The sequence below is a fragment of the Alosa sapidissima genome, chromosome 3, assembly GCF_018492685.1.
Source record: "Alosa sapidissima isolate fAloSap1 chromosome 3, fAloSap1.pri, whole genome shotgun sequence".
Lineage (NCBI taxonomy): Eukaryota > Metazoa > Chordata > Actinopteri > Clupeiformes > Clupeidae > Alosa > Alosa sapidissima.
Window position 1 is genome coordinate 7360246 of NC_055959.1, and position 143502 is coordinate 7503747.

The 143502-nt window shown below is 41.6% G+C and overlaps 8 protein-coding genes, 1 long non-coding RNA gene and 1 pseudogene across 15 annotated transcripts in view; 4 read left to right on the forward strand and 6 right to left on the reverse strand.

The window, feature by feature from the left end:
• The first annotated feature begins 4590 nt into the window (after positions 1-4590).
• On the forward strand, positions 4591-36888 carry abat (4-aminobutyrate aminotransferase). Of its 3 annotated transcripts, none has more exons than XM_042085565.1 (16): positions 4591-4914; positions 14556-14728; positions 15895-15992; positions 16453-16482; positions 19567-19684; positions 26273-26322; positions 26900-26980; positions 27557-27649; positions 28136-28198; positions 28373-28436; positions 28704-28852; positions 30514-30651; positions 31399-31566; positions 31941-32087; positions 33541-33652; positions 35227-36888. In XM_042085565.1, exons 2-16 carry the CDS (start codon positions 14659-14661, stop codon positions 35346-35348), a joined length of 1503 nt encoding a protein of 500 aa, XP_041941499.1. In that variant the 5' UTR covers positions 4591-4914; positions 14556-14658; the 3' UTR covers positions 35349-36888. The 3 variants fall into 3 exon arrangements, with proteins under 3 accessions (XP_041941499.1, XP_041941498.1, XP_041941497.1); XM_042085564.1 differs by lacking the exon at positions 4591-4914 and adding an exon at positions 5223-5362; XM_042085563.1 differs by lacking the exon at positions 4591-4914 and adding an exon at positions 5672-5819.
• Positions 36889-37986: 1098 nt separating this feature from the next.
• Positions 37987-70735, reverse strand: carhsp1 (calcium regulated heat stable protein 1). 2 transcript variants are annotated; one of them, XM_042085690.1, is made up of 4 exons: positions 70661-70735; positions 45598-45842; positions 44378-44500; positions 37987-38795 (listed from the first exon to the last, which is right to left on the reverse strand). In XM_042085690.1, exons 2-4 carry the CDS (start codon positions 45789-45791, stop codon positions 38633-38635), a joined length of 480 nt encoding a protein of 159 aa, XP_041941624.1. In that variant the 5' UTR covers positions 45792-45842; positions 70661-70735; the 3' UTR covers positions 37987-38632. The 2 variants fall into 2 exon arrangements, with proteins under 2 accessions (XP_041941624.1, XP_041941623.1); XM_042085689.1 differs by having other exon boundaries at positions 70533-70717.
• Positions 69473-73617, forward strand: LOC121705019. The gene is made up of 2 exons (XR_006030695.1): positions 69473-69593; positions 72649-73617. It is a non-coding gene; the product is annotated as an uncharacterized LOC121705019 (long non-coding RNA).
• On the reverse strand, positions 71008-76671 carry nat15 (N-acetyltransferase 15 (GCN5-related, putative)). 3 transcript variants are annotated; one of them, XM_042085688.1, is made up of 7 exons: positions 76594-76671; positions 75397-75512; positions 75101-75230; positions 74359-74455; positions 73897-74131; positions 73177-73355; positions 71008-72707 (listed from the first exon to the last, which is right to left on the reverse strand). In XM_042085688.1, exons 2-6 carry the CDS (start codon positions 75504-75506, stop codon positions 73199-73201), a joined length of 729 nt encoding a protein of 242 aa, XP_041941622.1. In that variant the 5' UTR covers positions 75507-75512; positions 76594-76671; the 3' UTR covers positions 71008-72707; positions 73177-73198. The 3 variants fall into 3 exon arrangements, with proteins under 3 accessions (XP_041941622.1, XP_041941621.1, XP_041941620.1); XM_042085687.1 differs by having other exon boundaries at positions 76453-76669; XM_042085686.1 differs by having other exon boundaries at positions 76449-76669.
• A 2426-nt stretch (positions 76672-79097) lies between these two features.
• LOC121705016 lies at positions 79098-81697 on the reverse strand. The gene is made up of 13 exons (XM_042085685.1): positions 81641-81697; positions 81396-81493; positions 81105-81165; positions 80966-81016; positions 80779-80823; positions 80624-80688; positions 80432-80537; positions 80316-80340; positions 80140-80225; positions 79916-79981; positions 79608-79667; positions 79344-79405; positions 79098-79255 (listed from the first exon to the last, which is right to left on the reverse strand). The coding sequence occupies exons 2-13, from the start codon at positions 81488-81490 to the stop codon at positions 79219-79221; spliced, it is 759 nt and encodes a 252-aa protein (XP_041941619.1). The 5' UTR covers positions 81491-81493; positions 81641-81697; the 3' UTR covers positions 79098-79218.
• Positions 81698-81764: 67 nt separating this feature from the next.
• On the reverse strand, positions 81765-88248 carry LOC121704837. The gene is made up of 13 exons (XM_042085345.1): positions 88192-88248; positions 86366-86407; positions 84840-86285; positions 84625-84764; positions 84277-84481; positions 84085-84189; positions 83799-83992; positions 83547-83688; positions 82767-83432; positions 82450-82664; positions 82204-82323; positions 81960-82007; positions 81765-81872 (listed from the first exon to the last, which is right to left on the reverse strand). Exons 2-13 carry the CDS (start codon positions 86388-86390, stop codon positions 81765-81767), a joined length of 3414 nt encoding a protein of 1137 aa, XP_041941279.1. The 5' UTR covers positions 86391-86407; positions 88192-88248.
• An 18490-nt stretch (positions 88249-106738) lies between these two features.
• LOC121704838 lies at positions 106739-109565 on the forward strand (annotated as a pseudogene).
• Positions 109566-116953: 7388 nt separating this feature from the next.
• Positions 116954-119201, forward strand: dnase1 (deoxyribonuclease I). Its single transcript, XM_042085285.1, has 7 exons — positions 116954-117166; positions 117764-117852; positions 117932-118018; positions 118140-118252; positions 118424-118536; positions 118780-118934; positions 119033-119201. The coding sequence occupies exons 1-7, from the start codon at positions 117029-117031 to the stop codon at positions 119199-119201; spliced, it is 864 nt and encodes a 287-aa protein (XP_041941219.1). The 5' UTR covers positions 116954-117028.
• eci1 (enoyl-CoA delta isomerase 1) lies at positions 118630-130890 on the reverse strand. The gene is made up of 10 exons (XM_042085283.1): positions 130773-130890; positions 128874-128935; positions 128692-128790; positions 127394-127507; positions 126819-126941; positions 124483-124610; positions 124115-124261; positions 123667-123788; positions 122773-122951; positions 118630-119968 (listed from the first exon to the last, which is right to left on the reverse strand). The coding sequence occupies exons 3-10, from the start codon at positions 128711-128713 to the stop codon at positions 119802-119804; spliced, it is 1002 nt and encodes a 333-aa protein (XP_041941217.1). The 5' UTR covers positions 128714-128790; positions 128874-128935; positions 130773-130890; the 3' UTR covers positions 118630-119801.
• Positions 130891-136794: 5904 nt separating this feature from the next.
• The window catches only part of arhgdig (Rho GDP dissociation inhibitor (GDI) gamma), a 32707-nt gene continuing 25999 nt past the window's right edge, over positions 136795-143502 (reverse strand). For both annotated transcript variants that reach the window (XM_042085282.1, XM_042085280.1), the window contains exons 4-6: positions 140659-140735; positions 139427-139490; positions 136795-138671 (exon numbers count right to left, since the gene is read on the reverse strand). In XM_042085282.1, the coding sequence (XP_041941216.1) occupies positions 138472-138671; positions 139427-139490; positions 140659-140735 (341 nt within the window). In that variant the 3' untranslated portion in view covers positions 136795-138471. The remainder of the gene's footprint in view (positions 138672-139426; positions 139491-140658; positions 140736-143502) is intronic.

A 143502-nucleotide genomic window follows, 5' to 3' on the forward strand; every position in this document is an offset into this window, starting at 1 on the left:
GGTTGCCGGTTCGAACCCCGACCGGTAGGCCACGGCTGAAGTGCCCTTGAGCAAGGCACCGAACCCCTCACTGCTCCGCGAGCGCCGCTGTTGTTGCAGGCAACTCACTGCGCCGGGATTAGTGTGTGCTTCACCTCACTGTGTGTTCACTGTGTGCTGAATGTGTTTCACTAATTCACGGATTGGGATAAATGCAGAGACCAAATTTCCCTCACGGGATCAAAAGAGTATATATACTTATACTTATACTACTTATACTTAAAAGTGAGGAGGATTTTTTCTGCCAGGCTGTGAAATAATGTCCATAATTGATATTTTTGGTGCTCTCTATGGCTTCATGCAAATATCATTTGATGTGCTTCATACATTTATATTATCACTTAATTTTTGTGATGTGTCCAAAGGAGAGTGTACTCAACCTCAGCTTAATTTAGTGGAACAAGAGATAGGGAGAAAGTAATGGCTTCCTACATTTTATTTTCATTTGTCAAGCTAATGGTGAGCCTCTGTTGACCTGTTAGATTTTTAAATGATACATTTTTATTTATTGTTTATACACTGAGGGGTATTGTTGCTTTTTCAGATGTGGGCCAGGATCTGTTGAGTATGTGTGAAAGAAACGTCACTTTAAACCAACATCTTACTGAAGCCAAAGGTGAGCCAGTACTGGTTGCCATCCTCAACTGTGTGACCTCACGATTTAAAACAGAAGATACCATGTCGTCTCAGTATTCAACAATGGCATTGTGGGACTAGTAATGTGAAACGGTGTGTGTACCGTTTGTAAGCTACTGGACTGAGAAGCTATTGACATTTCGGTCTTTTCAGAGTTGTCATTCCATTAATTCACCTCTCTCTCTCCCTGCAGTGAGTGAGGTGCGAGTCAGACAGCTCGACTGGACGGGGGATGATTTCTGCACAGGTGTGGCCAACTGTGTGTGTGTGTGTGTGTGTGTGCGTGTGCGTGTGCGTGTGTGTGCGCGCGCGCGTGTGTTTGCATTTTTGTTTGTTTGTCTGTTTTTTTTGGTGTAAGGGGAGTTGCTGGCTGGAAGGTTGAATAGTGGACATTGCAGGTTATGTGTCTCACTTTTTCATCATTAATGATCTGTATCTGTGTAATTTCTCTCTGTCCATCTATCTGTCTGTCCACTCTATCTGCTCATTTATCTTCATCTATGTCTGTGCTCTATCCTCTAAGCCACTGTTATGCCCACAGATGCTGAGAAACCCTTTTCCTGGACTGAAGAAGAGGTGGCTGAACTACACAACGAGACATCTGTGATAATGGCCGCAGATGGTATGTGTGTAACGACACTATCCCCTATGTAGGGGGTGAGGAAATAGATTTGTACAGATCCCTGTGATTGAAGTAATTTGTCATTGACTGGAGTTGATAACCCCCATTTCCTGCTCTTCCTTATGTTTTGGTCCACAATTGTCTGTCTCCAGTGTGCTATGATGACGATCTCACCGACGCTTTCTTCAGGACGCTCTACAGGATATCCAGCAATCTCAGAAACCCCAGCACCGTTTATTTATCCATTGAGAAAAGGCAGGATTATTTTCTTTATTTTTAGAACTGTATTATTGCATACCATGCAAATGTGACATTAGCTCTAAACAATTAACAGGTTGTAGGCTATGTCCTTTTTAGAGATATGAAAAAGGTAAAATTCTCATCAATCTAAGGCTAAGCTGTCATTAGTATGGAATAATTGTTATTAATGCCGTTAAGAAATTACTTGGGTTGCCTTATTATGACTGCTGCTAGCGCGGAGAGAACTATGGGCCATGGATGTTAATCGCAATAAAATCATTATAGGAGCCGCTCCTCAATCTCAGTCAGTTTGTTGTTGGTCATGGTTCTTTTTAGAGCATATTCTGTCTGACTGTAAAACTATTTTGGATCTATTTGGATGTCTGGAGACATGATCATTGGAGTGTTTGCTTGAGAACAAGAGAGTTGAGATTAACTCTTTCTCAACTCTCTAGTTAGCGACAGGGACAGTAGAATTAATTTTTTGCGTAAGGGACAGAAAAGTGGACGTTGGGCAAATACAAGCAATACAAGATGATGGGGCAAAGTGTAATTGGAAACTCCTGGAGGATATCTGAAGCTCAAGAGCAAGTTCCACAGTGTATTGTTGTGTGTTTGAGACCAAACATCTGCTACTTTATTGAACTGCTATTCCCTTTGAAGATGCGATAGAGGAGAGAAGGCCTTCAAAAGGATGAAGTTGAAGTATGCAGAACTGATAGCAGAAGCAATGCACTGTATATTGATCAAATTGCATTTTGTTGGCTTTGTACTTGTACTCTGCACAATGACAATAAAGTTGAATCTAATCAAATTATATTGAATTGTACTAAATGGAGCTTTGTGGTCTGTTCCCTGGGCAGGCTCAACTTCACACTGAGGGAAATGGACGTGGCCTGCGAGGCCTACAACCACTTCCGCCACTGCCTGGATGAGCTCTGTGACATGGACGACGGCAAGATGGAGTACCGTGTAGAGCAGGTGCTCAGCCCCATCCCCCAGTTCTTGCAGTACGAGAGGGTGGAGCAGCTGGTGAGTATGTCCTGACCTCCTCAAGGTCACCTCTTGAGTAAGACAAACCTGGCTAAATTAAGTTAGACCTCCTGGTAAGCCAACTCAATGAGGAGCTCTGCGGTTTAGTTTTGCTCTGAGAATGAGGCAGCCACAGGGCTGTTCTTATAGAAGGCATCCCTCTTACCCTGAGGTACCTTGCCCAACCTTGTTAAACCATGGTCTTGGAATAGACCCCATGGATGTGTAGGCCTCATAGGCACTTTTAGAGGCAGCTCTCACTGTTATTGTTGACTGTCATAGAACAACATTTAGTTAATTCGGTTTAGCAGATTTTGTTGTCAGATAGTTCAATAATGCAGTTGCAATTGCATTATTCAGCTCCTTGATTTATATTTTTGGTGGTTTGTATTTTTTGTTCAGGCACACAGTAGACAACTGACCTTTAGAAATGCAAAGTATTGTACAGTAGACACAAATCCATTTGTATTCACAACACACTTCACTGAACCTCTACATTTCCATCAATTGTTTTAGCAGATGCTTTTATGCAAAGAGATTCACAAAATTGTATGGTACATTATCATTTATTAATTTAGCTGACACATTTGTCCAAAAATAGAGAACAGCACAGGTACAGTGCAAATAGGAGACATTAGGAGACATACACTTCAAGGTCAAATAGAAATAGGTTCTTTGGCCTGATGAGACCAAAATTGAGTTTTTTTGGCCATCTGACTAGATGCTATGTTTGGCAGACACCACCGCACCATCCCTAATTTGAAGCATAGTGGTGGCAGCATCATGCTCATGCTCTGCTTCTCAACAGCAGGCCCTGGAAGGCTTGTAAAGGTAAAAGGGTAAAAAAAAGGGTAAAATGAATTCAGCAAAATATATGGAAAATCTGGAAGACAATCTGATTCAGTCTGCAAGAGAACTGTGACTTGGGGAGAAAATTTACTTTCCAGCAGTGAAAGGTACACAGAAATTGTTTAAAGACTGTTGTTCTGAATGTTCTTGTGTGCCCTAGACCTCAATCCAATATAGAATTTGTGGCTGGACTTGAAATGATTGTCTACACCCAATCCCTGTCCAAAAGTGCATCTACTAAATGCTGACTTGAATATATGGTGAATATTTATGCAATTGTCTATTTTGAATTATATATTCATTAGCATTACTTTGTAGAAATCTCCTTTCATTTTGACATTGAAGAGAGTTTTTTGTAAAAAAAAAAAAAAAAAAGACCAAGATTCCATTTATAAAAGCAGTCAAGAGAGTTTTTGAAGACAGACAGGGATGCCTCTGCTCTAGTAGTAACTAGTAGCGCGTTCCACCATCGGGAAACCACGGATGAGCATAGCTTGCTGTGAGTGCGGACATTCGGACAGACGGCATTCATTGGAGAAGCACAGCGGTTGGGTGGTGGCATATGCCTTTAAGAGAGCAGGATGAGGCTTAACATTCAAGCTACATTGCCAAGGAGAGCTTAGGTAACAATAGATACTACTACCAGAGGATGAGAGTGCAGAAGCTGAAATACTAGTCAAAGTATAGTCGAAAAAGATGGGTAGAAATAGTAGGATGGAGAAGGATGTAAAGAAGGGAGGAAAGGAAATTCATGGTAAGTGTATGTTACGTGAGTTGGGTTGTTAGATGTGTTAGAGAGGAGGTACTCTTTTTGGACATTTGGCCCCGCACCCGCCACCCCCACACCACCACCACCACCACCACCATCCGTTACATCGGTTATTCAACATTAGTTTGTCCACACACCATGAGAGGGCAGTGAAGAGACTTCTTCTGCTGTTGTGCAATGCTTCTTTTGTTGTTGTTTCATAAACATTTTAATGAGGTGCCCTTGCATTTTGTCATTTCATTCATGTGTTTTGTCATGCTTGCAAAAGACGGCCTCAATGCTCTTTGTATTGATATTGCCTTCTCTTTGTTTTTTCTGCAGGAGGTTTGGAAAATCACTGCAAACCAAAAAATAACTCACAAGTGTCTCACAGCATCTGTCTCCTGACTCCTTACAGATAATTGGTTTTGTATTGTCAGATTGTATGTAATGTTCTAGCTGTGAAAAGAAAAGGAAACACGTACATTTTCAGATTTGTTCACCAATGGCAGATGTCATATTCATATATCTGATCTAACCATCCTGACTAAGGTTGTCGAATTCATTTATTTTAATGTGTTTTAGACTTTATCATGATGTCTGAACATTATGATGTTAAGAGAGGGAATGGTCATGCAGGCCACTAATTATGTATTTATTATTCAGCAATGCAGGTTTCTTTCAATTAATGGCACATCTCCACTGCAGAAGTTCATTTGGGTGGGGTTTTCTTCTTGATGTTTGCCAGGTCAGTTTTCTACCTTCAGTGTTATGAAAGGTGTTTTTAAATTCAATGTAATAGGCCTACTGTTATTTTCCTGTAATTGTGTACAATAAAAAAACAAAAATGTTTGACATGCTAAATTGGAGTCATCTTTTAAATGAATGATAATCATAAGATAATCATATAACATAATTATCATAAGAATGGTATAACCAATTCTCAAGAAGCTCTGGATATCAGGGAAATCAGCCATACAAGAGAAGAAATTAGTCAGCTGTCGACCATTTTTCATCGCTCTTCTGATCGAACTGTAGAGGGAGTAAGAACATCATCGCAGACACGACAGATTGGGCTTGTTGCAGATGGTTACAAAATCCGTTCCTGTAATTTACCGCTTGCTGTTTGCTGTCTGACACCGGTCGCGAGTTTTGTTCTTTGCATATCTTCCATGATTGAAAAGATCAGTGATAAGGTAGGCTAATATAAACTTAGATATGCACAGAATGTACTTTTTTTTTTACAGTGGTGCGCTGGCGATGTGTTGTAAAAGCACGTTATTGGCTTGATGGATAGAAGCCGTTATCGGTGTGCATATGATTCATTCTGTGATAATGTCGTTAGTCTAGTTCTACGCAGGGCTTATGGGTTCCAAGGTAGCCAATACCATACCATACTTCTTTGATTATTTGACATGAACGGTTGACAACTCGATTTACAGATCTTGTAGAGTCAGCCAGTGCACAGTCCTCTGATTGGCTAGTAGCGTGACCAGTCCATTGAAGGCCCTCCTTCAAGCAAAAGGACCAGATCACAGGCGATGTTGTAAGATCTCACCAGACATACTGTTTACATTCTACTTTCGTTCTCTTATTGCCGCAGTGGCTGTGGTATCCTCATAACCCTTGACCGCTTCAGTTTTAAATCGAAAGGTGAGTTATTTCAGTCTGCTAGCTTTTTTTTTTATTTTTTATATCGTATCAGAGGTATCAGACATGTTTGAGCTAATAATCTATTGCTTAATTCTTAGAAGCAGCATCTTAGCAAATGAGTCATCTTTTTCTTTTGACGTGTTGCTAGAGACGTAACTTTCGTCCAGACTAGTAGTAGCCTGGCCTACATGAAAGTGCATTATGTTGTCAGCTGAACTACCTCTGCTGTATGTCATAGCTCAACAAACAGTCCACATTTTGTTGAATGCTATCTCAGCACTAGTGATTTTGTGATATTCGTAACAATATTGTCTGCCGAAATGGTGAGCTAGTTAGATCCAGTCGGAACCGGTTGGCGTTTATTGTCTGTGCTCGTTGATAGTGGAATTTATGGTGAATGAACTTGGTCTATCTCGATAAGCGATAAGGCCTGACTAGAAATGATCTGTCAATACCCGCTATTACTGCAAATCTGCAGGATTCCGTTTTCTGCATATGAGATTGCACAGCTTGATAGGAAGCTATCCTACAAACATTATAGCCTAGACTTTCCCTGTACTGGCAGTCTAATCAAGCTGCACCAATCACGTGAAATATAACAATGTTTTCTTGAAGTTCTTGTAGACGTATCATGTCCCTTACAATGATATTAAAAACAAAACAAAAAAAAAAAACATTCAGAGACCAGTCTGACCCTGGAAGTTGCTGTGGCTAGGTTTTATGCTGTTTAGATTATTAGATTGTTCTGTTAAGGGAACAGAGGTGGTGACCTGAAGTTGGAATGTGCACTCCACCTGTTGTTCAGGTGCAGGGTGCAGTGATATGTATGCAAATGTTGGAGCACTATTTATTTGCTAGTGGTAGGACTATGGCACTAAAACGTTGATGTGATGCAATTCTAGATAACCTAAAATTTGGTTCTGGTATGGTCTATTTGATAAATTTGGGTATTTGGGTAAATATGGGAGTAGATAAGTAGATTCCACACCTGTTCCCCTTGTAGGCCGGCATTCCAAAAACAGCAATGTCACACATCTCAGAGTCAACTCATGTTACGACATGACCCCAAGTAGTCTCTGAGCGACTCAACCATATCCATCCACCTGTTTTGCAGCTCCTTTCAGTGACCCTCCTTGGAAACTAAAACCCCACAGCAGTGTTGTGACTGTGCTACAAAACCTCTAACACTTATTTCCACTGGACTTGTGTGTGCTTGCCAGCCACTTTCTCTTACTTCTGCCACCAGATCTGCATACTTAAACTTTATCCTTTCAAAGGCTTCCTCCATTGCATCTTCAAAGGGAATGGTTAGCTCAATAAAGTAGACAGCGCACTCACACTCTGAATATATCACCATGTCTGGTCTCAAAGCAGTCACAGCAACACATTGTAGAACTTGCACTTGCCTTCCGGCATCCACCAGGAGTTTCTAATCCTGTGCTTTGCCCCATCTTCCTGTATTGTATCTTACTGTATTTGCCCAAGACCACCTTTCTGTCCCTATTTCACAAACAAAATTCTACTGTCCCTATCAATCACCAACTCACTGAGTACATACAGAGCTTAATGCTTCTGTCTTCACCAACCCATTGGCTGAGATTCTGTAGAATTGGCAGAACGTCATAAGTGGAAGGCTCCTACCATAAATTTGGTGCGGTTAGCATCCATGGGCCATAGCTCTCTCCAGCAGATCTTCCTCTTCTCAAAATGCCAGTTCATCTATTGTATCAATCTTGCACCTGTCCTACAATATTGCTGCAGTGTGCCTTGACCACGCTTAACTGCTTCCTGTGGATTCCACTTCTTCCCTGTTTTCAGTGTTTATTCTTGATGACTGACTATAGAATATCCTATTTCAGCCACACATTTGGTTGTCATAATTCAGACTTGCATATAAATCTGGGATAACTCTGTGGTCATTTAAATGGTTCTCTGGAAAAGCATATGCTGATGGAGTAATTATTTTATTTATTTATTATATCACAGGATGAAATTAGGCTACATTGTTTGCATTTCCAATTGAAAGTGATAGATTTTGGCACTGCTATTGTGACCTAAATGAAATACAGCACAGAAAAGGAAGGAATATTGCTCATGAAAATGATTAATGTTTTCAGAAATACAGCAAATTGTGTTTTTCCATTTCAAATCATGCTTTTATAATTATCTACCCACTGCTGTCACAACTGTGGTCCAAAGCCACGTTGTGTGCTGGGCCTTGTCTCTTGTGATTGCATCTCTGTGTTCACTGACCTTATAGAACTCCAGGAACATCTGCTAACACTGTCACCAGAACATGAGTGAAAATGTCCTCTGCAATGGTGATTAGCTGTAGCTATGCTTACTAGTTGTTATGCACTGTGGTTGGGAGATCTTGAGAATTCTTATAATCACCTAAGAGGAACATCTGGATGATCTGGATCATCTGGAACATACTATTTGTTTGGAATAAGGATTGTTTTTGAGACGCTCTGCTTTAAAAAAAACAAAAAAATATTATCCCTACACTCTGACGATTGCGGAAGTCCATTCCATGCTGAGACCAAGGATTGGGAGGCTGGAATAGAATTGCTACCCTCCCTCCCTTTGGTTGCCCTGGCAACTGTAGGCCAATATTTATTTGATTCAAGTGGCTCTACCCATCCTCCCCTTGTATTTGTGTGCTGTTGCCACGACTACAGATTAGGGACTCATTTGATAATTTGCCCTCAATGTGTTATATCTGAGGAAAATTGAACCACTGTTAATGATAACATTATTTGAAGTATCCCTTGACATCAAAATTGCATGTAACGTTAGTCTAACCTCTCCTTTTGAACATACAGAATCTTTTGAAATCCTGCAATGTGTCTAATATATCATTGAATTCTCCATAGTATGCTAAGACATGGTAATGGAAATGATCTTCTAAATAAAGGGGTTTGTTTGTGAAGATCAGCGTTAATGATGTTGATAGCCTCTCACTCCCAGTTATGACAATTGTGTGCACTGCAGTGTGCATTGTTACTGTTCAAGGCAAATGCCTTCACTTATCATTAGTGTAACAGGATGTGAGCAGACTTCAGTTCCAGGGAACGGTTGTATTCCCTTGTACAACAACACAGTGCTAATCATTTCTACTCCGTGGATTTAGGTTGTCAGAACAGTCATTGTAAAGGATTATGTAGTAATTTGTTGCCCTTAAGTGAGAATATGCCATGTTATGGAAGGTGTGGTTAGTACAGAACAGTGTAAGCCAAGGTTAAACAGATGAAGTGGAGTTAGGATGTATCGCTGACATTGTTACAATTTAAACTGCATCTTCATAATCATTGCTTAATCACCCAGTTTCTCATGAATTCTGTTCTATTTTCTAAACAGTGGATTTTGTTGCTTCTTTGAAGTTCTGCTCTTACTTATCCCAGTACCAATGCATGCCAAACATGTTGCGTAATACTGAAGTAATTAGCATTTAAATCACTTTCAAAATGGCCACACAGCAGGCTGTGTATACTGTAGCTATCTATACACAGGGTTTAACTGGAATTATGTTATTTATTCTATTTTATAGTATTAGATCTTTGTGTGAGGAGCGGGAGGCACAAACCTCTGTCTATCTTGAGAGATGTCGATGCTGCTGTAGTGGCATGTCTGTGTTGTGCAACATTGCACAGCGGATCGCTGTTGGCATTGAAGCGATCCCAGGGCCTGGGTAGGGAGGTGCGGACCCCAGATGAATAACGAGTAGCCGCTTCCAAGTTTTGTAACATTAATCGTTGAGCGCTGAGGGAAAACAGTAGACTGCTGTTTCCTTCACTGCTCAGTGGGGCGAGAGGCAGTTTCTGACTGTTTTCTCTCAAACAGTTCAAGTGAGGATATGTTTAGTGTGAGACTGTGCTGTCGTTTGCAGTGCATGAGTTGTTTTAACAACAGCATCTGCATACTAAAAACTAAAGTGATTTCATTCTCCACAGTTTAAATGTAAAACACAATATAAATTTAGTCATTTGATGTTATTTTTGCAACCTTAGCTACGTACGAAGAGACTTTTAATGCACATGGCATTATTCATAACGGGCTCTGAGTATTTCCCCAGGGAAGCCATCCAGTTTAACCCACTTCTGCAGGTAGCAGCCGCATCAGCAGCATCCTCCCAGGGCATGTTGGATGCAGGCTTGTGTAACGGCTCCTTTTGAGAACCAGTTCCATCCAGTTGAGGTTTTGTTGTCTGGGTGGGGGGTGGGTTTGTGCGACTCGTTCTTTCTGAAGACTCGGATCGTCGTCTGGAATTTTCTTGCTTGGGCTGAACCTACAGTTATGTAACTGAACCCCAATTGGGAGGAGAGAGAGAGAGAGAGAAAGAGAGAGAGAGAGAGATTGAATGAGAATGATGGAGTCACAAAGAAGAGAATAGTGTGTGTGTGTGAGAGGTTGTGTACTTGTGTAGGTGAGGGGGAGAGTGGGAAAGACGAGACTGTGGTGATTACAAAAGAATGAGAATAGAAGGGGAAGAAATACAGATTAGAAGAAAATCCAAGTGTCCTACTTGCTCTGTGCATTTGTGACTGATGACCAACGTTAACCCTTTATGGTGGTGGAAATTATAATGGTCCTTCAGATATCCCAACCGTAACAAGGTCAGCTGGACAAATGGCACAAACATACACATTTGTGTGTGTGTGTATGTGTATGTTTGTCTGTGTCTGTGTCTAGTGTGTGTGTGTGTGTGTGTGTGTGTGTGTGAACGTGATTGCCTAGATAGATAGATACTTTATTGATCCCCAGGGGAAATTCAAGGTCTCAGCAGCATACAGACAACACAAACACATTCTTTAACAGCAGAAAGAGTAATTAAAGTATGTAATATAAAAACACAACTAAGCAATAAGGACAGTAGAAGATAAAGAATATGCTAAATATACTAAAATACAAATTATACTAACTAAACTTAAATACAATATATAAAAATATACTAAAATACAAATTACAAAAATACAAATTATACTAACTAACACTTAATCTAAATCAATTCTAAAAACAGTATCCACATAGTGGTGATTAATCAATCAGAGGCGCTTGCCATGACTGAGGCAGGGACTGAGCCTGTGATTCTCTGTGCATAGTAAGGTATGGTAAGGTGCTCTGTGTGAATGAGTGTCATGGTGGTAGTGCAATGGTGATAGTGGTCATGGTGATAGTGCAAGTGAGTAAGTCCAACAGTGCAACAATGCAGAAATAAAGTAAAGTCTATATATTTAACTATTTAAGAAAATGTATAAGTGTGGCCACAGTTCGGCTGTGGCATGGAGGGGGGGGGGGGGGGGTTATGCATATGTGCTAATGTGCTAATATACAGTAGCACGCAAACAGTGAGGTATAAAGACAGTGGTAAAAGTGGCTAGTGGACAGACAGTACCAAACATGGAGGGGGTGCAGACAGACTATGCAGAGAAGTCTATCTCTCCTCTTCCCTTAAGTGAGGCATTGAACAGTTCAATGGCCCTGGGGACAAATGACTTTCTCAGTCTGTCAGTTGTGCAAGGCAGTGAGCGAAGTCTCCAGCTGATCAGGCTCTTCTGCTTAACAATAGTGCTGTGGAGTGGGTGACACTCATTGTCCAAGATGTTGATCAGTTTGTTCAGGGTCCTTTTGTCAGATAGTGAAGTGATGCACTCCAGTTCAGCTCCCACTACAGAGCCAGCTTTCCTTACCAGCCTGTCAATTCGCCCCGCATCCTTCTTCCTTGTGCTTCCTCCCCAACATACTACTGCATAGAAGAGGACGGACGCTGGCAACAACAGACTGGTAGAACATCCTGAGGAGCTTACTGCACACATTGAAGGACCGCAGCCTCCTCAAGAAGTACAGCCTGCTCTGCCCTTTCTTGTAGAGTGCATCAGTGTTGGCTGACCAGTCCAGTTTATTGTCCAGGTGGAGACCCAGATACTTGTAGGTGCTAACCACCTCCACATTGACCCCATCAATGTGGACTGGTAGCAGAGTGGGCTTAGACCTGCGGAAATCCACCACCATCTCCTTGGTCTTTGAAGTGTTAAATTGAAGATGATTGAGTTTGCACCATTGCACAAAGTCCTCCACCAGGCTCCTGTACTCCTCCTCCTGCCCGTTCCTGATACACCCCACAATTGCAGTATCATCAGAAAACTTCTGCATGTGGCATGACTCAGTGTTGTAGCAGAAGTCAGATGTGTACAGGGTGAACAGGACTGGAGATAGCACAGTTTCCTGTGGCGCTCCGGTGCTGCAGATCACAGTGTCAGAGAGACAGTTCTTCAGTCTGACGAACTGTGGTCACTCGGTCAGGTAATCTGTAATCCAGGTTACCAGGTGAGCGTCCACACCCATCTGCAAGAGTTTGTCTCCCAATCTGAGGGGCTGGATGGTGTTAAAAGCACTTGAGAAATCAAAGAACATGATTCTCACAGCACTTTTCCCCTTGTCCAGGTGGGAATGTGTCCTGTGTAGAAGATAAGTGATGGCATCGTCCACGCCCACTTTCTCCTGGTATGCAAACTGTAACGGGTCTAGTGCATGGCGTACCTGGGGTCTGAGCATGCCTAAGACCAATCGCTCCATTGTCTTCATCACATGTGATGTAAGAGCGACAGGTCTGTAGTCATTAAGCTCACTAGGGTGTGACTTCTTAGGGACAGGGGTAAGACATGAGGTCTTCCACAGTGTTGGAACTTGTCCAAGGCGTAGGCTCAAATTGAAGATGTGCTTCAGTGGCTCCCCCAGTTCAGCAGCACAGGCCTTGAGTAGCCTTGGACACAGTCTGTCAGGCCCCGCTGCTTTATTGCTGCGCAATTTCTTAAGTTGGACTGTCACTTGATCTGTTGTAATGGTGAGGGGTGTAAGGGGAGGGGTGCATCTGGGATCTGTGTGTCTGATGGCTGTTGACTGAGGTCGTTGTCATCTCATTGTTCGTGATCGCCATGTGGGGGAGGGGTGCAAAATCCAGTGATGGTGGGTGTACGATAGCCTGTGATGATGGAGGTGAGTGTTGCGCTGGTATTGAGGGGGTGTGGGGGTGGGGGCTGGGGGATGGTGGACAGACCACTGCCATTGGAGCTGGAGCATTGCAGTCAAACCTGTTGTAGAAGTAGTTCAACTGGTTCGCCCTGTCCAGGTCCCCCTCCACAGAGCTGCTGTTCTTCTTCAGGCCAGTGATAACCTTCATGCAGTCCCATGTCTCCTTCAAGTTGTTTTCCTGCAGTTTCTGTTCCACCTTCTTTCTGTAATCCTCCTTAGCTTCCTTAAGCTTGAATTTGACTTCCCCTTGCACGCGCCTCAGCTCTGCCATGTCCCCCTCTCTGAACGCCATCTTTTTCCTGTTAAGCAGGGTCTTGACATTGCTGGTTATCCAAGGCTTGTTGTTGGGAAAGCAGCGTACAGTTCTACAGCCTTAGCAAGTGTGAAGGACTAAGCAATGCCCAGGGGCTGCATTAGTCAGTCAGTAGCTGTCGTTGACTGCCCCCCCACCCACCCAGAAAACTCCCAGCGGTATCCTCTCATTGCTCAGCCCAGGCAGACGGAGTCCCTATCCCACAATCCTGTGCGGTGGACGTCTGGTCTGATTTATTGCCTAGCCCGAGAGGATAGGGGAAACCAGGTCATTCATAGAGGGGGACGGAGCACCCAAGAGCAACATGCTGTAATTATGATCAGTGCAGGTGGCAGATTGGCCTCTCCGGGACACCCTACACAGGGAAGGAGGAACCCAGGAAATGACTGCAGAATGCCAGTGTAGTTGGTGACCTGTTGTTGGTAGTTTTCATAGTAGAAATACAAACATGGGCAAATGTTAAGGGGATAATGTTGCACACGGAATGCGTTGTGCTCGCTGATAGGTTGCTCACAGTGCGCCGCGGTCAAAGTTCAACATGATTGAGACTTGAAGGTTAGGCAAAACAAGTGGTGTTCCCCTTCCTCTGTGTGGTTGATGGAGGATTGCGAAATCCAACCTGTTTTCCCTCAGATATCTCTGCTGCTGAGAGCCAAATTCGATTTACCTTCACACCCAAACTCGGCCACAGTTTGCCTTTAAGTCCTAATCTCTGCTGCATGTGAAAGACTGATTGAGAGGAATAGGCTCTGCTTACCACAGAGGGTAACCCATTCATGCTGAGCAAAACGGACTCACCTCCTGAAATGCTATTACATGGCTACCAGATGAGTTGGCAGATAGTGCCAGTCCCATGCGTTCATCCCAGTGCAGTCCTGATACCAGTCCTGATGCCTGCCCTATCTGAACTATAGCCCAGCATTTTTATTTAGGCTCTGCCCCCTCACCTTTGCCCATCATCTGCAACAGCATTTGGGATCGGCCATTTGTCTGCCCCTAAAGCCAATGGATACTGTAGCCAGCTTAAATAATCATGCAGAAAAGCAAAACTTGGACCACTACCTAATTTGTGGTTGACTGCTGTAGCAAAGTACCCAAAGCAAAGACAATCCATTAATGACTTATATTATGAGAGACTATACCAAAATAATATTTGTCAAGGGCAAATATTACCGCATGCTGGACTTATCAAGGGCAATCATTTTATTGATTTTATTGACCCTTACATACAGATGGCATGTAGCTGAGTTAACTTGCTGAGTCATGTGTTGCTAACAGGTACAGCTAGACGATACAAAGGGCAGGCCTTTGAAAAGACTGGACGACCTCAGCGTGCCGCAACAGAGCAGAACATAACCCAAACCTGCTGTCTGTGTATTGCTCCCCCTCAGGTGAAGTGAAGGCAGCTGCTGCGATTAAGAACCATCCTCCCTGCGTCTGGTGCGGTTCAGTACGGTTCTCTGTTCCGGTTCCTTTGCCCAGACACTCTCCCACATGGCTTCGTCGCTGCTGAGCCGTCAACTGGCTTTGTCCCTGCAACAAAATCTGCGCCTCAGTGCACCAGGTGAGTCAGCTGCAGCCCAGGACAGAGTATCAAGCGGTCTGTAAGATCAAGGTCTAGACTTGAATTTCCCCTTGGGGATCAATAAAGTATCTATCTATCTATCTATCTATCTATCTATCTACGTCAGTGTAGGTTGTTCATATATCCGTATTTTTTTATACAGTCAGTTTAACATTACTTTTTAGCGTTTTGTTGGTGTGTAGATTTTGAATTGTGTCACTTGTTGGTCAAATCAAATGCAATGAAATTGGTACTCTTCAGCAGAGTTTTTTTTTTTAATTATTATTATTTGTTTTATTTATTTTCACATTTTTTTTATTCCTATGAGTATTGCTATGACTGGCCCGTGAAGAAATTCATTCAGAATATGGGCACAAAATACCAGTCTTTACCTTTGTACAGTCCAAATACCTTTGTTTATGATTGTTATAATTGAGTTTAATAGAATACCTTAGTTCATCCTTATTTGTAGGCTAATTATATTTAAAATCTGTGTAATGGCATACTTAAATTGTTAAAGTTCAGACTTTTGGCGTTGTCTTGTGCATAGCGGCAGTTGTATAAGGGCAGCATTTGCTCCTCTGTGCTTACACAGAAGTGAGTTCAGCGCCAAGTTCATGGCATATTAATCATCAACAGTTGTCCGGTTCCATCCAGTTATGTGCTCTTCTGCGTCCCAAGTTAGAGCAAAGTGTTACTCAGAGTCGTGCTAGTGTCTGGCTTAATGGCACCCTGGTCAATGCCTGCACATAACCTTTCATAAACATACTTCTAATATACGGCTAATCTCCTAGATCCTTCATTGCCTTTTGTGTATCAGAATGCTATCACACAGCATTACAAGTAAAATGGTCCGGTCTAAAAATTATTCACTAATATTTGTAGTGTACAATTGTGTACATCATGCCATTGATATTATCGGCTATTGGCTGAAACCTATTGAATGCAATGTACAAATACATGTAAAAATATTACATAGTTAACATTATGTATATTGTGCTTACATTCCTGCTTCTCGTGTGGTTTTAAATAGTGGCATTGTGAGCATCAGTAATCAGAATTGTGTTTTGCATGAGCAACCCATATAAAAGCTCAGTGTAAACATTCAAGAATGCATCTTGCCCTATACTCATGGCTATCACTGAATTTCCCCTCTCCCCTCCTAGGCTGCAGATATGTCAGCAAAACAGCCGCAAAGTCGGTGGTGGACTTTGAGTACGATGCTCCCTCAATGAAGACTGAAGTCCCAGGGCCAAGGTCCAAGGTTTGCAACTCTGCCTTAGTTCTCTAGCGTAATGGGATGCCGACGTAACGTCTGTTTGCCTTACCTCTGCTGTCAGCTCCTCAGCCTGTGAATGAAACATCGGCTTGGTGAATGCTCTATTTATGCACTGTTTATCCGTTTGATGTGGTTTGTGTAGGCGGAACGGAGTTTTGGCGTGATGCCGCTGTTTATGCTTGAAGAAATGCTGCGATCATGTTTTGATCAGCTGCTGATCGAGTACCCCAGGCGTTTCACTAAATTAGTACTTTGCTATATTTGGTACACCAATGCAGAGTTCTCTGTACAATAGATTTGCTAATGTGTGTTCTTCCTTATGGATAGGACATTAACCAACCTACACAATAGATGCCAAGTATCTGTGCATAAGCCCTTAAGTAGTCTGAGTAACTCATTTGTTTGTTTACTAATGAGTGACAAGCTATTCTTCTTCCTTTCACAGGAACTGCTGAAACAGCTGGGAGAGATTCAGGTAAGAAACGTGATTGTTTTGCTACAGTATGATGTAATACTAATGCCACTCTTATATTCAATGACTATGCTCTTTAAACAATTCTCCTTCCATATTGTCATCTTGTATATCTTTCTCGATGCTCTCATGGCAGTATTACGTAACAAAGCCAATTCCATATTCAACCTCCCAATTAAAGGCCACTATGGGCTTTGACAGAGAATGATTCTCCCGATGTCCTCCCATGTCATGTGATCGCTGTGTCTATTGTATAATGCAGCATGCCTTGTGTGGGTGGGTAGCTGGATGACTGGCTGGCAAAGCGAGCGAGCGAGAGTTCGCTGAAGATGCATGCTTTGGCAGAGACTAGGGGTCCCTGTGTGTAGACAAGCTCTCCTCTGATGCACATAGACATAACCCCCCCCCCCCCCCAACAGGACTGAGCATCTTGTATACAAGCCTGCAAGAACATAGACAGGGCTTCATGTACAGCCATACACTGCAATGGTAATAGTTAGGTCTTTTTAAAATCTGAATGTGTAGAACCGTTTTTCATATTAAATATTTAGTCTGTAAGGAACCTTTTGAAGATGTACTAGAAGAGGTTCTAAATGCATAGTCACAGATAGCTGCCAAAAAAGCTGACAGAATGAGAATCATCAGATTAGAACCGAAGGGGCGTAATAAATCTTTAAAGAGCTTCCTTAGAGACTAACCGAAAACCCCCTAAAGGGTTCTAGATTGCAGCCTTTTCTAAGAGCTTGCGTATCTGACAAGGGTAGATAATAGACTTCCTTCTCTCGTTACATCGCTGAAGCGGCCAGGGACACATCCTCTGTCCTGACCACAAGCCTTAATGTGGCAGACCAGTGTGGCAACTCTCATCAAGTCACACTCCTATGACCTAGTGAACTCAACCGTTTAAAACTCGGAATGCCACCTGCATGCAGATGGTGCTGAATATCTTTTGCAGTGTGAAATTCACACGACCAAGACATTTGAGTGGAGTATGGAATGACTTGTGATGTTTATCATAAGGCATTTTTTGCTATGGAACCGTCTGATGCCGCATCCACTGATAGGGAGATGTCTGAATGTTATCCATAAAAAGCTTCATACCATTGATAGTTCTACCATCAAGCCCTTTAGGCTGACCTTGGTTCATAGCACCTGATTTTGATGCCTCCTCTTCACAGCATCCTCTTCCATGTGAGGTAGACGAGAATGCTTTCAGTCAGTCAGCCAGTCAATGCATCTTTTGAGTACACCACTGGTTCACTTTGTTTTCGATTCTGCTCCTGAAAGATGAGATGCCCGGGGTGCTCCACACAGAAGTCCGACCTCAGTCAGCCGACCGACCGCCCGGCCACGTTGACCCGAGAGCCTGATGGCTTGTGACAGGCGGGCGGGCTCTCCTCCCGCCGATCGCTTCTTTGTGCTCCCCCTGCCCCACGTTACACAAGCACCTCTCCCCTCTCCTCTCCTCTCCTCTCCTCTCCTCCTCTCTTTTCCCCTCCCCTCTCCCCTCCCCTCTCCTCTCCCCTCCCCTCCTCCTCTCTTTTCCTCTCCTCTTCTCTCCTCTCCTCTCCTTCCCCTTCCCCTCCCCTCTCCCCTTCTCTCCTCCTCTCTTTTCCTCTCCTCCCCTCCCCTCTCCCCTTCTCTCCTCCTCTCTTTTCCTCTCCTCTTCTCTCCTCTCCTCTCCTCTCCCCTTCTCTCCTCTCCTCTCCTCTCTCACCGCCTCCCTTCCAGTTATAATACGGGGAGTAGAAATACATAATGCACAAACCTGCTCATTAGGAGAGCCAGAGCTAAAAAAGGAACATTATTCCGTGGGCACGGCAGAAAGATGAAGATGTTTTGTGTGTCTCTCTCTCTCTCTCTCTCTCTCTCTCTCTCTCTCTCTCTCTCTCTCTCTCTCTCTCTCTCTCTCTCTCTCTCTCTTCTCTCTGCTCTCTGTATGTTTGTGTGTGTGGATGTGGGGGGGGGCTCTGGTCAGTAGGCAAGCCTTAACGTAGCGATTTGCCATGCTACACATGATCCATTAATATCTGGACACGGCTAGTGATTGTGTTATTTGGTGCCTGGTGAGCAGGCTGTATAGCAGGAAGGCTTTCATTTATGTCCCTGAGTTCAACTGTTGCTTTGTGCTTGTGGGGGGTGGGGGTGGAGAGTCTTGAGACGTCATTGCAGAACGGTTGCAGAGTGTTGCAGTAAAGACTCGTGCCCTCAGGAAACAGGATTGTTGTCCTTATTCCTTCTCTCTCGTGCTAATTGAATTTGATGAGAGTTGGCTCAACATGCTACAGTATGCTAGCATGTAAGTCTAATGTTCTGGGTGGCTGTTTATGTTGCACTCTTGGGTCTTCTGGGTGCTCCTTAAAAACAGCATTGCCCTGACTTGGTCTTTGAAGGACAGATATAGGGGTTGTCTATTTACTTTATACAAATAAGTAGCTTTGAGTTGTGTTTTCTCCAGCTTCCTTAGTGGAATAAATGCAGGCAAATGTTTTAATGTCATATGAACCTGGTATCTAGTAAGCCCCTAGTGAGCGGGCTCTCTGGCGTGATTAACATGCAGTTTCATTTCCATAACATGATTTGACTTAAGCCATTGAATTATAAAAAAAAAAAAACAATTTATTATTCATTGGCAAGGTTGGCATTTAGCATAATCAGAATCATTTATTTGTCATTGTAAAACATTGTCACAACAAAATTTAAAGTGCTACTTCTGGTGCATGGAAGAATACATTCATACACTCGCTCACGTCATACTCTCACAAAGAACCATACCGACACATACAGCAACATTTCCTGCCTTGTAAAATGTACTGCTAAGACCTGAGTAGGGCAGCGCAGAGACTAGAGAGGAAACAACTCTGTAGCGGATCTTACCCGTAACATGGCCAGAGTTGGCTGGCACATGGGATTTCTGCCTGCACTGTGAAACACCAGCAGTGATTTATTATGCAGGTCACACGCTAATCATAATTCCAGTCATGAAGGAGGAGAGAGTGACAGAGATTGACTGGCTTACATGGGGACGAGTTGTATGTTCAGCTTCTGAATTACTGAGATTCTGTTTGCTTCTGTGTGCTTCTGCAGAATGTTGGGGCAGTCCACTTTTTCTGCAACTATGATGAGAGCCGCGGGAACTACCTGGTGGACGTGGACGGGAACCGCATGCTGGACGTCTACACCCAGATCTCCTCCATCCCCATTGGTGCGTCGACACACAGAATATGACACACAGACGCACATTAGATTATTGTAAGTCGCTTTGGACAAAGGCGTCTGCTAAATACAATAATCATAACCATAATCTACAAACACATACACACACACACCAACCCATTCTCAGACAAACAAACACACATTCACAGTCTTACACACACACACACACACACACACACACCAACACCAACTCATTCCCTGCCAAGTAAACACTTTGTGTGCACACACCCCATTACTTCTGAATGGTCTATAAATGCGAGTGTTGAAGTCCACGTGCAGGTGAGGTGCCAACAGCACATAAATTGACTCTCCTTGGCAGAGATCAAAGTGAAGGGCAGTACGGCAGACTCACACATCATTAAATCTCTCTCAGGAGACCATTGCCTCTGCCACCAGTGCCCCCATGGAAAAACAACCCTGGCCTGTGGTCTAGCACGGCTAATCATTCTGATTGTCTGGGCCAGCCCGTTCCTGACTGCACTGCCTCTAGTAGGCCTATTGGTGAGCTGTTCAATGTCAAATTGTTGGGAAGCTACTAGATCATCTCACGCAAATAAACAGCTTTGGTCAATGTAAGTGATTTTAGAGCTATTTATCGAGTGAGGAGGTTTGGGTCAGTGTTTTGTTTTTGTTTTTTCAGCCTGTCTACAGACACAATGACTGTGTGAGAAAGAACCCAAAAAGGCAGCTGGTTTGCATGCCCACACACTACTGCTAAAAGGCTGTGCGTGCGTGCGTGCGTGCGTGCATGTAGGGGCATGCGAGTCCTGTTGACTAAATTCAAGTGAGAGCTTCGGGGAAGGCAGCCTGTGTTTAGTCATTCCGTTTCAAGGCTGTCTATGCCTCAAAAACATTCACACGCAGACACACACACACACACACACACACACACACACACACACACACACACACACACACACACACACACACACACACACACACACACACACACCACAGGACAAGTCAGTCAAGGTCTCTGACACAGACTGACACAGGGGACCTGAGGTGACAGAGGAGAGCTTAAATGGCCAATCTCCCCGGCCAGACTGTCTCTGCCTGTCTGCATGGTCTCGCTCGGCATGGCGCACCGAAGGCCCCCTCCGGCGCTGACGAGTCAGCCGCAGAGCCGCAGTGGCCAGCTAATGAACTTTTATTCAATCATGTCTCATATTCACACCACACTTCTATTTAATGCAGTCCATCCTGCCACAGTGCATGATGTGTGTGTGTGTGTGTGTGTGTGTGTGGGGGGGGGGGGGGGGGGGGGGGGCGGCTGTGTGTGAGATCTTCACAAAAATTCTCCAAAATCTGATGCTATTCAATTCACTTTTGGTTACTATGGTGCCATTGCATAAGAGTATACTCTATCTGAAGGCCACAGATGTTCTTATAGGGAAAGATAGAAACTTAGGGAACGTTCGGTATTTATGGAATGGACCACCGGAGGAAAATAGGGGAGGGTCATGTCTTTTTATTCTTTGTTGAGGGGAGGGTCACCCAACTTTTTTAGTCTGGGGGGGGGGGGGGGGGGGGTCACCCAACTTTTGTAATCATGAAAACAGCAACATGTCAATGTGGACTGTTTGGTGCATATTTTTCCATGTAGCTCTCAGTCTCAGTCTTCACACTTCGGGCATCCCTCTCTGCACACCACGTTTACCCCTCATTTCCTTCTTTCTTGCAGAGTAGCAAGATAAAGGCCTCACGCTGCGGCCTTCGTAGAGACTCAATGGAGACTGAGGGACATCTAGGCACTAGGAAAAGTTCTAGAGGGAATGTGATTTCTGGCGACATATTACATTCTCTTTTGTTGCATAGCTGTCAACATTGACATTGAAAATAAGGGAGATGCCCCGGGTTTCTCACCCAAAATACGGGAAAATGTCAACATTCGTCCCCATTAACGTCGGAAGGGTTGCAGTTGTAGCAAAAAAGCAGCCTACTTTATTCACGCCTAACAGCCTATATTACAGTAATTTGGTCAACTTTACACAGCCCTAAAAAGGCTGCATTTACCTTTGGTTTACTTTTGGTATACCGTGTAACGTTAAACAGTGTGCATGCTTAACATTAGTAAAGCATACTTGTGCTTCATTCATCCACATCCAGCTCCTAACGTTTTGACAAGCATATCTACCAATTGACCTTGTTCCTGCCCAATCTCTAGCTTTGCTGTCTCCATTCTTTCTGTTTTTGTTGTTTGCAAAAACATATAGTATTTATTGGTAAACAGCAACAAGTGCAATTTGTTAATCGCTGTCATTCTCTCTCCAGCGCAAACAAAAATGTGTTACATTCCAAGTAGCCTATAGTGCGTAATTCTGCTTCATAAAGTTGAACAAAAACATTTGGTTATTTCACGGAAAAATATAAACAGCCAGTTTATGGTCTACAGTGCAGAGTTGGTAAGTTATGGTAGGCCAACTTGGAGTGAACATACAAACAGAGGAAATTCTTTCTCTAGTAGCTGAGTAGCTGATGGTAGGCAGGTGCGCACGTAGACGGTGAACACTGCAAGCGCCAATGAATCGTGCTCTCACGACAATCACGGTGTTAAACTTAAATAGGTTAACATCACTCTAAGTTCGCCTTCAAGCAAGGAAAACGATGAATTGAAGACATCTGTTTCGTTGGAAGGGCGAGGGGGTAGCAACAGGGCAACACAGAGACAGGACTGATGGCAGGGATAATGTTATGAGAGTATTAAAATATGGGATATTCTACGGGAAAATATTAAAACGGCAAGACAGCGGGAGAAAAGTTAAAATAATTTCCTAAACACAGAAAAAGTTGGCATGCTTTGTTTCGGTCCCTTTGCACAGGGATTATTTGTCACATTATTAATCACATATGTTTATTTGTGAAATTGTGCAAAAAGGTGCAACACATTTGAAAAGGAAGGACTGGTAGACCCGGGAGAGATTGATTTAAGAACGTTATCACAGTGTGTCTTCATGGCGCAAAGCAGTGCGGGCGGAAGACAGCGACAATTGGCACGGGGGAGGGTCATGTCTTTTTTGACAATTCTGTCGGAGGGTCATTGAAAAATTTCTAGCAGGCAAGGGAGGGTCATGCAACTTTTGACTGAAACACTCAAAATCCCTACGGTGGCCCCTTCAATAAATAACGAACAGTCCCTTAGCAGGTCACAAACAAAAACGTAACAGCTTACTAGCTTTAGCTTGGGTCACATGTGTCACTCTGAACCAATCATATCAACTCTCCGACACCAACACAGAACATTTTCCTAACTTTAGCTTAGGATAAACCATTCAAATTAACTCAAATGGAGTAGGACTGTCCCCTGTCTCACAAAACAATGTCTTTTTATTTGTTTTAGGGATAGATGGTAGACAGAGGTACTGTCATTGAAAGGAACCCCAGTGGCTTCACAGAATACGACTTTGTTCAGGGTACCGGTACTTAGCCACTTCTCCCATACGATTCTGTAACAAAAAAACAATTTACGGTGCAAAAGTCCAGACCTCACAACGACCATAACACTTTTTCACCTGAAGATTGGAATCTCCTTTTTAGATGATCTCTGATCAAGGTGGTTACAGGACCCAGGTTCAGCATGTGAAGAGTCACAAAGTACAGGAGCACTTGATCAAAACATAAGCACCTGCTAAACACTTGCTCAGAATATAAACATAAAGCCAGGAAAACATTTTCTGTCATAACGTAAAATTGTAATCACTTTGGATTACAAACATAAGTTTCTAAACTGATGATTTCACCTTCTCATGGAGGGCGGAGAAGAGCTTGAACATGTCCCAGATATAGGAAAGAGGTAATTCTGCAGTGTAATGAGTATAACCACATTGTATTTCACCGGTCTGGTACACAAACAGATGGGAAATACACATAACACCTTCTCTACCCGTAAGTGTAAAGATCACTAATAGTGATCTGCAGTGATTAGATTTAATTTGTATGACATTCAGAATTGGTGTAAGGATTATATGGATTTTTCACCATTCATTTCATCATAATATAAACAAGACATTTAGGAACAGATGGACGTATCTTCCACAATGCACACTTTGAATTGGATGGGGAAAAAAGCGTGTTTGTGTGTGTGTGTGAGTGAGAGAGAGAGAGAAAGTAGAGTACTGTATTTCGTGGGGTAAGGGTGAAGTGCTTTGTTTGTGTGTGTGTGTGTGTGTTGGGGTGTGATGATTGAAGGAAGGATTGGCAGTGGCAGTTCCCCTCCCCCATGTCCCCGCTGCAGAGCAACACTGCGACACTGCCATGGTTACTCAAGCTGAGGAGAATGGAGCCTAGCGTGTTGAGAGAGACACACACACATACACACTCACACACACACACACACACACACATACACACTCACACACACTCACACACACTCATACACACACACACACACTCATACACACGCAAACACTCATACACCCAGGCAAAGACACACACACACCCTGCAGTGTATCCCACCATCTGCATGTTGCGTGTTCAGCCTTACCAGAAAGAGGGTTAGCTTGAGAGAAAGAGAGAATGGTCCAAACCTTGCAGGCATCCCTCAGTGTGTGTGTGTGTGTGTGTGTCTTTGTGTGTTAGTGTGTGTGTTTGTGTGTGTCTTTGTGTGTCAGTGTGTGTGTGTGTGTGTGTGAGTGTGTGTGTGAGTGGCAGTGGTCTAGAGCTGGGTGATGTGCAGGGAGTCTCTGCATGATCCAGCAGCCTCCTTTTCATCCTCACAACTCCAGCTACCAGAGTCCACACAACATCACAACACACACAATTACCCATCACTTCTGTCTCCCATGTAGAGCTCAGCACTGAGAATACAGTGTCAATAGTGACCTATTTTTTCTACTTCAAGATACAAACTTGACTTCTCATTCTCTTGGATTTGTTGGCTACTGACTGCACACTGCAGTGAGCTATTTTCTCTCTTTCTCTACAGTAGACATTGAAGACCTGCCATTACATCATTTTATTGTCCTGGGACACTCACCCCCCCAATTTGCAAGTCACACTGAGCTGATCTTTAAGGTGTCATGTCAGCTCACGGAGGGAGTTTGTGAATGCAGACTCGAGTCCCACAGAGTGGCTCCACCTTAAGTGGCCGAGCAGCTGGGTTCATGCGAGGTCAGTGAATTTAGGGGGTTGTTCTCTGATAGGAGGCTCGTTCTAGACGTTGTCGCTTGCTGAATAGATCAACAGCGAGAGAGCCGTGGGAGATCTGCAGATGGTGGGGTGTCCTAGATTAGCTCATTTCTGGCACTTCCTCTCTGTTTGTCTTTTCCGATAGGGTTTGTGGAATTTAGCATGTAATTTAGCATGAAAATGTTGCCTGACTGAAATGGATACAGTCTAATATGTGTATTGCACTACAATGAAATACACAGACGCAAAAAAAAATGACTGTGTAGCTTTAACCTTCATTAAACTCTGTTTATAAGGAACATATAGTATATGGGTTCATCTCTTGCTTTCTCTCAATCTCTATTCATACACACACATAGGTCTATCTGTGTACATATTTACATATTTAGAGAGAGAAATGTTGAGAGAACGCTATTAGGTGTCTTATTTGTACATGCAGTTTTCTAAGCCTCAAGGTCTGTTTACATGTATGAAGATATGTTCCTACTGGGCATTTGATACACTTGATGTTTCATAGTCAATGAAAAGGGATATTCACTTGTGAGAGTTGATGGTCAAGTTGAGTGTATTATTAGTAAATCTGTCTAGAAACCTGTCATTCCTTAGTTTCCTGTTTGTGTGTGTGTGTGCACACACATGTGAATGTGTGTCCAGTTCAGTGTGTGTGTATTTGTGTGTGTGTTTGCCTGTGTGTGTGCATGCAAACACTTATGAATGCACGTCCAGTTCAGTGTGTGCGTGCGTGTATCTCAGCAGATATCAGCTGAAATTCCTGCCACTGATATCTCAAGAGACCAGCCTCTTTCAGTTTCATTCACTGCCTCAAAGGCGCCCCCTGCTGTTAAAGATAGGCACTGCGACGGGTGACGACATGTAACCTGCACCTTGATGGAAAGAGATAGCATCTGTCTGCCTCTGCCTTTAAGATGGATATCTCTGACCAGTTACCACATATGCCTTCTATCACATGTGCGGACAGGGAGTGGGAGAGAGAGATGGGGTGGGATTGAGAAATGACCCGGATCGGGATTGGACTCGAACACGGGTCCCTGTGGGCACTCGGACCCGAATGTGGTAGAACCAGTTGTGCAACAGTATTTAGCAAATTAGCGCAGCATGGTTATGGTGCTAACCAGATTTAAGCACAATTTAGTACAACCTGGAAAATCATTGTGTGGTGGTCAATGTTGATATTGTGGTGGGCCGCCACAAATAAGTCAATGTTGGGAAATACAATGACATATGTAAGTCACTTTGGTCAAGAAGTGTCTGCTAAATGTGATGTGATGAAGTAATAATGAAGTGTTGTGTGTTGTGTGTGTGTGTGTGTGTGTGTGTGTGTTTTTATTCTTTAGTAGATCTGCAAATTATTAGGTTTCTGATCATATTCAGGGATGTTGCCTCTCATTATCGCAGATGTGATTTTGATGGTTTGGTTTTATCGTTTCAGGTTACAATCATCCTGCTCTCATGAAAGTCATGGCTAACCCACACAATTTGGTAAGTCATCATTCTGGCCAATCAGCGGGCATATTATAGTTTGAGCGTGACATCCAATTTCAGCCACCATCCGGCGGGAGCTGGACAATCTGAGAAGATGAGGGGAGGAGAGGAGAGGCCAGATGGAGCAGAGCTGGATGAGACCTTGAACAGGCAGGCTACACGAGACACGTGACGTAACTGATGCGTCCCGTTCTCCGGATCGTATGCCACAACAATTAGCTTCCGCTCTAATTAATAGAACTGGCTACACCAGACGTGTTACATTTGCAAAAAATATATTTTTCCCGCTCCGCTAATGGAACACTTCAGTTGTGTACTTGGTGTATCCCGCCTGTATGTTCTAGTTGAGGCTGTTAAAAGTGTGTGTGAGTGTTGCAGTCTCATTGTTGACTTCAATTACATTGCGTCAGGTTTCTCTCTTATTGTGGGATATTTTACAAGAGCACAACATTGGTGTATATTACATGCAATATCACTGTTGGGATGCAGTTAATGCTGTTGGAGAGGATTGCATTTAAGGAGAGTAGTTCTGGGCCCACAGGCTGTACTTATTTCTGTTTTTTTTTACCCCCAGAGTTCATTTATCAACCGGCCAGCTCTTGGTATCCTGCCACCTGAGAACTTTGCAGAGAAACTGAATGAGAGTCTTCTGTCCGTGAGTGTCTTTAATTTTCTCCTAGTGTTTTCCCTGTTGTATTCCTCACGAACACCCAGTCTGAATTTTTAATGACTCCCCTTTTTCCACTCCGAGAGGATGAAAGGCCTCACACTGGGGAATTGTCGTTTGTAAAGTTTGTGAGTTGAACTTTAGTCCCCATGCCCTTGGCGAGTAGAAGGGCCGGCGGGCAAGAGTGGGAGAGAGTGGAGAGCTCTGGTGCAATACAACAGAACTGTCTGGAGGTATTCCAAGTATGCACTTTTCCCCTCTTGGAACAGGATGTGTGCACACTGGTTATAAAACTGTCCCCTTCAGCCTCCTCAAGGCTCTGCACTTCTTTACCATGATAATAGAACTCCTGCTTTTAGTGTTTGTCTACTGTCAGTCTATATGATGGTTCTTGTGTGACAATATGTGTAGTGTGTACGAGTTTGCTTGTTGCTCTGTGTGTGTGTGTGTGTGTGTGTGTGTGTGTGTGTGTGTGTGTGTGTATGTATGTGTGTGTGTGTGTGTGTGTGTGTCTGTGTCTCCACCACCAGAGTGTGTGTTTCTGATGCCCTGTATCCTCTCCAGGTTGCTCCCAGTGGTATGTCCCGTGTGCAGACGATGGCGTGTGGCTCCTGCTCCAATGAGAATGCCTACAAGGCCATGTTCATCTGGTACAGGGTGAGTGGAACAAACCAAGCAACACCCACCTCAGCATGCCACTCAAAGCACTCCCTGATGGGAAGCCATAGGTTCAAGGCCCATGCACTCCGGGTCTGTATTCTTTGTGCAAAATTATCACGACGATTTAAAAATACATCCAACACATCACGTCATGTCACATAGTGTCACATTTGTACACCAAAACTGTCGCCTGCCAAAAAACGTTTTCGGAACAGGTTTGATTTTCTGTGTTTTTCGCATCTTCATAACGTAACTGACTGAGGTTTCCTACTGCAGCATTCTGTGTTTGATGGACCAAAAAAAAAAGCTTGTTTACGGAAAAATTACGGATGGTTGTGGACGGTTATGGAACCATTTAAGATGACCCCTCAACATTAATCCAGAGACAGCAGATGTAAAATGGCCTCCTGGCACATTTACTCTTCTTGATTAATGTGCATACACCTAGCCGATGTTTATCTTCTGTTTGTCTGTTTTCTCCAGAACAAAGAGAGAGGACACAACATCCCATCTGATGAGGAGGTGACGTCCTGCATGGTCAATCAGGTAAACTACCTGTCATTGAACACACACACACACTCACACACACACACACACACACACACACACACACACACACACACACTTCTCTTTTGAAAGATCTGAAAAAATAAAAACATGTTCTCTCTCTCTTGTCCTTGTGCTGACCATGACTAAGCAGTTTTCCTCTCCCCCACACAGAGCCCAGGCTGTCCAGATTTGAGTATCCTCTCCTTTATGGGAGGATTTCATGGGAGAACTCTGGGTAGGTTCCAGCAGCACCTCAACACATTCTGTCATAAGTACTTGTACTATTTCTGCATGTTATTCTGAAAGCACACAGTGTGTGTGTGATCAATGCTTGTGGCACAATGCTTCATAGATTGAATCATTAATGTCATGAATTCTAACTAGCAAGTTTATACAATTTGATTTGTTAGTGTCCAAGCGTGTTCCTCTGCATTAGTGTTATCCTGATCCATCAGTGCTACAAGTTTTATACTGTTCATTTATTTATTTGTTTATTTTTAAGGTTGCCTTGCTACCACACACTCCAAAGCCATTCACAAGCTGGACATTCCGTCCTTCGACTGGCCCATTGCACCCTTCCCGAAACTGAAATACCCGCTGGATGAGTTTGTCCGGGAGAACGCCCAGGAGGAAGCTCGCTGTTTGGAGGAGGTCAGTGCTGCCTTGCTAACCTTAGACCAGTTATCGATTGATGAAGTCGTCTGGACCCTATTAGTGCGTTTTCAATTTTCAGCGGGTAAGTTAAACTTAAGTTGGTACATTCAACTTTTACCCAATCCTGTCAAACGAGTCAAACAAATAAATATTGTTAGTGAAGGTCCAGTTGTTCTACAATTGTGCAATTGTTTGTTCTTCTATGTAGTACTCTATGTACAAATGAACCGGTAGTCATTGGTGACAGAGCAATTGAATAGGTGACTTCTTATAAGAAGGTAATCTATTCAAATGGAATGTGCATGTGGATTTTCAATGTGCCTAACTGGCTCAAAGACTGCACTTTCTCTGAAGCCTTAGATTGTCTGCCGTGAGTACAAAGATAAGGACATTTTTCTGTAACACAGTGTTAGAGCGTTTGATTAGATGGCAGTCTGATTTGGCACTCTCACTGTTCAGTGTAAATCAAAAATAGAGAAACTTGTGAAAACTGAAGTTTTGAAGGTGAAGGAAAGACTACCCATCCCTTCCATCTATCTTTGAGACAGTAGTAAACCGGGGCACACAATATTCTAGTTGGCCCTTCCCAAATCCTCCATTCCAAATATGAAGGTTCACCCTCAGGGAGACGTTATAGAGTTCAAGCAGATTCAAAAGCAACCGCTAAAAGCTCTCCTTTCTCCCGTCAATAACTCTTCTGAATAAAAATCATTCTGCAGACTTATTTGTCTGTAAGTCTCCTTTGAGTCTTACGATGTTGCACTAATGTATGTGTACTATAGCTGTGAGGGGTACTGATGCCCAAAACAAATTTCCCTCCCGGGAACATTAACGTTTATCTGATGTGATCTATGAAGAAAATACAACATCCCCCAATACTGACAGCAGCCATTGGTTGTTTATGTGCCTTAACAGTGTTGTGTGGTCTGTCATTGTACAAAGCCTGTCCCATATCACATAGACCATTGTGATTGGTCTGGTCATTTTCTGCCAGGTATAAATCAGTTTGAATGGGAGAAGGGGGCAGAAGGATGGATGGGGAGTAAAAGAAATGAGCTCTGAGATTTGTCCGATTCCGAGGCTAGAGTGCTGCCAGCATGGATACCTCTCAGCTCTGTGCACTGCACGCAGAAAAGTTGTATAATCGCTTATAAAAGGCAGAAGTTGGAATCATTATTGTTTTTCCGTTGGTGTTCCAAAGGCCGATTCCCCAGGCTCTGCGGTTCTTATCTCCTAACCTCAGGCTAGGACAGTGTTCACTCTTTAATCTTGCCATGATTTCAAATAAACCGTAGGCTATGGCCTTTGTCGTAAGGGTCATAGTGTCCTCTCAGTCCCAATAATATATTTTTGTGTCAGTTCATTGCTACTCTAGTCATGCGGGACTGCAGCCTTTTGGCCATCAGTCAATGTGTAAAACCTCTCCCCTGCACACAGTGCCAGAGTTCAGCATTAGTCACCTGGCATACAGATAATTGCTAAACCTTATCAGTCTAAATCCAATTAAACTATTCAATCGCTGCCATGCTTGTCATCTCATATTACCGTAATCCTTATAAAAACTTGTCAACCCAAAATGAGCCTTTACCTCACTAAATGAAGTGGAGTCTCAAAACCTGTGTGTGTGTGTGTGTGTGTGTGTGTGTGTGTGTGTGTAGGTGGAGGACCTGATTGAGAAGTGGAAAAAGAAGGGTAAGCCAGTGGCTGGCATTGTGATCGAGCCCATCCAGGCGGAGGGGGGGGACAACCATGCCTCTGCCGACTTCTTTATCAAGCTGAGGAACATTGCGACCAAGGTGAGACACACAAATTCACAGTCATCCAGCTGCAACTGTCAGCATGCCACACTGTCCAGGAGTGATATCTCTACACGCACACACACACATACACATATACACACAAGACAAGCTGGGTGTTTGATGGCTGTTTCCCGTTTCTGGAGAGCTGAAGCCATTAATATAGCAGAAGGTGTTACTGTAGAAATAACATGCTGTTAAGCGCTGTCAAGTGAAACGGGAAGATTAGATCTTGTCTGTATGGACACCCTGTGTGGACTGCCATCTCATGTGTGGTAGATGAAGCTACAGCACCTTCCATATTTATTGGCACCCCTGGTAAAAATGTGTAAAACGAGGGTAACAAAATCATCTTTTGATGTTTCTTAATAAATCTCATAAAATAATAAGGAAAAATCCAACCTGGAAGAGAAGCTAATTTATTCTGAGAAGTTAAAAAAATGGAAAGCAATCAATTCTGAGCATTTCAGTAAATGTTTCCCCTCTGCTGCAGCCTAGAGACCAACTTGAGGAAAAGGAAATCAAATTTGATCATTTCAGAAATATTAGATGTATCCTCTGCCAGGGAGTCATATAAACAGGAGGTTCTTCTGTTGATATTTTGAAGCTCATATGTGGAACTGGTAGTTCTTAAAACCATGTCAATCAAGGTCCTCGCTTCTGTGTCACACCTTTGACATGTTTGGTGTGTGTGTGTTTCGGTGTGTGTGCGTGCGCGTGTGTGTGTGTGTGTGTGTGTGTTTCCAGCATGGCGCTGCCTTTCATGTGGATGAGGTTCAGACAGGCGGTGGAGCCACGGGGAAGTTTTGGGCCCACGAGCACTGGGGCATGGACGACCCTGCTGAAATTGTCTCCTTCAGCAAGAAGATGCTCACGGGAGGCTACTACCACAAAGACGAACTGCAGGCCGACAAGGTGGGTCTGTGTTCGAGAATTATATGCCTTTCATTTGTGCCTTTATTTTTTGGTCGTAAGAATTATATGTGGCCTTTCATCATAAGTGGATGGAAGTCGTTATGTTATGACAATAACAGAGCGTGTACATAATCATCATACCAGTGTGAGGGCTGTAGATGTTGTTATGAGTGTCAAAGCCTATTGTGTGTTACACAAGCTTCTGCTCTGGTGGACACTGGTGCCATCTAGTGTTAGCTCATAGTCTGTGCGCTTTTTTTAATGTAATTTTCACAGGATGGGTTATCTAACCAGACAACAAAGGGAGTCTCAGTGAATGCAGAAAGGGGTTTTGTTTGCCCAGTGTGATTGTGTTTGTTATGTCACTCCAAAAGGCCTACAGAATCTTCAACACGTGGATGGGAGACCCTTCCAAGAACCTGTTCCTGGCTGAGGTTCTCAACGTGATCCAGCGGGAGAGCCTCCTGGAGGAGGTGACGCGCTCGGGGAAGACCCTGCTCCAGGGACTCTATGCACTGCAGGTATGCGTCCACAACCACAGACGGCTTCATGTTTCCACGCCCACTGTGGTTACACTGCATATTAGGCAAGTCCATGTAAGACACGGGTGGAAACAAGCAAAGTAAGCAAAAATGTACTACAGAAATATTCATATTTTAAAAGCACATCTTGAAAGATTAAAATTAGGATGCCACCTGCTACAGTAATTTATCATTTGCAATTTATTATTTTTAAACCGGGACAGCTCATATTAATAAACATTAAAAATATAGATACAGCGTGGGAGTTTCGCAATTATTAAACACCACAGAAAGTTCCATTACATTGAGTGGGGGCCATTAAGTTGAGGCTCGGAGACCAGATGTCTCTCGATAATAACTAGTATATGAGTAATGAATAACAAAAATGAGTAATGACCAGGTTTTAGTGCTCCTGATTTACATTTTTCATATTATTATGTTGTTTGCTCTCTACGCACCGGAATCTTACGTTTTCTTTGTGTAAAGTTGGCTTCTATGGCAACAAAAGCATTAGACAAATTATATATTTTGGAGCAGTAAAAAATACCATATATATATATATATATTTATTTTTTTTATTTTTTGGTTGTTTTTTTTTTTTTTTCAATGAAAGACTGGCAGACACATTATCTCTTACAGTTTTTTATATTGTTTTTTGGTATTAGTAATCACAGTTCAGTAAATAGTAGATGTAATTGAATAAGTTTATAATTTTAGTTATTGCTTTTGTGTATTTCATCTGTGTTTCTACTGATAAAGTTTTTATGCTCTAGAACCCACAACCTGCATGAGTCATTCAGTGATCTACTTACACCAAAGTCTCTGTAGCTCCCAAGTGGGTTGCCACTATAAGCAATACGTGCGTAGGGGAGTTCTTTGCCTCTCGCCCACGTCCATTAATTCTGTGTAACAGCACACTTCGTCGGCCGTTATCCCTCACATAATGAAACCTGTTTATGTAGAGCAACTACTTCAGTTACTTAAGGCTATTCTCTATTGTGATATCACTGAGAGATCTTTGAGGGGCAGTTGGTTCATAAGGCTAAGCGGTAACACTTTACTTGAGAGTATTGACATAAGACTGACATGACAATGTCATGACCCATGAACCATAACCCTAACCCTTGTTATGACAAAAACCGAATGACACTTAAAGCGTTATGTCATAAACGTTTATGGCTTGTTTATGACACGTTCATGACATGTCACTCTTATGTCGATACTGTCAAGTAACCGGCTAAGCTTTAATTTATGCGCATGTGTACACAAAAGACACAGATGTATTCAGAGGAAGACAGCCAGAGTGAAGTACTGAAGTGTGTGTGGGCATATGAAAAATGGATCTGTGCGCCCCAGTGGGCTTTTGTGCTGTAAGCTGTATCTGTGTAAATGTCTCTACTGTAGGAGTCAGTGATGACCAGGTACCTGACCGTGTTTCGTTTTCTCTATGCAGGCCCAGTACCCTCACCTCTTGAGCAGTGCTCGTGGTCAGGGCACCTTCTGTGCCATCGACATCCGAGATGACCCTACTCGCAACAGCTTGATCATGAAAGCCAGGAACAAGGGTGAGAGCAGTGTTACTGGCACCACAGAAATGTGCTACCGCCCACGTATCTGCTAATCAAGACCAGGGGCCTCATTTATAAAGCGTTCTTACGCACAGATTTGATCTTAGACCGTGCGTACGCTCAAATCCATGCCAACGCTCAGATTTATAAAAGCCGTCTTTACGTGGAAAAGTGCTTATCTCCACGTCAGGTTCAAACTTGACGTACGACCATTTCCTTGTGGTAATGCCGGGGTACTGCAAGTAATCTAAGGTCTAAGTGCGATCAAAATTCCAAGACCAACGATCTCATGTCTTTCTTTGCCATATGCATGATCAATATCAGAAGATTTTTAAAGACGTTTTTGGACGCAGCTTAATGTTTCATGGTTTAGCATAAAACTGCTAATGAGAACTATAGCCCACTTAAGAAAGTGAAAAAACGTATAGCTTACTTATTTCATAATATCTAAAAAAAACACCAAGACCTACGATAGAATGATTGAAACATTCTTACAGGTGATCTAGTATATTTAGTGTTCTCACCAATCTAATATTGACCACAACATGTCCAATTGCCCTCGTTTAGGAGAGGAAAAGTACATTTGTGCCAGGGATGTAGTGGTAAGAGGTGGGTGAACTATGAATTCTGCAATCTCGGTGAGGTGGACTGCGCCGAGGCCGAGTTCCATGCCCCTGATCAAACCCACTCTTGCAGTTCCTCGGAACCGCAATTCTAGTTAGTTAGCTATTCGAACTGACGCATATAGGCTAGTTAACATCAGATGGCATAGGCTAGGCCTATACAATGTTTTCAATATATATTTTTACATAGGCTACAACTTTTAGGCCATTGATTTCATTAAAACATATGCTAATGATATTGATGAGTGGGTGTTTACAAGGCGGAGACCTAAAACCATCCGGCTGCGCACAAGTTGACGTTCATTTGTGATTTATAATGGGCACATCTGGAAGGTAGCCTGGCTAGCGCCACCACTTCTCAATGAGACGTGGTCTGGGAACCAAACGTTCATTTTCTCGTATTTGAAAAAAATGCCCAGATCCGTTTATTGGGTGCCACGGATGTCTATCAAATGCATCTGTGCATAGCTCATCATCGTCTTGCTTTCCCCCCTGTTCTGTGATTGGTTCCCTATCTCAGGCGAAAATTTGCTCCATGGTCTCCAGGCTGCCTTAGCAGCGTGAATCAAATCGCGTGCAAGGCAGCATGGGAACACCCAGGCTATCTGGAAGGGTGGCGTACGCACGTTTTTTTGTGCGTACGTTTGTTTTCTCTGAATCACACGTATGATCATTCCAGAAACTATCTAAGATCAATTGAAGGATGGTTTCTACGCAACACTTTTATAAATGAGGCCCCTGAACTAGCTATTCAAAGGTCAAAAGCCTGGTACATGTGACATGGCTTGAGTGGGTCCTCAAGCTGAATCGTGCTGTGATCCTCTCTGGTCAACAGTGGACTGCAGCGTGTTAACGATCTCTGGTGTCTGTTTCCTCCTCCGACCCCTCATCTTCTTCACTGCTCTCTCTCTCTCTCTCTCTCTCTCTCTCTCTCTCTCTCAAACCCAGGTGTTCTTCTCGGTGGCTGCGGTGAGCGGTCGATCCGTTTCCGCCCGGCGCTAGTCTTCAAGGAGTACCACGTGCACCAGTTCCTCAACATCTTTAACGACGTGTTGCAGGATTACAAATAAGCATGTTTGGCCTCGGGGCGGGGCGGGGGGGTGGGTGGGGGCGGAGTGGATGGGGTGTTAGCGTAGCGTGTAGCTTGGCAGTCCTGCGGGTCTTGCAGAGGCACAGAGAGGTTCGAGCCCACAGGATGGGGCTTTTTGCTCCGCCGCAAACCATCCCAGCAAAGCCCAGTCCAGCACACATTAAACCTCTCACACATGTTTATTTCTTTTTATTCTTCTTCTTCTTCCTTGCCCTGATCTTTTCTCTCCTTCCTCAGAAATGCTCCTCCACAGGAGGCACACATCTATCTGCCTCTTCTTTACTCCCAGATCCGCACAACTACAAGGAGCTTTTGGGTGGATAATGTCACTCAAAACTCCTCCTATCTTTCTGGGTCAAAACAGCACAAGATGTATATTTTGAATATCTGCTTTTGCCAACCGTTTGGTTTTTATCACTGTTAATGACAGCAATAGACTAACAGCTTCAGCGAAGGCTGCTAACAGCTAACTTCACTTTAGCCCTAAGCATACCTTGCTGAGGTTAGTACAACATGTATGTTTAATTCTCAAAAGCAGAAGAGAGGACGAGAGCACAGGTATCGTTAGCTTTTTTGATGCCAGTATTGCGGCTTATGTTTGAGTCGTTATGTTTATAGAACTTTCTAGTTCAAGACACCGGTGACAAAGTTGCTCATCTGTCAGGTGTTTGTAGTTTTTGCCTGATTCTCATATGGTGTTCACAGAGCATCACTGAGAAGGCCTTGCATTTGTTGCGTCCTATTCAGGGCAGCCACACGGCTACTGAAAAAGAATACCTAGCAATATTTTAGCCACGTGGTAAGCCATGGTGTGAACATTTGAGCATTCACCCAACTCCCCACTTGAATGCTAGGAAGACTTGACAAAAATCGTGATCGGAATTGTGATTATGCTCATATGACATGCAGGTCTTTGCTTAGGGTGTTAATATCATCATTTTTCAAATCACATTATGAGATTCCCAAAAGGTTTGCAAAAACGTTATTTTTTTCTGTGGAATTGCAGTAAAGACAAGCACACGACGGTCTCGTTGTGACAACTCCATCTTCATGCTAACTGAATGAACCTCTGAGCTCAGTGGTTCCCGTCCTGGCATCGTTTACCTGAAGCCCTTACAGTGAAGCGCTGTCCCTCTCCTGGTCGAATGACAGACAGGCTCCTGGAGGTGGCATTCGACTGCCCCCACAGACCCCAGACTTCGCTCACGAGTTGGCAAATGTCCAGAGCGATGCATCAGCTCTTCCTCCTGTCCCACATACACATAGACAGACAGCCAAACCCTACTCTCACCCAGTTATGAGCGTGCTTAGAAACCCTTAAATCAACATGGCAACCCTGCATCCTGTTCATGCTTAGCTTGGTACACAGGTGAACATGACCCCCCCTTAAGAAAATCCTTCCGTTTTACCAGATGATGTGGACTCGTTTGATGTCTCCGAAATCAGACCGTGTGCGAAGTGCTGCATGTTTTGGTTTCTTTTGAGTATTTGGTATTGATATAGTCTAGATGCACAGACAACAAAAGTAATGATTAGAATGATTTGACGGGACTGTTGAAAGTGAAAGTGGACAGAGAATTCTGTGGTGAATATTTCTAAAAAAATATTAGCAGAATCATCAATACATTTTTAACAAGTAGGCTATATCTTCCTTTCTCTTGCCCCCTTATGATTCCGCATATTTTACTGTCCCTTTAATGCTAAACGAAAATCCATAACAATAGCCATTTCTCAACCACCATGCTCATTCAAACCTGTACAAAGTAGTTATGAATCTACTGAAGGGTGCACTTTTGTTATAGACTACGCTGAGAAATATATCCATATATATATATACATATATATATATATATATATGTATATGTATGTACAGTTTACCGAACAGCACGTCATGCCCAGTTTTAGTGACCCTCTGCCATGGCATATTCTCATGATGAGCTTACAGTAAGTCTCGGTGTCAGTGTGCAGTGCAAGGTAGCCATGTTTTATCTTTCTCTTGAATGCCTCCTTAAATGTTTTGTAAATGTTTGTGGACAGGTGGAATGCTCTGTGGACATCACTTTTAGCCTATGGGAGTTGGAGTTGTAGATATTCCAGTACGTAGGTTGCAAGGACTGACCAGATAGCGTCTCTCCAATTCAGAGTACGCTGCCATCTAGGCGTGCCTGTCTTTTATTGTTCTATAAATTAAAAGGAATCTGTATTATATAGAGATTTGTGATTTACCTGTTAATAGATTAACAAAGATGAAGAACAGCATTGCTATGTTTGTTTACACCATTATGTGAACTTGAAAATTCATAATTATCAATGTAATAAATAATATGAAATAGTTCTAGAGGTGTTGTTGTCTAGAAACGTCTCCATGTTCTCTGAAGAGGAATAAATCTTTATGTAATTTTGAAAAATCTAAGTTGAATGTTGGGTTATTTCTGTGACATTAATTATTATTAATAATTAATAATTCAAAGTTGCATTTATAGTGCCTTTCTCAATACTTAAAGTCTCTTTACAAGTCAAAGCAAAACAAAAAAGGAAAATAAAATAGTGTACAGTAAGCCATTTCCATGGCATTGATCTGAACCAAGAGTACATAAAACACACAAACACCACTGAGCAAGTCTTTTAAAGATGCTGTATTTTCACACTTAACTAAATTCAAATAATACGTCCACCATCATGGCATGTGTTTCATCACTTTTCTATCCCTGAAAAAGAAGTAAAAACAAATCCATTGCAATATCACTAAAGCTGGATCTGTATACTAGATCTAAGTTTAAGGCTTTTGCAGTTTCAGTTAACATTTTGAGAACACATGTTATACCCACAATACAATCTGGATAACTGTTCCTCTTTGGAAACCAAAATCACATGTTACTAATGGTCATGATGCATCCATCTTAAGTGTCAGAGCTGATGAGCATGTTTGTTTCAGTAGCATTACAACTGTGATAATGAGGACAATATTGATGTTAAACAAGGGAGGGAAAATGTCAAAATTGAAACTACACTCAAAACAAGACAAAAGCTTTTTTTGTTCGCATTTTGGCAGGGTAATATACTTAGATCCGAAACATAACACCCCCACCTGCCTTTAAACCAATCACTGTTCAAGAATGTGGGTTAAAAAAACAAATCAAAACTAACAAAAAAAACTGCAAAAATAAATCAACCCCAACCCACTCGGATTTCCACTTGTAGACCACACCACTTGGCAGTTCCCAGGGAGGTGTGCTTCCTCCCTCCGACCACTAGGAAGCATCCTCATGGGTCCACCACGGCCCCAGACCAGGTCTCGTGCTTGGTGCCGGGGGCCAGGTGCGTGATGGTCACGTCCACGGCCTGGATCTTCTCATGTTTGGGGGGTATGGAGCAGATCTTGTAGTTGACCTCGTCTCCCTCCACTGGGACATACTCACCGTCAATACTGGGGGAACAGGACAGAGACCGAGCAGGATAGTTAAAGCAACATAAAGCCGTCTCTCTTTCTTCAAACTCATTTTGACAATACGTGGGCTTGTAATTGGCAGAATTGCATCTCTCAACACTGACGCATGCCCAGAACACCTATTGTGCCATTTAGCTTTGCTGTTTCCAGCAGCAACATCTGTCCACAAATTGGGTACCTCCTTAGCACTAAATCGGTATCCAGTACGTTGAAACTGAACGTAAAAGGAAATTCCCTCATTGTGTTACTTTAACTCTCACAAGGGCATTTCTTAAAATATGGCACAAAGAACGACTGTCTGCGATGGTGATGTGAGAAGACAGCCAAATCCATAGCCATCCTCTCACAATGGCTAAACTGAAAATATGATGGAATCGAAAAGTGAACAACAGAGGGGCTGAAAGAACTGGAAAATGAGAACTATGCCACTCTTCTACATGATTGTGATATTTAGCGCACATATGGTTACTTGGGGCCCAGTAAAAATAAGAACTGAAAAACAGTGATATCTACAGTAAGGACTGCATTTCTAAAGTATCATCCCTATGCCGACACAGTGATAGAAAGGTGCACAAAAGACAGATAGTTAAGGACAAGGGCCTTTGACACACTTGAATGGCCTTATCTGTTTCAAATTCTACATGTTTATGTCTTCCCAGACAAATTTATAAATATGGTTAGTGCTCTGTATGCTCTGGTTCCTAAAGGCACTTACATTTCGCCATCAAAGACGCTTACATTTTGCCAATGGTGCTGACCAATTTTAGCTTTATTTTTTCAAAATGTGAGTGACACCATGCTGTCCATCAGAGATGTAAAGTAGAAATACTGAAGTATTAAAGGAACCGTATGTAAGAAAAATATTTCAATTAATCATAAAATGGCCCTGATATGTCACTAGACATTAAGAAATCATGTTCATTTCAAATACTTATATCACTGACAACAGTAGTCCGGCCAGGATATTGTCATTTAAAAAGTGAAGTTGCAGCCCTCAACTGATGTTGATGTGTTTTGTCATGTCATGTTGTGTTTTGGCCTGATGCGCCACCCTCCACCTATCTACTAATCACGAAGTCAGTAGTGTTTCGCCATCAGGGTTGGCAACCTCGAGTCAGGGGGGAGGGGGAGGGGATACACCGCTCTTCAGTATTTTGAAAGTGATTGCAGTACCAGTTTTGGCCACAACCTTACATATGGTTCCTTTAATTGAGTATCTACTTGAGTTTTTGTTTTTCTTCCTACTTTAACTTTTACTTCATACTTCAATGAAATGTATATTTTTACTCCACCACATTTTCATTAGCAGCAATAAATAGTAAGTAGGCTCAAATAATGTGAAAATGAAAACAAGCGCCACAGTTTCCAAGTACAAGTCTGTTTTATAATGGGCTACTTTCATACTTAAGTAAAAGTCTTAAATGATCTATTATTTACAATACTTATGTGGCATGCTTATAGATTACTGGAAAGGGGGTTGTCCTGTGAGGAAATTTGTTCTCTGCATTTTACCCATCCTGGTGTAATGTGCAGTGCACACACGCACACTTAATAATGATATCAAATATTTGTACTTTTACTCAAGTGTGGGTTTTGGATACTTTATACAACTCTGCTGTCCATGTGCTTTAGAGTGACTGCTGTAGACTAGCTCTACCAAAGTCCTTTTAGGCAAGTCCTTCCACTCGGCAGCCACTTTGGGCACTTATCGGCCATCTATTTCAGGCAGAACTGCGAATGCTCAAGGCCTCACGACACCAACCTCGCTCTAGCTGCAAGATCACAACACATGATTGGCACGATGTATTCACAACATACCACATGATTGGCACGATTCACATGTCAACTTCTGGTGGCGGAAGGGACAGGATATGTGTATAAGACTGCCATATTTGTGTTACAAACTAACCCCATACATTTCTATGGAAGATTCTATGAGTGCTGTGTCTCGTCATTAGAAAGTCTCTGGCTCTACTCTCCGGCTCAAAGGGCCTACTGCTCCCCCTCACATAAAGCATTAGGACCTGCCTGTGCTCTCCCACATATCTGTCATTACCTGCATTCACTGGTAGAGAAAAGCAGCTCCCACGCACACATGTTCACACACACACACACTTCACCCATCCCTACCTGTTGACTCAAAGGCTCATGGGCTTATGATTGTCCACTTGAACAGCGCACACACACACACACACACAGCCCTACATTCAACCTTTCGCAGTTCTTGTTAAGGCCCCCCCCCCACACACACATACACACGTGCCCACTCACACTCCCACACCCTTGTAAGTGGCTTCTATGTTGACAATCCATTACTGACGTGAACACAGTTCAAACTATAGACCACACAGCCTGCATGTCCAGAATCTTCATCAGGAGGCTGTGTGCGTCACACACACACACACACACCACAGTACACCACACCAGCATCTCATCTCCCCCCTCCATTCAAGACCCTCATGCAGCCAGCCGGTGTCTCTCAGCAGAGCAGATCACGCCACTTCCTGAGCCCATCAGCACTTGAGCATCATGATGCTCCTGACACTACAGTTTTTTACAATCACTTTGCTACTATTTTCAGAACCTTGATGTCATTTTTCAAAACTCTAGACACAAGACTCAAAACGGTTATCACTCATTCCACAATGTGCACCCAATCAGTGACAAATTGGCAGAATTGGACAAACAATCAGGGGCCTGCATCTATACAGTGCAGTACTGTCAATACTGTAAATAGTCTGAAAGGTGGTACAGTATTTGGGACCATAGTGACAGTGACCATAGTAGACACAGTGTCTGATGAAGCATTGTAAAATATTAGGCTACATTCATGGATATTGTAGTCTAATTGGTGACAATGAATCTTGTTACAGTATCTTGAAACTTTCATGATTTGCAGCAAAGATTGTTTGTCTGTTTCCATACAACCATGCATTAAGAGTAATGCAACAGTTACTTATCATTTTGAGCAGTTGTATCAATTGATAGTTAGATCATTGTAAGGAAATGAATAGACACTCATTTGAAATGTAATGTGTGAATTGCCTTTTGAAATAGTAGTACTTTGATGTTAAGTTGTGTCATATTGAACAGGTGATTTTTGTTGAATGAACAAATGATCTAAGTTTTATGTGTATTGCATCCAAGCAATTGAGAAAAGGGTTAGAGTTTTGAAAAATGTGCATTTTGATCATTGGTTGTGAGTTTTTGTGTAGAGTTGTGAAAAATGACATCACGGTTCTGAAAATAGTAACAAAGTGATTGTAAAAAACTGTCAGTGACCGCTGCAGTGCTGGAGGAATGACACCAGGGTCAAGCTGCACTTACAGGATTTCTACAGGTATGTTCGCTTTGGACAAAAGCATCTGCCAAATACCACAAACATAAACATATTCTATTTACACAAGCATTAACAGAACTCGGTTTCAAGTAATTGTTTCAATATGTGAGATCATAAGTATTACCCTACATCCCAAAGGTCTCCTACATGGCTGCAACCAACAATTATTTTCATAGTCGATTATTAATCAATTATTTTGTCGATTGCTTTTACCTGCTTAAGTAAACTAGAACCCACTTGGTCTTCATGACTACTTTCTTTGCACAGCAGAAGTCATCTCTTGCGAATGTGTTCACACATTTTTATTGGGTTCACATTTCTCACACCCTTTTGCAAAACAGTTAACACAGGTGTCATTCAAAAGCCCCAAACTCTATTGGTTTTCCCATGCTAAAACAAAAGGAAAAAATCTTTTTACAGGTGGTACAGATTCCTTGCATAAGTCTGAATCTCTGATACACCTGTGTGAAACTCCTTTGCACAATTCTTCAATCAGCAATCATTCATTATACATAAGAGATGTCTGTTCTGTGTTGCTATTTGGAAGTATGGATCTAATGCACATTTAGACAAAGTACTGTATTGCCTATTTGGTGGAGAAAACAGTACAAAAGGTGTTTACTGCAGGTCTATTTAGATGAAAAATGACAAGTGGTAGTTCAATGAAATCTACTGTATCTTGCTAGGTATTTACTGTATGTCTTACATGTCAATGGCAGTTACATCTTGGGATGAATGAATATTTTTTTTTTTTTTACTGTATTCAGTACATTTTGTCTTTTCACAGTTTTTTTCTGATACCAGAAAAATGAGAAAGTAATGGAACAGACATAGCAAAAATGCTCATTTTGAGAACTAGATTTTGCATTTTGTTGTCCAGTGTGTAATGATTGATTAAAGATTTTTAAAATAAATTAACCCTGAAGGCAAATCATGTTAATTTTTGGCATACAACATTTTTAGGGGTTTTGAAGGGTGCTGAATTCAAATCTTCTGTATGTCAGGCTCAAAAATGTCCCATAATGCCTCAAAATGGAGAAATCCAATATGGCCGCCGCCACCAGGTCAAAATCTAATTAATCATCTTTTGGACTGTACAAGGTAAAAACCTGAATGTAATGTGCTTTTATAGGTTTTCACATATAGGGTGTGGCCTCATTCAGGGTTACATATGGGTATTTGTATGTGTAGGGGTAAGGGTAGGGGTGGGATGGGCAAACATGTAATCATGGCACACTGGACATCAAAACAATAGGCTCAGGTACAATATTTCATTAGTAGGCAAATCTAGTAGTAACAGTTTTAAACATAGACCTTTAGCTTAAGAGTTTCAAGCATGTTCTTCAAATACTAAATAAATAGTTAAAATACAGATACATAATATAAATAGATAGTTAAAATATGGTAATCAACCTTGCTTCTAAACATGTTTCAGGTAAATTCTTCAGAAAACCATCAACCTGTTTCATGGTCCTCTTTTTTTCATGAATTAATCATTATCCGAGACAACAATTTTAACTTGATCTTAAATCTGAGCATGGCATTGAATTCCCTATATGTGAAAACCTATAAAAGCACATTACATTCAGGTTTTTACCTTGTACAGTCCAAAAGATAAGTGATTAATTAGATTTTGACCTGGCGGCGGCGGACATAATGGATTTCTCCATTTTGAGGCATTATGGGACATTTTTGAGCCTGACATACAGAAGATTTGAATTCAGCACCCTTCAAAACCCCTAAAAATGTTCTATGCCAAAAATTAACATGATTTGCCTTTGGGACTTTAAATAAGCACATTTTCCAAAATCCTGCCTAGTCTATAGTGTTTGAAGGCAAGATTTGCTTTTGCTGAATGTTTTAAGTGTTTTGAGAGAGTAACAGCCTTTTGCAAGCAAAATGTGTAATTTTGTCCAGAGTGCTTTTGTTCAGACACGGGTGTTAACTGTTTTGAGAACGTGATTTCAGAGTTGACACAGGTTCACTGAGGATATTAAACCCAACAGGAATTAAAGCAATTAATGTGCAAGGCAGAAAATGGAGACTTCATTCCCTGAGGCGCATGAAGCTTCTCACGTGCCAGTTGTATCTCTAAAGTCTCTCCTTACGCAACCTTAAGGGTACCCTTTTTTTGGCAGGGCTTAGGGCTGCCTGCTCCACCCTGCCCATCGATCATGCTCCCACTGCATACACCCCCCCGGTGCCCCTCTAATGTTCTTACTCGGAGATGTGCACAAAGATGTCAGCGCCTCCCTCAGCTGGCGTGATGAAGCCGTGGCCTTTGGATCGTGAGAAGCACTTGCAGACTCCAGTGAACGAGGGTCCCTCGGCAGCACGGGCGGCCCTGTAATGAGGAGGGTGAGGAGGAGGAGGAGGAGGAGGAAGAGAGGGAAGAGGAGAGAGGCCGGGTGTTAGAAAGGAGCGTGGGATGCTCCAGAAAATGCGCTCACTGGCCCGGCTGGCGTTTCAGATGAGTGGTCATTGCTGGGTAAACAATGGTCCTAGGCCAAGCTGCAGCGAGATAATGTGGGCTGAGCACTCATAAACAAAGCTCTCTCTCAGAGGCAGTGTCTATGAGAACAAGTCGGAGTAAACTGTGGAGACATGGTGTGTTTGTTTGTTTAGGGGTGGGGGTGGGTGATGATACCAAGTATCGTTAATGCTCCAGGTGTGAATGTGTGTGCTAGGGGTTCGTTTTAAAGAGTGATTTGTTTGCACTTGTGTAACTGTGCAAAGGTCAGGCTGTATACCGTCATACTGTGAGAAATAGGCTGTGTCCAAAACGGAACAAATCCTGCCTCCTAACATAGCATTCGGTGGCAGCGAGGCATCGAGGCCTGTCCAAAAAAATATTTCTATGAAATAAGATACCTTTGTTTTGCCAGATTTTGAAGGCAGCGTAGATCCTTCATTCTGCCTTCACCATACAAAATTCTATTAAATTGTTATTCTGCTTTCTGGTACCCTGGCAATGGCGTTCTGTGTTGCTATCTTGCTAGGCCGTCCAAAATAAAGTTTGCAGCTGGTACCTTGACGCCTGCTAAGGCAAGAGACTCACTAGACAGCTGAAGGCAGCAGGTAGCTGCCTTCCATTTCGGACAGACCCATACTTTCTTTATCATATCATACATGCCATTTTAAAACATGAGGGAGACCTTTGCCAATGAGAGAGTCTCTGTACATGTAAATATGACCCTGTTCCTGTCTGCTTTCCCTCTGGGCAGGCTGGAGAGAAAAACAGACTCCATATGGGTAGAGTAGTAAATAGATTTACTGTTCTATTGATCTTGGCTGTCAGGTTCAAATGAAACCAGGCCTCATGAAGTGAGGGATGACATTTCAAAGCACTGAGAGAGGGCAGAGGAGGAGAGAGTGAGAGAAAGGAAATGTAGAACTATCTAGCATCAATGAGAGAGAGAGAGAGGAATGAGAGAAACTCACGCGGAGCAGGTACGGGTCCGGCGCGTGGGCAGTGGACTGGGGATCAGGTAGCCCCTCATCGGGGAGGGCGAGCGGTCCCTCTGGCGGCACGGAGGCAGACGCAGGGAGCTGGGAGACACGGGGGAGTGGGGCGACCCAGCATCCAGGGGAGGGGTGGTAGAGCGCGCCCCCCGAGACGTGGCTTCTGTGGACATGACTGCAACAGGACAACTTCCCTCCTGTTAGCTTCTAGCAACCTCAGGACCCTGAAGAGAGGCAGAGAGGCAGAGAGAGAGAGAGAGAGAGTGAGACAAGAGCATACAGTACACTAAATTACCAGTTAGCATCACCCAAACCCATTATACTGACTGTGATCCTTTATTTCTTTTATCAAAATTTGAAAGTGGTGTTTATTGCAACAGATATGAGGAATTTAGAATGGGGTTTATAAGAGTTTAGTAAAAATATATTTAAACAAACTCTTTCAATGAATAGGTTAAAAAAAAAAAACCTCTCAGAGCACGTCACTGGTTACTTGGCTCTACAGGAGACAAAGAGAGCGACTTCTCTCCAAACCACTCTAGGCCCCAACTGACAAGCAAGGTCAAACAAGGGCACCTGGAGTACGTCTTCCACACCTACAGAGGACTAGTGACACGGCTAATGGCTCACTGACCATGTAGCAATTAGTCTTCATCAGGAGTACAGCGCACACAACACACTCATACACAAATGGTATCGTGACACTCTGAAATTATCGGAATGGTGCTTTAATCAAAGTCATCTAGGCCTATTCAATTAAGTCGTGATTTTCACTGCTACAGTACATGCATCAAAGGAATGGAAAGAATGGAGGAAGAGTGCACTGGGAAATTATTCTTAGCAAAATTTAGAAATGTTGTGTTCTCACTAGTGACGACGGATACTGCTCAATCTCCTCAGGGAGTTTGGGGGGGGGGGGGGGGGGGGGGGGGGGTTTGCATAGCCTATACCCTGGATCTGGGGGACATCTCTTGCTGTGACACTATGGAACCATGTCCCTATGATAAATTAAATGTCAACACACACACACACAAACAAACACACTAGTATAGAGCACACACACACACTAGTATGGAGCGCAAAATACTTGGCTCACTGGCTGCTCTTTAATTATTAATAATCAACTTTTCAACTAATGATTCTAGCAGAGTAGAGCAGATGGATATTTCCATCTGTATGTATGTATGTGTGTGTGTGTGTGTGCCTACAACCCCCCCACCCCACTCTCCTCTCTGCCCTTCTCTCTCTTTCTCTCAACTCTCCCTCTCTTGCCTATTCTCACTATGGTATACTGTAACAATATACAGTACCACTGATTACTTATTGACATTAACCATTTTGATTTTCAGTAACACTAACCCACTCTACATCTCTCTTTCTTCCCCCTTACTGTACCTCAATTGTGAGGTATATCATCACCAGTCATCAACCATCCGTGTGTTGGCCCTCCTCTCACCCATCTCACCTGAAGTCCCATCCTCGACTGCCCTATTACTGTCCCCCTATCTTGATTACTGGCCCGTCTGCCGACCCACCACATGCCCCTTGACAACTCCCTTCCCCTGGACAATTCCAACGCTGGACTATTTGAACTTTCTGTCACTAAATCAGGATTAATGAATTATCATACCGGATACGTAATCATCCCACCTCTTGTAACTTTCAGCTCAAGTGCTTTTAAAGGAGAATTCCGGTGTGATATTGACCTAAAGTGTATTGAAACATGATACCGAGTGTGAACGTATGTCTCATAGCCCATCTCGGCTTGTCCCCTGCACTCCAAAATCTGGCGCTAGTTAGCCGATGCTACCAACAGCTTTTTCAATAGTGGTGCTTCGGCATCGGGCTAGCCATGCAAATAAATCACTGTTTTACACCCATTTACGAGGCTCAATGTATCTCCACACTTCATTGGTAGACTTCCGAGGGCCCTGACATTTAAAACGAGACATTGAGAACTTTGAAAAAGCAAAGTCGAGCAACGAGTAAGAATTCCAAAGAGATCAGATTCCAAAAATAATTCAGTGGAAATGCATGGATTCCAGTTTCAGAAACTGGAATCCATGCATTTCCACTGAATTATTTTTGGAATCTGATCCCTTATCATACCTGTTCATTCTTACTCGTTGCTCGACTTATCGTGACTAAATTCAAGATGGCTGCAAACGTTAAACTTCGTGAAGATACTGTCTGTATAAATCGTCTTGTAAGTAAACTACCAGTGCTTTTTCAAAGTTCTCAATGTCTCGTTTTAAATGTCAGGGCCCTCGGAAGTCTACCAATGAAGTGTGGAGATACATTGAGTCTCGTAAATGGGTGTAAAACAGTGATTTATTTGCATGGCTAGCCCGATGCCGAAGCACCACTACTGAAAAAGCTGTTGGTAGCATCGGCTAACTAGCGCCAGATTTTGGAGTGCAGGGGACAAGCCGAGATGGGCTATGAGACATACGTTCACACTCGGTATCATGTTTCAATACACTTTAGGTCAATATCACACCGGAATTCTCCTTTAACACCATGTCTTATTCTCTACACCTGACCATCATATGCATTTGTCATGTATACAGACCTTACTGTCCTGTACTGACCCTAGGCAGATGGGTCAGGCCCTTGAGTCGTGGATCTGCTCGAGGTTTCTTCCTATATGCATCTCCAATTCTAGGGACCCTTGGGCCTCTCTCTTTCTTTTCTTTTCTTCCTTTCTTACCTTTTTTCTCCGATTGCCTACATTCTGTAAAGCGCCATGATACATGTGCAATGTTTTGGCGCTCTATAAGCACAATAAATTGAATTGAATTAAAATTGTGTGTGTGTGTTTGGTCTTTCCAAGAGGGCTCCATGCGCACTCATAAACCACAGCCTGCATCCTGCATCAGGCAGAGTCCCAGTGGAGGGTGTCAATGGAGAAGAAGTCCTCCATTTCCTCCTGTAATGCAATCTCTCCATGTTGATCCTGCTGGCGATAATCTGCCATTGTTAACACTCACTGACAGATCACATTTCCTGGAAGAACTACCCCTCCCTCTCGCTCTCTGTCTGTCTCTCAAATTCAAATATGCTTTGTTGGGACGTCAAATCATGTGCTGTATTGGCAAAGCATTCACAGGAATACTAATAAAAACATTTACACACACACACACACACACACACACCATTCATAAGACAGAGTGCAAATCAACTGAAAAGTTGACTGTTTTTGACTGAAGGAGCTGTTCAATTCACAATATGCATCAGTCCTGTTTAAAGTATTACAGCCTGCCAAAGATTTGATTTGATTTTTCTGTTGTTTTCATTTCCTGTTTTTCACATCAAACAGCTCCACATCCAAAACATCCAGAGCCATTCCAACTCCATCCCCCCACCTCCCTCCGGACACCGCACACAAGCACCAGAGAATAGCCCCCCTTCTTCCACCCTCAATGCTGTTGTTACATCACTCGCTCCACTTATAGCCCCTTTGCTGCCTGTCCGAGGCGGAAGAAAAGAGTTCCCATCCCACCCCACCCCAAGCTGCACTCCGCTCAGACCATCAGGCCTTTCAGGAGTCAGGTCACAAGTATGCTGGCAGTCTCATTATCTTTCCAGTTTGAGCGAATGCATGGATGGGTGGGCATCACTGGCAGAGAATCATACGTCTGAGCACCACATGCAATGGTGGGCAGGGAATCAAACCAATAAGAGGTAACTTCTACAGAATTATGATGAATGAATGCCATGTGGAGACATTTTCACAAGCATGGCAAGAAAATGCCAAACTGTAGATATCCACAGGCTACTACAAGTCAAATAAATGGTCATGGAGACTAGCCAGGACAGCAATCTTCAGCAACAGGTTGGTGGACCTATGACAACAAAGGTACGGTTGGCGGTGGGAAGTTATGTCAGCGAGTGAGTGCAGTGTTTCCCCTACAGTGTATTTAACAGCGGCGCAGCGCCGCCGCTGGATTTTCAGCGCCGCTGCAACATAATATCACGAGATTCACTTAACACACTGTAAAAGCACAACGGCCAACGTCATCTCGAAATTGTTTTCTGAAAGTCTTGAGTAAGTTAAGTGCATCAAATCCGCACTTAGCCTCTCATTATTCAGGACATATATGCGGCATGATGTGTCAGGTGATTACAAGCCCAAAGACAAGTCTGCAGCCCATATGGCTAGCCTACGTTCTGAACACGGTTACATTGTTTAGCTATCCGACTGATGGGGTCTTGCTCCGCCACAGTGTAGCCTATGGTGTCATCGTTCACTTGTAGGTTACACAATAAATAGCCTACTTATAGGCCTGGTGACAATAAAAAATTATATTAGTTATATTTCATCACGAAGCTGTTTGTATGCCGTGAATTCGCTTGTAGCCTATGCCATATGTTAAGCTTGAGCAATTCCTCTGATCCCAAGCCTGCTTTGACACATTGACACTAATGTGAAACATGCATCCTCCTCTCCTAGCCTACATCAAATAAAAGAAACCAATTCATGATTACCGAAATGAATTTAACATGGGGGGAAAAAAGTTTGTTACGATTTAGCCTACTGTTGTGATGCGGTTCTTTCTGCTGATTGGATTTACGTCCGGTGTCGTCAACTCTGAGAACTCTTGCTCCGGCTGACAATTTTATCCAGAGAGCTGATTTCCCAAAGATGAGCCTCCATCAACATTCAACGACAAATTATTAAAACGTAAGTAATGCAAGAGTAAACCAATGTGCTACAAGGTGTATGGTCTTAACGTTAATTGTAGCCTAGACTTGTAACGTTAGCGTAGGACTACATTGTAATGTTTGCATGGGAAAGCTAGGCGAACACAGTCTAGGCCTGTTTAAACTTTCTGATAGTTAAAGGAAATATGAGCATATGTTGGCATATACGTATAGCCTAAATTCTGTCCACTTAGCTATAATAGGCTATCACAAACAGACCTTTTCTACGTTTGCGGCATTAGACAGGAGCCTACATTCTCTTATCAGAAAGACGTGTTCTCATAACTTCAGCGTTCTCTTGACGGTGAGACGAACGGTCGCACTTCAATTAAGTAGCCTAGGTCCTTTTCGAGTTAATTGTGAGTGAGTTGTATGGTAACTGTGGGAGTGATGTAGAAGAAAAGTGAGTATTTACTTTTTTATACGTGGGTTTGTTGTTTTGGGACTGAGAAATAGACTACAAGGAGAGCATCTGGCTACGTGCATGCGTGTCAGCATTAATGGCCCCCCAACAATTCAATTCAATTACCAAAGAGCCTTAGAGATGTTCTTTGAAAAGCCCAGAAAAATTAAGTGCTCGCAGATTGGGTGTGGCCTTTGCCATTAAGACAAATTTAAATAAATTGTAAATAATCTTTTTCTGGGTTGTGCCATTTCATTTTTCTTCTATCATTTTTAACCAATAATGTAAAAGAAAGCTGAAAATGTCCACAAAAGAAACACGAAGGTATGATATAAAAAATTTTTTTTTTTAAAAATGCGCAACAACCCCCCCCCCCCCCACTGGAGTGAATGAGTGGATTATTACAACAAGGAAAGTTTAAAAGGAAAATAAAGCTACCAGTTGGAAGGTAGGGAAATGGCTGTGCTTTGCACACCTAACTCCTGAAGGAATTCCAAACAGACATGCCTTGCATTCTTTTTCTAATATAAACAAGTGATATTAAGACACTGTTGAGAGCAAATATTTATGAATTATTGCCAAAACACAATTGTGCCTGTGGTTACCTTCAACAGCCCCCTCATACAGATAAAACACAGGGGATTATTCTTCATTCTTTCAAACATCAAAGATGACCGAATAGAGTACTGTACTACTATGCTACAGAGCTTCCTTCAGACAGGTTGGAGCTAGTCCAAGTAGTGGGTGCGTCTGCCCTTTCAGAGAGGTTACCAGGCGTCTCTAAAGTAGGTCAGCAAGGGCACTACCGGAATTTTCCACCGCTGCCCATAGCCCTCTCACCACAGAGTGCTGGTGAAAAACGAATCGCATACGCGCAAGCGACAGAACACCTTCCAGCCTGGCCGCCCCTCACCTCGTGCACAATGGGGGACCCTGGAACACAATATGCGCCGCTGCAGTGTAGCCAAACGGGCTTTTGTGCAGCACTAAAGGTTAATGGTGGCACAAGCACATACACTCACCAATGAAGATTTCACTGGAACACATTCAAGCCAGAAAAAGAAAAAAAAATGATAGCGTAAGCGATAGTGAAATAAAACAGAACGTTGAATGGGACTATACGACATCTGCTGGTGAGGTGCACAGGTGATGTACGTACGCGCATGATAATACTAGAATGTGGTGGTCTTTTTTGCATGTGGGGAAGAACGTTTCTAAAATTAGACCCTAGAGCTGCATCAACCCAGAGAAAGGAAACTTCTTTGCCACCCTTCCTGTTTGTGTGTGTCGTAGAAACAATGTCCTAAATGAAACCCAATCCCATCCAACCTACACACAGTCGATAGCAATTGTATTTCCTCCACTTACTTCCCGGTACAAGAGTCTATCAGAGGAATGACCAACGCCTTAATGGATGTGCATCAGCATGGACACGGGGCAGATATCCACGGCTACCAGTGTAATGGTTCCTATGGATCACCATGGGCTGGCCCTCTGGGTTTTCCGTAATGATGGCTGTTACCCACATTTATAACCATAAACGCTGGTTAAAGCTGTGTGAGGAAGAGTCTGAATCAAGGACAAATTTCTCTTTGATGGAGAAAAAGGTTTCTGTGAGAATCAGGTTACAGTGAGAAACAATGTTACTGTGGGAATTAGGGGTGGGCGATATATATCGTCTGCGATAATATCGTGATTGTTGTTTTAACGATGTGCAAATTTACATTATTGAGTATTTAAATTACTTATGGGGAAATAACTCAAAATTAGGCATTGAAACCTCATACATTCACTAAATCCAGGAGGTGTATGCGAGAGAAGCCCCTGAATGCTGCAGAGCAAGTGTCACATGATCGCTAGTGGGTCCACGTTGTCACAGGCACGCCTAATGTTTATTTTGTGCAGCTAGACTTAGTACAGCGGCTAAGGCCAGATTTTTACCTGAATCGTTCTGTTTTTGCAGAAAGCACGAAACTTGGTACAGGTATAGTGATCAAAAATTGAAATGGACCCCAACACATAGCGCCCCCTAGTGGCCCCCATCTTGACTTCAAATATGGCCACCAAAATATGCCCTTTTTTATACATTTATAATGCTATGCTGCTTTTAACACATAATATGACGTGTCTATAGCCATCTTTCAGCATTATGAAATACATAATGAGAAAATCATGCATAATTAAAATGGCAGACATGTTGGATTTTAAGGAAGTAGCCATACATTCTGACACCGAGTCAAAAACTGGGGTGCGTTTAGGCTATGTGTGAAGTTTAGACTGTGTGAATAAACCCTGCACTTGCCTGGGCTCAATCCTTCTAATTTGCCCCCTAGAGGTTGGCATGCTAGCAAGGAGGCTAAAACCCATGGATGCTAGTGTCTGTCAAGTCTCTTAAAGAAACATATGCTGCCTTTTGGGAAATTTTTGTTTTCTATCCTAGAGTTAGATAAATTAGTACATACACCCAGTCAGAGTTAGATAAATTAGGACATAACCAGTCCAACACATCCTACTGTCCTACTGGCTAGTGCGTTCAGCGCCCAGTCCTTGGGTGTGCTTTGCAGAGGAAAAACCAAAAGCTCAAGACAGGTAAAGTTGAGTATCGTCCTCATAGCAGTAATAATCAAATTCATGGGAGCGAATGGTCTCACCCAAGGAAGTGTGTAAATAGAGAAAGGTAGGGGCTCTAATACTGATCCCTGAGGCACACCTGTGGTGAGGTCATGTGCCCTTTAAGGTAGGATTTAAACCAGTCAAGGGCTTTCCTAGACATCCCAGTTCAGATAGTGTAGAAAGGAGAATGTCATGGTTAACAGTATCGAAGGCTAGAGATAAGTCTAGTAGAATGAATACTAATGACTTAGCAACTTAGATGAAGACTTAGCTACTCTCAATGCTTCGGTCACAGACAGAAAAGCAGTTTCAGTAGAATGACTCTTGAAAACAGACTGCATAGGGTCTAGCAGGTTGTTCTGATATAGTAAGTCCAAGACTTGCTTGAAGACCACTTTCTCCAACAACCTTGACAAGAGAGGAAGAAGGGAAATAGGTCTGTAAAAACAGGAATGGTTTTAGAGGTGGTGGCAAATTATACATTTTCCATCTTTATCCTCTTTGACTGATTTTTCAGTACCTGGAGCCTACAAACGTTGCACAGGTAGTCCAACTCCTTCAGAATGGCACACCAATACGTTCCATTGCCAGAAGGATTGCTGTGTCTCCCAGCGCAGTCTCAAGAGCATGTAGGAGATTCCAGGAGAGAGTTGCTCTAGGAGAGCTGGGCAGGATAGTAGAGGGTCCTTAACCCAGCAGCAGCACCAGTATCTGCTCCTTTGTGCAACAACAAACAGTAGGAGCCCTGCCATAGCCCTACAAAATGACCTCCTCCAGGCCGCTGGTGTGAATGTCTCTGACCACACTGTCAGACTTCATGAAGGTGGCCTGAGGGCCCGATGGCCTCTGGAAGGACCTATGCTCACTGCCCAGCACCGTGCAGCTCAATTGGCATTTGCCATAGAATACAAAATTGGAAGGTTCACCATTGACACCCTGTGCTTTTCACAAATGAGACCAGGTTCACCCTGAGCACATGTGACCCATTGTCTGACCCTGTATTGGTGCAGTGGGCCCTGGATTCCTCCTGGTGCACAGCAATGGCTAGACACATGTAGTGAGAATGTGCAGGTAGTTCCTGGAGGATGAAGGCATTGATACCATTGACTGTCCCCCCAAACTCCCCTGACTTAAACATCTGGGAGCAAATCCCCCAGGACATCATCTGCCGTTTCATTAGGAGCATGCCCCGATGCCATCAAGCATGTCGGGGCCATACGAACTACTGAGTACCATTATGTGTTGTTGCGCTGAAATTCAAGCAAAATGGACGAGCTTGCCGCGTAATTTTTTTCCCACTTAGATTTTCGGGGGTCCGCACCTTAGCCTCCTACCAAACCCCCTGGGCTCAGTACTGGGCCCCCTTCTCTTTGCTATCCACACCACTTCTTTGGGACAGATTAACCATTCGCACAGCTTTTCATACCACTGCTATGCAGATGACACACCGCTTTATCTGTTCTTTCCACCTGATGACCCGTTGGTCTCGGCACGGATCTCGGATTGCCTCTCAGACATATCTACATGGATGAAGGCACACCACCTCCAGCTAAACCTCTCAAAAACCAAACTGCTGGTCCTCCCAGCTAAACCTACTGCTCCCACCTACTCAAATGCCCTCATACAGGCATATATGCTACCCCCCGACCGTTGCGCTCTTCAGACAAACATTGTCTAGCTCTGCCACCGGTACGCTCAGGTCAATCCAAACTTTTTTCATCTGTTGTTCCTCATTGGTAGAACACGCTACCAGTTCCTACTAGAGCAGGGACATCCCTCTCCATCTTCAAAAAACTCCTGAAGACCCAGCTCTTCAGAGAATATCTCCTCTCATAGCACTACTTACAACTAGCTAATTCTAGCACTTACCACCTGACTTGACTAGATCAAAACAGCACTCACTGATGCACTTTTCCCTATTGTACTCTACCTTTTTGAATTGTTTTAAATTGTTCTAGAATTGTTGAGAGAATTGTTTTAAAAGTGTTTACCAGGTTGTAAGTCGCTTTGGCTAAAAATGCGTCAGCCAAATGTAATGTAATGTAGATATCCAGCGTGATGTTTTTTCCCCATTGAGATCTGATGTGTTTTATTTTTTTGTGTATAATTTTTTTGAGCAGTGTATAGTAAGAGTTAAGGTTTGCTCAGAAAGAGAAGAAGGTAGAATAAGAATGTATTGATGATGTAGGTAGTTACAAGCCTAGAAATCTAGACGCGCCCCAAGCGGCAGCGAATTACATTTGCTGCCAGGGCTAGTCTAGCAACCCTCCGTTGGCTTGTGAGCTCCAGAAATCGAAACTCAATCAGGCCAATGAAATCGTGTATAGAGTCGTTAGGTGGGCTTAACATAATGATTGATGGCAGAGTTGCAACGGTTTGGCTTGAATTCCCTGCTACTTGAAAACAAAAGATGGATGTTGCTGCTGGCGAACAGTGTGACACAAGTTAAGCTTTTATTAAGTTGGCAAACGTTTGAACTAGCCAACTAGCTCCGCTGGTGGGAAACGCATGGGACTCATAGCGCTGCCGCTGTCCTATTGCGTGCAGAGGGAATTTGAAAGACAACTGATTATCCCGCCCCTCGGACTGAGCACTGCAAACGGTGAGTGTCCAGACCCTACATTTTAATGTGGGTCTGGCTCGTCAGGCTAGGTAGTTACTTCAATTAACCAAAATATAGAATAATTGGCTTATTTTCTTACACAGTGGCCATATTGGAATCTTACCAGATTATACTTGATGCCTCGTATATTATTAAGGTTGTCATGTGATAAAATGACTGTTCAAACTTTGAAATTGTTTTTGAATGTTATTTCTATCATAAATAACAATAGAGATGGTCTATATTTTCACATTTCGTATCCGCCATATTGGATTTCAAAATGGCCAACATCAAGTTTGTTTGGAAATCATGTCAATAGCTTCCTTGACCCTAAAAATTGAGTGTTAGAACTTAAAATACTTTTTTATCTTGTTTAATTTTGAAGTTGTATCAACAATTCTATTAAGAATGGTAGCCATATTTGAATTTAAGATGGTGGCCACTAGGGGGCGCTATGTGTTGGGGTCCATTTAAATTTTTGATCACTAGGGGTAGTAGTATAACTGTGCCAAGTTTCATGCTTTCTGCAAAAACTGAACGATTCCGGTGCTTAGCCGCTGTACTTAACTAAGCTACTTGGGATTTTGTGCGGCTACTTCTGTTCAAGTAGCATTAATGAGACAGTCACGTTTTTTCCTACGTGGTATTATATAGAGAGAAAACATTAGCCTTTGAGCATTTTAATAGTCAGTTGTAAGCAAAGAACTCCTCATGTAACCCTTTTGTAAATGGACTGAAATTCGCTCTAAATATCTACGTTTATCGATTATGCTAATCGTTAGCATCGCTATGGGATTTCTTATATACATTAGCCATAAGCTAACGCATTAGTTTCTATTCTGTAACTTGGAATGCTAGCCTACATGATTGCTCTTAAACAAAACATCAAAGGAAATAACTGAGATGCACTCTGTTGGTCTGCTTCATTTTACAGTGAATCCAAAGTAAAGGTTTTTGAAAGGAACTTCAGCTTCAGACTTTCTCATGTCATTGCCACACACTCAAGTGGGGGCAGAATTGGAATGTGTCAGAGTGACAATGCATTGGTTGATTTGGTTAAAAAGTCACAGGTTAGGTTATTACTGTATTGATGCTATTCATAAATAATGAGCTGTAAAGGAACTCAGACTTTTACAAAAAATGTTTTAAAGGATATCGACTAATTATCGTTATCGTCAAAATCACAAAAAATAGAGATATTATTTTTTGTCCATATCGCCCACCCCTAGTGGGAATCCAGGACCATTTCTCAAAGTCAAGGATGGGTCTTTTTTAAAGCCGCTCTTTCAAGGACGTTACGTCATCGAATCTCGCCAAGCACTGTTCCAATGTCATGGGTGCTTTAAAATTCTATCAAGTACTGAGTCCTTCGTTCTGAGATTTTCGAGGATGCATGCGTGTATCCCCTGCGTGCTTGGAACACCCACAATCCTGTGCGCACATGATTTTTAATAATGCACCTACAGCTTCCTGCATACTCGCTAGACTGTTTGTTGTGTGTTTTCCTTATGCTAAGAAGAAGCCTTGCCTCGTCTTTGAAGGATTGGACTCGGCAGGACTTGTTCTACCAAGCACGAATCCTTGACTTTGAGAAAAGCCCCAGGTTTGTAAAAACAATATCTAGGGAGTAACAAAATAACAAGTTTTTCGATTGCTTTGAGTTCACCGTAAACATTTGCAAAAGGATCTGAGAAGGTACGTAGTTCTCAGCAAACAAACATGGACACCATAATGGAAATTACTGTTAAAATCGAACAACTTAGAATGTTTCCACAAGGAAAACATGTTTGAATGTAGATGTTCAAAACAAACACTGCCTTTGAGAATGCACCTCTAGTTATTTCAATTACCAGCATCACAGCTCATGTTCCAAATATGAAAAGTAGAGGTATTAGTGGGGGGGGTGAGTGTAGCCTTCAAGCCAGAACAAACGTAGCCCCGCCCACAAAATTTGATGTCGGGAAGTCTGAATAGAATTTTGGGTATGGTTACGCCAGGCTAGGGTGGGTGGGTGATGCAAAGGAGGACAATACCTAAAGCAATTACGGGTCGTTGCAGCACTAACGAGAGCAGCACTCCCATAGGCCATGCACATTACAACCTCAGGCTCTTTTGTTGGAGCTCAAGGGCTCTTCCTTGGAAACTGGTGCCCCTCAGGAGAGCCCACCTATGATGCCTGTAAACGGGCCATGCTGCACCAGAGCTGTGTTTGAATGTGTGAGCTGGTGGTATACGAGTACCAGGGCTCCGAACCGGTTCAAGGAACGAAAACGAAAACCGAAAACGAACGGAATTTTATGAGGAGCAGAAACGGAAACGAAAACAAAATGATCTTCAACTGTTCCGGAACAGAAACGTTATTCTGAAATCCACAAAACCGGTTAATAACGTTTTTTTTTTGTTCTCTATATATTTTATAAAATTTCACAAAAGCATATCCTATGTCAGGGAGACTATTTCCGGTTGTGCGAAAAACAAGCCCGCATCTACACTGTTAATGTGAGCTAACAAGCCGCTATGTAGCCAACTACTGTAGGCGAACAGCCTAATAATTTGATTTCTGCAGTTTGAAAAAAAAAAAAAAAAAAAGAATAAATGGACCTTTGGTCCAAATGTGTATATTTTGTCTTGCTGTTGTAATGTAACCTATCCGTCTGCCACTTCGGATCTTAGGCCAGCTCGTAGCGTAGGCTACTGAAACTGATTTGGAAATTGTTTGTAGCCTATGCGTAATAGCCTATTTTGCCTGTCCACGCCTTGTTTTTAAAGTCGGGATTTGAAATGTTTGCGCAATTGTAGCCTATTCTATGTAGAAGAGTTAAACGGGAAATATGAGATAGGCCTTGTCAGCAACAGACAGGTTCGTTTATAAACAGGGTTGGAATTATAGCGCAAGCCTTTGAAGATCTCCATATGGATAAAACTTAGGCTACAATCAGGTAAGGAGTTTAGCACGTATCCAGAAATATTTTTGATAAGAAATTATTTATAGGCATAGGTCTACAGTAAGTCTGGCTATGGGATGGATAGCCCATCTGAATGTTTTTGGATGCTGCCTGTGATTTATTATTTTTGGGCATAGCTACGGTAGGCTAAATCAAGGGGAAATAATGAGTAGGGGAGAGCCGGGACAGTTGAAACACTTTTTAATTAAACGTAATTTACATAGCGATCGTACCACACAGAAAGCTAATATTTGGTCACTAGTAACCTACATCTGTCCTCTGTCAAATACAGATGCATTTTCAGCTTTGAACAAAACCGTTATCATAAATGGTACTCCCAAAAGTTTTTATTTTAGATATATTGTTGCAGGGCTATACGTCTTTGTGCATGTCTGTTAACAACTCATTGCCATCATCATGAAGCGTGTATGCAGCGGTTTTTGAAATATCATGCCCTGTGGATGATTCTGCCATGTTTATAGCTAGAACGGTAAGCTTTCCCATTTATATCATGTTTATATTGTTGAAAATGTCGTTTCACTAGGTTTTTAGGTGGGTTAGGCCAATGCACATCCAAATAAGTAGGCTTAACGACCCACCGGCCGTCAGTCTCCATAGGATAACATGGGGAAACTCAACCCCCTATCTGGTGGGCCCAAATGTATTTTCATCTTCCTAAAACTGTTTTTCTATGTCTTACCTCCATAAATAATTGTTTAAACACACCTATTTGTGCATTTAATTAAAATACATGGAGTTACAGCCTGGTCGGGACGATTGAAACACGTGTTTCAATCGTCCCGACACAGACATATGTCACTACAGCTTGATTTGCTTTCCATGTAAACAAGCATGCGATATGAAAGTCTGGGATTGTGGAGAACGCTAAATGGTCTACTGAATAAGCATTACGTCAAACCTTTAAATGAAAAACACTCATTGATAATCGAAAAAATGTAACCACTAATGAAGTTTACTTTTGCGCATCAAAACTCGTTTATCACTCCATAAAATGACATAGCAGGAAGATATTTGGCTGATAGAAGGAGGTTAACATGCTCTATGTTTTGACCGAAGGACGTCTGTCTATCATCATCACACTCGGAGAAAACTGGATTGTTTCATTCGTCCCGTGTTTCATTCGTCCCGGCTCTCCCCTATGTCTCATCTAAGGTAAAGTCCACAAAAATAGACTTGATAGGCCCGCCAAACACTGCCGGAACTTTAAGAACGAACGATATTTTGCGTTCCGAACCGGTTCAGGACCGATATGTTTGTGGCGGAACGCATGCAAGAACGAAAACGTTAAACATAGGCCTACCTGAACCGTTCGGAACGGAACGTTTGAAAAATAATTTCGTTTTCAAGCCCTGACGAGTACACTTCCATAATTGTTAATACTGCGTGACAGTCAAGCAGTGACCTGGACCCAGTGTGGTATGAACACAATCTCGAAGCCGTTCATCTAAGGATAAAAAAAACTACATTGTGATGCTTTAATCCACAAACATTCAGAAATGTCAAGGGCCTGTGGGAACCTTGTCAGGATCTGGTCCAAAAGTTGTTACTTGGTCTCTGTCCAAAGCAAGGTACACACTGTAAGGCACCAAGACTGTTTTGGTTCCTAATGACCCGAGCCTCTCTGACGGCATGTTGAATGCAGAGCTAAATTGATGCACATTGAGGGGCTCAAATTTGACAAGTTGAGCCAGCCAGCAGACTCCTACCCTCCTCCAGTAAGAAGTGTTCCCAGAGCGGGCTTTTTCAGCAAATGGGCCTAATATAATAGGGCAGGAGCATAAAGACTTTGACATTTCCAAAAAGACGCTTTCCATGGAACCAACACACACCCTTTTGAGTGAGCCGACTGCCGAGACACTGAAGTCAAAAGCTAGCTGTTGACATTTTCACAAGGAGACTACAGGAACAACATGAATGCAGGCTCTGTTCTCAAGGTGGGTCAGGAGGCCTCCGAGGCAAAGAGGAAAATTGGCCCTTACTGCAGAAAAAGTTTTTGGGTTGAACATATGTGTCTCTGAGTCCATTTTTCCATTAACTACTCTAAACAGTAGTCTCCAAGATGTTTTTTATTACTGAAGTGAGCTGCTCAATCAAGCTTGTGTAGAAATAAAAGTAAAAAGTAGGCTTCCCACCAAATTCTCCCTTAAGTGTGCTTGCTATTGGATACTAAAATGCTTCACTTGGGTGATTTACTATTATTATCTGTCCAGGGCTTTAACATACATTAAGGCACCCCAAGGCTCTCCGGGACATATTGTAATTTTCGGTCACATGGACATTTTCAGAAATGAAAAAAACTTGTGATACCAGCTTTTTGTTCTCCAATAGACCTCTGAAGTTCGCCTACAAAGAAGAACCAAAACGGCCATCTTTGCCCATATAAGGAGATCCGGTTGTTACTGTAATTGAAGCTAACTACCTATGGCAAGTTGCATTGCAAGTTAGCTCTGGGGTAGCAAAAATCTAAGTGTGCCGGCTTCTCGTACCGGAGATCACAGTATCCACTCGAAGGCAGAAGACAAAAGTGTGTTCAGGAAAACGTCTGCATTTCAGACTTTTTCATCCCTGCGAGAGTTTAAAAGATGCGATAATTCAAAATCCCCATGTTATTTTCCCATAAGAAAAATCGCCAGATACCGGCACCAGCCCCGCCCCCTTCTACTCATGTTTGTCGGTCTGTTGCAGCTGGGCGGCTGAGGACACACAGGTGCACAGTATAACCTGATTGGTCATAGGATTAGAAGGCCTGGACAGTTCCGCAGTGCAGACTGGCTTCCCGTCCCCTCCTCCATCAGCATTTTGTTTTGTTTGACTTGCTTAGAAACACACTCACACCACATTTTGCTTTTTCTACATTTTTGCTTTCCAGACTTCTATATATTACTTTAATAAATATTACTAATTAATCATTTACGTGTGGAACTTTTGTTACCAATGCCTTGAGCCAAGTGTACTGTATTATTTAACCATGTACTTTACAAACCAAATTAGTATAAACCACTTTATGTGTTTGAATGAGAATGACTTCTCCTTTTGAGGGCTGGTGGTGACGCATCATGCAAATCTGAACAGTGTGCATCTCGTACAGATTTCTAAGAGATTAAACAATGAAAGCAGAACTAAATTATATATCACGTACACACATATGCACACGCAGGTACAAACTCATTGTTTAATCTCTGTCAAGACGTTTAGAAATCTGTACGAGATGCACACTGTTCAGATTTGCATGATGCGTCACCACCAGCCCTCAAAAGGAGAAGTCATTCACAGTCAAACACATGAAGTGGTTTATACTTATTGGTTTGTAAGGCACAGATACACTCACGCAAATACACACAAGCAAGCAAACACACACACACACAAACCAAACTGGTTGAGCTCGACTTCCTGCCACTGGTTGAATCTACTATAGGGTACAGCCAGTCAGAAAGAAACACAAAGAGGACACACATCACTAGCAGTAAACTGAGAGCCATCACAAGACTGGTGGAAAGGAAGTCCCAGTCACATGGCACACCATCCAAAAGACAGGAAAGTTGCAAAACAACCTTCCCATTCACAGACAGGGAATGTGCAGCGATCAGAGAGACAAAGACCAAAGTTGGGACAAAAGGCCCATGGGTAGGTGTATCCTGCTCAGTCATCACCACGCAGAGACACCTAATCAAAAGGGCACTAGAGATTTCCTCTTAACTTCACACATGCAACGCACACACACGCACGCACACACACACACACACACACGATCATCAACGAAACACTGTTCTAGTGAAAGCAGGACAACACACTGAACTGTAAAGAGCTCAATCAAGAACATTCTGCATGACTGTGCAATGTAGAACAGAAAATCCAGCATTGGTTTAGAGTGTTGGGAGACTAGATGCCAAATATCGGACATTTGATTCTGCATTAAATAGAGGGCACCGTTTATGGTCTGCCCCTGAAAGCTCAGACAAGCTCAGTGTGTCACTGATTCATCAAAGCATCCTGAATGGCAGGATATTAATATTGACAGACAGACCCCACCCAAGGCAAAGTACAGTGCCTGGAAGCTCATGTGACCTCCAGGCACTCCTGGGTAGCCTAGCACCCTCTAGAATTGTATGAATTTCCATTAGTAGCCATAATCTTGCTTGAACAGGAGAAAGAAAAAAGACCTTTTACCCTATCTTATCTATCGTATCTTTTACCCTCAGATAAGGGGAGCTTTCCGCATGTCACCTAAATTCTTACAGCTCAAGCTCAGCATAGACAAAACCTTTCAGAACATTGCTAATCAAAGTACAACAGGAGAAAACCATCACCTATTTAAACATTACATCTTTACTCTTTCAATGTTTCATCTATTTGTGTGTCCAGTATATTACCAACTTAAAGCATATGTAGGGTTGTGAAGAAAAAAAGGACACATCTGAATAATAGCCTTCAACATTTGCCTATTGCAGTGGTCCCCAAACTTTTTCTCCCGAGGGCCAGCTATGGCTCCAAGAGAGGGCCAGAGACTCGGAGTAGTTCTATATCAGTAACCATAAATAGCTTAATGCTGTGAACAACAGCAGTCTACCTTAGTTGAATATTCTATTACATTTAATCATAGGCTATTGCAATTTAATACCATTGTTAGTTGTGTTTATATTGTCATCATGCCACATCAGTGTAAAATTAAATAATACTAATAAAAAAACATTTGCATTCCCAAAAGTATTAGCAGGGAGTCCCAAAAGTATATTTTATTAAAAAATGTGTGAACTCTGTATTCTGTGTCTTTGCATTCACAGCTCAAGTTGTGAATATCCTACAAATAATTTAAAGTTCTCAAACTATGAGAATTTTATGAAGTGCTGAAGTGGTCTGAAATGACCACCATTCTAACTTTCAGTCACCTGATGAGAACTTTGTGAACTCTTTGTATGAACATTTGAACGAGTGAATAAAAAAATAGAAATAATTATCCCAGAAAGTCCCAGAAATATGACTTGAATAGAAGTTAGTTAGTTATTAACAATTAATTGATACATTTTAAATATTTATTTAAAATACTTTAAGCACTGATGCAGTCAGCATAGCCCTCTTACATTGTTTGCAGGTAGGCTTACATTTCATTCCGTTTTCGATGGCAAACGCAAAACAGCGCCAAAACAACCACCGGTGGACAAAAAGAGTATTACATGTGTACTGTTAAGACTCGCCATAGAGAATGAATGGGGGAAATTGCGGAGGTTTTAGTTTGACGATGTTGTACTCCCGTGCGGGCCGGATGATATATACTACGGACATGTTTTGGGGGGCCACCCAAAATGAGGTGGCGGGCCGTAGTTTGGGGACCACTGGCCTATTGCTATGCTCATATAAATGCATTATGGGGAACATCAGCTGGGTGAATACAAACTCAGCATCGAGGGAAAAAGTGTACATCTTTCCAGGCATTTCTAACGAAAAGGTCTGACTCACCAACCCATGTTCCGCACTCAACTTCTGAGGCACAATCCGCTAAGGCTGACACGAATAGAAGGCATCTAATTGTGCACTCACAAAGGTGCTTTCAACGTGCAACAGTGTGCTCTGACATTAGCATTTCAAATGGTTCCTTGTAATATTAACTCTAACAGAAGCTCCAGTCTAAGAGCAATGGCCCTGTCTTGTCAGGTCTGTGCAGTGCGCTGGGTGTTCATTTTCTCTTCCCTTCAGGGAGTATTTGGCTTGGTGCAGATAGACAGGGGTGTTGTGTGGTGGCGAACAGATGTGCAATTAACAATCTCTGCCTTTTCTTGGCACACATTAGCTGAAACATGCACATAGACACACACACTTAAATGTTTCACATCTCAGGGCATCATTTGTTCAGAAGACTCTGTAATTCCAAAATGTTTCAACCATTCAAACTGTTCACTCACATGCATCGGTCCACCTTCTACAACTGCTGGCCTGGGGGTCAAATATTTGTAGACTGTATGGCTTGGTAACCACAGACATGTATGAGACGTAGATTTGAATAGCTTTTGCCTAAAGTCCTGAATAAAGCTAAGTGCTAGCAACTGTTATGCAAGCAATAATGCAGGCTGTGATGCATGCATGACATGCATGACTCTATTTAAGGCAATCCACATCATACAACAACAAGATCAAGATATGTTCATGAAAACACTGTGTCACACGGTTTCTAAGCTAAAACATTTTTTTGTCACACAGCAAATATCTCCTCACAATCAACTAGCTGCCTGTCAACCGAATACACTGTAACAAAAAACGTGGTCTCTGTAGACAGCCCAGGCTCCAAAAACGACAACAAAAACAGCCTGGTGCAGCCTGGACCATAAAACATTTCATGAAACTTGTCCAGCCATTCACGATGAGATGGGCGTTCAGGAGAGTTTCAGTTGCACGGGAGGGAGGAAGGAGCGTGCTAGCTCTCTGTTTTGTTTGAACATCAACGGAAGTGACATTACCCAACATTGCTTAGAGCACCTTTAAATAACCATTACATGGTAGCATAGTGGCTATGGTGCTGGGCTAGCATGCAGTAGCCTGAAAAGTTAATTTCCCAGCTGCCACCTATGTGCCCTTGAGCAATCGCCCTCTGGGGAGATTGCCCCTTGTAATAATTGGCATGTGTAAGCCTAAATCGCTTTGGATAAAAGCATCAGGCAAAAAAAGAAAGAAAAAATAAACATACTTAAATTGCAAGTAAAAAAAAAACTGTCTGGATTTTCTCAACACTGAGAAGTCATCTGACAAACTCATACTGTAACAAAGGTTGTTGCCACAGGGTCAAAACTAGGGTTGCAAAGGGGCGGAACATTTCCGGAAACTTTCTATGGGAAGTTAAGCTGGGGAATTTTGGGAATATTCCAAATTGGAAACTTTCATGGAATTAAAGGAAATTATGGGAATTTACGGGAATTAACTGGGAATTTTTGGTAATTCATACTGTTTCATATACAAACATTAATATTTTGTTTCGTAATAAGCAATATGATTTGTTTGTTCGTATTTTCGCTTAGCTTAGCATACAAAGCTAGCTACCATGCTAGCGGGAATCCCATTCTCTACCTATGGTTTACTAGCGTGCTAAGCTAGCAACACTGAAACCACTGAACTGCCCAAGATAAACCATGCCACTCAACAACAAAATCCGATTGGTTGGAACATTAACTGACTATCAGTTTGTTCAGTTAAAATCCCAGAAAATGGTAAAAAAAATGTAAACAAAAAATATAATGACACAACATACCACCCATCATTTAAGTTATATATAAATTGTCAAGCTTAATCAGACAGATTAATCATCCCATTACAGTTTATGCAAAATGATGTACACCCATTTGAATGAGGACAAACCAATAACTGGGCAACTCTGTTTGCAAACTTCCCCCAGTTTCACATCAGTTATTCCCACATGAGATGACATTTTCACTGGGAATTTATTTTCCCCATGCACATGAACACACCATAGGTTTCCTTTATGTCTAGTAGCCTATGCTGATTGCTGTGTGCATGGGATTGACGTATGTGCAGGGTAGAAATTTGACTGAAATTGCATTAAATCAGGTTGTTTTAACGAATATTATGCTGCAAGATGGGGTTTCCAATACATTTCCACTACATTTAAGTTCCCTGTTATAGACTAACTTGCCATATTAAAAATTCCCATTATTTCTCGTTTATTCCCGTTAATTTCCATATATTCCCGTTAATTCCCATGGAAAGTTTCCAACTTTGAAAATTCCAGGAATTTTGCAACCCTAGTCAAAACTACTCAGACAAAGACCAGCAGCACATTCTCAGATTTAAACACTGCTGTTTAGATCTCCACTGGCATCTGGCATGAGACCAAGCATTGCGCTGAACTCTGACCTCAGAGCAACATTTGACTCTGTTACAACTAAAGATATAGTAGAGGGTATGTTTTTAACTGTACAAAATGGTTCAATATACACTAGTGATGAAGCAATGAATATTTCCAAATGTCCCTATACATTCTGTGCATCAGGAGTCCTTGGTCCACATGTTTTTGTTACGTTTTTTTTATTGTTTACATTTTACACCATTAGAATGTTGCCAGAACCAATATATCACTTGGCAACTGAAACACATCGCCACTGACGCAAACATGTTCACTGCTTCTTTCAGATCTTCAGGATAACACATCATGAATCTGTGCACTTTCACTGTAATTAACAAAACTCAGGCCTACTAAATCTTTCAGGCACCTTTCAAAAGAGGTGGTCATAATATTGAAACAGTAGCCTACACAATAGCTTGACTGTATTGTCCGTACAAAATTTGGTTTCATTAGGCATAAAAAAAAAAGGTTTGGTTCCTGTTGGTTGTCAGTTGAGGCCATGGGTCGGTAGGGAATTTTTTTTTTTCCCCCCAGTGGCAGTAAGGGATAGATAGAAAATCAGTCCCTCCAGGATTTCACAAGGTTTTTTTGTGACTGTTTCGACCTAAAATGTCTGGATGGAAGTTGCGGTGTTTTTAGCTGTTTCTTGTGGAGAAATTGCGGGAGGAAGTGATTGCAAAAATAGTTGCGATTCTTTTTTTTTTTTTTTTTTAATTTAGGGCAAATTAAGGTTAGTAAGACCAAAATCACACTGATAATCTTGATGCTTATTAAAAAAGGATAATCAAAGGTAAACAGTAAGGATTACAGAAAATCAAAGTAGGCCTACTTTATTTGTGAAAATGCTTTGACTGAGGTAATTCACAAAGCAGTATAAACTTTCTTAGAACTGTCCAAAAAAGACAGTCACCTAAAGAGATGGCATCATGTCATATGTTTCAATACATTCATATATTTTGTAATTCATATTAAGTTCATATCTTTTTAATAATTCATAGTCTGCGGCCTGCATAATTACTAATAGCCAACTAAGTATCTAGTAATTTCATATTGATGTAAACTATTTGACTACACTTCTGTTTAATGTCATTACATTGGTGGTGTACGTCTAATTGACTGCCTGCCCCTTTAAAGACGTGAGAGTAGCCTAATTACATTTCTGAGTGGATTGGAAGGCTTGCATCTCACTGTGTTCGGCTACTAGTGTAAATCACTTTTTGCATAGTGCATTACGATATGTGGATGCAATTGGGAATGTCTTCTATGTCATTAGTTAAAATAAATGTTAAAAAAACAACTCGAATGAAATCATTCTTGGATCATAGAAGAGGTACTGTAAATGTCTTGCAATTTTATTAATTTCTATAATTTTGGTAGCACTACTCAAACTAAGCCCACAAGCTATCAAACATGACATAAGCTAAAAGGACATATCCAGGTAAACGTTTGCCAATGGGTTGCATAGCCTACTCAAATGTCAGTAAACTAAGTAGGCCTTAATTAACTTACTTTCATAGCCTATAGGTAGGTTAGCAACACCAGGTTGAGAGATGCAAGTAAGCAGATCATTAACGTTAGCCTTCTATTTATTGTCATCAAAACTGCAGAGGAACGAACACGTTAGGGCAGTCTTTGGTGTCATATGCAGAAGGTGCAGAAGTAAGTGTGCCATCTGGCTCAATATTCTGCGCGAGGGACTGTTGTTGTAGGTGAAATTTCACGGTGAAACTACGATGATTGGTCAAATTTGCGAAAAAGTTGCGGTGTTTGGACAAAATTGCGACTGCCTTGGTAAGTGACGAAAACAATCGTCTTCTTGAACAGCTGTGCATAGGCTACATACCGCAAGGGGTAATTAATGTAATTATAGTTCGCCTTTTATTTGTGGATTTATTTAATGTAGCCTAGACTATTTAGTGTTATTTCTTCCCCAAGCTCATAAAATAAATGTGGGTCGCACATAAATTGACCGGGTCGGTCGGAAACCGCAACCCAAGAAAAATAAAGTTTATGCCCTATTTGTAACTGCACTGTCTGCAGACCGCATCATTGTTTTCCAAAGGAACTACAAAGGTAAGAGACATTAACAGGTATCAAAAAGTGTTTGAATTTTCCAATTTGCTATTCAGGGCAAGTAAGGGAGACTTTTAAGACCCACACTATCTACAGCCAGCCAATGAGTGGCATTTTCTTCTTAATGTACAGAGCTGAGAAGGATGTAACTTGACACCTTATTTTGAAACAGGCGGGGATTCCATTCCCTCAGTAATTTTCACCAAAGATTGTTAAGGCGGAGCAAGATATTTCATCAGGAGCCACTTCCGGGAACCCGGATCGCACGAGGGGGGGGTCAAAATCCCCCTTTATGCAGAGCAGAGGCAGCGACTGCTCCATTGAAGTCTATGGGCATAGCTCAGAATTTCACCACATATGCTAAGGTCTTGGTTCTATAGAGTTAGGAATGTGAATTTCGGGCACATTTTCATGATCCTCAAACCCTTCTGAACTTTTCAGGTACATTTTTAGCATTTTTGAGCAATCCAGTCTGGAGAAAATCAACCTTATTATATCAGGTGTGCGCCGGATATTTCTGCCGCTGCTGTTGGCCGGTTGCAACTTACGCTCGTCAATACGTCATCGACACGCCTCTTTATGCAGACAGGATTCGATCCCCATTTCGCGCCCATAGACATGAACTACGACGAAGTATCTTGCGCCGCCTTAACTCTTTGTTTTCACATTGCATTAGAAGAAATGACAAAGGGATCCTTTGCAGTTTGCAGCTTACTACAGTGACAACACAAATCTGATTGGTGATAACAATCAAGAGATTTTATAAATGTAAGTAAAAAATGTTCTCCTTTTGTTTGTCTTTAACTTGACAGGGAGAATCATGATTAGGCTCTCACCCCTACAAACTCAAAACAATAAGCAAGCTCCTGTTCCACCAACATAACAGCTCTCAAGCAATAGGCTACTGATGAGGGTGAATATGGATTCATCGTGGGAATGAAAACAACACGAGGCACGATTGTAAGGTTGAAATTCAGAAATGAGTACGCACACCTCGCAAAAACGTAGGCTACCACTATAGCCTTGCCTACAACCAAAGTGCCTTATGTTAAGCTACTGTTTTGATAACGCTCCATGAAGGGGGAAAAACTATTCTACGGCAATTTGCTTTCACAACACTTAACATTCTTATTCAGATTTTAACACACAAAAACCGGCTACAATGTATAACCAATATGACAGAAACAGAAACTTGAAATGGGACACTAAACTAAAACAAATATTTTAGGCCCATATTTAATTAGAATGTGTGGCTATTTCCACAACAGGTCATCTTAACTCGACAGGACAATCTGGCTAATGGACGGAGAGCTCTTCGAAAACGCAAATCGGCAAATCAAAAGTAACGAGGCTATTCTAGTCAGGAAAGATTGGAATTTCACATAAGTCTCAGATGGCTGTTTTTTTTTTTTTTAAAGTAAACGGGCAGAAAATCCTTCGTTTCGATACCTCTAATTACCCCTAATCATATAACATCCACACTGGGAAGTTGAAGTTGTAAATCTACAGTCTGTAGTCTACACAGTAGCCTATGCTATGTCCTACACCAGTCTAATATGCACTTCAATTGACTTCCATACACAACAGGCTGGTAATCGCAAAAGCTACACCATCATCTTCGTTATTTGTTGCTAGTAGGCTAATTCATCACTTTCACTTTTGAAAGCGCATACTGATTTAATGATACTCGCTACAGGCATCACTCACCTGCAACTTCTGCGTTAAAAACAATAGTGGCCACAAATTGTGGTGTGTCCGTTTCCTCCGTCAAGCGGATGTAAATCTGTTTTCTGTAGATAAGTGCGGAATTACTCAAGCTTGTCTGAAATAGTTACTTCTAGGTTCTCAGCTCTGATAAACCAAGGGGGCTTGCCTTGAACCTGCGCCTGTCCCAGTGGGCGTGTTTATCTTCATCTGAAACATGACATCATGTTGAGAATCTACCGTAAAATACCTAATAAGATGAAAATTAGATCCTAATTTGGTCAAAGGGGATTGTGTAACTAGGTCAAATGGAGTGGCAGATGAAAATGAACTGTTCTACGTCAAACAGTACCCCAAATGGGAGGGGTGTATATCATCCAAACGGCATTACATCTGACTCTAATTCAGGGTGTTAGTTTTACTCATCATACAGCTCGATGCTAATTGAAGTTAAAAGAAAAAAACTGTAACCACAATGTTATTTGATTAATGGTTTTATTTTCTCATTTGCAACCCTTAGGTTGATGAAACATTTCATAAAAATGCATATGCTAAAAGGAAAGGTGATGGACTCGTGGATGGGAGCTTTATGCAGGCTATTGCTTACTTCTACATAAATTTGAGTGTTTGTGCCGTAGTAGTTGTGGGCTATTAATTTGGGCAATATTATTAGACAGACCAATTATGATAATCCCCCAAAACACAGCAAAACAAGATGTCAAGTATGCAATTTTCAGAGGGATTGATATATTTGAAGAAAACTGAGGAGGGTGCAGTTTTTTACCGGTAAAAAGAACCTGGGCCTACAACTGCTGTTATTAATCATCTCAATTTCAATGTACAATTACCGTAAATAACAATAGGACGGTATGTTTCAACTTCAAATATTCCCCATATGCTAAAATAATAATATAAAAAGATTCCCAGACATGTGAGCTCGGCAATGAGCACTGGTAACAAATTCAAAATAACAAACTCACACAGGTGCATTCATAAATAGAAATCACATTTAAATTATAAAGTAGCTGACAAATGGACAAAGCACATGTATTTATATAACACACTTCGAAGTGCACAAGGTGTGTGGTCTGATGTCCCAGACATACATTTCAACTGACCTTGAACAAAACAAAATAAAACAAAATCTTATTTATAAATTCTAAAAGAGTAACACATTTTATTTAGTGTATGGCCCTGGTTTAATATCTCCACTCAAATAACTTCCATCATTTCAACACATTCCCCGGTCTTCCATTTTTAAATAACTAAGCTGAATTCTAACTCTTCTTTTGCACTCTCTCTCTCTCTCTCTCTCTCTCTCACGCTCTCTCTCTCACGCTCTCTCTCTCACGCTCTCTCTCTCTCACGCTCTCTCTCGCTCTCTCTCTCTCTCACGCTCTCTCTCTCACGCTCTCACTCTTGCTCCCTCTCTATTTTACTAAATATGATAATCTAACTGTAGTAAACATGATTTTGAATATTAGAATGAAACAGTTAGCATGTTGAAGTAGATCATAGGACTTGGGTAAGGCATAGTATTTACTGAGACTCCAAGCCCTACACTGAGCCTTACTTCAGAAATACCACTACAATCAATATTCCTGTATGGGCCATATGAAATTCTATCTCAGATCCAAATTTGTCTATCTACAAATCAGATTAAGTTTTTCTTTTTAAAACATAAGAATATATACAAACTCAACTGTATCAAGAGGTCAGGCTACAGATAAAACTACTGAACACTGAGTGAAACCATCTTGACACATGCACAAAAGTGACTCAGTATGAAGGTGGTTTTCCTTAGGGTAATGGCTATACCATCTTGGTCTTAAAACTATAACCTGGTGTTGCACACATAAAAATCTCTCTCCATATATATATATATATATATATATATATATGCATATATTATATTAAAACAAATCTGGGTGAACCAAAGACTGTTTTTTTCTACTAGCAGCAAATTACAGGCATGAAGTAGACTATGAGTCCACATTAAGGAATAGCCAACTAACTACTGACAATATTAGATTATATATAAATATATATTATACAGCTATGGTACATCGTGTAAGACTGCATGAGGCCAAACCAAAAGGTCTGTTTCACATCATTTCAGATTCTGTGGATGCCCTTGGGTATTAAGACAGCCTCCAGTGAAGCAATGGATTCCGGCATCTGTCAAGGGAACAGAACACAGGCAAAAAAGACTGTGATTGGGAAGAATTCAGTTCAGCTTTCCTGTGTTTCTAAAGAGAAAAAGTAGAGAATAGATGCTCACTCTTTTTCACCATTTAGCTACAGCCAAAGTCGTACTGGCTGTTAGAAATATTTCCAAGGCAAAAAACAGGATTATTTTAATGTCCGCAACACTGCTTTTGACTCCCAATTATTTAATGCACAACAGGCAACGTTTTGACCCTGCTGGGTCTTCTTCAGGCCAAAAGAAGATCCAGCAGGGTCGAAACATTGCCTGTGTTGCGGACATTATATTTTTTCAATTGAGTATAGTTTTCTTTTGTCCTGCACCTGCCAGAAGGTGGGATGTGCACACAATAACTGTTTGCTAAAAACAGGATTACTCAGAGCCACTAGTATTACCATTTGGATGGCAAAGGAAACATACCAGCGTCTGACCCTTGCTTACCTAAAGGAATGCAGCACTGCCTTCACATGGTCCTGCTGTACTCAATGCCACTCTTGGAGGAGATGCCAGACCATGGCAGGAAGCTGCGAAGAAGACTCTGTGCTTGGCGGTATATTCTCTGAGGGATGGAGCATGGACTCAAGCTAGCCAGAGCAGAGCCTATATGCTGAATATAGTCAGTGGAGAGACACAGGTCAAGGATAGTCGTGCAAGATGTTTTTTTTTTCTGTTCTACTACAAAATAAGAGCAACATAATAATCATCTTCATTATCTGTCGCGTGTATGCAATTATGGCCGTGTTAAATAGAACAAATTAAAATTAAATTCTTGAATTCATTTACTCTATGTATTTCTTGTATTTGTTTATTCCATTTTGTTTTAATTAAAAACATAAAGTTAGTATGCAATTATAGTAATTAAACTAACTTCATTAACCAAAATGTTAATGTAATGCCTAATTTCAGTCTCTGGCAGAATGCCAGAAGATGAAGAAATTAAATGAAGAAATGTTTTTTTTTTCCATTTGTGCAAATACATTATCTAATGACACATTAGATAAAACTAATGCCACTAGAATTCAGCGGTACAGTTGGCCTATAAACGCCATTAAAAATGAATGCAACCTAGCCGCGCCGCCATTACTTTATGCACTAGTAGTGCATGATAGAATTTCCATTGCTGCAACGGAGCAGATTGTGTTGCGACGACTGAAAGGATATAAGATCGTCCATGGTGGATGTCCGCCGTTGATATAGAGTACGTAAGTGAAGCCGTCCTTCAGGACGCCCCGTATGGAGTAATAGTAGGGTAGGTAGTGGTGCTGCTTAAAGTCTCTGTTCTCATAGAAGTGAATGGCAGTGTTGTTGGTGGTGAGCACATGCAGGTAGATGGCCTTGCAGTGGTCCTGCGCCGTGGTGGATATGTGCTCCTTCAGACTGTCCAGCAGAAGTGACCCTGAAAGACCAGCGGTGACACACACAGGCTGACCTCTTCAGACAGGCAACATTCAAGAGGGGTTTCTGCCAGCAATCCAGCCAGGCAATATTCAAGATGCTTCTCTGCCAGCAATCTTTTTACCATTTATTAATCAGAAAAACAAAACGAAACAAAACATGCTAAAGTATTTCTAAGGTACTGAGGGCAGTTCTGCACTTCCATACCAACTTCTGTGTCCAGCTCACCTATTCCATGTTTTCGGAATTCCTTCTCCACCCCCAAGCTCAGGATGTACGCAACCTGAGTGTCAACAGGAAAACTGGAGGCCAGAATGTCTCCATCCTGGAAGGCAGGAATTTGCATATGCTCAGCGAAGGGAACACCAGCCTGCCAACGGCTGAAACTATAATAACGGTCACAAATCTTAGGTCTAAAGTCTAATGAAGAGGGTTAGACAAGACAGAAAACTACCAAAAAAATAAACCAGAGTTGTGGAGTGGGGTAGGTAATCAACTCAGGATGCATTTGTAATCAACATAATATATATATATATATATACACATACATAAATTAACAATTTTACATTAGGCTAAAACACCCGATTTGTCATGGCCAATAGAGGCAGTCACACCAAAGTCTCATGGCAGAAAATGTACACAGCTGAACCATCTAGCTACATGCCAAAGAGCTAATGCATGAGGAGGACTCATGCATTAGCTTAGTTGTGCATGCCAATGCATTCCATTTAAGACACTGCAGTTGCAGGAATTATCCTGAGGAGAGACAGTGCAAACAGCTGACATAGCATAATTCCCTTCTGGTTCAGAAAGGTACCATTTCCAGATCAGCCAGAGCACATTCCGGGACACTCGTCGTTTTACAAGTGATTTAGCAAAGCTTTTAAAGATGCTACTAGAAACTAAAGCTTTAAGAATCTGTATGAAACTTGTTTGATAAGTGAAATATATTGTGCTGCGAAGACCATACCTCCTTGTGTACTTTTGTTCTGCCCTTTATTTCAGCCACTATCATTCCCACTATGCTACCTCTGAATGTGGCAGCGAGGGAGAAGAACTTTTTGTTGGAGGTGATGTCGTGATACCATGAGTCTGGGTACCTGTGTAAAAAAGAGTGTGTGAGTGAGAGTGTGAGAGAGAGAGAGAGAGAGACAGAGAGGGAAGAAAGGAAAGCTGATATCAGATGAGACCACACCAAGCATTCCAGATGTGTCAATCAATCAATGACTAGCTTTAGGAAATTCAATGGGGCATAGCAGTACTCACTCAATGGGGAACCAATCACTACAAAGCACTTTAACACTATCTATGTCATCTTGGCAAAGAAGGCGGAGCTTGATTTCGCTAAGCGCAGAGGGGGGCACCACGTCAGTCATTCACACCTGCAGCAATAATGGGGCAAAAGACCAATGGCAACACATTAGTACACACAAATGTGTGATTAGATCGATTTGATTAGTAGTGATATAACCATTTTCTTAATCTGGATTTCTGGATGAATACAGTCATAGGCTATATGAAGCAAGCAAGCACTTAGATTTCACAAAGGAGAGTGTTCTTGATGAATGGCAATATCAAACTTTGAAAATCATCTTCATCTTATACAGCAACCATAAATTAGAATAGATCAACTGGACTCATGTCAGACTTGCACATAGTCTACAGTAGGTCTGCCTGTTTGGGACAACACAAAGCATCAGTGAGAGGCACTGGTGAACTTCTGGAGTCTACAAGGAGGGAGGCGGATGACACTATACTACAAGGCTTCTCACGATACATTTATGTCAGTACAATGTATACCAACATTTATCACGTGACTCCCTGAAGTTAGGTATCTACTGAAATAAATAAATACAATAATAAGCTGTTCTGCTAACGGGGTAGTTAACGATAGGAAGCCTATCCTTCATCCCCGATCACGTTTAAGGTGACATGGCATTATGTGCGATCAATATTACCCTCACAATATTGACAACAAAAAAAGTCTTTAAGAACTTAACTGTCAAGGATTATCAACGAAAACACATGATAGAACTATCATAGAAGTGACATTCTGGTTTCAAAGTGGGCTAACTACAGCTAGCTATCTCGCTAGTCCCTAGCTACCACCAATTGCAACCACCTCAAACATGAAGAATGCTAAGAAAGAATATCTTGCTATAACAATTGCCACCGGTCTACAATTCAATCATTTACAACTTGACGTGAGAAATAAAAAAAATATCTCCACCCTTAGTGTCAGAATGGTTTGCAGGTGGCTGAGAAGCCAACCAGAAATCGTAGCCAGCCAGCTAACCTTAGCAAAATAATCTACCTACCTGCCTTGCTTCAGCACTCCAGCTAGATAAATACGGACGGTTATTTCCCTTTGGACTTGCTTAATTTGTTCACTGCAGTGGTAGCATTATGATGATGTTAGAATTATTCTAAAATGTATGACAGTAATTTCTAACAAGTGTTTACTTTTATCTCTAGGATGCATTTGTTGGCTAAAACAGCTCGGAGAAGCCTTCTTTCTTCCGGTGTGGTCATCTACCGGAAGTTAACCTCGTCCTGACAGTGCATGAGTGCGGAAGGGTGACAGATGTAGTTTTTTCGGAGAGGGAGTTAAGTCATTTAGAGACGAATGACCGCGTCGCAGGAAGTGCATCATAACAAAGGGACGCCAGACCCTCTTGTAACAGCTGTACCAGAGAATGTCTAATAAGGGGAGAACTGCCACTCTCGGAAAACTTCCGGTTTCTGAACTGGTTGCAGTTCCTTCTGTGGTTCCACATGAGGGCGCTCGTCCACGAGTGCAGAATGCATGGAGGTCTATGGAGCTGTACCCCTCAAAATCCACTTTTCTCGGGATATAAATTTGTTCCAAGTAATTTGAGTATTGTATTCGAAAGGGGAGGCAAAGAAAATACACTTGGTTGAGTATAATATTTTTTAAAGTCACTTAATTGTTCTTAAAGCCTTTCAAATGTGTCAATGACGTCATTAATTAGCACAATGCTAGCGTGTTATGTGCAACAACGACCCAACCTGTAAGAAATCAAAAGGACATAAGTACTCGTTCATTCAACTTTTGACCTATAACCCATGTTGAAGTTATACAAACTACAATCAAATCTAAGATTTGTCAACGACAATCAGGTGAAAGAGACAATTTTAGCCGTCTAGCTCCATTGACTCCCATTCATTCTGCACTCATGGCGATCGCCCCCAGTGGAACTCTGGTGGAACTGCATCCAAAATTCGGTACAATGGGACTTAATACGGAGTGGCAAGGCTCTCCGTAGACGGGCTCTGGCTGTACTCAGTGATACCAGAGAATGTCTAATGTGATACTGCAGACTCGTAAAAGTAGTTAGAAAATAAGGCAGAAAAACTACAAGTTTCCTCATGCTGCTTCCTTATGTTGGAATGTGCAAAAATGTACAAACAATCAAGAGCCCTTCTTGTATGTGATTTCTGCAACAGTGATACTGCAAACGTGTTGATAGCCTATTGTTGATTTATATGCTGTAGCCTAGTGTAAAGCAGGTCACAAAGTAGCCTAGCCTACAGAAAACACTTAATTGATGTGATGTGATAATTATATGATTGAATGATAACTTGTATGCCTACAATGGTTTATTAAACATCATAGTCATTTATTTAGTCAGTCATCATGTTCATGTTAATGAATAGGAAGGACACCTAAACGATAGCCATAAACCAAAATTTCGCGCAATATCTGCCGTGATTCCCTATGCGTGAGTTACGAGCTCCTTCCAGCTGACTCTGGCAGATCTCGCGATCGATTATTTAATAAATAAATGTGAATTACGAATAATAATAAAAAGCTTCTACCTAATGTGACTATTTTTTCCATGAACTGTAAAAGAAAACACGTTTTTTCCAGCTGTATTCTCCATAAAGAGTAAAGTGATGTTATGTACTTATTTCCGGAATTGACGTCACTTCCTGGACTCGTCTGAGGCTGGTCTAATGGGTCTGGGCCATAGACATAATATACATAATGTAATAATACTAGTAATATAATAATAATACATAATGTATATTATGTCTATGGTCTGGGCCAAGGGGGCAGGCGAATTCCCGGAAGTAGAAGAATCGACGTAGGCTGGGAGAGGGACCTGGCTGCAGACCTCTGGGGGAATTCTATTAGTGGAGCTCCACTCAATAACGGAAATACGTCACCTCCACTTGAATAAGGAAGTAGTCGCTGAAATAACGTGAGACCTCAGGTTTGTGTTATTTGTGTATTTGATATATATATATATAATTAAATTAATTGTATATAAATGAACATTAGGTATTGTGATATTCCGTTAACTTAGGTAATTTTACGTTTTTCGCGTTTTTCCTCTGAACATCGACCGATCGTAACTAATGCAGAAAACGAATTAGCGTTACGTATTAACATTGTTTAAGATCATGCTCCTCCACTAGGCTTTTGAGGTAGTTTTAATAAAGATACCAAAAGCAATGATTTATTGTACTGTTGTGTGTTGTAGTTCTGTTGTTGTTCGAAGAGCATGTACACAATGTAGATAAAAGTAAATGGTGTAAGTAGCCTATAAAGTCACTGGCAACAGCAGGACCAGAACAGATGGCACATTTATAGGAATACAGTAGGCTACAAGCAATACAGTAGGCTAGCGTGTGTGTGAGAGAGAGAGATGTGTAGCATACAGTACAAGCAATACAGTACACTTGAACAGATCTAAAAACAAAAGTTTTTAAATTGAAATGAAGAATCAATAGGACATTTTGAAATTGAAATGAAGAATCAATAGGAACCAGAATTGATAAGTAGAACTGGAATCAGAATCAATGTTATTTGAGTTTTTTATTTTTCATTTGGAAACGATCTTTGGACAAATGATGTCATTGCCCGAATGTGAAGTTCGTCCCGTACATGAATAGAAAATGTTTCGTGATCTTGGACGGTGGTAAATTGAAATGTGAACAAATTCATGTTTTCAACGTCCAACTGGACAAACTGTCTGGCCAGCACCTCCTCCTGCTCTTCCGCCTCCATGTCCAACACCCGTGGCAGCCAATATTTATTTTTTATCAGCCCACTGTTTTCATTCAACCAGTCTGCTGCCTTTTTTGCCTCTTCGAAGAGCTGAGCAACAAACATTAAAAGGCAGTTCAGTCAATTAATTTTTTTTAGTGGAAGGAACATTGCACTACCATGCCAGGCCTACGCCTACCATGCTCTCACTTGCTTGATGCCTCTCCTGTGTGCAGCAATGGACACTTGTGTACTGTAGGTCTATGTGGGGAGGTCAATAGATGATAATGCATAAAACAGTGTTAAAACATCATAGATCGAATGCGTGTCTATGCAAGAGCCTGTGTTTGTGGTGGTGGTGGTGGTGTGTGTGTGTGTGGAGGGGGGTTCTGTGTTTTAGCGGTCTCAGTAATTAAGGATCTGCATTGACCTGATGTTTAATGTGCAATATATAATCCCTTACCCATTTAGTGTTCTGGTAGTCTTTGCTGAGCTCCTGTATCTCACACAAACGCTCTTCTCTCTAATACAAAGACAGACATTGTTCATAAGAGTCCTAAAGTGAGTTCACATTCATACTTGAGGTTAGTTGAGATACAACATAGAATACAAATTAAATAGAAATCAACATTGTTAGGGTCATTGTCATCCAGATTGGGTGGTTCAAACATCATAGATCTAATGTGTGTGTCTAAGAGAGTGACTGGATGTGTGGTGGCGGGTGGGTGGGGGTCCTGATTAATGTTTGATGTGCAATATATAACCCCTTACTTCCTCACAACTTGTGTCCTCACATTCTTCATTGAAGTCCTCTAATTCACTGAAACTCTCTTCTCTCTAAGATTGAGACAAACATTGTTCATAAGAGATGCGAGTTCACATTAACACTTGAGTTGAGACACAACTTAGAATTACAATGAAAAAAAATAGAATAGACAACAACTTTGTTTGGGTTATTGTCATCCAGATTGTATGGTTAGTGAAGAAATAAACACCTGTTCAATGGAGACACAGCTGTCACACTGGACTGTTGGAGCTGCTGTTGGGGCTGTAGGAGCTGCTGATGTTGCTGCTGGTGGCCCTGTTATCACAGTAATGAAAAGATGTAAGGTAAAAAAACTGAGAATGCTGCAGTTAACATTAAACTGTCGAATTGAGGCAAGACACTTACCAACTATTATCTGCCCATTACCATCCTAAAATGACCAACAAAAAAAAAATGTGTAATGTACTGTTTGTCATAGCAGTTTTATGCTACTATCTCTGCACAATTCCACATCATAGTACCATAGTGTCCAGCTTCCTTTTTCGTGGCACACGGAAAACAGGTGCCACACTACCGTCTGCCGTCTTTCTGCCCTCCTCTGTGAAATGTGCGAATCTTCTTCCATGCCTGTAATTGAACAAATACATGTTTTGTCCTTGCATTTCTCATTTCGATTGAATAGTTATTAATACAGGATTATTCACAAATTATACCCCTCGATCTCCAGATTCTCCATTAACACTGTGCACCACCACCTCCTCAGGTAGGGCATGTCATGCTAAAGAAGAAAAAGTTACAATGCATGGAAAAGGCGCAATATAATGATTCAATGAAATTAAATTTACCACATTTGTTAGATAGCACTTACTATGGAGAAATCAAATGGTGTCTCCAGTGCGATGTACCAAGCATACTGTCAATACAAAGAAATATTAATGGCTCCATGTTTCAGGTGTGAATGTGCTTGCATTAAGCTTAAAAACAGTGTTCTCTGTTACACTGTTAGTGTGCCTAATGGGCATGGTGTGTTACTAAATGCAAGCTTAGCAACTCACCATGATCATGAAAATTCCACAGTCAACACCAAAATGTTGCTGTGGGAGGCCCTGTAACATGAAGAACATGCGCAATGAATAATTTTAGTAATTATGTTGTTTCCTAATTACATATGCACTAATTCTTAACTGTTATCACCTCAATGTCCAGCCCTGTCTGTTCCTGCCAAGGTCCTGGTGCTATCCTCTGTGCAAGAGCCCTGTTAAGAGTCAAAATAGTATTAGAAGGAATCTCTGAAACAATACACATAGAATATAATTCAGCGCTTATGCAGCTCTGACAAGTAAATAGAACGTGATTGTCAAGAGTAGTTACTTTAATGTGGGCAAGTCAGGGGAACGTGACTGCCCAGACACTGACTAGTATTTTGATATGGCTTTTGGCTAGTCAGGGGAACATGACTGCCATGGTAAATCATCCTATTGTAACCTCAAAATGTGTTGATAAGGCTTGTGCCCAAAGCCTTGTTCTTTCTTGGCATACATCGAGTCCATGAACAAGATTAATGTTTTCAGTGGCTCCATGACCTAAGGGAACACAGTCTTGACAATAAGATGGAAGTTAAAGCTTTTTCCCCCCTAACATCAAGGTTACTGAAATTTACTACTGGGTTTTACAACCTTTTAGTCAATATTGTTGCTTGACAAACTTTTTAAGGATGCCCGGTCACTTACACAAAGCAGATAATGCCCTCGAGTCCACAGAGGAAATATCAGTGTCTTCTTCGCGTAATCCACCTTAAAGAAGAATGTTTTTTTTTTGTTATTGTGAATCATTTCATTTCTATCCGTATTCAAGCTACATGTATGCCTGCATACTTAGAGGAAGACTATGCAGAGGGTCACAATCCATGGGTGGGAGCCATGTTGGGGGCGTGTGAAGGTCCATGATGAAAACATCTTTCCCCTACAGAAAAATACAGCTCTGTTGTTGTGTCTGTTACAGTAGACACTACTGGCAAAGTTATCATTCAAAACATGCATGCAGACATACCTGAAGTTGGACCATCTCCTGAACCAACCTCAAACAAGCATTCCCCACCTGTAAAACAACACCTTTCTTAAACCTTTCTGGTAAAAATAATGTGTCAAACCATAAAGAGACAAAAAGTATCTCACAGACAATCCGACCGTACGTGTGGTAGACAAAGTCTTACCATTATTTATAGGACTAAAACAAGGTATTCATGATGGATTACATAGCACCTTGTCTTTCCATATCCACATATTTTACCCACCACAGAGTCCATCTCCCTGTTTGTCCCCAAGGTCAGTAAATTCTCCCTGGTTAGACATGTTGGACCAGCTTTAACAATGAGCTCATTTGCTGGCCCACTGTCATTCAGTACGTAGTTGAACTGTTATGAAGACACAACCAAAGAAGTGGCACTGGTAAAAATGCTTCAATTTAGCAATCAACCCAGAGAAAATGTACAGACAATATGGCAAGTCTTGTTCAGAAAAGTTTAGTCTTTAATTTATACCAGCTTTTCCTGAAGGGGATGAACTCCATTAGGACCCCACGAACTTCTGCAGGGCCTGATATTAACAATGACAGTCAGTGCTGCACAGTCCTGCCCACAGTGAGTTGAAGCGTTCAACAGACAAGGTTCACTTTGCGGTGACACTTCAATTACAGGTGGCTGTAGACCTTCCGGATGACTTTGCTGTGATGTTCTGTCTGGCAATGTTTTTGCACCTTAAGATTAGGTAAGAAGGACAAAACAGAAAACAACATTATGCGATTGTCAAAAGACTTTGTAACGGAAATTATGTGGAAGATGTAAAGTTTGATGTTAACCTAGTAGCACTTGGCCCAAGTCTGACAGGGTGACACTGTTCAGGTCTTGAACCTGAAGACCCCTTCTCAGCTGGCGTTTCAGCAGTGTGTTGTTTTGCTGGTTGTTCCTGTGCTCTATGATGTTCCGCATCAGGAAGATGTGAGCAGATGGTCCCATGTTGTTTAGAAAGTAATAAGCGTAAGTTGCAAAAGTAAGACAAGCGAACAGTTGCTCAGCCACCTGACTGTTCAGAGTTGCCTGCAGTTCAGGAGCAATGAAGATTCTGCGCAGCACATCCTGTGGATCTTTTGTGTTTGACTGGTGGAATTTGTCATAGAGGACGTAGTGCTTTCCTGAGCCTGTCACAGGATGGCCATTGGAATCCGGTTGACTCAGTCTCTCTACCAGCCACGGGAGATGCACTTTAAGTTGTCCATGTGTGGCAGCCTCTACATTGTTAGTTGTTGGCTCAGCAAGCCTTCCCTCAAAGGGCTGAAATGGAGGGTTGTCTGGGACTCTTAGATTGGTATGGGCTACCAACCCCCGCGCAAAGTCATACACACAGACATTTGGCAAATGCTTCCACGACAGAAGTACATCAGCAAAGTCCCTGGGGCTTTCAGCTCTTAAATTGAATTTAAGGCTGTAAACAATTCCATGAGGGCACATAATGACAGACCATCCACCTATGAAAGAATAAAATATATATGTATATATGTGTATGTATGTATATTTAGTCTAACTTCCTTCTCTACCGTGATTTAATTATTGTAATAAATCTACATTTGCATATTACTCACCAGAGGCCCCCCAAATCGACTGAAACACCTTGTCATAGGTCTGCCTGCTCTTCATTTCCCCCCGTAACCGGTTCACAAGGTCCATGCGTGACCCCTTTGTGTCCATGTTGCAGGATTTGCACAGGTTGCGAATGGTGGACACCTAAAAATGATTTGAATTCATAATCTGTGTTTCCCATTAGTCGTGGGAGGTGGACATACATTTCATTGAAAGTAAGAAAAACAAACAAAAACAATCATCAGTGATTGTACCTTTTGCCTCAGCAGCTCATCAACCAGGCGGTCCTCTGTTATATCGCATAACTGAGGTTTAGCCGAGCAGCTCTGCACTGGGGCCTTTTCGAACTCGGTGTTAAGCACAGTACTTCCTCTACGAGTCTCCCTTCCGATCCAAGGTGCCCAGTTGTCATATGTTGGTTTAACAACAAATGGATTCTGTGAAGAGACTTCATGGGATACATTGCCATTAAAATAATGATCATTCTGAGCAGAAGCACACAGCTTCTCCGCTGTGTTTTTATAATCTAGACAAACTCACACTCAAAAAATCCTCGGCTGATCATGTGCAGATGAACAGATTCCCAGAAAGCCTCTATGTTGTGTTCACCGCAAAAGTCATCCCTAGGTTGTTCCAGCTCACTAACTGGATTTCGTAAAAACACAATACAAGATACATGACATCACTGTATATGGAGTTACGTTAATAGATGGAACCTAAAGGGAGACATACCCTCAAAATTGAACACTCCTTTCCTGTGGAGGTCCATAACCACCACTGGAGGGTAAAAGCCACAATTTACACAAGAGTATTTGTACTCTGTGTTGCAGAGTGCCTCAAATTGGCAGTATCCATGAAAAATTAACTCATTGGCTGGAAACTTCATCTTTAACAAAGTCTCAAGAGAATTGATGACTCGGGACACAGACACATGATTCTATAAAAAAAAAGAAGATTATTAGGGCCTCACACCATGCTCAGCTCATAAACCTGGCACTTGACACTTTTTAAAAATGGCATCTCTTGCTGTCAGGCAACTTGAGTCACAGCGCCTTGTATAGCTCGCTGCTTCACACACACCTGAAGATTGTGTCTTAAATACTGACACAGCTGCAGCGTCAGGATGACGCGGTCATTGTAGTTGTGCAGGCCATCTGTCCACTCCTGGTACCTGTACATCATTTGGCATTTGGTGCACCTTCTTCTGTAAGTTGAAATGTCTAATGGACATAGATTCAGACATTAGGGTATACAATTAGACGTATGTGTAATTTCAAAAGATGTATTGAACTTACTTTGTGTGACACCTTCCATGCCAACTATTTTAGCTTTGCTGGTGACTCGCACAGCCTCCTCTAAGTTAGGGTTCTCTGGACACAACTGGCAAGTTGTTTCAGTCGGAAACAACTGCTGAGGGTAATGTCTGTGAGCTGTGACCTCTTCAGGAAGAGTGGCAGGTATTTTTTTGCTCCCATACACATACCTCACAGTTCTCTCCATCTCTGTGGTAAGAGGAGTTGATGGTGGTGATGCTGTTGTTGGTGTTGCAGTCATGAAAAGGTGTTTTTCTGTCTGAAAAAGGTGCCACTTCGCAATATGTTTATGTGGACAAGATGTGCGTGCCTTTGCACAGGGACAATGCCAGGTGTTCTTTTTTCTGTTGTAGGTTACTATTACCCTGCCCAAGGTGCTGTAGTGGTGTAGCCTTGGTTCATGGATTGAAAGGCAAATATTGCTTTTAGAACCATCAAGTTCCACCAACACACACAGGGGGGCCTGAGCATTCTCTGCTTCTTTTTGTCTGTGTTTACACACTGCCACCTTGGAGTCATTAAAAAATTTGCATAAGAGCATTTCGTCTAGGACCTGCTGTTGAAGTGGTACCTCGGTGGCAGAGGTGTTGCAGTACTCTATGGACCTGATGTGGTGACAGGTGCTATGAGTGAGGCCACTCCGCTGGGCGAGCAGGTGGTATTGCCGGCAGTCCTCCATCTCACACCTTGTAACTTTTGTCTGGCCCCATGTTTTTCTCTGTACATGTATTGGGACAGAAAAACCGCAAGACGTTTTTCTGACTGCATACAGGCCTTTGCTTTGGTCTACACATGTACCTTTTAGGTGTGACTTTGCTGTTATGTCTTTTGGTAGGCCATGTTGTCTTTGTATGTGTAGAGCCAAATTTCTTTTGTATAGAACAAGGGTGCAGTGAGGGCACTTCACATGTCGGGGCGTCTTGGGGGGCGCTGTATGATTACATGAATAGGGGTGGTCTGCAAGTGCAGGGTGGAGGTTGGACTGGAGGTCAGGCAGTGCAGACTGGATGTCAGGCAGTGGAGGCTGGAGGTCAGGCTGTGCGGAGCGGAGGTCAGGCTGTGTGGAGCGAAGGTCAGGCTGTGTTGAGCATAGGTCAGGCTGTGCAGACTGGAGGTCAGGCTGTGTGGAGCGGAGGTCTGGCTGTGTAGAGCAGAGGTCAGGCTGTGTAGAGCATAGGTCAGGCTGTGCAGACTGGAGGTCACTCTGTGTGGAGCAGAGGTCAGGCTGTGTGGAGCGGAGGTCAGGCTGTGTAGAGCAGAGGTCAGGCTGTGTGGAGCGGAGGTCAGGCAGTGTAGAGCGGAGGTTGGGGTGGCATATGTTCAAATGTCTCCCCATGTCTACTCTTCGTACCACTGTACGTTCACAGTTAGGGCAGTGGTAGTGACCAGCAGGACGACATGGTTCCCTGCACCTGTGTAATATTTGGTCTACACAAAAAAGTGATTATGTTAAAAAAACACCAACATCAAATAAAATTGTATAACAGCGAAAAAGTCTGCCAACATACCTTTGTAGCGAAAAATGCGCTCCATTTCTGCAAATCCTAGCACTGAAAAATGCAAGCACTTACACATAAGCATTTGGAGAATGTTACAACCATTTGCATGACCTCCAAACCCCAAAATCTAATTCAATAAGCTAAAGCATATCTTTTCTGAAAGCTCATATCTTCAAGATGCGCTATAAAACTCGTGACCCAGCCTAAATAAACTGTAGCTATTTCAGTAGTGTTCAGATGTTCAAATTGTTTTGTCATACTACATTATTTTACAGAGAAGGATTGACACCTATTTATACCACTTAGATGCCTCATGGTCATGGTCATGGTGACCTTATTTTTTGCATTAAGTTTACGTTCAGATGTTAAAACATAGGCTACAATATGAGTTAGAAATAAAAAAAAATACCTGCAACTTATTACATTTCTTTATTTATTGTCCATTTTACAAAGGAACAAGGTCTGCTGGGAATGGGGAAAATGTGTTTATCCCAATGTTCTTACTTCCTGTCATTCGTGATTAGACTACGTTGTGAGGCTACTGCTGGATGTGTTGTAACTTAGTTATAATATTCAGGAATGCAATCAGCAATTAGTAAGCATAAAAGTGGCACACTCAAGCGAAAAGAAAGATGAGAACAGGAGGAGACTAAATCCTAGCAATTCTGACGTTAAGTCCTTAATCTCGGTGAGGTGGACTGCCCATGCGGTATCGGAGCCAGGCAGTTGGGTTTCAACGATTATCATCAATGACTGCTGAACAGAAGGCCCCTATACTCTATAGAGTGAACTTCTAATGGGTGAGTTACAGGCTGCTTTTTTGTAATGGAGTAGGCATATGTGAGGTGCACTTTCTGTGACCTTTTTGTGGAAGGCTATCTTACCGCTGCGCCACACTGTTAGGCTAAATTAAGCAATTGTGTGGTTATTGTGTAGGCCCACAAGTTCACGTTCATTTGTGATTTATAATTGGCACATCTGGGGCCTCATTTATAAAGCGTTCTTACGCACAGATTTTATCTTAGACCGTGCGTATGCTCAAATCCATGCCAACGCTCAGATTTATAAAAACCGTCTTTGACGTGGAAAAGTGCTTATCTCCACGTCAGGTTCTTGACGTACGATCATTTCCTTGTGGTAGGCCTAATGCCGGGGTACTGCAAGTAATCTGAGGTCTAAGTGCGATGCATTTTCAAAATTCCAAGACCAACGATCTCATGTCTTTCTTTACCATATGCATGATCAATATCAGAAGGTTTTTAAAGTCGTTTTTGGACGCAGCTTAATGTTTGACGTATAGTTAACATCAGATGGCATAGGCTAGGCCTATACAATGTTTTCAATATATCATTTTACATAGGCTACCGTTTTTAGGCCATTGATTTCATTAAAACATATGCTAATGATATTGATGAGGGGGTGTTTACAAGGCGGAGACCTAAAACCATCCGGCTGCGCAAAAGTTGACGTTCATTTGTGATTTATAATGGGCACATCTGGAAGGGTGGCGTACGCACGTTTTTTTTGTGCGTACGTTCGTTTTCTCTGAATCACACGTACGATCATTTCAGAAATGATCTAAGATCAAATGAAGGATGGTTTCTACGCAACATTTTTATAAATGAGGCCCCTGGAAGAGTGGCGTACGCACGGTTTTTTGTGCGTAGCCTACGTTCATTTTATCTGAATTACACGTACGATAATTTCAGAAATTCCACAAATTTGATATACTGTAATGTCAATTTGCAACGTTCTGTGTAACCTACATGTATGTAGAACTAGGCCTACTGCCGACATCGAGCAATATGCCGTTTCAATTTGTAATGGCACTCGACCTTAATACAGCCATCCGTGCGCGTAGCTGGAAAAATGCTTAATGCTGGTGGGCCAGAGGTGGGTCGGTGAACATTCTTCCTCATCACTGATGATCAACATGGGTGCACTGCAGGGCTGTGTTCGGAGTCCTCTTTTGTTGTTTCATCATGGAGCATGTGGTGTGAGTACAGCATGTGCCAAGATAAGGTCAAAAAACACAGGAAAGTAAGTGTGTACTTACAGCAGTGCAATATCGAACAGCGATGTACTGTACTGTGTGTGCATGAGCCTGAAACATTGACCATGAGTATGGCAGGTGCCAAGAACCGGTCCAACACAAGAAAGTGAGTGTGTACTTACAGCAATACAACATCAACCAGTGATGTAGTAGTATATGCTGGACCTTGTAGGCCTACTATTGACTATGATGCGGTGTGTGTCAGTGTGGCATATGTGCCAAGAACAGTTTTAAAACACAAGAAAGTAAGTCCCCACTTATTGTACAATTGACAACATTTATCAGTGAATTGGTGTGTGAGTATGGCATGTGCCAAGAACAGTTCAACAACACAGGCAAAGTGAGTGTGTACGTACTTAAATACAATATTAACCAGCGATTTGTGTTTGTTGAAACCTCAACCTCAGCAGTGATCATCAACACGGGTGTACTGCAGGGCTGTGTCCTCGTTTGTAGTCGCCACGTAGAACATGTAGTGTGAGTAAGACAGGTGCCAAGAACAGGTATAAATATAATACCAACCATGTTTGTGAGTGTGCCATAAGTGCCAAGAACAACAAAACAGGCAAAGTGAGTGTGTACGCACTAAAAATACAATACCAACCAGTGATGCACTTACTGCAATGTCAACCTGTGATGTAGTGTTTTGCACGACCCTGAAATATTGATGCAGTGCTTGTGGGTGTGGCATACGTGCCAAGAACAGTTTTAAAACACAGGCTAGTAAGTGTGCATACTGCAATATCAACCAGTGTGTGAGTAACACAAACAGCAGAGTAAACTTGATGTGTACGTAAAATGTGTGTGCAAAGAACAGTTCAAAACGACTGACAAAGTGAGTGTGTACGCATTAAAATACAACACCAATCAGTGATGCAATATCAACCAGTGTGTGAGTAACACAAACAGCAGAGTAAACTTGGTGTGTACATAAAATGTGTGTGCAAAGAACAGTTCAAAACGACTGACAAAGTGAGTGTGTACGCATTAAAATACAACACCAATCAGTGATGCAATATCAACCAGTGTGTGAGTAACACAAACAGCAGAGTAAACTTGATGTGTACGTAAAATGTGTGTGCAAAGAACAGTTCAAAACGACTGACAAAGTGAGTGTGTACGCATTAAAATACAACACCAATCAGTGATGCAATGCTTGTGGGTGTGGCATAAGTGCCAAGAACAGTTTAAAAACACAGGCTAGTAAGTGTGCACTTACTGCAATGTCAACCTGTGATGTAGTGTTTTGCACAACCCTGAAATATTGATGCAGAGCTTGTGGGTATGACATGTGCAAAGAACAGTTCAAAACAACTGTCAAAGTGAGTGTGTACGCACTAAAATACAACACCAATCAGTGATGCAGTGCTAGTGGGTGTGGCATACGTGCCAAGAACAGTTTAAAAACACAGGCTACAAAGACAACGAAATGCAGTTTGTGTCTAACCAGAACGGCAAAAAAGTGCAATGTAACACACAAAGTTTAGACAGGTGGTGCATAGGCAGAACAAGAAATATAGCACAGTGTAGACAGTAGTATGCAGTTGGTTTACAGAAGGTGGTTTAGAGTAATATAAATGAGATATAAATATGTGCAGTGTATTAGCAGTTATCTTATAAGAACAGAACAAATATGGCTATGTAATATGAACAATTTATGAACGTGTACAGATATGTGCAATGTAGTAGCAGTAACAATATAATAGTATTAAGAATAATATAAATATATGTAGTGTATTAACAGAATATGTTACAGAAAAATAGAATAAATATGGATATTCAGTATGAACCATATAGACAGATATGTACAGCTATGTGCAGAGTGTCAACAGTACTATTGTAGTGCAGAAACAGTAACATTATAAGAAGTAAGAATAAGTGTATTCTGCAGAATGGATAGTATGAAGAGCAGTAGAATATGTAAGTTTAATTAATACAAGTGTAAAAATACAACACAAGTGTAAAAATACAACACCAATCAGTGATGCAGTGCTTGTGGGTGTGGCATACGTGCCAAAAAAGAAACATGACTAAAGTGAGAGAAAATGATGCACTACTGACACTATAACCAGTAATGTGGTTTGTGAGTTTAGCGATATACCATACAACAACTTATGTGTTGCGTGAGTAAGGCATGTGCCTGTACTGCCCTAAAGAATTAACAAATGTTGCAGTGTGTGGGTAAGCCTGACCATGACAGAGGCATGCGCCAAGGTAAAACAAACAGCAGAGTAAACTTGATGCACTGACTAGTGCCACCATCATGTTTTTAACAATACCAGTGGTATTAAATATATTGTGAATGTGGATCATACAGTGTGTTTTTTTTATGTTAAAAGTTGCACTTGTTGAATAAACTACTTTGAGAGGTGGATAAACTCTAATAAGAGGATAAACTCTACTTCTGAAATGTCTGAGGTGGATAAACTGCGTTTAGCCTCCACTACATCACTACCTAAAGTTAGCAAATCTACTTGAATACTGTTACCTACATCTTAACCAACGACAGCCGTTTTTTCTCTCTCTCTATCATATCGAGCGCTTGAGCATACTGTAGCGCTCATCTTGCCTCCGAGCGCTACGGTGCACCAACATCAACTATTAGGGTTAGAGTTAGAAAATCTACTTGAATAGCACTACTGTATCCTCTTCCATCAAACCAGACAATACAAACAACATTATTTAGACAGCATTATTAACAATATTTATTATTTTTTTTTATTTACTATTAAGAAAAACGAAATGAGGTCTTCACGCTCAACAAACTATGCTACACTAAGCACTAAGCCTATGCTTAATCGAAGTAATTCGTTATTTCATCACCATAAAATAATCAACAGACAAGATTCATGTGAACTCAACAACTATCACCACCACGTATTTCCGTTCTGGAGTGGAGCTCCACTCCCCATAGGTCTGCAGCCAGGTGCTCTTGTAGGCTGGAGGGACCACCTCTCTGCTAACTCCCATAGAAGTCCATTCATTCTAGGATTTTTTTGAAATACCATAACTTCATATAACATATATCCTGTGCCGATATTGTAGCTTCTGTGTAATCCACATAAACACTACAAAGGCAAAACAGACTCCACTACCTCGTCTGTAAACGTTGGTTACCCGTAAGAAGAATGGTTAGCTTGTTCGGTTGGAGGGAAGCTAGCTTTGACGTAATCTCTCTTTCGCGCCGTAGGGAGATAACCGTATTGTTTGGATAAGAAGTTCAGTCCACCTTACTGTCTATGACGGTAACTCATAAGCAAAACCTAGCATACACGACCGTATGTTAAGGTAAAGCATTACACAGAGGCAACCTCATAATAATAAAAAAGTAAACCTATTTTTTTTTAAAACGGCACTAATCATTACAGAGGTTTTCGATGGATTGACCGTAGGTCGGAAAAGTGGAAAGAAGATTAGCTTCAAGGCTATAACTTTTTTGTTTTGTTGACTGTTTTTGAAGATGATCATGTATGGTAGCTTCAACATTAACACGACTTGGTGAGGATGATATTAATAATAATACATAAATAAATGTTTAACTTTGATGACTTTGAAGGCGAAGGAAGTATGTTATATGAAGTTATGGTATTTAAAAAAAATCCTAGAATGAATGGAATAAGAATTTCTGTGTATCTATCATATGAGTTACAAGATTCAGTTCGATGGCTAACGTCACGAAGTTAAGTGTGAGTCTGCGCAGTACTGGGGGGACCAACTGAAAAATCGTTCTATTTGACTCAGTGCCCTCCCATTGAAAACGACGGAGTCTGTTTGTCCATTTCTTTTACTGTCTATGGTCTGGGCCCAGTTCCCCAAAAGCATCTTAAGCCTAAGAGCGTCGTAAAGTCCCTCTTACGAACGTCTTAAGATTTGCCGACTGTTTCCCGAAACCATCGTAGCTTAAGAGCGTCGTGAAAACACTCGTAGATCTACGAGTGCTCCAGAGTACTCGTTACCGACTAAGAGCGTCTTAACAGTACTTCTCACTGAGGTCACCAACAGGACATACAGAAGAATTACAATTTAGAATACATAATCCAACTTAAGTTCCCATTCTTTATTGTGTTTACCTGTGATGAATCAGATTTTAGCGTGCAAAATAGCCTACATTTAATGGTCATAATAATGTGATGAAAAGCGGACAAAAATGCAATCAAGTTATTAAACGAGACGTTGCCAGAATAGTTTGACATTATCTTTGCTAAGTGAAGGCTATATTTTATTAGGCCTATGAGGTAAAAAGCAGAGAAAGCAACATGTGGTTTAGTCTGTAGCCTACTGCATCAAAATCTAAGCCTACACATTTCCTCTCTTTCTTACTCGACTTCTTTCTTATCTTCAAACGTGTTCTTGACACCGCGAAAAATTATTGCATGGTGCAACAATCTAATCTTAAAATAATTACAATTATTTATGTCTCTGTGTGGTATATAACCTACTTGGGATGCTTACATGCAGATGTCAAAGTGTTTCTATTTTCGTATTGATGTGAATTAATGTGTAGATCCGAAGTTTAAATGGTAGGCCTATAGCTGTGACGTGCAGTCACCTGACATCACCGTCAAATCAGAGGATATACTGGGATCAAGGGGGCAGGCGAATTCCCGGAAGTAGAAGAATCGACCTAGGCTGGAGGGACCACCTCTCTGCTAACTCCCATAGAAGTCCATTCATTCTAGGATTTTTTTTAAATACCATAACTTCATATAACATATATCCTGTGCCGATATTGTAGCTTCTGTGTAATCTACATAAACACTACAAAGGCAAAACAGACTCCATTACCTCGCCTGTAACGTTGGTTACCCGTAAGAAGAATAGTTAGCTTGTTCGGTTGGAGGGAAGCTAGCTTTGACGTAATCTCTCTTTCGCGCCGTAGGGAGATAACCGTATTGTTTGGATAAGAAGCTCAGTCCACCTTACTGTCTATGACGGTAACTCATAAGCAAAATCCATAGATATATCTATGAGCAAAACCTAGCATACACGACCGTATGTTAAGGTAAAGCATTACACAGAGGCAACCTAATAATAATACAAAAAAGTAAACCTATTTTTTTTTAAAAACGGCACTAATCATTTCAGAGGTTTTCAATGGATTGACCGTAGGTCGGAAAAGTGGAAAGAAGATTAGCTTCAAGGCTATAACTTTTTTGTTTTGTTTTAGCATGACTGTTTTTGAAGATGATCATGTATGGTAGCTTCAACATTAACACGACTTGGTGAGAATTATATTAATAATAATACATAAATAAATGTTTAACTTTGATGACTTTGAAGGCGAAGGAAGTGTGAGAAGAATTTCTGTGTATCTATCATATGAGTTACAATATTCAGTTCGATGGCTAACGTCACGAAGTTAAGTGTGAGTCTGCGCAGTACTGGGGGGACCAACTGAAAAATCGTTCTATTTGACTCAGTGCCCTCCCATTGAAAACGACGGAGTCTGTTCGTCCATTTCTTTTACTGTCTATGACTGGGATGCATTGTGGGACGCAATGCTTGCTGGTTAGAAATTCTGTCCGACTTCTGTCAGCCGGGGAGGGACCATACAAAGATTGTTAAGGCGGAGCAAGATACTTCGTCGTAGTTCATGTCTATGGGCGCGAAATGGGGATCGAATCCTGTCTGCATAAAGAGGCGTGTCGATGACGTATTGACGAGCGTAAGTTGCAATCGGCCAACAGCAGCAGCAGAAGAACCAAGAACCAAGACCTTAGCATATGTGGTGAAATTCTGAGCTATGCCCACTTCATGCCCACTATGCCCACTTCAATGGAGCAGTCGCTGCCTCTGCTCTGCATAAAGGGGGATTTTGACCCCCCCCCCCCCCCCCTCGTGCGATCCGGGTTCCCGGAAGTGGCTCCTGATGAAATATCTTGCTCCGCCTTAACAATCTTTGGACCATAGACAGTAAAAGAAATGGACGAACAGACTCCGTCGTTTTCAATGCGAGGGCACTGAGTCAAATAGAACGATTTTTTAGTTGGTCCCCCCAGTACTGCGCAGACTCACACTTAACTTCGTGACGTTAGCCATCAAACTGAATCTTGTAACTCATGATAGATACACAGAAATTCTTCTCACACTTCCTTCGCCTTCAAAGTCATCAAAGTTAAACTTTTATTTATGTATTGTTATTAATATCATCCTCACCAAGTCGTGTTAATGTTGAAGCTACCATACATGATCATCTTCAAAAACAGTCATGCTAAAACAAAACAAAAAAGTTATAGCCTTGAAGCTAATCTTCTTTCCACTTTTCCGACCTTTGGTCAATCCATCGAAACCTCTAAAATGATTAGTGTGTTTTTTTTAAAAATTAGGTTTACTTTTTACTATTATTAGGTTGCCTATGTGTAATGCTTTACCTTAACATACGGTCGTGTATGCTAGGTTTTGCTTATGAGTTACCGTCATAGACAGTAAGGTGGACTGAGCTTCTTATCCAAACAATACGGTTATCTCCCTACGGCGCAAAAGAGAGATTACGTCAAAGCTAGCTTCCCTCCAACCGAACAAGCTAACCATTCTTCTTATGGGTAACCAACGTTACGGACGAGGTAGTGGAGTCTGTTTTGCCTTTGTAGTGTTTATGTGGATTACACAGAAGCTACAATATCGGCACAGGATATATGTTATATGAAGTTATGGTATTTAAAAAAAATCCTAGAATGAATGGGCTTCTACGGGAGTTAGCAGAGAGGTGGTCCCTCCAGCCTACGTCGATTCTTCTACTTCCGGGAATTCGCCTGCCCCCTTGGGAGGGACTTACCACCGTGACACCATGTCACATGACCTTAAAATATCGCGGGAGTCTTAGCCTGCAGTCAGATCTTGCAATTGCCTTCCATGAGCTGCACGAGCTAAAACACGCCCTCATGACGTCAGTTCAAAGACGTGATGGGGCCATTTGGGAGGAATGTCCTCATGACGATTATGACGGGAGTCTCATGCTGCTTCCTTATGTTGGAATATGTGAAAATAAACAGAAATCGAAGGGATACCTTCTTATATGTGATTTCTGCAACAATGGTAGGCTAGCCTACTGAAAACGTTTGGATATTCTGTTATTTTCTGCTGTTGGCTAAATAGATAGACACACATATAGGGGAAACACTTGATATTGAATTTATGTGCTACAATGCAGGCCTGTTAACTGTATGACAACAGTGGTTTATTTAAACTACATCATAAGAATTTATTTCGTCAGTCATCATGCTCATTTTAATGAGTAAGAATGAAAGTTCTGCTGTGTTAATTGCAAACAACATTCCGCGATATCTCCCGCGAGTCACGTCAGGCAGACTGTAGCCTGTCTGTCCGGGATGAGCTGCCCTCTGTTGTAGCTCCTCCCGGCTAGCCTCTGAAGATCACGTTTACGTAGAAAGCCAGACCAATTCAGACTCAGTCCAATTCGAACACGCCTAATGACTTAACCCCTTGTCACTCCCCGATGTGAGTCGCTACCGGATGTGAGTCGCGCATGCGTCACTTTGCTACTTTGCGACTACCAGTGCTGTTAGCCACAGAATGACATTAGCCTACACAGCAGTAATGTATTATTTAGCGTAAGGCATCACATTTTCACGGCATAATCTCTAATGTCAGTTCTAGATTAGAGGCTGAAGTAGCCTGCTAGCGAGAGACTTCTGTAATATCAATAAAAATTGACCTATAACGTATAAAGTTTGTTCACTGCTGGCAAGTAAGTAAGCAATCAAGCACAACAAAGGCTGTCACTTGAATGGCGTTTGCTAACGTTAGCAATCAAACAATCTTAGATAGCTAAAACGTTTTTGAAACAGAAAAGTTAATTATTTTATGGATTTCAGTCGGATCCCTTGGCGTTATGCCGTAAAACCTATCAATCTGAGCATGCGTGACTCGGGTAGCGACTCACATCGGGGAGTGACACCCCTACTGTTTTTTCGGTTGTGGCTAGATGGGATACAGCTAAGAACGGAAGTTACGTAACAGACAGTGAAATATCGCAAAATCTCGACGATACCAGAGCCAGTTTACGGACGATATTGTTACTATAACGATGGCAGCTTTCTTCTCGTCGTACAGGAGTTTTGAGAAGTACCTCAGTGATTACGAGGAAGAAACCATGACTAAGTTTACAGTCTTAACTAAAGACCGCAGTTTTGGTCAGGACGGTGAGTTCAGCTAAAAAAAATGTTCATTTTTAAATCGATAGTCTAGCTGTTAGCTTAGCATTGTATGCGCGAGTTTGTGTGTGTGTGTGTGTGTGTGTGTGTGTGTGCGCTCATATCTCAGCAACCCTTGCATGTATCAAAACCAAACTTGGTACATTGACTCATGACCCCATCAGGAGGACCCTCAAGAAATGTGGTGACCTTTGACCTCTAGGGGGCGCTGTAATTCACAAACATGCCTTTTGGCCTCTCCCTCCTGTGTCATATACACGGGTTTCCCGTTTACCAACAAAACTAGATGCGCGCGCAGCCGTGAGGCAGAAGACGCTTGGTGGCCGTCCACAACGTTATAAACTTAACCTAAATAGTTGGCTGCTGTAAGCTACAATCAGATTTTTTTGTATACCCCTGTTGTCTCAATGATATTAACATCTTATTTCAGACTATATTTCAAAGTTTGACGTTCATTTGGATTATTAATATAACATCGTATTTTGTCATTTTTGGCGAAGACATGCATTCCGTTAGGGATATTGAACATATTTAACATTCTCTAACCATCGTGATTTCGATTTGGTGCAGTTTTCAGCACAAAAACTCGTTTTATTCTTTTGCATTGATCTATGCTGTTCTATGGTGCTTTCTGCCTCTTGGTTGCGCACGCATGTTTTCGTGACGTTCCATAGAAATCCATGTATAGAGGGAGAGCAGATAGCTAACAAACGTTCAGAAAAAGTCCTGTTGGCAAATTTGAGGAAAAGTCGGTAAAGGGGCTATTTTACTCAATTTGAAGGTGCTGAATTCAAAAATTTTGTTTACCAAGCTCAATTTTGAGTTTTAAGCTTGCTAATTAGCATAATTCACATACTTTTTGGTTTTGCCATCAGATATCATATGAATTGCAAAAAATAAGGCATTAATATACTCTTTATGTATCAGATATGTTGTAGGACAGGACAGGAATTACCCCAATGACCCTCAAGTAGCAAATGAAAATTAGCTAAAATTAAAATATAAATCGAAATAATAGCTAAAATTCAGTATGACGTTTAGAAGCAAAAAAGATTCCTTGATAATAAATTGGTAGAATAGTAGGTGACTGCTCATTTTTCTGTAGAAGGTACTTTGTCACTAACTATTATGAACAGTAATTGTCAGTCTTTACAGAGGATTTACACTGTATTTTTGCCTAGTTAAAACATCTCACTGGTGCTCTTTCCTATCATTCAGATTCCAGCCATGCAAAAAAATGGAAGAGTGTGCATGTTTGAGAGTTGCTGAAGAGTGCTATGGAGATTGCATTATTTGTAAAAAATGTAGACAAGATATCCTTTATAGTGCAACAAAAAGAAACATTCTCCAGTGCATCATTACTGCATATGATGCTGAAAGGGAAGTGAACCTAGGACAAATCCTCAGCTAACTGATTAATGTCCCTGTACTGTAGCTATTGCAGATAGCGATGGTTATTTGTGAAGTGGAAATAAGTCTATCCTCACTCAAGTGCTGTCTAGCAATGTGGAATGTCCAGTAGTGATCACTGCAAAAACTGCTCATTCAACACTGATAATAGATGCTCAAGATCTCAAGATCTAGTTATGTCTTTAGGACACCCATCTGACTGCAGCACATTTAAGAAGTATGCAGGAAAGTTTGTAAGAAACTTTTGTATTGTTATTTGGTATTTGTTATGTGGTATCAAATGATGTTGACTATCAAAGAAATAGACCTAATGTAGGAATGCACACAGATATTGCAACAGATACGCTCAGGCCAATCCAAACTTTTCTCTTCTGTTGTTCCTCGTTGGTGGAACCATGGAGGTATGGGTGGAACACACTGCCAGTTCCTACAAGGGCAGGGTCATCCCTCTCCATTTTCAAAAAACTCCTGAAGACCCAGCTCTTTAGAGAACATCTCCTCTCATAGCACCACTTACAACAAGTCTTGCTGATCCTAGCACTTACCACCCGCCTTGAACTGACACTCAACTGTTTGAAAACAGCACTCACTGATTCACTTATTCTTACTGTACTCTACCGTTTTTAAATTGTCCTAAAATTGTTGAGAGAATTGCTTTAAAACTTAACTGTTACCATGTTGTTAGTCGCTTTGGTTAAAAATGCGTCAGCCAAATGTAATGTAATAATGGTGTAGGCCTATCTGATTAAGACCCAGACTGGTTGAAACGTACTAATTAAATTACACTGAGAGCAAAGATTACTTTTTTCCCTTTGCAACTGTCAAAGAAATCCCATAAACACAGGAAGGACTAGGGTAACCTACATCAGATGGCCTGAAGATTAGGCTCTTCTGCATAGCATTAAGTGATTTACATGCAGTAATTTGAACACTGACCTTGATCTAGCCTACTTTGGCTATTTAAAGGTCATTCATTGCCAAAACATCACACAATATAAATGAGTTATAACAAACAATAAATGACTTAATCACACACAAACTACTATTTTACTGACTACAAAAATAATAAATATGTAGGAAGTTTAGAAGTTTAAAACCCAGAATTGACCAAAAGTGCACCAAATTCAACACAAATGACTCAATACACTTGGAGGAGGCCTGCGTCCTTTCTTTTCCAGATATTTTAGGATTTAGATATCGTTTCAGTATTGAGTATCAAGATATTTATGGCAGGTATTGTATTGAGGTCATAATTTTGGTATTGTGACAACACTATGCCAGAGCCACTCTGTTTTCTAGATGTCGAGGATCGGAGGCTTTACCACCAAGTGATGCTGCTCAATGGCATATTAGAAGAGCACATTATCAAGCTCTAGTATGGAGGCAAGCACACATACCAAATCCAGTGTACTAGAAGTAAAATGTTTTTTACTTGTCGGTTGTTGCTGATGGTAGATGCAGTTCTGCATTAGGCTTATTCCCGCTATCTAAGTTCATATGTACTGTAGGATATATTCTGAGTTGAAGGTTATCTGTGCAATTTGTTATTGTTATGAAATGCATCCACCACGAGTGACTCACTATGTTAGCAATAAAAATATGGTTGCGTTTTGATTAGAATTTCCGAGTTTATTACACGTTAACTGTAATAATGTTGCCATTAAATATGTTAATAAACTATAGTATGGCTTCTTTAATGCTCAAACATGTATTTAGAGAACACTTTTATTTGGATTTAGTGATTACTTTTGAAATCAACCCAATTTAGGGAAAAATAAGCAAAAATAATCACTATTTTATGTTAAAATGCTGATTATGCGGCTTAGAACTCAGAATTGAGCTTGGTAAACAAAATATTCAGAATCAGCACCCTCAAATTAGGTATGAAAGGTGGTTTACCAACTTTTCCTCAAATTTGCCGTCAGAAGTTCTCTTCTGTGAAGCTGCTCTCCCTCTAATATAGTGTGTCATATAAAGGCCAATGTTATTATGTAAGCAACTTAAAAACTTCAGATTGACAGAATCTCCTGTTTTCCCGGGGAGTGCGCGAGTGTGTTTGTGTTTTTTTAGAAGTGGGGTTTGTTGGTTTGTAGTGGACACCTTCTGCTAACCAGTGCCTAAGGCTGCAGATTAACTGTAACTCTTTTCTCTGAGGATGGACACTGGTTTTCAGCGGCCCTCACAACCCCACACCACCACCCCACCCCTTCGTGTGAGGATGGACACTGGTTTTCAGCGGCCCTCACAACCCCCCCACACCACCACCCCACCCCTTTCAAGTGTGCATATTGTATATAGTTCTCTGCAAACCTACGGTGGCATCATGCCTTCAGTGTGCATATTGTATATAGTTATCTGCAAACCTACGGTGGCATCATGCCTTCAGTGTGCATATTGTATATAGTTCTCTGCAAACCTATGGTGGCATCATGCCTTCAGTGTGTCTTAAACAACCACACATAAAATGTATTATTGGGGGCCAAGCAGCGAAGCTGCAAGGACCTCATTGTGTTTCTACGTTTTCCTATTATTATTATTATATGCAATGGGAGTCTATGGCAGCCCATAGAACCGTATGGTAAAAAGTTGGGAAATTTGGCACACTGATTGGGGACGGTCCCATGATTCATGTCACCAAGTTTCATGTCGGCAACTCGAACCCTCTAGCGCCACCAACAGGCCAAAGTTGGACGTGCGTTCATGCACGTAACTTTTGACCTGTTGGTCCGATTTTCAAAAGTCAGGTATTGTTGGAATCCTTGGACCAAGCCGAGTTCACGTTCTCTGATTCCCACCAAATTTAAAAGCCAATCAAAATTTTCGGCGAAGCCGCCAAACAGGAAGTGAGCTCATATCTCAGCAACCCTTGCATGTATCAAAACCAAACTTGGTACATTGACTCATGACCCCATCAGGAGGACCCTCAAGAAATGTGGTGACCTTTGACCTCTAGGGGGCGCTGTAATTCACAAACATGCCTTTTGGCCTGTAGCTGCTGCTGTGCTTAGAATTAAATTGTACTAGTGGTGTCTGGTAATACTGTGAAAGGTCCTTAGGTCAAAGTCAAAGTCAAAGTCTGCTTTATTGTCAATTTCTTCACATGTCAAGACATACAAAGAGATCGAAATTACGTTTCCCACTATCCCACGGTGGAGACAAGACATTTTACCAATTAGGTCCACAGACAAAACATAACATTCAATTAAACAATATAAAAAGTAAATAAGAAGGCACATACAGTGAAGAAATAAGAACAGCAAAAAAATGGGTTGAAATTGTGCAATTGTGCATTGAGGGCAACTTGTCACATCAATATAATTTATTCGGCCGCCATATTTGATTTGATCAAAAACACCAACAATTTCGCACAGGTCACAAATTTCATCTGATCTTCACCAAAATTGGCACAGACCATCTTCAGACCATGCCTTGTCACTTCATTTATTTCTGTAACAATTGATAGAAGATCCAATCGAAATTTGTGGCGAAGCCGCCAAACAGGAAGTGAGCTCATATCTCAGCAATCGTTGCATGTATCAAAACCAAACTTGGTACATGGACTCATGACCCCATCAGGTGAATGCCGAAGAAATTTTGTGACCTTTGACCTCTAGGGTCACTGCAATTAGCAAAAATGCATTTTGCCTTGTAACTTTTGACGTGCTAGACGTGAAACTTGCTTTGACAGCTTATGGCCATACGTCTGATTGCAGCATTGAGCTAACAGCATTTCGTTGCCATGGTTACTCCGGCCTAACTGCTTGGCCCCCTCATTGCTGCTTGCAGCTATATTATTATATTGATATTTTATTGTATTTCTCTAAATGCATACTTGACTGTAGATAGATTTATGAGTAAAGTTACCAACACAGGAAATGTTCTATTTTGTCTTTATTATTTTGTCAGAATGCACCAGAATGCTTTGTTTGTATGTGAAAATCACAAACCCCACCCCCCTAAAATTAAATGAAATCATATTGGACATATTGTGACTCTCTAACTCTTATCTTATGTAGCTGTAGAAGCAAGTCTCTCTGATGTTTATGTTTCTGTTTCTGCACTACAATGGTACTGTTACCACACTGCACATAACTGTACTGTACATATCTGTCCATATGGTTCATACCATATTTATTCAGTTTTTAATTATAATATATTCTGTTCACTGCATATATCTATATGATTCATAATGGTACTGCCAATACATTGCACATATATGTAAGCCTACATGTTGTGTTCTCTACAGATGGAGTCAAGTCTCCGTGCAGAGGTAGATATTGCATGCCAGGTTTCAAAAGTTACGATCTCAGTCCAATCGTTAGCAGCTCCATCACAGCAAGTTATGGTCCATCCCCAAAGGGAAATGACAGTGTTCGTTGTGCAATTGAAGCAACTCTTTCACAACGATCCATAAAAATAGTTTTAAAAATAGTTTTCATTTATGACACGGATATCCATGGCTGAGACGTCTTTAGATCGTCTTTAATTAAGTTTTCGTAACGCGGGGTAAAGTTAAACCGTGTCCATATATATTATACTTCTTTGGGACACCCGTGATCATAACCAAACTATTTATTTTGTAATAGTATTTCTAACATGAATTTATAACATAAAAGTGATGTTAATGTTCGCAAAATAGCTATTTTTCTTGTTTCCTTTGGAATATCCACGATCGCTTCCTACTTCCTGTCCTGAGCGGCGAGATTTCACTATCTGTTACGTAACTTCCGTTCTTAGCTGTATCCCATCTAGCCACAACCGTAAACTACAGTCCTTGTAGGAAGCGTCCATTGTTTATCCAACCCACTTTAGATTAACTTCCAACAAAATTACATCTCACTGCAACGATGTGCCATCTGGTGGACAAACGACTACGTATCACCAATACTGGAAATGCAGCCATGATGATGATGATGATGAATATTTGGTTTTCCTTTAATCCAACTGAATTTGTAATTATATATCGGCCATTCTAAATGCCAATACCGATAGTATGTGCGTGCCTGTGTGTGTGTGCACCGCCATCTACAGGCCAATGAGTGTACAGTCACTAAATGTCAGTCCCTCCAGGATTTCGCGAGGATCTAAAATGCCTGATTTCGCGACAACTTTTCTAAAAAATTGCGATGGAAGTTGCGGTGTTTTCAGCTGTTTGTTGCGAAGAAATTGCAAGAGGAAGTGAAAATTGCAAAAATAGTTAGGGTAGGGTAGTAAGACCAAAATTACACTGATCATCTTAATGCTTATTAAAAAGTATAAGTAAAGGTAAATAGTAAGGGTTACAGAAAATCCCTTCGTAGAACTGTCCAAAAAAGACAGCCCCCTAAAGAGATGGCATCATGTCATATGTTTCAATACATTCATATGTGTTGTAATTCATATTAAGTTCATATCTTATAATAATTCATATTCTGTGACTTGCATAATTACTAATAGCCAACTAAGTATCTAGTAATTTCATATTGATTTTAAACTATTAGACTACACTTTTCTTTAATGTTATTACATTGGTGGTGTGTAAGTCTAATTGACTGCCTGCCACTGTAAGGACGTGAGACTAGCATAATAACATTTCTAAGTGGATTGGAACTCTTGCATCTCACTGTGTTCGGCTACGACTGGAAATAACTTTTTGCATAGTGCATTACGATGTGGATGGAATTCGGGGTGTTTTCTATGTCATTAGTTAAAATAAATGTTAAAAAATAACTCGTATGAAATCATTCTTGGATCATAGAAGAGGTAAATGTCTTACAATGTTATTAATTTCTATGATTTTGGTAGCACTACACAAACTGAGCCCACAAGCAAACATGACACGAGCTAAAAAGACATCTCCAGGTGTAAACCTTTGCCAATGAGTTGCATATTGTAGCCTACTCAAATGTTAGTAAACCGAGTAGGCCTTAATTAACTTACTTTCATAGCCTAGGCAGGTTAGCACTAGGTTGAGATGACAGATGCAAGTAAAGCAGATCATTAAAGTTAGCCTTCTATTTATTGTCATCAAAACTGCAGAGGAGTGAAGTTATAGTGTCATGTCATTTCGTCCCCGGGGGCCACTCCACACCCCCCGTGCTGGGCCACCCGAACCGCAAAAAAAGCAGTTTTTCCTAAATAACTACCTGAACCGTGGCACTGAGGATGAAGAATCTTTTATGGTATGTTGGTCTCAAGGGCCCACATCAACCTGGCCCATAATCACTCATTTGTGATTTGCACCCCCCCAGTAAAAAATGAAAATGCAATATTATTCTGCTTTAATCGCCCCTATCTTCAGTTAAGATGTTCAGAACTGCACCAAATTTTATGTGTATGATTGACCTGGCATTCTCTGGGGGTATGCCAAGTTTCAGCACTATTAAAGCGCATTCGAGATCCAAAATGTTAGTAGAGGCGGAGCTCCACCTGTAAAATATATGACAGAATCCTACACGTGAGATAACTTCGTTTTTAAGACAATTGATTGGTCAGTGTGCGGTAGATTACACGATTTGAGCTATAATTTAGCACATAACCTCCTCCCGACCAGGTTTGGTTGACAGCATAAGATACCATGGTGATATAGCGACACTAAAACAGACCCACTTTCGTGTCACAGCGTAGCCTGTCTTTGAGCGCAACATACCTCGCTAACCCACTAATCGAGATTCGTAGTACACCCCACTGGCTAAGTTCCAGGATCTATTTAATCTCATCCCTTATCTCAGTCAGCAGTCACCACAAACGGAAACCAATAGTTATTCCACTGCCCACTACACATTGTTATCACATATACCTACACCCACTGTCATTATTTAAACGTTTGTGATCATTAATTAACTCTTACATACTCGCCATTCCCGACCTGTCATGCAACAATGTGACGTCACGGGAGTGCCTAACCATTTCGCGCATGGTGGTCGCAGCACTAGCTGCAATATTCTCCTAAACAGAGGTGTTGCTGTTTGTTGCTGTTGTGAAAAGGCTATCGCTACCTACTTCACACCGTAGAAGAAGCAATGAAGCCGCTCTAGTTGCCATGGTGAATCAGTGAATCTGTGATCGGTGACGGGGTCTATTTGAGGGAGCCGTGAGTGCGCACTTATCCAGGATAGGTTTCACCTGGCTTGATGAATCTGTGTCTGCTCATCCTGGCTTGCTCGTTGTGCAACCAATTAAGCCTGTACGCTCTTGTTTTGGATTCATTGAGCGCAGCTCAGTAACTTATCTCGGATGCCTTAATTCTGCTTTTGTGCAATAGGCCCCAGACAAGGGCAAGATTCAAAACAAAGGGTAAGAACAAAAGCAGAGAGTTTGCAAAAGCCAAGAGTCATAAAACAGGAGACTCCAAAATGCAGCTACTCAGTAGGCTACAACATCCTCAAACAAACCAAGACATAACAAAGAATAGAGTGCACAAAGGGGTTTAAATACACAGGGCAATTACACATAATGGCAAACAGGTGGAGGAGACGAGATCACATGGAATGACAGATGTCATAACAAAAGCACATGGGAAATGTAAACAATAACACATGTCAAATGAGGTGTAAACAAAGACAGATAGCTTCAGAGGTTTTTATTTATTCATTCATTCATTCATTCATTCATTCATTTGGCTGATGCTTATATCCAAAGTTCATTAGAATTCAGGAGACGGGGAATATGGAGTTGTGAAACAAGGATGAGAGTGCAGAAGTTATTAGTCAAAGTGCAGTTGATGGAGATAGAGACAGAAGCAGGAAAGAAAGGAAGTTCATGGTAAGTGCATGTTAGGTGTGTTGGGTTGTTAGATGTGTTAGACAATGAAGTAATCTCTGGAATTGAAATACATTCTTTAAGCTGCAATTGCGACCCTGGGTCGATCTGCTAATATCAGTCAGACAACATTACATTGAGGGAATTGCTTGTTTTTCCAAATTCTTGTTATTCTTGACCAACTCACACAATTCTTTAGTGCAAAACAAACATGATCTTCCCTTAGGCCGCACCATCAGTCACTGTTTTTTTAGCAGTTTGTCCACACACCATGAGAGTGAATCGTGAACAATTTAATGAGGTGCCCTTACATCTTGTCAGTGTTTGCAGAAGACGGCCTCAATGCTCTTTGTATTCATTCCCTTCTCTGTGTTCCACTGCAGGAGCATCACTGTGGAGGATCACTGCAAACCAAAAATGAACTCTGTGACCTCACAGCATCCCTGTGTCTCCTGGTGTCTGATACAGATGTTGGTTTTGTACTGTACTGTGAGATTGTATGTAATGTTTTAACTCGGAAGAGAAAATAAAACACGCACATATTCAGATTTGTTCGCCAGTGACAGATGTCCTATATCTGATCTAACCATTTTGGCCATGTTGAATTATTATGTCTATGTGTTCTGAAGGCAGATGCTTACACCTCATCATGATTGTCTGAATGCTCAATTGCAGTGTCATATTGTTAAGAGGGAATGGTTGTGTAGGCCACTAATTTATTATTCAGCAATGCAGGTTTACTTCAATTGATGACATATCTCCTATGCAGAAGTCCATTTGGCTGGTATTTTCTTCTCAAAGTTTGCAAGTGCATAGATTGTTTTTTCTGCCTTCAGTATCAAGAAAGGTGATTTTAAATTAAATGTAGTACTGTTATTTTCCTCTAATTGTGTACAATAAAAACTAAAAGCTATGTCATGCTTGAAGAGTCATCATTTAAATGAATGATATGAAATAACTGATGGGCAGAAGCTAGATTATCTGGAGTTGGTGTTGGAGAGGAGGATGTTGTTCGAGTTACGTGGCATCTTGGCCAATGTTGCCCAGTCACTTCATCATGTGATGGACAAGTACAGGAGTACAGTGGAGGAAATAATGATTTGATCCCCCACTGATTTTGTAAGTCTATAATTTCAATGGTAGGTCTATTATTTTGCATTTCATTTGCCTATGATGGAGAGGTTGGAGTAACAAGTTGAAACAGGTGTCTTTTATGCAAGTTGAGATCAGGAGTAGGCCTACTTTCTTAAAGCGAGAGGACTGATCTCTGAAAAATGCCCTAAGCTCCTCCAAAGACTGTGGAAGCTTATGCGGGTAATTTGGTCCAAGGGAACCATTCCAACAAGCTGGAGAAGGGCGGAAGGGTGTTTTGTGCCCAAAGAACAGGGATCCACACAGATCAGCCAGTTCCGAACGATCTCCTTACTTAGTGTGGAGGAAATATTTTCTTTGCTGTGCTTGTAAAGAGAATGAGCGCTTACATGACCCAGAATGGATATATTAACACCTCTATCCAGAAGGGTGGTGTTGAAGGGTTCTCTGGGTTTTTGGAGCATACAGGGGTCTTCAGCCAACTTATCCAAGAAGCAAAGGAGAAGAAAGGCAGCCTAGCAGTCGTCTGGCTTGACTTTGCAAATGCATATGGGTCTATTCCCCATAACTTGATCCAAATTGCTTTGAACTACTACCACATCCCACATAACATCCAGGGCATGATCAACAGTTACCTGAGAGACATCAAGCTACGATTCCAGTCCACCAAGTTTATAACAAAGTGGCAGCCAGTGGAGAAGGGGATAGTGACAGGATGCACAATCTCTTCCATCTTGTTCATCATGGGAATGAACCTGATAATCTCTGCAGCGAGTACAGTCAAGAGGGCCAAAGACCGCAGCAGGATGTCAACAGCCAACAATCAGGACATTCATGGATGACCTTACCGTGATAACAACAACTCACGTGCAGGCAAGATGGGTCCTGGCAGAACTGGATCGCATGGCCACTTGGGCATAGATGATCTTCAAGCCCAAGAAATCAAGGAGCCTGGTAATCCAAAAGGGCAAAATAACTGAAAGGTTCAAACTACTTGTTCAAGGGGAAGTGATCCCGAACATCCAGGGGAACCCAATTAAATGCCTTGGAAAGTGGCATGATGATTCCCTGTCAGACAAGAAGAGCATCTCCAGCACTGGAAAACAAGTTGAAGAATGGCTGAAGAAGATTGATAAGTCTGGCCTGCCTGGGAAATACTGTACAAGTGCTGGATCTACCAACATGGCCTGCTCCCGAGACTCATGTAGCTTCTCATCGTATATGAGGTGCTCCTAACAACTGAAGAAATGGAGAGGAAGTTCAACAAGCACCTTAGAAGATGGTTGGGAATACCCCCGAGCTTTACATCCTTGGGGCTCTACATAAGGTCAGGTCAGCTCCAGCTTCCCCTGTCATCAGTGGTGGAGGAGTTTAAAGTCGCCAAATGCAGACTGTCCTTGACATATAGGGACTCCCAGGGAAGCAGGAGTCAGAACGAGATCTGGCCGTAAGTGGGCCGCCAGCACGGCAATTAACCAGGCAGAAACTTCTCTCAAGACCAAAGACATCATTGGAAACCCTTGCATTGGAAGACAGGGTCTAGGAACAGCACATTTCCAGCAGTGGTCAAAGTCCATCCCTAGGGAGAAGAGAACCATCATCCAGGATGAAGTCCGAAACCTTGAGGAAGAAGGGAGGAGAGCAAAATCCATCGAGCTCGCAACTCAAGGTGCCTGGACGAGGTGGAACCTCCCCAAGAGGACAATCACATGGAGTGAACTGTGGCGGCTGGAGCCCTTCCGTATATCCTTTCTACTCCGAGCAGTGTATGACACCTTACCAACCCTAGTCAATTTGCATAGGTGGGGGATGAGGGAGGACCCACTGTGCAGGTTGTGTGGTGGGAAAGGAACAATGGCGCACATTCTGTCAGGGTGTAAGATCGCATTGAGGTCTGATCGCAGGGGAGGGGAAGGTGTTGGCAGTGCTTGTGTCGTGTGGGCCCTGTGTGTCTCCCAAATGTTGCATAGAATGTGTTTACATATCTGTTTACCTGTGTGTTTGCTGATCATCGGGGACTATACAGAGGGGGGGACAGACACGTGTGATAATTATGAATGTTTTATTGGGGCAATACAGACTGCAAACAAGAATACTGGACAGATTGTGTTGTAGAGGGAGGGGGGATGTACTGTAATGGCCAGTCTTTGGTCTGTCTGCCGCTGTTTTGTTTGTGATCGGTGGCCAGGATGGACGATCGCCGCCCACGGGGTGGATGACATACAGGTGTAGGCCCTCGGAAGAGTGGATGGCCGCGATGCAGATTGGTGGAGCTCGTAATGGACTGGGAAATAAAAGGGCTCACCAGGATGTGATTCGGCAGTCTGGGGGAGAGGGAGCGACAAGCGAGGCACGGACGACGGACGACTGATCCAGCCATTAAGACGGTGTCGCTGTTCCTGCGCGGCCCTGCAATCCATGTCACCGATGAAGCTTGCCGGCCGCGTCTAGCAGAGGGAAGAGGCTACGAGAGAGGACTGGAGATCGTATGATCGTTAAGACTATTCTGCGCTCTCAAACCGATCTAAAGGAACGGTGATCCCATGTAAATGCCCGTGTGAATGAAGTTATTGTGATTGTTTGCCGCAAAGCGCTCATCGTGGTCGTTTACTCCTTGACAGTGTCAGCAGCAGTGAGTCGAGTGGCGCAGTGCTTCCGGGTTCTCAGGACGGTGACGTCATCACGCCAAGAAAGCGGCGGCGTGCCCACGCCAACCCCATCCCCTGTGAAGGCAAAATAAGAGTCCACTGGCTGTGCTTCAAGCTAAAGGTCCTGTGCTAGTGGATAAAAGACTGTAATTTTCCCCGGCCTACTTGGTGCACAGTGGCCGGGTGAGACTCAGTTTATTTTGATTTTGTGTTTTTTTGTTTCGGTCAGGAGGGGCCCTGACCGAACGGACATTTTTACTTGTTTGTTTGTGTGTTATGTTTCTGCCTGCATGAATGGGTTCTGGCTTGGGGGGGGGTTGGGAGGCTAAGTTGCTGGTAATGGTCTGGGGATCCGTAGTGTGCACGTGTGCAAATGGTTGTGTGCCGTGAACAAGATTTGCTGTGGTACTCTGCTTGATGTCTTGATGTGACTAGGGTTCTGAAACCCATGGTAGCTGATGGTGTGGTTCTACTCACTTGTTTCTAAGATCCTAGCTGTGCTGTGTGACCAATGCTGACCTATTAACCCTTGCCCGAAACCTGTGTGGGTGGAATGCTTGTGACCTGTATGTAATAAAGATTTGTACATTTTCTTAAACATCTGTCTGTGTTGTGGTGTGTGTCCTGGGATTCTGAGCCTGTTCAGGGGTTGTTGTCAGCACTAGGCGACACTTGCAGACATCCTGGAGCAAGAAATCATACTGTGGTCTCCAGAGGGAAAGAAAATCATCCTGGTGGAGTTGACGGTGCCATGGGAAGAGGGCTGTGAGGAAGCTGCAGAGAGGAAAAAAGCCAAATACCAGCAACTTGTCCAAGACTGTGGGGACAAGGGGTGGACAACATGGCTGATGATGGTGGAAGTTGGATGTCGAGGTTTCATAGCTCAATCTGTGTGGGATCTATTGACAAAGGTTGGACTGAGAGGCCACTTGAGGAAAGCAGCCGTACGTAGGCTGGGAGAAGCGTCAGAGAGAGCTCTGGTTTGGCTCAGTCGCTGCTGACCCGCCAACTGGAGGGTGTTGTGGTTAAGGGTTGAAACACCCAGAGAAGGTTGGGGACCACCTGACGACCTCTCTTTAAGGCCATTAGAAATGGTTGGTAGGGGATCAAATACTTTCACTCAGTGAAATGCCAATCTATTAAAATTAGACCTTTAATTTCTTTGTCAGTGGGTAAACTTACCAAATCAGTGGGGGATCAAATAATTATTTCCCCCACTGTACATTCAGTGCAAGTACCACAGTAAAATGAACGCACAATCTCTCTATATAAAAAAAAAAATCTTGCAATGACACTTCTTGGGCTCCGTATACACACAGTCCTATATAATTATTCTTGCCTCACTAAATGTCGCAAAGTGTCCTCCTTTTTGGTGTTATGGAAATGGCCACCCTAGTCTCATGGCATACTTTTCTTTTTACTATACTTACTACTCATGTAGACCTACCACGCAAATAAACACACAATGCACAAACCGCTCTGCATTTCAGTGTACCGAGTGTTGGTTCATGGACACACTCAGGACCCCATGGTGAAGATGTACAGGAATTGACTCTAGGGGCACTTTAAAGGCAAACCCTGCTCTATAATTAAGTTAGAAATAAAAATATGACATTTGCAAGAATAGGCTATTCTGCTATGTTATGTAGAGAGAGAAAAAACCCACCATTTTCAAAATAAGTGGCCTTGAGTTTGTTACTGTGATAGGCTTAACTAAAAAACATATTAGGCCTATCTTTAACAAGTGTTACATATCTACTCTGTATTGCTGTTTTATTGACCTTGGATGCAGTATCTGAGCCTGTTACCTTAATATAGGCCTAAAGGTGTTTTAAATTAAATGTTTTCTCCCAGTGCTTGTCATGAGAATCAATTTGACTGACAGCTGCTCGATAGACACCTGTAATGTTCTCATGGTCAAAAATAGCTGCAGTGAGTTCTGTGCACAACAGCACAAGGAATAAAGCTAAAGCAAAATAGCATTTTTGTTTAAATTACCTTCTCTGTTTCAAGGTCACAGATGAAGATATTGGCAAACAATTCCACTGTGTTTGGCAGCATTGGTAACATTCCACTGCATTCAAGCCAGTTGTTATTATAGCTATAATACAACGACACTCAACCTATGAGGCCGTTGAGCTTCTGCATTCTCATTCCACCTGGCGGCATGACAGCAGGTATGTGCTGTAATATTACTGTTTTCATACACCATTTGTAAATGACCTCAGAAATGACCTCTGAGTACCTCAGTATATAAAGAGGTCTTACAGGCGGTGGGCAGTGACTACTCTGACAGCACTAAAAAGGACTTCACACAAAAAAGGTAACTTTATGATTGCAGCATTTTTATAGGAGTCAAACGTACATTTTTATCAAAGGGCAATTCCATGCAAAGGTCATTCTTACCATGGAAAAAAAAGTTGTGCATACGCAAATAGAACTGTTGTTAAAATCTTCATTTAGGTCTATATTTTATTGTTTGTAACTGATCTGATTGAATTTGATGGAGAATGACACTCTTTTTACATCATAAATATGGTGTGCAACCATACAGAAACAACATTTTTCACATGGTAATATTATACATATTTAAAAAGTGGATAAATGGACCCAAGGTTCAAACAAATTGTGTCATTTGACAAATTCCAGATTGACAAGGGAATGGTAGAGCAATGTCTATGCTCAGCTTGCCTTTAAGAGCACAACTCCTTACATTTGTAAGGCTTTTGTTTTTAAGTCAGCAAGTTCCATGGCCATGTCACATCCATAACGTTTTATAGGAAAAGTTTATGCTACACATACAGTGTTGATGCGACAATGTCCATAGTGTCTGTGCAAAGCTGATTTATATCAATGTAAAGTGTGATGACCAAATTGTGCCCCTTTCTTACTTTTAAAACCTTTAATGGTGCGTTATGGATGTGACATTATGGATGTTACATAATGTGAATTTACAAGACTGGGGACTTTATTATACCTCAAAGCCGATAAAACGTCTGTTCTGGTGGCATGTCAGTTTCAACGCATTTCAACTTACTGTAGTGTTTACAATTGACATTTCAAAGATTATTAGGATGATCAAAACCTCAGGGAGGCCTTGCCTAACCATTAGCAAAACAAACATAATATTAAAATACTTCCAGTGATTAGCCTAGACATAGCCTATGTTCAAGTGGCCTAATAACGAAAATCTGAGCGATTATCTTCCTGTAACTGTCATACTGTTGTTGTACAGTAACTGGATTATCGTGTTAGCTGGTGAAGATGGCTGACTTTGCTTGCTGGAGTTAACATAGCAGATCTGTTCAGCCTGCCGTTCACGTCTGCTTAACACAGTTTAATTTTAAATGTGACGCGATATGACAGCATTTGAAGTGTCAGGTCCTCTGTAGCTAATACCCACAGAGTAACATGAGTAAGGGCAGCAATACACTAGATGTACCGCATAGCGGTACAAAATATGACCGCCTCTCAGTCCTGCATATTCTCTTTGCAAAAATAAATCACGCTTGTCAATTTGTCTCCATCTCCTACTCCTGCAACTCATGTGCATGTAAATGAGTGTGTGCATATGTGAGTTTGCTTTTGTTTATAAGAGTGTGTGTGTGTGTGTGTGTGTGTCTGTGTGTGTGCATGTGTGTATGCGTGCCTGTGTGTGTGTGTTTATGTGTCTGCATTCATGTGGGTGGGTGTTTGTGCGTGTGTGTGTGTGTGCTTGCCTGTCTGTATGTGTTTATGTGTGTGCTTGCCTGTCTGTATGTGTGCGACTGTGTGTGTGTGTGTGCACATGTGCGTGTGTGTGCATGTGCGTGTGTGCACATGCGCGTGCATGTATTTTATGTGTGCAAATCACAAATGAGTGGGTATGGGTTAGGTTGATGCGGGCTCTTAAGACTAACATACCATAAATATTTTGCTATCTTGGGTGCAACGGTTCAGGTAGGGCTAGTTATTTAGGGGAGTGGCCACCAAGTTTCATGTTCCCTGGTGTTTCAGTAACCTGGGAATCACTGACCAAAATTGATGACGGTAAAAGAAAAAAATTAATTTCTTTTTTATATTTTAAATGACTTGTTGTCCTGTTTCTTCCTGTGGATCTTAGTGGGCGCTGAGGAAGCAATAATTTCATCGCTAGTTTTTCATGATTACTATTTCAATTGTTTCATATCAAAATTCACTACTTAATTATGTGTTTTATGTAGTTTGTCGAGGACTGGTTCAGACACGTCACATCCATAACGCCAGTTTTTCCTACATAATGCATTACTAAAATGATGCATAGTTTCAAAACACACTTTTTGTGTTCATTCAAGTCTCCTTCATGCTACATATATCATAGTTTCGCCAGTTTCCTTCAAAATTCACAGAGTTTGTAGAAAACCTGTAATCTCTCACAAAAGTGTGTCCATTTCATGTCACATCCATAACGCTGATAAAATGCCTTGTATTCTTAGGATGAAATTGATTATATGAAATTTGAGGATTTCTCAGTATTCAGAGGACAGAGGTTACATTAGAAGTTATGCAAATTAATTCACTGATACTAATTTTGCCCCCACTCTAAGGCATTTTGTTTACCAATATGAGTCCAATTGTCACATCCATAACACTGGAACTGCCCTAAAACATAATTTAAAGAACATCTAGTAATGTTTTCTGTTCCTGCCTTTCTCTTTACATTTATGTATTTTTGATGAGTAATCAATGTATTAGATCCAACTTCTTTTTTGTGTCATAATAGCTTTTTCATGATTAAATATACAACCCCAAAACAGAAAAAGTTGGGACGCTGTGTAAAATGCAAATAAAAACAGAATGTCATAATATACAAGTCTCATAAACCCATATTTAGCAGCATAAAGGACATAGACAACATATCAAATGTTGAAAATGAAAATTTGGACTATTTCATGGAAAGTATATGTTCATTTTGAATTTGATGCCAGCAACATGTTTCCAAAAAAGTTGGGACGGGAGCATGTTTACCACTGTGCTTCTTCACCTCTTCATTTAACACAATTCTGTAAATGTTTAGGAACTGAGGAGACCATTTGCTAGAGTTTTGATAATGAAATGTTGTCCCATTACTCCACGATATAGGATTTCAGTTGCTCAACAGTATGGGGTATTCTTAGTCATGCTTTTCATTTCATCATGCACCTAATTTGACAAATCAGGACTGCAGACAGGCCATCTTAGCACCTGGACTCTTCCTCTATGGAGAAATAGTATTTAAATATATGCAGAATTAATTTTGGCATTGTTTTCCAGAAATATTCAAGGTCGTCTGGAAAAGACATTGCCTGGATGGCAGTACATGTTGCTCAAAACCTGTATACATCATTCAGAATTGTTTGTGCTGTGCCAAATGTGCAAGATGCCCATGCTGTTGGCACTAATGCTCCTCCACACCATCATAGATGTTGGGTTTTAAAGTGAACACTAAAACAAGTTGGATAGGTTGGATACTTGGATAGGCCCTCTCCTCTTTAGCCCAGATGAGTCCTTGATTTCCAAAAAGAATGGCAAACTTTGATTGGTCTAACCACAGGACCTTTTTCCACGTTACCTCAGTCCATTTTAAACAAGCTCAGGCCCAGATAAGAGGGTGGTATTTTCTGTATCATGTCTCAATACAATTTTAGCTGTTACAAAGTTGGCTGCAGTTTTTGAATCGATATTAAACTGTGCACATAGACAAAGGTTATCAGAGAGTTTCCTGAGCCCATACAATGACAGGTCTGTTAACAGGTCTGGTATTGATGCAGTGCCATCTGAGGTCCAAAAGACCACGGCCATCCAATGTGTTTTTCAGCTCTTTCCCTTGTTTGCAAAGATTTCTCTGGATTCTCTGAATGTTTTAATAATATTATGTCCTGTAGATGATTAACTCCCCAAATACTTCACAATTTCATGTTAAGAAGCATTAAAGGAGAATTCCGGTGTGATATTGACCTAAAGTGTATCGAAACATGATACCGAGTGTGAACGTATGTCTCATAGCCCATCTCGGCTTGTCCCCTGCACTCCAAAATCTGGCGCTAGTTAGCCGATGCTACCAACATCTTTTTCAATAGTGGTGCTTCGGCATCGGGCTAGCCATGCAAATAAATCACTGTTTTACACCCATTTACGAGGCTCAATGTATCTCCACACTTCATTGGTAGACTTCCGAGGGCCCTGACATTTAAAACGAGACATTGAGAACTTTGAAAAAGCACTGGTAGTTTACTTACAAGATGATTTATACAGACAGTATCTTCACGAAGTTTAGCGTTTGCAGCCATCTTGAATTTAGTCACGATAAGTCGAGCAACGAGTAAGAATGAACAGCTATGATAAGGAATCAGATTACAAAAATAATTCAGTGGAAATGCATGGATTCCAGTTTCTTCCAGTAGCAGCAACTGGAATCCATGCATTTCCACTGAATTATTTTTGGAATCTGATCCCTTATCATACCTGTTCATTCTTACTCGTTGCTCGACTTATCGTGACTAAATTCAAGATGGCTGCAAACGTTAAACTTCGTGAAGATACTGTCTGTATAAATCGTCTTGTAAGTAAACTACCAGTGCTTTTTCAAAGTTCTCAATGTCTCGTTTTAAATGTCAGGGCCCTAGGAAGTCTACCAATGAAGTGTGGAGATACATTGAGCCTCGTAAATGGGTGTAAAACAGTGATTTATTTGCATGGCTAGCCCGATGCCGAAGCACCACTACTGAAAAAGTTGTTGGTAGCATCGGCTAACTAGCGCCAGATTTTGGAGTGCAGGGGACAAGTCGTGATGGGCTATGAGACATACGTTCACACTCGGTATCATGTTTCAATACACTTTAGGTCAATATCACACCGGAATTCTCCTTTAAAATGGCCCCAGCTGTGGCGCGGCTGGCATGGGGCATCTGCACCGTGCGCCGGCGACCCGGGTTCGGTTCCCGCCCCGTGGTCCTTTCCGGATCCCACCCCGACTCTCTCTCCCATTCGCTTCCTGTCACTCTCCACTGTCCTATCATTAAAGGCATAAAAAAGCCCTCCAAAGAAAAGAAGCATTACAGTAAAATGACATTGTTTCATCATTTGTGCACACAGGTTTACACATAGTGATGAATACCCCTACATCTTTACTTCTAAGAGTACCTGCCTCTCTGGGATGCTCTTTTTCATACCCAATTGTGTTGCCACTTACCCTAATTAGTTGTGAAACATTCTTCCTTTTGTTTTCTTTATCATTACACAACTTTTCCAGCATTTTATTACCCCGTCCCAGCTTTTTTTGAAACATGTTGCTGGTATCAAATTCAAAATTAGCATATATTTTCCACAAAATAGTCAAATTTGTCATTTTCAACATTTGATATGTTGTCTGTGTTCTTCTTGCAACTAAATATGAGTTTAAGAGATTTGCAGATTATTAGATTCTCTTTTTATTCATATTTTACACAACGTCCCAACTTTTGCTGTTTGGGGGTGGTATATGCATTTACATTAAGGAGAGTAATCTACCAACATGCATTATTACCCTTAAATCTGATGTTGTTTCCAGTCAGCAGGGATGAGGGTTGTTGTTGCAGTTGTGGTTATCTTGGCTCTTGCAGAGCTGGGAAGCTCATTGTTAATTGGTGCGTTCAATATCAAGTCATTTGGGGACACAAAAGCATCCAATGCGACTTTGATGGACATCATCAGCACTGTGAGTAATAAATGAAGAGTTTGGTTCCAAAACGCTATATCCTCCATATAAATAAATTTTCCTAAATCATTTTTTAAAATGTTGTTCTCCAAGTAATTTTAGTGGAACTGTAATTGGGTTATTGTTATTTGATTAATCTTTACTCAATCAAAACAACACAACTGCAGTTTTATTGATATTACCTGAAATAGTAGAGGGCAATAGTCAAAGAATAGTTTAAATAGTAAAGTAAAAGGTAAAAGGTTAAAGTACATAAAGGCATAAAACGGGCAATAGTTTAAAAGTGTTTAAAAAGTAACAATTAAAAGACATAAAAAACAACATGGAATGATTACTCAGTGATAGTGATACTAGTCAAGTACCCAGTAAACAGGCAAGGGCCATTGTCACCGGAGCAACTCAGGGTTATGTGCCTTGCTCAAGAGCACTTCAAGGTCAAAGCTGGGAATTGAACCCACAACTTTTCAGGCTACTGCATGCAAGCACAGCTCCTTAACCACTACGCTACCATCACCCCACTAACCAGTCATATCCAGTTAAATTGGCAAAATGCATATTTCATTGACTCTTTAATGATTTTGTGCCATACTTTTATAGATTGTGCATCGCTATGACATAATCCTGATCCAAGAGGTGAGAGACAGTGACCTGTCTGCAACCACCAAGTTAATGCAGCATGTCAACAAGTAAGAAACCAGCAGTAATGAAAACATAATTTAACAAATGTAATGATATATCACTTACAATTCACGTTCCTTCTCTTAGAGGGTCCTCTCCTTACGTGTATCGACATATTGTCAGTGAGCCTTTGGGTCGAAGCACTTACAAAGAGAGATACCTCTTCCTCTACAGGTGCATTTTCATCAGTCGATATAGATTTCTTTTTGAGAATATGCCTTTTCTGTTCAAATATCATTACTTTTACAATATACTTCGTACTGCTACTAAAATACTTGGTGTTGTATTTGCTCAGGGAACAGACTGTGTCTGTGGGCAAAAACTTCACCTTTGATGATGGATGTGAGCCATGTGGAACCGATACCTTTAGCAGAGAGCCTTTTGTTGTGATGTTTTCATCCAATTCAGGTGGGATACCGAATAAAATAAAATAGTACATCAAAATGAAACTAATATTAAAATGTAACATAATTGTTTATGTTACAGTATCAGTCTCTCAGTGAGTTTTATTCTTATTCTGTAACTGTCTAACCAATAGTCGTTGACATTAGAGCTTGTGCATTTCTGTGCCCCCTTTAGTTGTGCAGAACTTTGTCCTCATCCCTCAGCATACATCACCGGATTACGCAGTGAAGGAAACTGACGCCCTGTATGATGTTGCTGTATACACAAAGGCTCACTGGCAGACCAATGTAGGGCAACTACACAAAACACCTCAATACCTACTATAACGTACAGATACAAAATGTATGGTTGAGGGGGAGGGAGGGAAAGAACTGAGTGTCTGTAGTTTGTGTAACTATTTATTTTCCCAAGAACACATCTGTAACATTGTTTTTCTCTTAACCAGCTATCCACATCACAAGTTAATGAAACAGTACACAAGTCACACTTGATAAGCTTGTAGTCTTTTCCACTGGCCTATCTATTTATAGGACATCCTGTTACTCGGAGACTTCAACACTGGCTGTAATTACGTTGTTGGTGCAGAATGGGAGCAGATAAGGCTATACACTGATAAGAGCTTCAACTGGTTGATTCCTAATGATGCAGACACAACTGTATCCAACACCAACTGTCCATATGACCGGTAAGAATTAGTATATAGCCTGCCGTTACATCTCATAATGGGCGCACACACACACACACACACACAATAGCTAAGGCACCTGTTCACTGCTTCCACAGGATTGTGGCCACCACTGATATGATGATAGGTGTTGTTCCTAAGTCTGCTCAAGTCTATAACTTCATGACTGCTCTTGGACTCAGCCACAGTCTAGTAAGGCCCTACCCATTATTCCCCTTACGTTTCTTAGCATCGGTATATTTTAAAGAACAGACGGCACAAGTATAAATCACTGTTTTCTCTCTCCTCTAGGCTCTGGCCGTTAGTGACCACTACCCTGTTGAGGTGGAGCTCTACTGAGTCTGCTGTCAAGCTGTCAAGTCCCTGAACAGTCATATTTAAAACATTCAACACGAGGAGGATCTGCTGGTACTCTGACATTTTTTCTAATGTTAAGAGGCACAGTTATACTACAAAGAGGATGTGTGTTATGCTCACCACAGGGTGCAGGCAAGCCATTGATTCCTCATGACCATATAACTTACTTTCTCAGGCGATTCAACATTTACAAAATACAGGCATTTTGAAAATCTCAGCATGTATCTGATATTTTACTGATGAACAACCAATGTAGGGGAAAAAAACACAAAAAAGACATCACACATCAAACCAAACCAGTACTATCAGCTCAAATAACCAATCTATGGACAGTGATTCTCAAATGTAGTCCTGAAGTCTTTAGTCCAACCTGACACTCACACAGGTTACACCAAATGGACAGGCCTAGATTTAAGAACCGATAGGATTAGAGGAGACATTTACCAATCAGATGGCTTAATTTTAGACAAGTTGGTTGGTAGGCACAGAGAGCTTGGCGTTGGGAGCTCTTTAGGCCTTCCTTTTCTTCAGCATGGCCAGGTACATTCCCAGCGACTTCTGGATGGACTCTTTGGTGATGAAGTTAACAAAATACTTGATATCAGTCTCTCTGTTTGACGTCAGTTTGTCTATGGTTGGCTTCCTCATCATGGATTTAGTTATTGAACGGGCGTGGTCTGTAAAACATCAGAGAACAGACTGTCAAACAAATGGTCGTCTCTTGAATGTCACAGAAGCATTCTAACCACTTGAAAAGGTTTTTAGAAACAACATGTAAAACAAATTTAAATGAATGTCAGTTTAGAGGACACATGGCAGGTCAGAATACTTTACATCAGGGATGGGCAACAGGGCGGTTTATAAAGAAAACTCGTAGACAAAGTTGGGAAAGGTTCAGAAAAGGTGGGAAACAGCTGATCCTATCACAGAATTCAAAGTCAACTTATGTGTTTAGTAGGCTATGCTTAGAAACGAAATCAGCCGTGAACTTAAAGGAATTATCCGGAGTAAAATGCACTTTAGATCAATTTACGGATGATTGGGAGTACATACGTTGAGTTGACATCAAAATCATGTCATTCGGATGTGTTTTGAGAAAGTTCGATGTTACCGTTTTTAGTCAAAACTCGTTAGCCTGGAAGTGACCCGGGCATATCATTTCGCCGCTACAAAGCGCTATTTTTATACCTCTTCTACAGTTCCAAACAACATTACACTTACATGGTAGTGAGTAGAGGGTCCCTAAAGCTTTTTTAAAAAAATGTTAAAAAATTAAAAAAAAAAATAGTCCAGTATTTCTTTCGAAATTGAAATGAAGTTGTATTCAACAGCAACGCCTCACAGGAGACGTCACGTGACATTTCAAAATTCCAACCTGTTAGTAAGCAAGGGTTTGCTGTTGCATACAACTTCATTTCAATTTCGAAAGAAATACTGGACTATGTTTAAAAAAAAAAAAAAAAAAACGCGACGAAATTGTGAATTTCCAGAGCGTGTTACTCCACACTCGGCAATCGACTCCAACGGACTTTCCCCTAAAGATGGCAGCTGCAGCAGCAACATTTCCGGAAAGGTACTGGCTTGATGAAATTCATTCTGGACTCTCTATCCGACCACATAAAGACCTCGGGATACTTCGGTTTGGCTTTAGGGACCCTCTACTCACTACCACGTAAGTGTAGTTTGGAACTGTAGAAGAGGTATAAAAATAGCGTTTTGTAGCGGCGAAATGACATGCCCGGGTCACTTCCAGGCTAATGAGTTTTGACTAAAAACGGTAAAATCGAACTTTCTCAAAACACATCCGAATGACATGATTTTGATGTCAACTCAACGTTTGTACTCCCAATCATCCGTAAATTGATCTAAAGTGCATTTTACTCCGGTTAATTCCTTTAAGTCAACACTAAAACACCATGCACGAAGATAACTAAAAGTAGGCTACATCAGAGCTGCTAGTAAAGCAGGGTTCCCACGGCTCATGGAATTTTCAAAAATACCAGAATAATCAGTATTTTAATAAAGTCTATTCCAGACATGGAACGTCAGGGAATGTATCTTTGGGGGGCAAAGTCATGGAATATCAGGGAATTTTGTTGTAGGAGTTTAAAATTGACTTGCCAAAATACATTAGGCCTAATACAATATTTACACGCAGCATTGGTGTTTATTGAGTTATTAGCTTTTTCCATTACTACTTGCTTGAGTGGTTGTAGTTAGCCCTACCTGTTTTTTTAATTTGTCATGGAAATTAAGGATTTTTCAGGGAAAAGTCATGGAATTTTACATTTGACTTAGAGTGGGAACCCTGGTAAAGATACACTAACAACAGAACCTTTTTACAAGAGTCACTATTACCCATCAGGGGCGCCTGCAGGAATTAATGCTATGGTATGCACACCCATAGTAAATAATAAATACGCGTGGACAATATTTGTCCGTTTCCCGGTTTTATCCCTGTGCATTGGTCAGCAAAAAAGTAGCCTACATAGCATAACAACATCCACATGCAACAATACAACAACGTCTACAATGACCTATTCATTTGGACAACTTGATACAGCCCTATACAGGCTAAAGTTACCTTGTTTTGTTCTTGACGTCTGGCTTTAACAAGCTGTAATGCAGTCTAACGTTCTGACAAGCACACCAATTGCCTACCTTGTTCTTGCCCATCTGGAATAACTCCTCTAGCTTTGCTGCCTCCATACTTTCTGTTCTCGTTGTTTAAACTTGTGATATCCATGATGAGTATTGAATTAGTGAATTCTCTCAACATTGTGTGCTGATAACCATATATAGATAGCCGAGTAAAATAAAACAACAAGTAGCCTAGTTACGTGCCTGCGTGCGTATTCTGTCTCCTGCTCAAACAAAATGTGTGCGTGTTAATTTTGATAACGTGTTCACTAAGTTACGTAATAGAAAATTGTAAATAGCCTGATGGCAGCTAATGGGATACTGTGCATAGTTGGGAAGGTATGGTGGGCCAATTTGGTGTGAATACAGATTACACACACACAAGGGAAATATTCTCTCGTTGTTGAGTAGCCTGATAGTACGCACAGTGCGTACGGACGTACACCTGCAGGCACGCCTGTTACCCATTACAGCGGGAAAAAGGTTTATTGTGAATGTGTAATATTTTTAGTTTATTTCAAGTTCATTGGTGAATAGAAGCAATATTAAAAATGCATTTAAGTGTAGAAAATATTAAATCAATGCATGTTGGTTTAATAAACCGTGCAGACATAGGCTACTGTATATATTTTTATTAATACTCCTGATTCCTGATATCCCAGTGGTGGACGTGCGTGGTGACATCTAGCCCTCTGACAGCAACAAGAAAATGTTGTGGCCCTCTCTACCATCAAAGTTGCCCATCCCTTCTTAACATTATATTTACATAAAACATTTTGTTTATCCACATGTTACACATATATAAATACCTATTGTGTAAATAAAATAAATAAACTTTCACCTGGAATGGCGAGCCATTTAGTCATGGTCTCTGTGGCAGTAGAGAGGACACTCTCCTGAGGGACTAACTGGTCCACTAGGCCGATTTTCAAGGCATCAGGGGCACTGTAGAGGAGACCCAGCTGCAGGGCTTTCTCTGTCTCCCGATGGCCCACCGTATTCACCATGGTGTCCTTAAACCTGAATCATCGACATAGTTTAGGTCAGTGGTTCTAAAACTTTTGGGTTCCAAAGTCCTTTTGTGGGGGAGAATATTTTCTCAGGACCCCCTCATAATTGTAACAATTAAGCATATGCCATTTGTATTCTCTGAGGTTATGGCCAGGTTCACTATCCTGTGTTTTCTGGCAGGTGTGTAACTTGGTCATTTGTCAACTTTGGATTTTGCATCACTTGGCGACGTGAACTGACACTAGCTCTGGCAAATAAACCAAGTTAAGCAGCAATAGGAATGGGTCTTTGTGACCTGAGGGAAGCGATTCAAGTGAAATGTTAATGTGGGTGGGAGAAAATGGGCACAATTGTTTTCTCAGGGAAAAGGGTTGTCACCTGTAGATATGAAATATCAAATTATAACCACAACTTCATCATTTAAATTAAGTTATTTTGCTGACCCCTTGGCTATGGGTCGCGGACGCCACTCTGAGAACCTCTAGTTTAGGTCAATCAGCTGTATTATTATTGGGCTTGTATGGGGGCATGGTGGGGTAGCGGTAGCATCACTGTCTGAGACACGATCATGTTCCATACCCAAACCCGATGCAGCAAATCCCTGTTGCCATTGGAAAGAAGCATCCCAAGCTAAATACCATTCACTTTACTTTACACATCATCTGTCCCCATAATGCTACACAGAATTTTTAAAAGTCAAAAGACAACAAAAGGTGTCACTCACCAAAAGGGGGCGACGATACCAAGCAGGGTTTCATTAAGGCCAATGGAGTAGCGAGGATTGTCAGCCATGATCCTGTAGTCACACGATATGGACATCAGACAGCCCCCAGCCGGACTGGACCCCTATCATTTCAAAAGAATAGAACCAGTTCACAACACAACTCCAAAACTAGATAAGAAGAATCACAGAAGATGAACCAGAGACAGTATTTAATACAAACAGCATGATGCCTTTTAATGCACTGACTGTAGGATGCAACCTTTTCATTTTTTTAAACAAAAATAACCCACGTAACTGAAACATGCGTAATTAAGATGCATGACAAATTTCCGTACAACACATTACAGTAATTGTCTGGGAGGCCTTTGCATCCTAAGTAACTATCTAGGCGGCATTACATCCTGAGTAAATGTGTAATGTCCTCATCTTCATGATGGATCACACTCACATTTATAGCTGCGATGGTCACCATGTCAGAGCCATACAGTTTCAGCCACATCTCCTGCACGGCTCTCCAAAACTCTCCGGCATGTTCCGGGCCCTTCCCGTACATCTCCATGATGTCCAGCCCTGCTGAGAAGACCTTTGGCTGGGACTGTGGAAGACCAAACAAACAACAGTGGGTAAATATTTTCACTTAATTTGGAGATAAAATTAGATACAAAATTGTTCATTAGTAAGGGAATTGCCATCACAAATATATCACAGTGCCTGCAACAAATTACCCGATTAAACATAACAGTCTCTGCACTGACTGTAGATTGAACCTATTCTAACCAAGTCAGCCTGACGGCACACTTTTGTGTGTCCACTTACCGAGGTAAGAATCACCCCTCTGCAGCTCTTGTCCATTTCCAGTTTCTCCATGCTAATGGCGAACTCTGTGAGAAAGTCCAGGCTGAGACTGTTCACAGGTGGGCTCTGGAAATTCATCACTGCAATACCTGCACAAAGATTTGAGGATGTCACACTCACAAACATGTTTTACTGCTTATTTGTGTAAAAAGAAGCCTTTGCAACCAACAATATGCAATGCTGAGCATGGTCTATGGCAGTGATTTTCAACCGCTGTTCCACGGCACACCAGTGTGGCATGAAAGAACATCAGGTGTGCCGTGGGAAATTGTCCAATTTCACTTAATCGGTCCAAAAACATTTATTATTTTTTATAGTAGGCTATGCCATTGTTGAGCATCTGTGCCTGCAATGTAGTGACTTGTTAAGTAAATAAATACTCTTTCATGTCAGTGGGTGGCAGTAGGGAGCACAATAATGACCTGGTAAATTAAGTGATGCGTACGAGAAGTGGCGGTGAAAAATAGATATCGCAAAGCTAGATACCGCATTGGGCTGCAGAATGTACAGTATGTAAATAGCGTTGCCATCATGGTGAGGCCAATGGAGAAACAGGTGTCTCTGATTGTAAACCAGAGAGGTGTCTCTTATTGTCGAAGTGTTGCCCACAGACAGTAAGGTGTTTTCCCCAGCAATATGGCAGCCATGTTCACATAGCCTATGCCACTTAATAATTAATTAATCAGGCATCTTTTGTCTTGTGCATCAATTGTTATTTTGTAAATTTGTTTGTTTGTCTTGATGTCACAGAAACGCTGGCGACTACGCCGCTCCGTCCGGCATCTTTTGTCTTACTAGTGTGTAAAGCGACCTTGGGTGCTTTGAAAGGCGCTATGTAACAAATAAAATGTATTATTATTATTATTACTATTATTATTATTATTATTATTAATAGAACGACGGACAATGCGGTATCTAGCTTTCTAATATCTATGGGAGAAAATATGTAAAACAGCGATGGATAGGCCTACTTGAAAAGGAAAAATGCAGACTCTGAACTAAACTGTAAACAAATGGAGAGACTACATTTTCATTATTTTTGCTGTATTAGGCTACAATGTGTAATTTTGTTACATTTTTGGTTGGTGGTGTGCCGCGGGATTTTTTAATGTAAAAAATGTACCATGGCTCAAAAAAGGTTGAAAAACACTGGTCTATGGCATTCATTCAGTTATAAAACACAGGTTATAAATGTAAGAATCTAGCTAACATTGAAAAGTGATAGTCTTGGAGATATATGGGATATTTCATGTCAAATCAGATAAGGTTGTTGCTGCACTGCTCAGATTTTGTTAAAACCTTGTCTGTATCATGAATGGGTCCCGAAACCAAGGTCTGTGAAATATTTCTGTTCAAATCCTGTCTTCATATTTTTTCCAGCCCTTGATATTACCTCAGTTTTACAGCCTGAACACAACAGTATCTGGGAAGCAATGTTTGTATATTAATGTTATGAAAAGTATTATTCACAGCCAGCCCAAACTTTGTAGGATGGAAGATGTCTCAGTATGCATACCGGTAAATCGTTAAAAATCTATGTGGAAGTAGCCCAACGTATGGGGCATTTAATGCACAAAGTCAATGTTGTACCACAGATAATTACATTGAGCTTCTTATCTATGAAGAAAACATGCTACAACACTGATGAAATTATTACATTTAGTCATTTGATTATACAACATTGTTCCTACTAGCTACCCCATATACCAATTTTGTCATATGAAAATGCCCAAAACATGTGACCACACCTTATTTAACCCTTAATATCTTCATGTTCATATGCTGTGGATATCTAAAGCATTGGCGCAACATTAATACAGTAGTCAGTCTGATTTGACACAGGATGACCCCTATGATGCCTGCTTTCCCTTACGAAAAAAAAAAATCTTATAGTATTTTGGGACAAAATATTATAGTAATACTATAGTATTTTGGGGCATACTACAGAAGGATTAGTGTTTTGGGACATGAACACAATAGAGAGGTATTGCAAAACACCATAGAAATTATACACTACCATAGAACTACTAGACCTGCTCTTTGTCATAAGGGACAGTAGGGTCAATCATGTGTAGGCTATTAAATATGAAGAAATTACTTAAACACCAACTTTAAAACTGGACAGCGGACAGTCCATATTTTGCACGGCACATTGAATAGTTCATTTGGACTGGGTTTTATTTGTGAAAATTTTATTTGTTTAACTTTATGACCTCTGAGGCTCGACTTGTTTGTAATGACCATGTAGGCGCTTACCCAAGCAGGGCAAGGCATGTGAGAAGCTGTGCTCCACTAACCTGAAGTGCTGTCCAGATCCACTTTGATTTTAGATGAGGTTGAATTGTGTCTCCGGTTGTGGACATAAGGCAATGCACAAACCCTCCCATTTCTGCAGTGCAGAAAAAACGATGAACATAAACCTGCGGAGATGAGAAAACTACACCATTAGCTCTCACCGATTAGGAAAATGAAGCAATGTCATTGATAATATTATGGCAGCATGACAATAATGCTAACGTTATTTAGAATGAAATATGAAACTTTTGAATGCATACCCAATGTTACTTTCAAGATGCTTTTACATGTAATATTTTGGCTACAGCAAGAAGCCATTAAGTTATTAATTAGGGTACCATAGATACATGCTTTTATTTTAGTTGTTAAGTATTCATACAAATCCTGAGTAGTGACCTTTGTCCCAAATTTCAGAATAGCAGCGTAGTACTGGCTAACATTAGCTGGCCTTAGCATTCCTAACTTTATGAGTGCATAGCAACGAGACAAGCCGAAAACGTAAGACGAGCAGGAAACGTGGAATCAGTGATTTTCAGAAGTATTTGAGAAACATGCAAGTTCCTTAACTGAAACATACCAGAAAAGGTTAACTTTGCAGACTGTCTCAACGCAGTTGCCATGTCTGTCAGCTGGGATGTACTTCCGTGAGTGGATGTTTGGCGGGACGGCCCACAAACGAAGAAAACACACGCTGGTTGGTCAGTTGTAAAGTCATACGTGGTGGGAGGAAACAAACCCAGAATAATTTGCTATGTTATTGGCCAATTGTTATGTCGATCTCTGAAAAGTTTTGTATGGTTTTGAATGAGAAGAGGCTGTGAAACAGAAAAAGCATGACAAAATACATTTTTAGTCTTGCAGAGTTTACTGAGTTTACTGCTTCAACTCAGAGGTGAGGTACGCGGATCATATCGATAGTTCCTTTTTTGTTTAGGTAGTAGTAGTGAATATTTACAATATTTACAATGTTTACGTGGCTTTGAATGTTTATTTTATCAGATGGCACACACAGTGGGATGATATGTTATTTATTTTTGGCTATAATAGATAGGGTAGAGTGGGGGAAAACGCCCCCCTTAAGGAATATGTGATATTTCTGTGAAACAAAAAGCTAAATATGTGTAGAATTGCTATCTTAGTTTTGAGGGACAATGTCATGAATTATAAACCAAATATGAAAATTGTCCAGAGTTAACAGTTAATTAGTATTAGTACAAAAATTGAGCAAAAGGGGCGTTTTGCCCCAGCGGTGGGGTAAAACGCCCCCCAAGGGTGGGGTAAAATGCTCCCACCCTGTCAAAGCAATGCCCCTCATACATTAATAGCAAAACAAAAAGTAAACAACTAAAGTAAACACATTTTTTTCACTATTGTGGAGCAATTAAATATAATCAATAAATTGATTACAAGCTACTATATTTGATCAATATATTGACAATAGCCAACTCTGTTTTAGTGACTGCTGAAAATTAGAACACTTCCCTAAAAATCCATTTTTCTTTTGTTTTCTTGAAGTACAGAGCATGCATCCATTTTATGGTGGGTACTTGTACATCACCATTGTCAACATAGTGCATAGAAATAAAAACAACAACATTTTACTTCATCTAGTGATTAGTTTGTGAAATATAGGAGGGGGGGGGCCTTTTACCCCAAGGGGCGTTTTCCCCCACTCTACCCTACATTAAATAGATAAATACATAGATTAATAAATAATAATAAATCATCAGCTCTCTCTCATACACTCACATACATACACACAGATCAACATCATTCAACATTCATTCTTCAGCCGGGACGTGACACATATGACCCGGCACCGCTCACACTCAAACTCCTCATCATCGTCGTCATCCCAGTTGTCCCACTGCTCACATGTGCAGTGAAACCACTCCATGCACAACGGGCAGAACACCCACGGCACAATATCTTCCCCTCCTGGCGGAAAAATCTTTTTGCACCTGCCAAAGACATCTAACAGAAAAGTAGGCCAAAGAAAGGTGAAGTTAATAGGCTATAATTTAATTGTAATTTCTTATACTTTTATAACATTTTACCTTTGTCTTCTTCCTTTGGTATTTTTTTGCCCCTCCAGCTGTTTTCCTTTTTCTTTTCTGACCTGCAAGGGACACTATTTTAAATTTAGAATTTCTAGAAAAAGATATTGAAAAAAAAAAGGTTTGGTGGCAGTAAGGGATAGGTAGAAAATCAGTCCCTCCAGGATTTCGCGAGGTTTTTTGAGACTGTTGCGACCTAAAATGCCTGGATGGAAGTTGCGGTGTTTTTAGCTGTTTCTTGTGGAGAAATTGCGGGAGGAAGTGAATTTTTTTTTTATTTAGGGCAATTAAGGTTAGTAAGACCAAAATCACACTGATCATCTTGATGCTTATTAAAAAATGATAATCAAAGGTAAACAGTAAGGATTACAGAAAAACAAAGTAGGCCTACTTTATTTGTGAAAATGCTTTGACTGAGGTAATTCACTAAGCAGTATAACCTTTCGTAGAACTGTCCAAAAGTGTCACCTAAAGATATGGCATCATGTCATATGTTTCAATACATTTATATATTTTGTAATTCATATTAAGTTCATATCTTTTTAGTAATTCATAGTCTGTGACCTGCATAATTACTAATAGCCAAGTAAGTATCTAGTAATTTCATATTGATTTGAACTATTTGACTACACTTCTGTTTAATGTCATTACATTGGTGGTGTACATCTAATTGACTGCCTGCCCCTTTAAGGACGTGAGAGTAGCCTAATTACATTTCTGAGTGGAGTGGAAGTCTTGCATCTCACTGTGTTTGGCTACGAGTGTAAATCACTTTTTGCATAGTGCATTACGATATGTGGATGCAATTGGGAATGTCTTCTATGTCATTAGTTAAAATAAATGTTAAAAAAACTCGAATGAAATCATTTTTGGATCATAGAAGAGGTAAATGTCTTGCAATTTTATTAATTTCTATGATTTTGGTAGAACTACGCAAACTAAGCCCACAAGCTAGCAAACTTGACATAAGCTAAAAGGACATATCCAGGTAAACGTTTGCCAATGGGTTGCATAGCCTACTCAAATGTCAGTAAACCAAGTAGGCCTTAATTAACTTACTTTCATAGCCTAGGTAGGTTAGCAACACCAGGTTGAGAGATGCGAGTAAGCAGATCATTAACGTTAGCCTTCTATTTATTGTCATCAAAACTGCAGACTCGAGGAACGAACATGTTAGGCAGTCTTTGGTGTCATATGCAGAAGGTGCAGAAGTAAACGTGTCATCTGGCTCAATATTCTGCGCGAGGGACTGTTGTGGTAGGTGAAATTTCACTGTGAAACTACGATGATTGGTAGCCTGGGTGTTCCCATGCTGCCTTGCGCGCGATTTGATTCACGCTGCTAAGGCAGCCTGGAAACTACCGCCCTAATTTTTGCCTCAGATAGGGAACCAATCACAGAACAGGGGGGAAAGCAAGACGATGATGAGCTATGTACAGAGGCATTTGATAGACATCCGTGGCACCCAATAAACGGATCTGGGCATTTTTTTCAAATACGAGAAAATGAACGTTTGGTTCCCAGACCACGTCTCATTGAGAAGTGGTGGCGCTAGCCAGGCTAGATGATTGGTCAAATTTGCGAAAAAGTTGCGGTGTTTGGACAAAATTGCCTTGGTAAGTGACGAAAACAATCGTCTTCGTGAACAGCTGTGCATAGGCTACTTTGTAAAAGAGAGAATACGGTCATCCCTATACATAACGCAAGGGGTAATTAATGTAATTATAGTTCGCCTTTTATTTCTGGATTTATTTAATGTAGTCTAGACTATTTAGTGTTATTTCTTCCCAAAGCTCATAAAATAAATTTGGGTCGCACATAAATTGACAGGGTCGGTCGGAAACCGGAACCCAAGAATTTTTTTTTTTTATGCCTGATAGTCAATTAAACTCTGTTTACCTTCTACTGGTGCTGGGGCCTTCCTCTTCCTCTTCCTGGATGAGAAGGTGGCTGAAGAGAGGGAAGAGGCACGGGCTGAGAGGTCCGACCTGGCTTCGGAGGAGACGGCGAGCAGAGCAGTGGTGTTAGTTGGGGCTGAGGGTAGCACAAGTATACAGCAGGAGCTGGGCCTGCCTCTGCAGCTGGGGGCTCCCCTAGAGGCCGCAGCAGGGTCGGTGATCCCTAGGCTGATGGTACTGGCTCGCGCCCTCCTCTGTCGGGGCCTCTGCTCCTTTGCCTCTCTGGTCGCTGCTCACTGCTGTTCTTTTTCCTGTAGGAGTCTCTCATACTCCTCCCCAGTGATGACCCGGGCCTTGGCAGCAACTTTCCTCCTAGTGGCTCTCTGAAAAGTGGGCTGGGTCAGGACCTCCGCCAGGTCAGGGGGGATCAACCCTGCTTCCACCAATGGGTGGTTCAGAGGGTTCTGAGAAGGGGTCCTCATGCTTAGAACAGCCGTGTGCCTCTTCTTAAAACAGCTCCACCACTTTCTACCTAGTGGCGGCAGTTCTGGCTATCTGCTTCTCTTCCTCAACACCGCGGTGGCATACGCCAGGAGCCGGGGCTTGGTGAGCTGGAAACCATGGTCTGCACAGTACAGGCAGTACTCCACTAGAGCTTGTTCGTCCTCCACTGAGAGTTTTTAGTCTTGGGCCTGTACGGCAGCCATGGGAAACCCGCCCAGTCACTCTGTCCCTCAAGGTGTTACGAGGGACTTTGAAGACCCGACATGCCTGGCATACTGGCATGCCTGCAGCCACCTCCTCCATTGCCCGCACCATGTTTTCGTCTCTCCACTGTTTTCTTGGTGCCATTTTCTAGTTATAATTATAAAAGGAAAAGAAAACTAATCTTTCAATACACTTCACTTTCTAGTATTTTAGATATTTATTATTGTCTATCATAAAGCCAAATGCAGACTAGGCCCTACATTTAAATGGCTAAAGCGTAACTGACGCCAAAATGCATCCTAGTGTTTTTGTGAATGTAACCGAGTCAAACTTTCGTTTAAAAGCATAATTACGTCCGAAGCGCCACTTTTAAGCTTGTACGCTTTGGCTTTTTGATACATGATCGTGTCAAATTCTCTATAGGCTATAATCCAGGGGTGGGCAAACTTTTTGGCTCAAGGGCCACACTGGGTTTTGAAAATTGGCCGGCAGGCTGCACAACCCCCGTGTTGCCTTCATGATTTCCTTTGGAGATATCAATGACAAGCCAGCTGGAACCTGCCACTCTTTCTACCTCTGGTGAGTGCAGACGCATTCCCAATTAAATGGAGTAGCATAATGTTGACATTGTAAACGTTCTCTAAGCCTATGTTGTAACCGGTTGTAACGCCTCCAATTATCACCACTTTCGTTCGAAAATTCTAAAACAAATGTTTTTTAATACAAAATAACATTTGATGAATGAAAAATTTTCCGTAGCCATAGGTGTCTAGATTTGAACAAAATCTGTTTGGTTCTTAACATTCTCAGCATTTACTGCCTGAAATATCCGAAATATTTTGTTTAACACGCTCGGAAGTTAGTGCTGGCCTGGTGGGTCACCTATTTACGTCGTTTCAACGGCACATGAACGGTTAGACCGAGAATTCTCATCATGAAATTAAAATTCCACTGGAGCTCCAAGCGGATGTGTACACGCAGCCTTACAACACTGTTTACAGCTCTTTGAGTCACGGTAAAATGTAATTTTTGGTACATAGCTAATTTAGATACACCTATGGTGTGGGTGCTTGCGTTTCTTTAGGAATCCGCGTCTCGGTTTGTATAGAAATGGATATTAAGTGACACATACACGCAAGACGCCGGAAATACGGGGCCGACGGTACCGTCGTATTATTTCCTTATAGCCGCGATAGTTTTACACCAACAATGTTCTCAATGCTCGAGTGTGAGATGTGTAGAGACAAATGTGTGGTTTTTTTCCTGGTAAACTATAACATTAACAGTTAAGTCATTTATCGACATGCCATGTTATGACATTTATCTAGCCTAGCCTACATGTCATGCTATGGGATAAGTTTCCGTGGGAAACTCAATGTTAGCTTCGCCATGTATAACGTTAAGTTAGGTTACAAAATAGCCAGTAACGTTATTCTTCGAAAAAAGCACAACCTTTGTTGATGACATTTATCTACATGTCATGTGCTATGGGATACCATTAGTAGTGTGAAGTCGATGTGAACATTAATTTAACATTAAACAGTTACGGGTGCTCGCGCAGCAAAGGACGTTCAACTTGAGCCAAGTTTTCTAGCTAGCTTCAGGCCTAGTCCACACGTACCAAACCGATCTTTTTTTCCTCCATCTTCCCTGGAACCGTATCAAGAATATTTGCGTCCAAATGGATCCATCTCAACCGATCTCAACACGACTCAACACGTTACTTCATACCCCAGGCCTATAGGTGGCATTGTTTCTTTACAGAAATTGACCAAAACTTGCACTTTACAAACAGACAGGCTTTACTTTATGACGAAATGGCTAGTGCAAGGAAACCAGAATTGTTTGTGTGGACTGATGGTGAACTGTCAACTGTAGTCAACTGTAAAACTAATAAACTTTATTTTACGGTTTGTGAAGGGTGCAGTCCCGTCCTTTATTTGGCTAACTTAGGCCTACTAATCACCTTTACTTTCTTTGGTTGTAGGATAGTCCTTGATTCACATTAGTTTTGGCTATCACCGCAATTAGGCTACTAAACGCAAGGCTTACCCAAGTTCTAGGCTATTCTGTCGCCACATTTATAATATTGCTATAAAACCTTCGTTAGTAACAGTCAATACTTTTGCCTGCATCAAATCGCGCATTTGCATTCAGTGTGCTACCATCGGCTTAACGTGAGTTATAAGCGTCTTTGTATGCTTATATCTGATTTCACTCGACTGTGAATGCATGTATATATGTTGTAAGACATGTAAAACTAGATGTACCGCATAGCGGTACAAAATATGACCGCCGCTCAGTCCTGTACATCCTAGGGTTAGGGTTAGGGTTATCCTTGACTAGTGTTAACCATAGGAGAGTTACTCACCTTCAGGTCTTCCAGATGAATCTAAACTACTGATATTATTAAATTATCTAATGTATTTGAAATGTATCTAACTAAATTATTTATCGTAGCAACTATAACAATATACAAACTAACTATAACTATAAAAACTGACGACTGTACAAACGAACAAATCAAACTAATATCTAAAACTATACCAAAAATAATTATTAACGTCTCGGTCTCTCCATACTCAACCGCCAACATCTGCACACTGATGATAAAGTCAGGGCTGCACGCGAAGGTTCGTCCAGGCTACAATGTCAGTGTTCTACTAAAATTCTGGATTCGTTCAAAAGTCTCAAGCAGAGTCAGCAATCAGTCAGAAATCTGAGAGCTTTATTCACGGAGTTGGAGACCTAGGTAGTGTCGCTAAGCGCAGTCTAGATACAGAGAAAAAGCGCACTTCTTGTCTTTGGATGAGTCAAAGCTTACATCCCCCCTTGTGGCACGTCAAATATTCATTGACCACATCAGTAACATTTCCCCAAACTTTGGCCTAACATAGCCTAGCCAAGTGCCATACATGGTTTTCTTGCACACAGATCTGAAAGGTTAAATGCCCTACATCAGCATCGTATTAATTAGCATTAAAATCATGAATCCTGTAACATGTTACACTATAAAACACTGACTGTTCTGCATGTATATATAATCAACCAGAAAATGTGAGATTGTGAAAGGAGTTAGCCTACTGGCATAAATTAACTTGCATGTGTAGGCCTAGGCCTACTTACACGTATGGAATCTCTGGGTCCAAACTGGTATCCGATCTGTCATTCTTGTAGGTATGTAGGTGTCCTTGGAATTTCCTGGTTGGTTTATTTTTGAACTCATAAAATCACTCATCAAATCACTCATTAAATGAGTTTTGCAAAGAAAGAAGAGAGCTAGAAAGACAGTGTGAGAGAGATGAGTGAGGTATGATGGACTGTTTCATGTGTGTCAGTGCACTGGGTCCTCAACCACCATTTGTTAGCATTACTAATGATTTTTTAATGACAGCTGTTGGATTGTCTCTCATTTGCCCTTTTATTTTGTCTGACTCTGTCCTATTTTTCTTTCTCTCGCACTTTCTCTCTCGTATGCTCGTCAGCCTGTACCTTCTGCCTCAGAAGCCCGCCACCACACTCATCCTGTATGATGGCGGTTCAGCTGTTGCTCAGATTCCCAGGTGAGTCACATACCCCCCCCCCCCCACACACACACACACAAAAACCTCAGTGCCTGGCTTTTACAGTCATTTGTAATACCATTTAACAGTTGACACCACCAGAAGGTACAGTGCAGCCAAGTCCACCAAGACCCCCCCCACCCTCACCCCAGGTACATGCTGAAGGACACATAAATTGCTCAACAACATAAAATGATAAAATGTCACCCCAGATGTCAATTGTCAGATGGCACAGTTCATGTCATAAGTTCACAGTATGTCTAATGTAATGTAACCCTTAGCTGGAAAGGGTGACTTAATTGTCCTATTTGATCAATGTTGAACCACTTCATAAAGACTTTTAACACAATGGTGTAAACAAAGTGTGTTCAGCTGGAGGTGCCAATCTTTCATCCATAATGAAATAGCTTATCCTCAAGGCATGCAGAAATACGAGTTTCCCAGAAATTCCCAGTTCAGATAGTGTAGAAATGAGACATGTCATGGTTTATCAAAAGGCTGCAGATAGGTCAAGTAGAATTAATGCTGATGACTGAGCAGAATACTTAACTACTCTCAATGCTTCAGTCAAAGACAGTAGAGCAGTTTCGGTATATGACCGCTCTTGACCAGACTGCTTACAGTTAGGTTGTTTTGATAAAGGAAGTCAGACTTGTTTGAAGACCACTTTCTCTTTGACAAGAAAGGAAGAAGGGATACAGGCCTGTAGTTCTTCACATCAGTTGGATTGAGGGTACTTTTCTTGAGCAAAAGTGTAACCCTTGTATGTTTGAAAGAAGAAGATACTCCAGAACTGAGTGAAGAATTAATCATATGCGTGACCGCTGGCAGAACAGTAGGTGCCATAGACTGCAGAAGAGTAGACGGGATGGGATCCAAAGGGCATGTTATGGGACAACTTTGCTGAAGATAAAAAGAAACCTCTTCTTTATTAAGAGGAGAGAAAGAGTCCAACGATGCCAACATGTCAAAAGGCAAAGTCCTCCTTAAAGGCTCATCAAAGTGGGAACTTATTTTAGCAACTTTTTCAGTACAAAATATTGCAAAGTCATCCACAGAAAGTGAAGTAGGTAATGGGGGTGGTGAAGGATTGAGAAGAGATTTGAAAGTAGAGAAACGTTTTCTACTGTCAGTGGCGCTTTCGATCTTGCTCTGATGGAATGCCTTTTTAGCAAGTGTAACTGTGGATGAAAAAGACTTGTAGTCTAAGATCATTGGCAATTTTCTCTCAGCAGCTCTACGTTCCTTTCGTACTGAACTGTTTGTGGGCCATGGCGGGGTTTTGAACGAGTGGTCTTATGGAACGAGCACATACTGTGTTCAGACAAGATGCCAGCATAGAATAGGCTAGGCTAAGAGTCTCTGTAGCATCATTAACCTCAAGTGACAAGAATGAACTTGGAGTAGGTAAAGCAGTTACCAATGTTGCAAAATGGTCGCTTGAAAGGCTTCTTAGATTACGCCATAACAAAACTGTAGGAGAAGGAACGGCTGATCCAGGAGATGCACAGATAATTTAATAAAGTAATGATCAGATGCATGTAATGGATTAACCATAAGGTTGCTTGTAGTACGTAGCAGAACTAGGACTGTGAACACATGGGACACAAGGACATAACTTTTAGTAATCTTTACAAGATTATGGCTGGCTGTGCCCTCAATCAAAATAGTCTACTACGCCATCTGCTTTTTGATGTAAACAATGAACAACTTAATTGAATTTGGCAAAATTAGGAAAGAATACTGATCATATGAAAAGAAATTGCGCATAAGTTTATTAGAAAATACAAGATGCATGAAAAGGTTTCACAATGCTTTGCAAGGTTGCAGTAAGCGGATTGCTGTAATCTGGAATGACTCACAAGAATATACCAGTTCTGTTTTTTTTTTATGAATTGTGCCCATGGAGTATCACAATGAAAGATAAAATATACTAGTAAAAAACAGTAAAGGATCATGCATCACAGCTCGATAGGCTTACTACCAATACAGGCTTACAACCATTTTGAATACCATCGTTATATTAACACCTACATTTTCCAAAAAATAAACACCTGATATGAATTTGCTGAATAATTTGAAATGTACAAGGGACAAACTGATTGCTTCCATTTATCCACAGTTCTTTTTTATTTAACCAAAGAGCCAAAGTGTATGAGGGTACGTTGCAAAATGTCTGATAGCTTTCAGTAAGCACTTCTTCATGGCTACATTCATATTCATAAAGCTAGCTACTGATAAAAAGTCAAAGTTCCTTCTCACAGAAGATTCATATGTCACAATGCATGCACATTCTACATTGGAGGCAATGTTTTTATTTATGGTTATGGGTCTGCAATGCCATGGCATTATGTAAGCTGAACTTGAAGCTGATATGATCTACAAAGGGCTGGTCTATCCTACAAGTACTAATAAGAAATGTCACGGAGCAACTGAGTTGTTACAAAGATGAAACATTACTAAACGGATGATAGATCATTTGACTGCATTTTGATGTTTAAAAAGATAAATGGATTTAGTAATTCAGTCACCACTGATGAGGCCATTGAACAACTCTCAAAGCAGACATATTAGGTAAGGTGAGGTGGAAGAAAGCTGAAGAAACAGAAACTCACAGACATAATCAGAGAAAGAAATCATTCAATATGATTGCATCAATCAACTATGGTTGTCCAAATAGGGTCTTCTGGAAAGCATCTGTAAACCAATATGCATGTGGGCACACTACTGAGCACATCAATGAACAGGGCCCTTACATTATTGCTGTTCATGACATTTACTTACACCCTGGGAACACAAATATTATAAATGTACGATATTATTCACTATACACCAGCCCATAAAATAGTGGTCCTCTGATGCAAACATGGGTAAATGCTACCACAACACTTTTAAAAAACAAATCTCTCCAGATCAGGATTTCACAATTCTGCTCACAAGTCAAACACAGGAGCACGGTCACTGCACAAGTGTGGCACACTCAAGCATGCGCGTGGAACTGGCACGTGATACAACACAGAATACGTGGATGAATAGCACAGACGTTGTCATGGTATAATATTTACACAGGCATGTCTGATAGACAACAAAAATGTACCTGAGAAAACAGGCATGAGGAATCCATCTGAAAAATACATTTATAGTACATTATGGAGTTCTTACCCCAGTTCTTCTACTACTTTTGCTTTTGCTTTGTTGTCCCTGTGTGCTCCCAGACATCTCCTTGTTATACAAGTAAGTATACGCATACATCAGTTTCATTGGTTACAGTAAATAAACAAGCTGTTTTTGAAGCCCCCCCCCCTTCCCCCGCCAAGCCTAACCTAACCTAAATGCCCTAAACGTACACCTCCCAATATATGCTGTCATTGTGCAGGTGGGTGTTGGAGCAGAGGCGTGGTGCGGTATGGTACGGCACGTCGCAGCACTCTAGTTGTCCCAGTCCTTCTTGATCTGCAGGTTCCACTCCCACGAGAGGTGGTCTGTCTTGTCGTCATCTGTGAAGTGGGACTTGATGTGGTAGCCTCCCCTCACCAGCATTCCCTTTGGAGCCTCCTCCACCGGGGTCAGAAACTCGTGCTCCTCGGCCCGAGGCCCATAGCTGCCCACCATGTACACAGCCTTGTCCACTGCAGGAGGAATATTGATGGAGGCAAACAGGAGGCACAGACACAGAACAATAAAGACAATATGGTCAGCAAAGTATGTACATTGTAAAGAGTTTTAAGTTATATAGTTTATACTTTCTGTACAATGCATGAGGTGCTTGCCGAGGTCTAAGAAATGCCCTGTGTGCTTGCGCACATGTCAACAGAACCTCTAAGTGTATCATCATTTTGTATGAGATCATTTAAGTAACCTCAGATCACCAGATCACCTATGATGCTTCCAAATACTGCCATTATAGTACCATCTGTCGGCAAAGATGTTCTGCCTTTTTCGTAGTAATGTGATTAAAAATAGTTTGAATTCACTTTTAATTTTGACTGCGTAAACTGGCCTTTCTGGATGGGGAGCATGTCCAAGATCTATAAAAGTCTGAGAACAGGGTTGACCGATGCCTTTCCAGTGTACATGTGGACTTGACAGAAAATGCCCCAGTACACACAACTCAAACCTTATCTCAATCTATCTGGCCAAAACGGTTTAAACATTTACACAAGCAATCTGATAAATTTGTAATTCCCATGTTGTGAGTTAAGACTGCAACTCCAGCTTATTCAAGAAGGAAAACTCGCTGGTATGTTTAGGGGAATTCATTTCTGGCACACCCTATGGGTTTTTTCCATAAACATTCTGACTCCACAGTTTCCACCTTACACATTTCCATCAAACAAACAATGCCAACAACAAGGAATTTGAGAATAAGAGTGGAAGTCCTTGCCTCGCAGTCCTTTCCTGTAGGTCAGATGCACATACTTCAGTCCAGACACGATTTCTCTGTTGACCTATTGTGGTGAAAACAGAAGAGTTCATTAGCATACAACAACTGCATGGCAGGCGCCCTGTTGATATGAAGTGCAATAGCACAAATGCGCCTGCAGAGGGCGTCTTAGGCATCAGCATCAGTGGCGCTTGGCGATTCTCAATACATCAGAGTCCTTGTGGGATGTGCTCCTGGGGCACAGCCTCCCACTACTGCTACAAAACACATTAAGCATTGTAGGAATCTATTTAATTAGCTTCTTTCACTCTGTCCCTCATTCAAGGCCTCTTTGTCTCCTTCTTTCACTCTCATTCTAACCTCCATTTAGACTCGATCAGTCCGGTCGTGCCCTCAGGAAGATGGAGTGTGAATTGTCGGCGAACTCATCTTTCCCTCCCAGATCTAACCAGAGTTAATTAAGCAGTGGGGAGGATTTTGCACTTTCCCATAATTCACCCACCACCCTATGTCCCCTAACACACACACACACACTCTCTCTCTCTTTCTCTCTCCATGTCAACAGCCACTTCGCATTGAGACATTTTAAAAAACAGCATTCCCATGCAGCCCAAGACAAATATTTCCCCAAGAAATGCACAAACAAATACAAAGAATAAGCCTTGCATTTCAGAGCATGTTTGCTTATCTATAATCATTTCTTTTTTTGGTGAGGGCGGTTATTTTAAGGGTGTATTAGGCTGCTTACTTGGGAAAGCCACTCCATGTTTATGCATGCACTAAATGCTGCTCCTGTCCTTGGGGACCCAAACCGTTTGAGAGGGTAGGCGACCTCTTTCATTTTCATACGAACCAAGGCCTCATGTTTAAACATGTCAGCCGTCTATTTTGGAAATCAGAGAACTTTCTGCTGTGAGAGAGGAGGCGAAAAGAGGGGCTGTAGCCAAGCTCAAGTAGGGCAGAGAGGTCTGGTGCTTTCACAAACATTTGAGAGACTTTTCTAGATTTTTCTAGTTTTTGATGTCTTATAAACATGTGCACTCCAGAACCAGATTACATATAAACCTACTTTGAGAGATTCTTCCCAGGAGATGACACTTTACAGTACTTGCCATATGTAAAGCTGAAGAACAATATATATTGTGCACATGATATACCTTTTACAGTCACAGTGCAGTGATGGCAGCATATGGTAAAAACACAGAAAAAAAGAGAGTGAATTTCCATCTCACCTTGAAGTGAATCTTCACCCTGTAGTCAACACCTTCTTTCATGGTAAAATTTGCCTTCTTCAAAGCCTCCAGGTCACCTGTGTGAAAGAGAGAGCGCTTGTCAGACTCCATTACATTACCAAGACACTTTTTCACACCATCCCACGTTCAGCAAGAAAGAGGGAAAGAGAGAGAGAAAGAAAGAGCAGGGTGAAAGGAAAAATTGAATATAACGCAACAAAGACAAGAAAGCATATCAGAGAACAAATATGCCAGTTCTTGCATTGTAGCATTTTCTTTTCAGTAGGTCATTTGGCTTTGCCTGCCATAAAAGCCTTCCTATACCAATAAGTCAACAGGATAACTGCAGCGTTATCAATTTATCTCTGAAATTTGCCTTAAGTGGTCTGTAATGGATTCTGAAAGCACAGAGATGGAGAGTGATGCAGAGTTAGCGGAGTGATAAAACGATCCGTGAAAGAAAAAAAAAGCAAAGCAAAGATGATGCCTTCCCTTCTATTTCTTAGTTACGGAAAACACTCGAGGAGAATGAACCAACAGGAGTGGACTGTGGCTGTTGGCCAGGCTGCAAGCACTGAGAAACCCGCATTAAGAGTTCAATTTAAGTCTTCACCCAACTCCCTGTATCACCATAGTTCACACACACACACACACACACACACACACAGACACACACAGCCATTTTCAGTCAGCATGCATTTCCATCGCAGTATTCATTTCTATCTACATTTCCTTTGTATATGTTTGTACATGAATACGCATCACAGTATTGTAATTTACTACTTCCTTGGTACATTTACATTTTTGTGAACCAAGTTTGCCATTAACCTATTCAAATGTAAAAAAATACCTACAATATGTCGATATGACACACTTCTAGAGGAAGCAGTAATATCTTCAAGCATGAAAATACGTAAATCAGGTCGGCCAAGGTCTACCTTGCAGTAATCATGAATAATGAAACAATGATACACTGGGAATCACTTTACACCCTCAATCCAGAAATGTACCTAAAGCATGAAGAAATGCGGCAAGTCAATTTTTGTTGTTATTCTATGTCCATGAAATTAAACTGCCATCCCTCTCCACTCAGCCTAAAAATGCCAAAAAAGAAAACATAAAATGGGAGTAGCTCGTTTCAGAAGTGTAATCGTGCTCTGTTCTTTGCTTTGCCAGTAACAGTCTGTCAGGAGCATCTATGGGTAGATGGCTCCGATGACTCCGCAGGGAGCGGCTGTATCTTTACAGCGACGTAAAATGGGCCAACAGCAGATCGGTCCATTGCCTGCTGTCTCGAAACACAAGCGGCGGTGGCGGGAGGTAACAAGTAAGTATAAGTAAGTATAAGTACATATACTCTTTTGATCCCGTGAGGGAAATTTGGTCTCCCAATCCGTGAATTAGTGAAACACACACAGCACACAGTGTACACACAGTGAGGTGAAGCACACACTAATCCCAGCGCAGTGAGCTGCCTGCATCAACAGCGGCGAGCAGTTGGGGAGCAGTGGGGGGTGGGGGGGGAGCAGAGGGGAGCAGTGAGGGGTTAGGTGCCTTGCTCAAGGGCACTTCAGCCATGCCTAATGGTCGGTTCACTTTCACTCTTGGTCTTTCTCTCTTTCCCTCTCCCTCTCTCTCTCGGCCAATACAGACTTGTGCAGACATGGATGCCACCTTGATGATTTAACCTCAAGATACTACACTCACTGTGCAACCCTCGGGCTAGAGGTAGTCGGCTGCACTCAGATAAAGGTGAACGAGACTGACACACTTGGATAGACTGGACGAGACTGTCCCCAGTGTGCACTGCATACAAAGAGAGATTCAGAGTCCGGCAAAAGAAAGACCTAAAGGCCAGGGGAATAAAACATCCACCACGAACAGTCATGCAGACATAGACTACTTAACTGTGGTCTGGCTTAAGAGTCAAGGTCTGTTTGAAACAGAAGGTAGTCTGCCATTGCCTCGTTGGCCATTTAGACCTTCCAAGATCAAATATTATCCAGTTTGGAATGGACTCTGGGAATAATTTTCATCATCCTCATGTGTGCAGTGGTTGTACCTAAAGCACTCTCCTCAGCCTGCAATAAGAAATCTCATTTGGGCCCCCCAACAGAGGCATGCTCACCCATAAATGCATTAATGCCAAGGGGAGATGTACACAGGTTGCCCTGGCCTTTTGGCAATGGTCCCTCAGAGATGATGAAATATTTATTGCACCATTAGCACAATTCACTCAAGGTAACTCTGCAACCTTAATCCAATCCGGTTAACAAAAATCACCCGTCTATTAGATAAAAAATGTGTTCAATGTGTGTAATTTAATTTTAACATATTGACTGTGAATTCTCCACGGCACAGATGCATGAAGCGGCAATGATGCTTAAAATATAGTTCTAAGCCATAACTCAGGGTTTGATGTTATGGACAGGTTGACTGTTTGGGCATTCTGAACAACGGTGCACAGAACAGAACAGCATGACCTTATTTGCTGTAATAAGCCACAAAGCCCCCTGTCTTAGCTCTGCCAGAGTGATTCTCACATTAGATTATCGGTAGTCGGAATAGGAAAAGAATGAAGTGACAGAGCTGGCACACAAACAGGTGCTTTGATAACAACACTCACTCTCTCACTCTCTCTCTCTCTCTCTCTTTCTGTGGCACTCCCCACTCACCCCCCCTGCATCTATTTGGTCTTGTTCAGCTCTGTCTAGCTGTCTGTGCCCAATATACAACACCCACCCCCCACCCCCTGCTCTCTTTTCTCCCAGTTCCATTAGGGAGGCTGCAGATAAGACAGGCCTTCTGTTATCCTAATCAGGGCATCAGCAGAGACTGGAGAGG

Excerpts from the sequence above, each read along its gene's own strand:
- abat (XM_042085565.1), top strand. The coding sequence starts at position 14,659 with ATGGCTTCGTCGCTGCTGAGCCGTCAACTGGCTTTGTCCCTGCAACAA. Across the intron at positions 26,323-26,899 it reads TGGCTAACCCACACAATTTG|AGTTCATTTATCAACCGGCC; the intron begins GTAAGTCATCAT and ends TTTTACCCCCAG. Across the intron at positions 28,199-28,372 it reads CGTCCTGCATGGTCAATCAG|AGCCCAGGCTGTCCAGATTT; the intron begins GTAAACTACCTG and ends TCCCCCACACAG.
- carhsp1 (XM_042085690.1), bottom strand. The coding sequence starts at position 45,791 with ATGTCCACAGAAGCCACGTCTCGGGGGGCGCGCTCTACCACCCCTCCC. Across the intron at positions 44,501-45,597 it reads CGGACCCGTACCTGCTCCGC|GGCCGCCCGTGCTGCCGAGG; the intron begins GTGAGTTTCTCT and ends TCCTCATTACAG. Across the intron at positions 38,796-44,377 it reads ATCTTTGTGCACATCTCCGA|TATTGACGGTGAGTATGTCC; the intron begins GTAAGAACATTA and ends CTGTTCCCCCAG.
- nat15 (XM_042085688.1), bottom strand. The coding sequence starts at position 75,506 with ATGACTGACGTGGTGCCCCCCTCTGCGCTTAGCGAAATCAAGCTCCGC. Across the intron at positions 75,231-75,396 it reads AGTGATTGGTTCCCCATTGA|GTACCCAGACTCATGGTATC; the intron begins GTGAGTACTGCT and ends TTTTTTACACAG. Across the intron at positions 74,132-74,358 it reads ATTCCGAAAACATGGAATAG|GGTCACTTCTGCTGGACAGT; the intron begins GTGAGCTGGACA and ends CTGGTCTTTCAG.
- LOC121705016 (XM_042085685.1), bottom strand. The coding sequence starts at position 81,490 with ATGGAGCCACTGAAAACATTAATCTTGTTCATGGACTCGATGTATGCC. Across the intron at positions 81,166-81,395 it reads CCTTATCAACACATTTTGAG|GGCTCTTGCACAGAGGATAG; the intron begins GTTACAATAGGA and ends GACTCTTAACAG. Across the intron at positions 80,341-80,431 it reads AAAGGAAGCTGGACACTATG|GATGGTAATGGGCAGATAAT; the intron begins GTACTATGATGT and ends TGGTCATTTTAG.
- LOC121704837 (XM_042085345.1), bottom strand. The coding sequence starts at position 86,390 with ATGGAGCGCATTTTTCGCTACAAAG. Across the intron at positions 84,482-84,624 it reads ATTTAAGACACAATCTTCAG|AATCATGTGTCTGTGTCCCG; the intron begins GTGTGTGTGAAG and ends TTTTTTTTATAG. Across the intron at positions 82,324-82,449 it reads ATCCCCTTCAGGAAAAGCTG|TTCAACTACGTACTGAATGA; the intron begins GTATAAATTAAA and ends TCTTCATAACAG.
- dnase1 (XM_042085285.1), top strand. The coding sequence starts at position 117,029 with ATGAGGGTTGTTGTTGCAGTTGTGGTTATCTTGGCTCTTGCAGAGCTG. Across the intron at positions 118,537-118,779 it reads AGGCTCACTGGCAGACCAAT|GACATCCTGTTACTCGGAGA; the intron begins GTAGGGCAACTA and ends ATCTATTTATAG. Across the intron at positions 118,935-119,032 it reads ACCAACTGTCCATATGACCG|GATTGTGGCCACCACTGATA; the intron begins GTAAGAATTAGT and ends CTGCTTCCACAG.
- eci1 (XM_042085283.1), bottom strand. The coding sequence starts at position 128,713 with ATGGAGTGGTTTCACTGCACAT. Across the intron at positions 122,952-123,666 it reads GGTATCGTCGCCCCCTTTTG|GTTTAAGGACACCATGGTGA; the intron begins GTGAGTGACACC and ends TCGATGATTCAG. Across the intron at positions 119,969-122,772 it reads TAAATGGCTCGCCATTCCAG|ACCACGCCCGTTCAATAACT; the intron begins GTGAAAGTTTAT and ends GATGTTTTACAG.